General features: G+C 41.4%; 1 long non-coding RNA gene across 1 annotated transcript; it reads left to right on the top strand.

The window, feature by feature from the left end:
• Positions 1 to 76792: 76792 nt before the first annotated feature.
• LOC127575383 (uncharacterized) lies at positions 76793 to 131210 on the top strand. The gene is made up of 3 exons (XR_007957044.1): positions 76793 to 76946; positions 127314 to 127406; positions 131013 to 131210. It is a non-coding gene; the product is annotated as an uncharacterized LOC127575383 (long non-coding RNA).
• The last annotated feature ends 12969 nt before the right edge of the window (positions 131211 to 144179 follow it).

The following is a 144179-nucleotide window of genomic DNA, read 5'->3' as shown; positions in this document are numbered from 1 at the left end:
GGGGCAAGATTTATTAACAACATAATCAGAAAATATAGTTGTCAAAGTCATGGGGTCATAATTGATGTGATACTGACACAACTCATTTTTTTTAAAGCAGATCTCCAAGAAATGTCCAGGTATGAACTAATGAAGTGCACGACCCATAAAACCCAGTAACAAATTGTAATTATAACAAGTATTCATTTTGAAATCTCCAAGGATAGTGCATTCAGCAACTATTCAATATTACACATTGAAATACCTGGAATGGATGTATTGCCTTATGAGGATAGACTGGAACAAACTAGGCTTGTATCTGCTGGAGCTAAGAAGAGTGAGAGTACTTGATTGAAACCTGAAAGACCCTGAGAGTTCTTGAAAGGGTGGGTGAGGAAAGGATGTTTTCTCTTGTGTGACAATCTAGAACTTGGGGTCACTGTTTAAAAGTAGAGAGTTGCCCATTTAAAACAGAGTGAGGTGATTTTTTTTTTGCTCTCACAGAATATCATGAGTCTTTGGAACTTGCTTCCTCAAATGGTAGTGGAAGCAAAGACTTTGAATATTTTTAAGGCAGAGGTAGATAGGTTGTTGATAAGCAAGGGCATGGAAAGTTATCAAGGTAAGTGGGAATGTGAAGCTGAGTTTACAATCACATCAACCATTATCTTATTAAATGGCATAGCAGGCTCAATGGGCTAAACAGCCTAGTCCTGCTCCTAATCTGTATCTTCAAATGTCCATATGAAATGTTTCTCTTAACTTCACACTAAGTTCTCATAATTCTTACATTGACTGCCTGCTTAACTTCTAATTGCTTGAGTACTGGTTCCAATTCTGATCATCAAGAAAGAAGGGATTTTTGGACTGGAAATTGTGTGCAGAAGATACACAAGAATGATCCCTGGTCACTCCATGAGGAACGCTTGGCTGAACTTGGGATTTTCAGCCATCTGAGAATATATAAAAGAGTGCACTATAATGAAAAAGCTAACACAGCAATTTTATAATCGGCCCTCATTTTAATTGGGTGTTATGATAATTAACTTCCATATGTTTACAGTGAGGTCTCACCAGGAAGAGGTGCATAAATCCTAGAAAATTATGCTGTGGAGTTACAAAAAGGCACAAATTACTTAAACTGTTATTTCCTGGAACTTCTGTGGTGGAATTGCACCATAATAATGGTGTTTTTTCTAGAAAATCCATACAATTATATTCAAAACTCATCTAATTCCTGCAAGCGACAGCTTTAAAAGGTTATATTTTACCTCAATGCAGTCATACATCCAAGCATTAAAAGTGCAAGATTCAGGCAACTGAATCCCAAAGGTATTAGGGGAAAATATTCCTTCACCAACCTTTCCACATCTGTACACAATCTCACACCCTCCACCCTTCAAGTATGACCAGCTGAGGAAATGTAAAAATTAAATCCAGAAAAATACACAATCATAAATATTTTAAAAAAATGAGGATTAAGCTCACAACAAAATTCAACAAAAAAAAGTTAAAATTGGTCTTTAATGCAGTTTCAGAAATGAGCCCCATTTAGGCAACAGATTCTCTTTCATTGAGGAAAAAGTCTATTTTACCTAACCACATTTGAACGTATGAACCTTACTACTTTCCCATTATGCGATGGGACATGTTTCAAAAATAAAGTGTTTTTAGTTACTTGGCATATGGGAATGAAGCTGACATTAGCACCACGGCAACCTTGCCACTACTGAGCTCAAAGGAAGCCCTCACATAAATCCTGTCTCAGTGTCTTGCAAAAAATCTAAATGACTAAGATAGTAGAGGACACTGGGAGACAGAGTATTGTGGGTCATAATGCACCACCATTACATTATGGGAAGTGAGGACACTGTAAATGTTTCCAGGTCTTGTACCATATGCAGATGCTGATAGAAACAGTCAGTGTAACAGGCACAGTCTAAGGGATGGGTTTACACTGAGCTGTTGTCAATTTACTGCAACGACATTATTGCAGATTTAATCAAAGATGTCCATAAAACAACTATGAGACAAGCACCTTTGGATGAGAATTGCATTCATAAGGGCTGTGCATCTCTGACGGTTATAATGTTTGTACCAATTTATGCTGCACCTGCAGCAGAACAAGTCCCATTAATTGCATCCAACTTATAATCAAAAAAAAACAAGCAGTGAAAAATTATTCTCTCATTTAAGGTTTCAAATTGTTAAAGATTTAAGTAAGTCAGAAATAAAGCAAATGCTTCCGGGATGTTTTACTCACCAGAAGATTTAGCACCGCAGAACTAACAATACTATACATTAACAAAATAGCTTAAAGACATCACATTACTGACTTGTTAAATATTTTATGCAGCTGTATTGTTTTATGGTGTGTCAGAACACCAGGGCTCCTAGGTATACTGCTGCCAGATAGATTTAGTTGCAATGAATTCCACCTGGACTGCCTGGCAGTCAACGTTAAACCCTCATTGTTGGAGTATGAACAGATGTGTTAATTCTAAACCGCAGGGCTGTGGGTAAGAGCCATCTGGGCCTATCGTTGAGTGCTTGAGTAATTGTACTTTGGCAGTCAGCAAGAACAGGGAGACAAATGGAAGATTTTCCTAGCCTGGGCCCCTATGCCCTCCCATTATTCTTACTTAGAATGAAAGCCTGGACTCAGTAGCCTGCAGTCTGTAAATTAGGGCATAATCTCCCTTTTTTAGTTCTTATCCTGCAATTTGTTATGCTTCGAAACATCCCAGTAATCCAGTAATGTCATTTGCGTGATTCTTAGTTCAATGTGCAGTGCAGTTGTATTTATTTTGTATTGAATTCTCAGTGCCTTTCAAGCTTCATTTTCACTGTAAACAAATTAGGTTGTGACAATTAAGTTTTTCTTCGGGCTGACTGCACCAGCCTACATGATAACACAAACATAAAGGGCCATTTTTAGGTTTCTGCAGCTTTATTCTCTATCAGTCCTTACCCATTGAAAAACCACAAAAAAGCACATTACTACTTGCATAACAATAGGAAAAAGTCATTTCCATTGCTAGGTATCCTTTTTCCAGAAAAATGGTCAAGTTTCAGTATTTTGAGTGTTTGACAAACCCATTTGTTTCTCAACCTCAACATTTTGTATTCAGTTTGATTTCAGGCAAAACTAAATGTAGAAACCAATTGTGCATTTCATTTTCTGGATAGCTTTTAATAAGTAAAATATGTCCAACAGCACAATGAGAACATCTTTGTTTTTTTTTAAATCAATATAAGATATTTCAGGTCAAATATCTGAGAAAAAATCCTCCAGTGAGGTTTTTTAAAAATCTAATGTTATATTCACAGATATTCCCATTTCTCCATCACTCTTCTCTGTAGGTGCTGACAACTGTTGGAGTGAATTGGGTGCTTGAAACACTCAATAACTGACTGAAATAAACACTGTCTAAACATTGAAGGTGGGGGAAAGAATTCAGCTTTCTTCACAGAGTGCGCAATAGTTGAGATCCAATCTTGTCCTGACCAGACATCCATCCCTCTCCCTCAATCCATTTTCCAGCAGATTAAACTAGATAATGGTCAGGATTGAGAATCCTGGTCAACCTTCCTCAGAAATACACTGGAGCTAACAATGTCATTTGCAAAATGGACTTCCAGGCTGAGACTCAGTGGAAGCCAGGAACAAAAGCTGGGATCAAAAGCATGGTCCAGTGCTATCCGAGAATGTTTTTTAAAGATGATAATTAGCAGTCTAGAAGTATTGATAGGTTAACTTTTATTAATTTTAATTAATAGGTTAATTTATGACTCATGCACATAGAAAATAAATCTTCATCAAAGATGTTAGTTATTATAGTGAGGAAGAACATTGACATACAAAAAAAGTAAAATGCGAGATGTACCAGAATATAAAGATAAAACACTGAATTTTCATTGCAGATAAATCAGGAGGTAGGAAAGCAGCAGATGGGAGAAATGATATAGATTCTTTCATCTGTTCATATTTTTTGGACAGATTTGATCCACTTTAGGTCCTATTCAGATTATTCCCTGAAGACACTTTGTATGCCACCTAATTTATTTCTGTATGGCTTACTATTTTGTTTTGTTCCCCAATCAGTGAACCACTATCATGGAATCAACTGGGTAGTGGGGTATATCTGCTGCTGATAGTGAATTACTAAACATTGCCTGGTTAGGTAATTATAGGCCGATGATTGAGTACAGACTCCACCTTTAAAGCCCTGGTAAAACAAAAGAGAGGCTCTGCTATGTTAAAAGCTATGTGTTTTGCTGAATGTCATGGTTGCATCAAGGGTATTGCTGAAATAGAGTTCATGACCCTGGTCACAGAGTTCCTCTGACAAAGGCCATCCTTACAAATTCAAAAGAAAAACTGAGCTGGTTGTCGCAGCTGAGGATTTTCACACTGGTCAGTTTATTTACCCAGGGAACAAGGCTCGGTCGAACATTGGCAGATGTTTAGAAAAGCATATCCATTTTCCTGTCTGATGGCTTTTGCTTGGACCTTCAAAACATTTCTCCATATTTGGCAGTAAGGTCTTTCTATGCAACATAGCTTTGCAGGCAATTGAGTGGATAATTCAGTGGCCTGCTTACAGTGTTATGCTGGATCAGAATCTGAGAGGAACAGATCCTGTGTGCTACTACCTTTCAATTTGAATATTGGAGGGAGAGACAGTGAGGCAGGAAGACAGAGTGATGACAATTAGGGTTATACAAGAGGCCACAACTGGCAGAGTGTAGAGATTTTAGAAGGTTAGAGAGAGTTCTTTTTATCTACCAAAGGTTGCAACTCACACTTACATGTGAGTGTGCAGGCAAAGTGCTCAAGTAACTTGCTCAAACAAAACACTTTCTAAGTCTAACGAATAGAGTCAAAGGGCTATTCCACCACAGGGGCCATCACCATGTTTAATCCTAACTTTACTTGATATTCAAAATGTTGCGCATTCTAGAAGAGGTCACATAACAGCATTCATGGTGTGTACATGAACTTGCTACCCAACAGCACTACCACCATGAGAAGAACAATCAGGAATAGGTAATAAACGCTGGCCTTACCTATGATGCCCACATCTCATTAATAAATTAAGGACCATCAGCAAGGAATTGTTCTGGTTTCTCACCAATTCACTGTCTCAAACCTTTATGTGACTAAGATTAACTTGCTCAGCAAAGAGAGAGAATCAAGCTTTTCTTGCATTGCTTGGCCAATAAACACACCACACAGTACATCTATCATGCTCTTTGATCAATCTTTTGGCCTCCTGTCCCAACGTCTCCAATGGAGCTCAGCATTAAATTTTGTTTGATAGCCCTGCTGTGTAGCCACTAGTACGACATTAAAGGCACCATACAAAATGGATGTGAAATTGTGCATCACCCTACAGTTGAACCTCAGCCTTGGTCACCATGGTTAATGTCCATCTGCATTCTTCTCCAAAAGGACTGCCAGATTGGAAATGGGTAAGAACTGTGGCTGGTCTTGTTTTCACTTCTCAAGTCTAGAGGACAAATGCTGGAGTTACAATCACTCTTTGCTGAAGTCAATGGGGAGCAAAGCTGGGGTATTCTTGATCTGGATAGATTTTTTAGCATGAGAGCTGGTATGTTTATCTATTGAAAGTTTGGAAGAACTGGACAAAAGCTACTTGAATTAATGCAAATGAAGAAATTGTAAGGCCCTGCCCCCCAATCCTACTGCTCAAAAAGTGCAGAATAGATATTTATTTTATATTCAAAAGCCTGCAAATCTAAGTTCCTCAAGAGTCATTACTGTTATAGCAGCCTTTGTGCAGTGAGGTATCATTATTGTTGATTTGTTTCATTAAGAGGGCAGTGTTCACTGTCAGGAGCTGCACATCTCGCTGAGTATATGGAATATATTAATACCTAGGTTTACAATGTTTATAATGGTGTCTGGTAAGACCCTAGAGCACTTGCTCTGAGCATCAGATCATTTTCTGCAGTGTTTATATTGCTACATACCACAGACCCTCAAATTCAATATCAAGGAATTGGAGGGATTGGAAAATATTCAGTTTCCAACACTGAATGGAGATGCTAGGATGCTAACTGACATTACCAGTGACACATGGAACGTAACATCTTTAACACAAGCACCAATTTCTTGCATATCAATGCCGATATTCTTCTGAGATTATAAGGCTACCAAAAATGATTTTGGTACTGGCATATCTGAGTGAAGTCTTTGTTAACTTCACTGCTGCAAATTAGCAATGTAACACATAAAAGAAAGCCAGATCAGAATTATTGGTAAACGTCACAATCAGAAGGCAAACATTTCACCAGGACATTTGCTATTTTGCTTAATGAAGTGGTTATCACTAGATACATTCACAATCAGCTTCATCTTTCTAAATTACGGTCCACTCACTTCAACCCCACCTGATCACTTGCCCAATGCTGTTAGATGGGGGAGTTCCATGGTTCTGCCACAACAATAACGAAGGAAAAAATGTTCAACAGCCAATTCAAGTTGGTGATGTGACTTGCAGGTATTGGTGCTATCATACAGGTGCTGTCCCTATCCATCTAGGTGATGCTGGTAGCAGGTTCATGAGGTGCTGTGAATAAAAAGCTTTGGTGAGCTGTTGGAGTGCAGACTATAGTTAATGCAAACTGCAGCGGCAGTATATCAACTGAAAAGTGGGTGAATGTTTAGGGTAGTGGATGCAATGTTGATCAAGTGAACTCTGACTTACTTTCATCATGCTCTCATGGTATGATGAATAGAAAGTGGGGATAGTACAGAGGAACAAAAATGCTTTTAACACTGACAATAGCACAATAAATTGATAATTCCCCACACTGAGGTACAAAGTGGACCCTTCCCTTTTAACCTGGCTATCTTCACTTACATGTAAGACTGTCATATATTTTGCAATGAAGGATCCATGGATAAGAATAAATATAAATGCTGAAATGCCCTACTCAGCACTATGGCCCTGCGCTGCTTTGGACCTGAATCTGTTATGTGATTTAGCTAAAGTTGTAATATTAGACTGGTATTTTAGAATATTGTTGGATTCGGTTTAGTGGTTAGGAATATTTTTGCTGGGCTTTGCTTCCTGGAAACATTACACATAGTAATTTAATCGCTCTGAAAGATTTGCTTAAATAGAAGACTTCAACATGCAAACTCTATTCAGCCAATGGAAGGCACTTCCCAAGTGGCCAAAATAAATCTTCCATTCATATATAGAACAATACAGCACAATACAGGCCCTTCGGCTCACCATGTTGTGCCGACCTTTAAACCACACCTAAAACTATCTAACCCCTTCCTCCCACATATCCCCCTATTTTAAATTCCTCCATATGCTTATCTAACAATCTCTTGAACTTGACCAATGTACCTGCCTCCACCACTACCCCAGGCAGCACATTCCATGCACCAACCACTCTCTGGGTGAAAAACCTCCCTCTGGTATCTCCCTTCAATTTCCCACCCATTACTTTAAAGCCATGCCCTCTTTTATTAAGCATTGGTGCCCTGGGAAAGAGGCACTGGCTGTCTACTCTATCTATTCCTCTTAATATTTTGTATATCTCTATCATTTCTACCCTCATCCTCCTTCTCTCCAAAGAGTAAAGCCCTAGCTCCCTTAGTCTCTCCTCATAATCCATACTCTCCAATCCAGGCAGCATCCTGGTAAATCTCCTCTGCACCCTTTCCAATGCTTCCTCATCCTTCCAATAATGAGGCAACCAGAAATGGACACAGTACTGCAAGTGTGGTCTAGCAAGAGTTTTATAGAGCTGCATCATTACCTTGCGGCTCTTAAACTCAATCCCACGATTTATGAAAGCTAACATCCCATAAGCTTTCTTAACTACCCTATCCACCTGTGAGGCAACTTTCAGTGATCTGTGGTTATGAAACCCCAGATCCCTCTGCTCCTCCACACTACCCAGAATCCTGCCATTAACCTTGTACTCAGTCTTGGAGTTTGTCCTTCCAAAGTGACCACCTCACACTTCTCTGGATTGAACTCCATCTGCCACTTCTCAGCCCAGCTCTGCATCCTATCAATATCCCTCTGCAAGCTTCGACGGTCCTCCACACTATTCACAACACCACCGACCTTTGTGTCATCTGCAAGCTTGCTAACCCACCCTTCTACCAGGGTCATTAAGTCATTAATAAATATCATGAAAAGTAGAGGTCACAGAACTGATCCTTGTGGGACACTGCTAGTCACAGCTCTCCAATCTGAATGCACTCCCTCCACCACAACCCTCTGCTTTCTACAGGCAAGCCAATTCTGAATCCACACAGCCAAGCTTCCCTGGATCCTATGCCCTCCGACCTTCTGAAGAAGCCTACCATGTGGAACCTTGTCAAATGCCATACTAAAATCCATGTAGACCACATCTGCTGCACTACCCTCATCAATCTGCCTGGTCACCTCCTCAAAGAACCCTATCAGGCTTGTGAGACAAGATCTTCCCTTCACAAAGCCATGCTGGCTGTCCCTAATCAGTCCATGATTCTCTAAATGCTCATAGATCCTATCTCTTAGAATCCTTTCCAAAAGCTTACCCACCACAGACGTAAGGCTCACTGGTCTGTAATTCCCTGGACTATCCCTACTACCTTTTTTGAATAAAGGGACAACATTTGCCACCCTCCAATCCTCCGGTACCATTCCCGTGGACAACGAGGACTCAAAGATCCTAGCCAACGGTTCCGCAATCTCCTCCCTCACCTCGCGGAGCAGCCTGGGGAATATTCTGTCAGACCCCAGGGACTTATCTGTCCTAATATTTTCTAACAGCTCCAACACATCCTCCCTCTTGATATGTGCATGCTCCAGAACATTAACCTAACCAACACTGTCCTCAGCGTCATCAAGGCCCCTCTCTTTGGTGAATACTGAAGAGAAGTATTCATTGAGAACCTTACCCGCTTCCACAGCTTTCAGGCACATCTTCCCACATTTGTCTCTAATCTACCTTTACTCTCGTCATCCTTCTGCTCTCCACGTACGTGAAAAAAGCCTTGGGATTCTCCTTAACCCTACTCGCCAAGGCCTTTTCATGTCCCCTTCTTGCTTGCCTCAGCCCCTTCTTAAGTTCCCTCCTGGCTACCTTATATTCCTCATGAGCCCTATCTGATCCTTGCTGCTTACACCTTACGTATGCTGCCTTCTTCTTCCTAGCTAGTTGTTCCACCTCTCTTGTCACCCATGGTTCCTTCACCCTGCCATTCTTTCTCTGCCTCACCGGGACAAATTTATCCCTAACGTCCTGCTAGAGATCCCTGAACAATGACCATATCTCTATAGTACATTTCCCTTCAAAAATGTCATCCCAATTTACACTCTCTAGTTCTAGCCTTACAGCCTCATAATTTGCCCTTCCCCAATTAAATATCTTCCTGTCCTCTTTGCTCCTATCCTTGTCCATGACAATGCTAAAGGTTATGGAGAAGTGGTCACTGTCCCCCAAATGCTCACCCACCGAGAGATCTGTCACCTGACCCCGTTCATTACCTAATCCTAGATCTAATATGGCATTCCCCCTAGTCGGCCTATCAACATACTGTGACAGGAATCCGTCCTGGACACACTTAACAAATTCCGCCCCGTCTAAACCTTTGGTACTAAGCAGGTGCCAATCAATATTTGGGAAGCTGAAGTCTCCCATGATAACAACCCTTTTATTCTTGCACCTTTCCAAAATCTGCCTCCCAATCTGCTCCTCAGTATCCCTCCTGCTACCAGGGGGCCTATAGCATACTCCCAGTAGAGTAACTGCTCCTTTCTTGTTCCTAACTTCCACCCATACTGACTCTAGACAGGATCCTTCTACATTATCCGCCCTTTCTGCAGCTGTAATAGTATCCCTGACCAGTAACGCCACCCCTCCCCCTCTTCTCCCCCCCCCCCCCCCCCCCCCACCATCCCTTTTAAAGCACTGAAATTCAGGAATATTCAATATCCATTCCTGCTCTGGTGACAGCCAAGTCTCTGCAAGAGTGACAATATAATAGATGTGTTCTCAGTTAATTTTTATAATCAAAACTTTCATTATTTTTTTAAGGTTGTATATAAACCTTAGAAAAACAGCCAATAACAAAACTGTTTTTTTATTGCCTGTGATTGAATGTGGCAATTTATAACTTACCCCTTTACCTCTTGCATTGCCTCTTCTTCCTTGCACCGCCTCATCCCATTCCACCTTCCCCCTGATTCCTTGCTTTGATTGTGTTCACTTCATCCTGACCCTCAGCCACTCACACCACTCCCACATTTCCCTTGAAAATATATTGTATGAGGCCACTGACAGCTCTCAACTTAATCCTTTCTTCTACAATGCTTGTTTCTAATCCTCTTCATGTTCCTCAGGTTTTGTTTGCTTCAAATTCAAGGAGCTTTTCCACACACAAAAAAGATCAATTTGGGATCCAAAAGATATTCAGAGATTAAATTCCACTTTATTGGAGCTAGAAAGGAAAATTAAGCTGATCCATTACTGAATTTTTTAACTCAAGATAAGAACAGAAAATGGAAAGAGAAACAGATTTAATGTTTCAGGTTGAAGACCCTCCATCAGAATGTTACCTCTGTTTCCCTATCTACAGATTCTACCTGACCAGCTGAGTGTTTCCAGCATTTTTTTGTTTTTATTTCAGATTTCTAGCAGCTGCAAATTTCTTTTGATTTTCATTTTTGACTCAGGTGCAGCTTTCTGACTTGATGCCTGCAACTCTCAAGATTTTTATTGAGGGACCAGGAGGAACATGGATACTCTTCTTGGCCCAATTGTAATCCATAAACAAGATAAATACTTACCTTTTCAGAGGACTGCAGGTAAATGGTAGTAAAGGAAGGCAGAAAGGGGTGAGGTGGTGAGAAGCACGTGGGAATCTGGGAAATCTGGAACTTCATAACTTACAGGTTCCGGCATCTCTCCACAGAAGTTACAAACAGTCTGAGACCTTGGTTTTCATATTAACACTGTCTCCTGCTTACCTTGGGTTGGACTGTTCAGTACCTATCTGGAAATTGAAACAAAGGGGCTAACAGATCTCCAAGATCTTCACCAGCTTGCCTTCTGTTGATGCTCATGTTCTAGATACCTTCTGTCTCATTTTCCTTTCGGATGACTTAACTAGAGCAACTGCTCTGCCAAAGATCACAAGAAACTGCAGAGAGCTGTGGATACAGCTCTGTCCATCACAAAATCCAGCCTCCCCTCCGTGGACTCCATCTACACTTCCTGCTGCCTTGGGCAAGCAGCCAACATAATCAAAGATGCCTCCCCCCCATTCATTCTCTCTTCTCCTTCCTGCCATCGGGCAGGAGATAAAAAAGCTTAGAAACACTTAACACCAGACTCAAGGACAGGTTCTATCCTGCTGTGATAAGAGTCTTGAATGGACCTTTTGTATGATAAAGTTGAACTCTTGATCTCACAATCTACCTTGTCATGGCCCTTGCACCTTATTGTCTGCCTGCAGTGCACAGTTTTTGTAACTGTAACACTATATTCTGCATTCTGTTATTGTTTTCCCTTGTACTACCTCAATGCACTGATATGATGAAATGATCTGTATGGACGGCATGCAAAACAAAGTTTTTCACTGTATCTTCAAAAAAAGCTTTATTTATACAGCATGGTAACAGGCCCTTCCGGCCCAACGAGCCCACACTGCCAAATTACACCCTTGTTAACCTATTAACCCGTATGGAATGTGGGAGGAAACCTGAGCACCCAGAGGACACCCACGCAGTCATGGGGGGAACGTCCAAACTCCTTCCAGACAGTGGCAGGAATTGAACCTGGGTCGCTGGCGCTGTAACAGCATTACGCTAACCACTACACTACCGTGCCGTTCGGTACACATGGCAGTAATAAACCGATTACCAATTTTTAGTGAGGATTGCAGACAATGTGTATTCCTCTATCACCTTCTTCCCATCACTTCCACCATCACTCAACCTTCCCCTACACTGCTATTTGATTACTTCCCTATTTGTTTCCAGCATTGGATTTCACTTCCATTTCTGTGACATCTAAAGCACACCGCAACCTGAACTGCCAGGTCATTCATTGTACTTCTTTCTCCTCTTCATTCCTTCCACCTCATATCTTCTTATCCCTCCATTCACTCCCACCTATTTGCTTCGTCTATGGACCTACCCCCCCAACCAAATGTTTCTCACCACCTCACCCTTTTCTGCCTTCCTTTACTATCTATCAAAACCCTTGGCACTGTTGATGGAAAAGGTTCAAGAAAAGAAACTTTGATCTGTCCATTGCCTCATGTAAGAACATTGGGTCTAGTTTCCTCAATGCTTCCAAAAATAACCGCAGCTATAAACAGACATGAAGCAATTGTTGGAAAAATAAGATACATCTTGAAAAATAGGTCTCCATGATGTGTTGGATGAAGTGTCCAATGGGAATGTAATTTCCTAAATGTAAGGACATCAATGATGCGCAGCCATTGAAAACTGGTACTAGCTCTGTCCATCACGAAAACCAGCCTCCCCTCCATGGACTCCATCTACACTTCCTTGCTGCCTTGGGCAAGCAGCCAACATAATCAAAGATGCCTCCCACCCCATTCATTCTCTCTTCTCCCTTCTGCCATTGGGCAGGAGATAAAAAAGCTGGTACATAGAAAATTGGTACGAGCGGCTCAGTTGTTAAAACACTGTTCAGTAGTAATGCATCAGGCAAACTATTAATGTTCCCGATTTGATTTCTCATAGATGGTGAGCTGGGGAATCTCAGAGATGTCCTCACTTGCCTCATTCCAGTGGAGGAGAACATCACCCACCACTGTGTAATTGCATGTTCAAAGCTTTGGCACAATCGCCTTAAATGAGAATAAGATTAGAACTAGTTCTCATGGCTCACATGTTGAAATGGTCTGCTGGCACTGCAACCTTGTTCCTTTAGCATCTGCTGTAGCAGAATGATACGAGAAGTGAAAAGCAGAAGAAAGCACCAGCTTTGGAGTGACACACAGAACTGAGGCCTCATCAACTCTCTCAGATTCCTCACAGTATCTGAATAGTACATGGGGCTCTTCTTAGTGGTCTGGTCAATACTTACTCCTCAGCCTGAAAATTATCTAATTGTTACATTACTGCTGTCCATGGAATCTTACTATCTGCTCTATGTTCCCCTACATTAAAACAATGACTTTGAAAGTACTCGGAATGAATCTCAAGAATATGAAAGATACTAATTAAATGCAAGTTCCATCTTCCTTCTCTGTAACAGTGGCCTTATGGACCAAACAAATAAAAAGCATTTCTGAATTTTATTTATCATTGCATCAAGTATACCTGCCTTAGAAGACATCAAAATAGAATAAAGCGAGTCAAATTTTCATAACTCAAAGCTGAAACAAATAAAATACGGTGTAACTGTAAGAACCAGCAGAAAGATGCTGGTTTCTCCTGTCCATGGCCTGGACTTTCCTTTTCTTCTCCTGCCAATCTATGATCTTAATCCATTTTGGATCAATGGAGGGAAAATCACATGGTGGTGTGCACAGAGTTGAAGCTTTGAGGCAATTCATCGTTTGATGAGTTTTCCACTCTCTGTTTCTCCTTTTTCCCATAATTATTGCCAATGGTCCTTTTATTGTTAAGTGCTCACAGCTATTTTCATGCACAGGAGGACCATGGTTAAGTTGCAACTACTGGACATGGTTGCACCTGACCCTTGTTGTGACTAGAAATTAACCCAACAAGTGGTACAGCCTGCCTTTTTGCACTAATATCTTGTTTTTGTACAGCCTTTTTTCTCTCTCTCTCTTCACTGTCTTGTATAATTTAAGTATAATTTATGTTCTGTGTGTTGTCTATACCTATGTGCCTGTGACGCTGCTGCAAGCAAGTTTTTCATTGTACCTGTACCTCACCGTACTTGTGCACGTGACAATAAACTCGATTTGACTTGACTGTCTTTGCGAGATGAGAGTGCAGCTTTAAAAACTGCACTCCAAAGTCAGGAGCAGGTGATAGATGGTTTCCCACCACTGCAATGATCAGGAAAACAACCTGCTCTAACCACTAACTTAATAATGCAGGAGCAAAACTTTACTGTGATTTTGAGAGAATTTAATCAGTTCATGCTTATTTCTCATTAACTTTATCCCTTTCTTCTTTTGAAGAAATGAAATTCTTTTGTGTCTATTCCCTAGGCATCAGTCACTGTCCAGTATCCCACACATACGTCCATTAGTAATAGAATTTGAGCTAGTATTTGTTCAGCTGGTGTCTGCATGTCATCCTCCGGGTGCTCCGGTTTCTTCACAAATCCCAAAAACGTGTGGGTTGGGAGATTAATTGGCCACTGTAGCTTTCCCCTGATGTAGAATCTGGGGCAAGTTGATGAGAATGTTGGGAGAATAAAAGTGGCCAGGGTAGGATTAGTGTGAAAATGAGTGCTTGATGGTCGGCTTGGGCTCATTCGACCAAAGGGCATGTTCTTGAGCTGTATGACTCTGACTCCCTGGCTCCATGACAATCTTCTACTTGAAGTTCGAAGTTGCTCTGTAATAATCATAATCTGTTTTCTTTGTGTGGTGATTTTCTATCAGGAAGCAAACACTTGTGGATCAGTTACCTGTTGCCAGTTGCCTGTGGATCAGTAGCCAACAGCTGCACCTCTCCAATCCCCACACTTCACACCAATGTGATTCTCCTTTCCACTGAAATTAATGAAGATGTTGATAGTGTGGGTAAGTAATAGGTGGCTGATACATTCCTATTCCAGCCTCACTGATTATTCAGTTTAACTTAGCTGAACTGATTAATCAGTTCATTCAGTTTAACGTAGCTGATTGCAATTTCAAAATAACATATGGTGTGAGTCTGAGGGAGTGCTGCAATGTTGGAATTGTTACCCTTCGAATGAGGGGTTAAACCAAGATCCAGACTGCATCATGTTTTGGACACAGATCCTTTAGAAGGATATAAGGACCTTGGGGAGCAGGAATTGTGTGGATGCAGTGGGATCTAGAGAAGGCTGGCGATGCTCATGGATAGTCCAGAATTATCCCAGAGCCTGGAAGGTCAAATCATGAGGATAGCAACAGATTGAATAGATGTGTCTTATGTTGCCTTGGATTCAGAAAACTGAAAAATGATCTGACTGAAGAGTTAAAATGTTAAAGTTATTTGATCTTACAGTTCCTCTGGGAATTAAGAATGAGGAGGAATACTCAAAGGTGACATCAGTAAGCACTTTGTCAGACTAAAGGTAACAGAAATCTTAAACGTTCTACTCTATAAGGTTACAGATGGTGAGACAAATGCAAAGTCCAAGACTGAGACTGTCGATCTTGCTGGTAAGGGGAACAGCAACATTGGAGCAAAGGCAGGTAAATGGAGCTCAGGTGTGGATCATAACAAAGGATGGAGCTGTTGAGTGGCCTAATGTTCCTATTTAACTGTGAGACTTCAAGTGAAAGAACGGTTACATAAATGAATATAAATGCATATAAAGTAAGGCAGTTTCCCTGCACTAAACTGATTGGAAGCTTCCACATTATTGATAGGAATATCTTTTAAAATGTTTGCCTCTCTATTTAGGTCTGGACAGGCTATGATTTTGCCTTTTAGGATACCAGTGTGTTAAATCTAAAATTGGACTTGCCAGGAGTTAATTTATAAATTATTGCATGGGGAATAAAGGCAAAGGTAAATTTCTGCTCTTAGTGCCGATTATATTTACTCTCTCAACTCATTTTTATTGAATAGAAATTATTAAATGAAAACAGAAGACTACAGGGTTTGAAAAAGGAAATTGTTAACTTTACAAATGGCAATTTACAAACATAAAACTGTAATATTTTCTTGATATAAGAGACAAAATGTATGTAATGGTTCAACAGGGATTCTATGTGGTTTCATTTCACTACCAGGTATATCAAACACATAAAGAGATTTGATTTAGCCAATGGATTAGAACAAGAAAACACACTAATTATACATTATGAGGTAATAGCATTATGTACTACTGTTAATGGAACAGGTATTAACTTTTGTCCAAGCTCCTAAAATCATTCCTGGAAGCAATTTCTAATGTGAGCCAACCAGCAATTAACAAGAGTATAGAGATTTACTTTAAATTGACTCAATAGCTACAATAGATTTTTTTTCCATGTATATTTGAGATTAAAGCACTGGTGAGACCAGTAGACCTTGAACAGTTTGCAAAACAGGTGGTAACTTAATATAAATGCATGAACACAGTCCCAGGCTTCTCTAGGGTCAATTCTTTGAAAAGGAATGAATAGCAGGAGTCAGTGACTAAGAAACTTGAAATACAGAAGGCAAATTAACTCCTCCTACATGTTTGCTGAATATCAACCCAACTTCAGAAACACCCTGACAGAGAAGGATTAGGCCAGGAATCTCTCCTTCAGGAAACAATACCCTCAGACTACACATTAAAACCAGCCTTTACCTCATCTTGCTCTCTATACCTCAAAACATCAACATTGTCATTTAGGGAGTACCCGAGAGATGTCCCAGTGATTCTCTTTGCCACACATATCTAGGGTTTCCAACGATATCTGTCTGCTGCTCAGTCACTGACTGCAGAACAGACATAGCCACTGGATGACAGAATCTATCTGGGGCACTTTCTGTTATCTGGTGGATCGAGGCAAATGACTTTCTCACTTGTTCACACTCACCTAGTTGTCTCCATTTATTGGTTGCAGGTGATGTCAGAACCAGAAAGCTACTCAGGAGGGACTCTTACTTTGCAACACCTCAGCACAATAACACCCATCACTTTCGTCCATTCCATACTCATGAACCTCTCTCCTGTGGTGTTCCCTCAAACTCATTGAAACTCTTCAAGTAAGATAAGATAAGATTTCTCTATTATTCACATGTACATCAAAACACACTGTGAAATACATCTTTTGTGCAGAGTGTTCTGGGAACAGCCCGCAAGTGTTGCCACACTTCGGGTGCCAACATAGCATGCCCACAACTTCCTAACCTGTACGCCTTTGGAATGTGGGAGGAAACTGGAGCACCTGGAGGAAACCCACACAGACACAGGGAGAATGTACAAACTCCTTACAGACAGTGGCTGGAATTGAACCGAGGTCACTGGCACTGTAATAGCGATACGCTAACCCCTAAACTACTGTGTAATGAGGGGATCCAAGAGTTTTGGGAATGTGGGAAGATGCCATAGTACTGCTTATCTCTATAAGAATATTGACTTTTGTTAATAAATATGTTGTGCTATGAGATGGATACTTTGGCTTTGGACAATGGTTGGAGCCCACCTTTTCCAGAATAAGTAGTAGCGCAATGCCAGCAACACATTTGAGGAACCAGTCATGCTGCAGCCTCTGATGGCTGAAATCTCAGCTTCCATTGCAGCACAAGTTTCACCCGACACTGAACGTTGGAATCTAACCTCAGGTTGCATCACACCTCTGGATGCTAGTGTTCAAAAAAGGTTTTCAGGATGCCACGGCAATCCAACAACCTACCCTCTGACAGATCAGTATGCTTGCTCAGACATCTGCTCAATGGCATGACGATGCATGAATCAGCTGTTCGCTGTCAGGATAACTGCACTCGTAGTTCCACCTCGATCAGCTCAGAGGCAGCTGATCTTGCAAAGGCGGCATAGCAAGCAACCGGGCCTTGCGGCAAGACCTTCAGTTGTCTCCCCCACTGACAGCCAGCAGCCTTTCCACCAGTGCTGCTGCAGCCACTGAACCAGCACCATGTTGAAGCAACACGTAAAATGCTGGAGGAATGCAACGGGTCAGCCGGCATCTATGGAGGGAGCACATGGTCGAAGAGCAGCAAAGATCACAGAGGGGGAGCAGTGAGAGAGGCTCCCCCTAACTCCCATTAACAAGAGGACGAAAACGTCTTCAAAGTCGGTATATCTTGAAGAGACTTCACAGTGGAACAGTCAAATGGAGCCCTCCACAGGCGCTGCCTGACATGCAGAGTTCCTCCAGCATTTTGTGTGTTGCTCCAGATTCCAGCATCCGCAGTCTCTTGTGTCACCACGTAGAAGCACTTAGGCAGACAAAGGCACAGTAAAAGCGCACAGCTGTGACGTTTCTCAGTTTGTCTGTAGTTTGGCGTCATTTAATTTGTGCATTTGATTTGGAATTTGTACATTGTAAGGTTTTGGATTGTTGGTAAATGGGGAATTGGGGATGAGTTTACTGCTATTGCACGTTAACCAGCTCTCCGTGTAGAGCCCGGAGAGATAGGGGCCCTTAGGTTGAAGATTCTCTTCCTCTTCTGCCTCCTTCCTTCCTGCGCCTTCATTCTCTTTCCTAATGCTCCTGCTCCTCCTCTGAAGAGAGAGCTTCAATGACCTCTCCTGTGCATGAAGTTGCTAACATCCCCAGTGCCAGCGTGGAAACAACTAGACCCACAGGTGACCACTTCTAAGTTCACAGCCATGAGCACTTTCAGAGCCACTGGCAATAAAGTCTTTGCCCTACTTGGAAATTGTTGAGACTGTCACCCTTGCCAGATTTTAGTTACGACCTCCTTAGTGGCATGCAGGCAACTCAGACATGGAATCTCTCTGAGGTTTAGGGAGGAGAACTGCTCCCTGAACACACTGAGCTAATATGGTATCCAACCCAGGGGCCTTCTGCCTTCTTCCTCCTCCTTCCTTTTCCAGCAGCTTATCCTAATCTTGATGGCTTCTGCTCATTCTCCAGTCTTTCCCCATTCCAAGAGCAAGGCCTACTATGTCATAGAGTCATACAGCATGGAAACAGGCCCTTCAGCCCAACTGGTCCATGCTAACCAAGATTTCCACCAGTGTGTGAAAGGCCTTGGTTAGCAAAAAAATCCTCCAGCGTCAGCCAAACCATTCTCTGTAGAGTTTATCCAACATAAAACAACCAGGAGAAACAACAGAATGTCTTGTGCAAAAGTACCCAACAACCAACCTGAAACCTGGTTCATTTTCTCTTTAAATAGTGCTGGTGGGGGATATAATGCCTAACAAGTCCTTCATGCTGCTTAGCTCTGTGTCCAGCTGTGCAAGGTTAAATGTAAATGTCAGCTGGATACAGAGTTAAGCAGCGTGAAGGACTTGTTCAGTATTATACATCAGCTCCAAATGGCAACAGATGGCATTGCCCACAGATTGTCGTTATGTTCAGCCCTCTCTGCACACTTCACTGGGGAATTAAAGTGGGCACGCTGTCTGCTTCTACTAACATGCTATCCAATGCCCTTTTAATTGTAGATGTGCTCACCAGTGGTGGAGGTCATTTTGAAACGTCGTGGGGATTCATGACACCTAAGAATAGGTCCCCACCCCCCAAATAAACCTGGGTTTTCTAATGTAAATGGGTCATTTTCAGGTGGTCATTGGAGGATGCGAGGGCACCACTCAGTCCTTAATGAAGACTAGCTATGATGCTCTTCAATAAAAGCGGATACTGCTGGAAACAGGCAACAGGTTGGGCAGAATCTGTGGAAAGAGAAGCCAAGTTAACGTTTCAGGTCCAGGCCACTTCATCAGAAATGGGAAAATGAGAAAACAAGTTGGTTTTAGGTTACAGAGAAGGTATGGTGGGGAGGGTGGCGAATGGATAGGCCAAACTCTGACTCTCTTAGAGCACAATCATTGACCCTTTTTCCCCATGGAATAGAGTTGTTCATGAAGTAATCTCATTGCTGTGGTTCTCTTGTACTTTCTCAACCACGAGGAGTTGCACCCCTTGCTGCTCCCATTGGGCAATAGATTTTGCTAGTTAAGCTGACTGGCCAGTGAACTTACCAGTGGTCACCTACCCATGTCACCCAGGAGAGGGAAAGAGGGGCACTTCAGAAATGAACTGGATATTTGTTCAGATATTTTATTGGGAATGGGAAACTCAGGCTACAGTGCAGATAATTCTCTTGCTCAACTGCTTAGCTGTTGAGACTCAGGACAGTCACAACTGGTCAATGATATCCAGGCCAACAGGTGTGACAGAAAAACAATTATATCAGTCAACACCAACTGAAACCAGCTCAAAAAAAAATCCTATAACCATGGGTTATTGTAACCAGCTCCACTGTTGAGAGTCTGGATCAAATTAGAGAAGGGAACAGCACTGTGTGCCTAAACTCTTTGGACTATGTTCTTAGAGACTGGGCTTGGTCAAAGTGTCTGAAAGGAACAGTTATAACTAATACTTACGGTGACGATTGGAATAATATTTTAACACCAAAATCCAGGTACTACATCCAGCATCTAGTGTACTTTGCTGGGGCCTTGCATTATTGAATTGGAGTTTGCACAGAGTTTCCATGCTCCATATCAAGGGTAGAATAAGCGTAGCAGATCAGGTAATATAACTACAGGTTAATCAATCTAACCCACAGCTGCTGACCCCTTGAAGTTTGGATGCTAATGCTTGGTTGGCCACTAATAGAAGAGTGTCTGCTTTGCAGGCATCAAGAGTTATTGTGCGAATGCCACATGTCCACCATACCATTATTATTGGCAGCCACCCTAGTCTGTGAATGTGGCTGCACAGTGATTCCCTGTGGACAAGCTACAGAAAAACTCTAAAGGCCGCTAATTCCATAAGTGCAACCAACTGGGGTGTGCTTACTGGACTCCCTTGACTTCAGATCAGCTCTCCGAATCCCTGCTACATTACTGTTGATGGGCTTGATGCAAAGAAATCAAGTGGAGGTGAGAGTCTAATCTCATTACCTTCCCCGTGGATAACAGAATTTACATTTTAGCTTAAAATTACTAAATCATATTTTGACAAACTCTTTGAAATATACTTCAAATAAAACTGCACACTAGCTAAAGTACATCCCTGAAGGAATTGTTATGTGCCGAGAAACAGAAGTTCAGAAAATCCTGAGGATGCTTTGCACAAAGCACCAAGCTCATGTTAAATGAGTGCACCTCCTGGAGTGAGAAAAGCCCCATAATTCTCACAGCAACGCTTATCACTCAGGATCCTGCTCACGTGATAAAAACTAAATTTTATCTTACCAAAAAGTTTCTAATTTGATTTTACTCTGAAGCAGAAATATATTTATTTAAAAAATAATTAAACATAATATATGATGAGCTGAGGGAAGATTGAAATGGTTTCTAGTGGATGAATTAGTTCTGTGCTTTTATGTTTGTACGTATGTCTGTTTGTTTGGGTATATATCTGTTATTGATGTGTGAGAGTGTGTGTGTGTGTGTGTGTGTGTGTGTGTGTGTGTGTGTGTGTGTGTGTGTGTGTGTGTGTGTGTGTGTGTCTGTGTATTCCTCTGTGTGCTATGTGTGATGTATGTTTGTCTATATGTGCATATCTATCATGTGAGATGACACATTTGAGTTTGCATTTGTGTTTATGTCTGTGCGTTTGAGGCTTTCTGTATGTCTGTGTTTATGAGTCTGTGTGTACTCTGTGTACTCTGTGTGTGTGTGTGTGTGTGTGTGTGTGTGTGTGTGTGTGTGTGTGTGTGTGTGTGTGTGCACGTGTGTGTGCACATATGCATGAGTGTGTGCATGCACGTGTGTGTGTTGAATTGACTTCAGAACTCTAAAACTAACCCTGAAACATGGGAGGTCATTTTCCCCAATGATCCAGCACCACTTGACATAAAGTTCCCATAGAGGTGTTACTGTTTTGCAGGAAGTAAATGTAGGACTTACAGATGGCGACTGCCCACCATCTGGTGCTCCGTGTGTATGGACATTATTGTAACTCCAAAAATTGTTGGAGCCATTTGGTTAAATATTTAAACTCATGCAGGCAGGGATGGCGTACCACCTATTTATGAGCCTGGTAACTAGGGTGAAAAGTGCTGATATAGCCTATAGATTCACACACTCAAAGCACACACTGTGAAAAGACAACAGAACAAAAGTAGGATTAAAAGGATTACTCGAACAATGCAAGTGTATTACTAATTGACCTGTAATGGATTTAAGACTCACCCAGGTCATGTGTGAAAGATGGGAACACAACAGTGGAAACTAGTTGAAGGAATTAATTTAAATAAAGCAAAATAGATATGGACAAGGAAGGTGGAAGGGGGAATGAAAGAGGTGAATTTAACAGGGTTTCAGCCAATGGGAGCACAGCATGGGAAGAGAAAAAAGAATCATCTGAATGGGCATCCTACCTGATGAGTTTTCACAGTTAGTTGAAACATGAGGGTGAGATCTATGATTCATCCCTGGGTTACTGGAACAGATTCCACATGTTGACAGGGAGGCTGATTCAGGTTTCCCTTTACACTCAACATTCAAGATTCAAGACTTGCTTTCTTGTCATTTCTCTGAGTATTTACATACACAAAAAAAACAAAATACTGTTTCTCACCAGCTCATATCAGTGCAACAAAAAGAACAGTGATAAATATCTAAAATAGTCTATAAAACAAAACTAAAAACTAATCATAACTTATAAATGTCAGTCACAAAATACACAATACAGAGAGGTATGGTACATGAGTGACTGGGATATATTTCTGTTGTTGATGAAATTTATCCAGGATATTTGTAGTTCAAAATTAATGTAGAAAGATGAGAGAAACTCAATAGAAATTCATCCCCCGATTTATCCTATTTTGTGCCAGTTTCAGTGGAACAAACCGTCTGGCCTTCTTGAGGCTAGAGTCATAGTCATAGAGCAATACAGCATGGAAACAGGCCCTTCAGCCCAACCAGTCCATGCCAACCACGGTGCTCAACCAGCTAGTCCCAATTTCCTGCGTTTGGCCCATATCCCTCTAAGACCCGCCCCTCCATGTGCCTATCCAAGTGCTTCTTAAATGATAACATTATACCCACCTCAACCACTTCCTCTGGCAATTCATTCCACATACTCACCACCCTCTGCGTGAAAAAGTTGCCCCTCAGGTCCCTTTTAAATATTTTCCTTCTTACCCTAAGCCTATGCCCCCTAGTTTTGGACTCCCCTACCCTGGGGAAATGACTGTTACCATCCACCTTATCTTATGCAGAGCATCCACCTTATGCAGAGTAACAAGTTATTGCATTAACTGTGATGAGAAGTGGTACGGAGAGGATTGAAATAAGGAAAGGTAAAAGGTACAGATGATGTGGAGGTAAGGTTCTCAAAATTGTAACTCTGACACCAACTTCACATGTTGGACGAAGGAGGCGTAGTTGAGACTGGGGTGGGGGGGGGGGGTGGTGTTGTTGAAGACAAACAGGGGAGTACGTTTAAGAAATTTGTAGGTAGAGGGTGCCGAGTCCTTCTGAAGATCAAAACCCAACTGGTTTGCTGACTACAGTCGGTGGTTGTCCTCTCAAGATTCAAAGTTTTGCACGTGTACAACTAAGGCGTTGAATGGTCAGTTCTATTCTGTTCTACTCCATCTATGGATTTTAGCTGAGAGGTGCTTTCTGTGACCAAGTCCCTCAGGGCTTGGGAAACCTGGCAGGGGCAAAAGACTGAAGACATAAAGTAAGAGCCTTTTACTGTACTGCTGATAAGCCAGAGGAACAAGGAGCTTCTGCCCAATGGGGTAAAAAACTTACTGCCCTGCTGATCATAACCATCACTAGCTGTATTGGGGTTGGGTAGCTTGGAAGTACAGATTACTGACTGCAGAGTGCCTTTAGATTTTTGCTGTGGACTTCCTGCCGTGAGTCAGCCAAGCTGGTGACCGGGTTGTCAGGGAATATTACTGCACAAGGCCACTGTTGAGCTAGGCTGATTGATGTTGGTCCTGATCTGGGGAGGGGTGCAGGGGTGATCAGAGTGGGAATGGATAAATAATAGAGCAGGCGTGCAGATGAATTGATATCAAGGGGGAAGATTATGGTCAAGGTGGATGCAAGATGGTTAAAGGAGGGGGTAGTCTGATGATTGGGGGTCGGGTGGGGATTGCAGGGAGATAAGGAAGCATGTTTTCTTGGTTAACTTGTTGATCCTGGAGGAGTTTCCCTGTGTCTCAGGCTTACCAGCATTGATATAAAGACTGTTCGTGTGTTCAGCCTTTCAAACCTGCCAGGTTTCCTGAGCCCTGTCGTACCTGAACACTTGTGCTAACTAGCCTCAATGAATACTTAAATGTACCTATGAGCAGATTGGTCACTTGCCTTCACACTGCCTTCATTCAAACTGGATTGTATTCCTGTTTCAGATGCTCATCATTTTAAGCTCCGATCTCACCCCCTCCACCCATGGTGGAGGAAGCTTCCAGTCCATACTTCTATGAAAGGAAAAGACCATAAGACCATTCAGCCCATCGAGTCTGCTCTGCTATTCAATGGCTGATCTTTTTTCAAACCCAATTCTACCGCCTTCTCCCCTTAACCCTTAACCATCTTACCAATCAAGAATCTCTGCCTTAAATACACCCAGTGACTTGGCCTTCACAGCCCTTGGCAATGAATTCTGCAGATTCACCACCCTCCGGCTAAAAAAATTCCATTTCATCTCAGTTTTAAAGGGACGTCCCTTTATTCTGAGGCTGTGTCATTGGATCCTAAACTCTCCTACTAATGGAAACATCCTCTCTACATCCACTCAATCCAGGCCTTTCAGTATTTGGTAGGTTTCAATGAGATTCCCCTTCATCCTTCTGAAGTCTGTCAAGTCCAGGTCCAGAGCTATCAAATGCTCCTCACATGTTAAGCCTTTCATTCCTTGGATCATTCTTGTGAACCTCCTCTGGACCCTCTCCAGGGCCAGCACATCTTTCCTTAGATAAGAGGCTCAAAATTGTTTACAATATTCCAAATGTGATCTGACCAATGCCTTATAAAGCCTCAGCGGTACACCCTTGCTTTTATATTCTAGTCCTCTCAAGATGAATGCTTACACTGCATTTGCCTTCTTTACTACAGTCTCAACCTGTAAGTTAACCTTGAGGGAATCCTGCGATGTTAAGGGAATCCTGAGACAGTGAGACAGAAAATAGAAACAGGCTGCATCTTCATTTTGCGGAGATTTAACGGATTGTCTATTCCTTTTTTCAATCATGTGTCTCATTCTTTACTTCTTTTTTTCTCATATATTTAAAAAGAGCTTTTTATAAAGTCTGGACGTCCCAAAGCCCCTCACAGCCAATTAAGTTCTTTGGAACTACATGCTATATGTCGGAATCCCATTTGAAATCACTGACACAATGAACTGACACAGTTGACATTTCACTGCTACTCTGCAAATGTAACTTACTTCAAGGTGTGGCAAAAACACCAGAGACATGAGACAAATTAATATTCATTGCCAGAGCAAAGCAGAACTCAATGTTCATTCTGATGTATTTTAGCCTTCAGCAGTCAATCAATCAATGATCCATTCAAGCAGTTATTCTCCCAAGCACAATACTGTGCTAAAATAGGATGAATCAGTTGCTCCATTTTGCCACAATACAGCTGAAGTTCTTGTAGGGTGACAAGCTTGGGAAAATGTTATTGCATCTTGAAAAAACAATGTTGATATTTTGGCAGTGATACTTTGTGCAAAGTGGTTTCCACACCATGAAACAAAAGTGACGTACAGACCAAAGCAGGAGATGGAAAAGCACCTGTGATAGGTTGTCTCTCATTACTTCTCCTTTCCAGCAGAGGTCTAGCAAAAAGTTGTATTTAAAAAGCACCCAGGAAGTTTACTGGGTCATCTTACATACTCGTATAATCTTCAAGGGAAATCACTGTCACTCACCCACCCCCAATACATTAAAATTAGATTACCCAAAGAACTAAATTTAACTGCAGAATATCTTCATCATGAAGCCGAATAAGAAGCCCGACAGCAGTATAACTCAGGTCCACTGACTGAGCATTATATTTCTGTAACATTAAAACCTTTTTAAAATAAACCAATGAACCCAATGCCATCAACAGAAATACAAATGTATTAGAGCCCCCTGTGAGAAAGCCTGACTAATACAATTATTCAAACATAAAATTTAATTTAAACAAAAGCAAAATAAATAACCTCAATCATGATGCAGGGAGCTGCATGTATTCCTTGAGGAGCCCATGGGTTGGGGAAAGCCAGCGCCCTTAAAACAGGTAATAATGAGTGGAAGTAAAAGCAATACTTAGCTTAAACAAGCATTCCATTGCAAGCCTGCACACACTCAGCAACAGACGTGACAGATTTAAAGCTAAACTTAATCCAGTTTCAGTTTAAGTGTTTCACAAAGCTCTGAGCACCATTAAAATTTCAGACCACAGTCCTTCTGACTGTGAGATCTGATTTTATAAAAGCACACTCTCTTGGTGGGGAGCCTTGTCTCATTGGGAATTTATGTTCATAAAAATCAGCCCTATGCTATTCCTGCTGGTTGAGAGATAGAAAACAAGGGAACTGCAACAAAATGGTGATTGGATTATTATATGATAAGAAAAATCTGTAACACTTTGCAGCAGGAATCTTCCTTGTAAGATGTAAGCTTCATGCAGTCTTTAACAATATATATTGATGAACTATCTAGGGTTAACTCTGTAACTTCATATAGCCCGAGGGAAACGGTATTCAAAGTATATGGGCACGGGATTCAGGGTTACAGCACTGTGGCACTGAAAATGTGAATCATGATCCTTGTGACTCCAGCTGGGAAAGCTACACTTAGTCTTGCATTTCATTTACTGAAAACTTGAACAAAAATCAAAGAATAAAAGCTTGGAATTTCATACAAATGTTTCATTGAATTAGATACACAAGGAGTTGGTAGACGGTTTGATGCAAATGAGGGTGGTGAATATCACACAAATAGGTAGTGTCACAAAATATTCTAAAAAATTTGCATATAACTTTCCTGTTGTCTATTTTATTGGTGATTTCTGGGCAATTATTAAAATACCTGTGCCAAAATGCATTTTAGATAATCTATCTCATTCATGTATTTCTCCTCATCTTTCATTGTAATGCCAAATTTTTTGGCTCTTCATAATTTCAGCCTGCAAACCATTATCCAGTCAGTCTTTGCAGAGGCACGCTGGTCTGTCTGCCTTCAATGTGCTCATCCACCTGGACTGTTTGGTTTTGAATTCCTGACTGCTCAGATATTACGTACATTGCTCATTAAGCTACTAAGCTGTATGGCAAAGAAAGTCACATTTTGACCCTTGTTTGAGCTGGTCTTGGGTCTTGGTTGAGATATTACAGATTGGCTGTATATCTCTAATCTTTCAGAAGAAAAACACAATCAGAGTGGGTGTGGGTGTGGCAGAATAAACCTGTGGAGTCCACAAGAAGTATTATCCCTCATTTCAAATCTCAGAGCAGCATCCCACTAGTGCCTCCACCGTCCTGCCAAAGCTAATATTCAGCCCATCAAGTCCACAACAATGAAACAGCTCAACCTGACCATTCCTTTAGTATGTTCATCCTACCGAGTCAAATCATCCAAAATGCTCTGCCTAGGTTCACAACCAAGAGCACTTGGATAAGGCATAAGAGGATGATCAGTACTACTTGAACTATACATGAGAATAAAGCAAGGGGTGGTGAAGGAACACTGAAAGAAAAATGCACCAAACAACATCTTAATTAATCCTTAACAGTAGTCTTCACTGTCTGGTGTCTATGCACCAAAGATGGAGGTTCTTCCATCAGCAAGCACAATGGTACTGGTTTATTTGATAGATGCCAATAACAGAATCAGCAGTCAAGAAGATTCTCAGACCACACCATGCATGCTCCAGCTGTGCCATTACCTATAGCAGTATATATAATTTTTTTACATATCAGAAAGAACTTTCATTACCAATTGGTTCATTGGCTGGGATGTTGGCTCATGCTGACAAGCAAAGTAAGCACCAAGAGCTCAGTGGAAAATGGGCCTTGAGTTTTATCCATCTGGTATTAATAAGCAGAGGATCCCTTTTGGATGTCAAGGTACAGCATAGCTCCAGTGTAAATTGGATTCACAAGTAACTTCTGAGAAGTGGGTGAGGTATTTGGAAAGGGGATGTGCACACCCAGCAGTTGTCCACACAGCTGCTGTGAAGTCATGAACAACAATCCTCCTATAAGAGCTCTTTAACCTGACATTAACTAGGAAGACCTGACCAGACTATGTACAGCAGAGGCATTGCACAGGGTCTAAAAGTTGTATTAAACCATTGATCGATGCATTAAAAATGCCTCAGAAAACAACAAAACAAACACTTCACTATAGGATGAGGTTAAAAATAATGTTGATACTGGTGGGATACAAAGAAAACAAACAAACAAAAAAAGAAATTCCTGTTGTAACACAGTAACCCCTCCATTCTTCCCCCAGTTATGAGGAAGGGTCGCTGATCTGACACGTTAACTGGCTTCTCTTTCCACAGATGCTGCTTGACAGGCTGAATTCTTCCATAATTTCTGTTTTTGTTTTAGGTTCCAACATCTGCCGTTTTATTTGTTTTCCATAGATGTTTCACAGCTGGAAAAATTGACAAGAGCATTAAATCTTAGGTTTAAATGCCATGCCACCATACATGAGAAACAAAGGACTGCAGATGCTGGAATCTAGATGAAAAACACGATGACGCCGGAGGAACTCAGCAGGCCAGGCAGCATCCATGGAGAAAAGCAGGCTCTAGATGAAAAATATTATGATGCTGGAGGAACTCAGCAGATCTAGATGAAAAGGTCAACGGCATGAACATTGAATTCTTCCACTTTAAGTGATCCCGACACCCCTTCCCCACAACACCCCGCCCCACCATGCTTCTTCCCTTCTTTTCCCTTCTGAGGCTCTATGGGCACTGGTGAGACCTGATTTGGAATACTTTGTGCAGTTTTGGGCCCCTTATCTTAGAAAGGATGTACTGATGTTGGAGAGGGTTCAGAGAAGATTTACGAGGATGATTCCCGGAATGCAAAGGCTTACACACGAGGAGTGTTTGTCGGCTCTTGGACTGTGTTCATTGAAGTATAGAAGAATGAGAGGGGACCTCATAGAAACATTTCGAATGTTGAAAGGATTGGACAGAGTAGGTGTGGCTAAGTTGTTTCCCTTAGTAGGTGAGTCCAGGACAAGAGGGCACAATTTTAGAATTGGAGAGTACCCATTTAAAACAGAGATGAGGAGAAATTTCTTTAGCCAGAGGGTCGTGGCTGTAAGGAATTCTTCACTGCATACAGCTGTGGGAGCCCGATCATTGGGGGTGTTTGAGGAAGAGATTGATAGGTATCTAATTAGACAGGGTATCAAAGGATGTGGGGAAAAGGCCAGGAATTCAGGCTGGATGGGAGAATAGTTTAGCTCATGGTGAAGTGGTGGAACAGACTCGATGGGCCGAATGGCCTACTTCTGCTCCTTTGTCTTGTGATTTTGTGATTTTTTTAAAAAAATTGGGGACTTGAGCACTACGTGAAACTGGGACAGAAGGGGAGATGAGAACTGTGGCAGATCAGCCATGATTGTATTCAATGACAGGGCAGGCTTGAGGGGCCACGTGGACTACTCCTGCTCCTATTTTCGTGTGTACTTACATAGAGATATATGACTTCCCTGCAAGTGGTGACTAGTGATATTCAAATCCGGTGTCTGGCTTTTTTTTAAGTATAAACGCAAGGGTTAATTTGGACTCTGAGTTCACATTGGTAAAATCCAAAGGCTGAGTTCTCAGAGGACAGGGATGGAGTTTTCCGATGAGCAATCTATTGGTCATGCACTTAAAATGCTTGTATCCAACATTATAATGAAGTAAGACATTAATCTGTTTATTTTTAAAATGGTTAAAGTTAATTTAAAAGTGGCATTGACAGGAAGTAGATGCACACCCTAAGCTCTCACACCAAAAGATTAGCCCTGTTAATATTTCTTGTGGGGTTTAATTTTTCACGTGTTCAGTTATTCCATTCCAAAGCTACTGCAATGCACTTTCAGAGTCCGCAACATTGCACAGAAACCTACACCTTCCAAAATGTGGTTGCAGTGAAGAAGCTTGTCTGCTGCCAATACCTTATGGACAAAAGCAGTTGTGCTTCCCATGATTTTCCAATAAAAGTTGGCCACAAGAAAGAAAATATTCAGAAAATAACGGTGGGGGAATGGTTTGGGATATTGCTGCCTTATGCCTTCAGGTTAGGGACAGGGAACCAGTGCTGGAATTACCAGTGATGTTCAGATCCTACAAATGAGTCAATTAAAAAAAAGGTTACCGGAACATGTCATATGTCATTATCACAATGCTCTTTCCGGGACCTTGCTGTGTGTAAAGTTGATTGGCGTGTTTATGAAATGGCAACAGTTGTACAGAGGTACTGTTACCCTTCTTTAATCCCCCACACTAACATTACATTCCAGAAATCCGCATGTTTTTCAGGACCAACACAATAAGTAAATCTCCATTAATGTACTTCTGCCACAGCTTGACTGCCTGCCAGAATTATTGCCTAGGTATCTGTTTTGTGACCTTTTTAGGACATAGTGTTGGGTACTAAAGAACAGCAACAGTGAATACTCTTTGCTGTAATACAATATTTGTACAAAATTTCACCTTAAAGTAATAAAACCCCTTGTCCTCCATTTATGGTGCCTGTTTGTCCTAGACATGAGACATAGTAACGTAAGAGTTTACCAAGTTTACAAAATCCTTCCTGTTCATTCCTTCTCATAAATGTGACTGCAAGTTCTGGTCATTGTGCTATGCATCCATTCAATACTTCGTTCGAACTTCCAGCTGCTGCAGTGATTTGACAGAGAGGCAGTATCTGTAGCATGTTGTCAAATAGATAACCATACATTCTGGAAGTGTAATGGGTAAGAGTCAGTTGAATTGCAATTTTTTGTCAGAAAAATTAAAACATGCCTGAAGGCAGCTAGGTAAAGATTTTAGAAACCCAAGGCACATCTGGATAATTACCAGCAGTGTCTTTGAATGTAAGTGAATGTGTTAAAGTATTGATGGACAAGGAGGCAGCAAGCTGTGCTGGGCATGCAAATATACCATGTGGGGAACAGGCACAGCTCTTCAGTGATAGGTACAATGATTCAAGTTAATGGCGAAATTTGCATAGCTGATGCACAGGAAACAAGTGGGAGTGGTGTGGATTGACTCATCCTTTGGGTGAGTAAGGCAAATTAAAATCAAGTTTGATTTGGAGGAAGATTTTTTATACTAATAGATGGACTGGAAAAGAGCGTTATTGAGATTTACTTCTGTTTTTTTTTTGCAAAAGGATCCAGCTCATTACAAAGGTGGGAGTAGAAATTCAGCTTGGGAGTTTAGGGTACAACTCATGCACCTACATGATGGGGTCTGAGCTACTTCCAATAGCGGGCTTTGGGCTGCCTTTCTATCAAACCTCGAAAAGCCAGGTGGAAAAGAATCTTCAGAAGCAGATTTCACTGCTTCTAGTGCTGCAGTGGCCCTCAGCTGGCTGAAGACAGAGGAGGAGGAGAAATGGAGATGGTTAACGTTTTGGAGTCTGGGGGAAGGAACGCCTATTCCAATTCAGGTAAGTATATTTCAGAAACTTGCCCTTTTTGCAGCATATAGTCTTGAGGCCTGGTTTTCCTGTCTGCAGCCAATGCTGCCTCAGGACAAACTAATTTTATTGTATGAGTTGGAATTATACTAATAAATTAATCTTCTCCTTTCTATAATGGACAGACTAGAACCATGGATTGTGCTCCAAGGGTGACCCAGCCAAGAACCTGGTATTTACATAACTTCACTTGATTTCAGATTGACTCACTTAGAATTATTTCTAATGAAAACTCATCAACATGAAATGTTAACTCTGTTTCTCTCCTTGCAGATGCTGCCTGACATCTTGTGTGTTTCCAGCATTTCCTGTTTTTATTTTGGATTTCCAGCAACTGAGGCTTCTTACTGTTAGAAGTACATCCCAGTGACTTATGATGTTGAAGTTTATGACATCTTCACCTTTATCTTTATATCCATTTTCTCTTCTACCCAAGCCATTTCCTTATTCTTAAGGTTTAAGTGATATTTCTGTTCATTGCTGAAGTTCATCACCTCACATTTATTTCTGTTAATTTTATTTATCATCTTATTACCTGATCCAAATACTTTCTGATGTATTAATGTACATGCTTCCTTACTGTTAGCTACAACTGCCATCACTACCCAGCTCTTAGTCACCACCCAGCTCAGTAGTCCAGTGCTTTCTACCTTCCACATATCCTAATAAACCTTTGAATTTCTCATATTTTTTGAAAACAGGTTTCTATCCTCAACCATTTGTCCTGCACCGTTAGTCTCCAGCTTAAGCCTGCCTTAAGCATACCTGTGAAAAGGTTTTTGCAAATCTAAGTATACAATATCTACTTTTACCATTGACTATATTTTCCATTTTCTCTTCAAACTTTCAGAATCCTGACTTTATTTTGTTATATTTTCTGTCTCCAGATCCCCCTCTTTAACTATAGATTCCAGTATCATTTCCTCAAACAGTCAACGACATTTTCTGCATTTCCCAAACTTTGTTCTCTCTCCTTTTTACATCGATCAGGACAACGTTGGCTGTTGCTTATTCATTTGGAACCATCTGTGGTTCCTTTTGCCTCTGCTGTTTTCCTCTTTGTTTCACTTAGTATGTATGGTGGCATGAAAAACACGATGATGCTGGAGGAACTCGGCAGGCCAGGCAGCATCCGTGGAGAAAAGCAGGCGGTCAATGTTTCGGGTCAGGACACTTCTTCAGGACTGAAGACAGGAAAAGGGGAAGCCCACTATATAGGAGGGAAAACCAGAGCAGTGATAGGTGGAAAAAAGAGGGGAGGTGGGGTGGGCACAAGGTGGTGATTGGTAGATGCAGGCAAGAGACAGTGATTGGCAGGTGCGGGGGAGGAGGGGAGAGCAGATCATCAGCAAACTTTGATACCCAACAGTCTGACCCCTCCTGCAAGTTATTAATATAGATAGTGTATAATTGAGGACAAAAGAACTGATCTGTAGGGCACCCCACAGTTACCTCATTTATTCCAGCTCTCCATCTTCTCTGTGATAACCACATCTGCACCATTTTTCTTGGCACAATCAGAAAAGAATTCTTTGGCAACATGTGTACAACCTCCTGAGATCCAGAACAAGAAAAATCTTCACAGAGGACATTGTTTAAGGAACTACATTAATAGTTGCTAAAAATGAAAAGCGATTCTTAACACACAAGAAGAGAGTTGGTAGAATTCCTTTCTGGATAAATATATATTTATGTACACTTGCTTTTGCATTCAACATTGAAACTGCACTGAAAGTGAATTAGATTTTTAAAAGGCCTCTGCTTCCTATTTCAACATACAGACAACATGTTGGGGGCATTCTTAGGAGAAGGGTCTGAAGGAGAACAGGCAGCGTTATTCATCCTAGTTGCTCACCCCAGATCTAGCTCAAGAGAGGAAGAAAGAAACATTCCTCAAGACTTAGTCTGCAGCTTCTTAAAGAAAAGAAAAATCCCCTTTGGCTTCCTATTGATTGGGAAGGAATATCACAAGTAATCTCCCAAACTGTTTCCCTTGGAGGGGTTGGGGACCTCTTGTTTACAAGGAGATTCAAATAACATTCACGGTGCCATCTAACCAGGCGAGGGTTGTGGCAGTTTCAATACAGACACAGGCCTCATAGGAGCGTGGGACACCAGTTAAAGAGCTTAACTCCTAAATCCCTTTATCCCCTTTAGAGCAGGGGAGCCACTGACAGAAAGTCAGTTGGGTCTATTCAGTGCCAGCTGCTTGGGTTTTGCATAATTAATTATTTATACTGAGCCAGATGCAGTAATTAAAGTTCAGTAGCATATTATATCACAGCATGCCTGGATTCATTTAAAGTGCCCTCCAGCTACAAGGCAGGTGGCAGCAGAGCCAGTTTAATTCCTTTTTTAAAAATGCATTTTCTCAAAAACAAAATTGCCTGGAAGGATGGTAGAATGAGCACTAGAGTTGAATTGTCCATTTTCTTTTTTCAATTAGCACTGAGGAATATATTGGTAAATCTTATTCTGTGGTGGGAATTCAGGAACCAGTTTTACTGAGGAATAGGAATAGGAATATGGGCAATGCCTGCAGTTCACCTATTGAAGAAAACAGCTCTGCATGACATTACTGAAGAATGTGTTAATGCATATGTCCAAAATTCCTTAGACTGCTATTTTAACAAGAGGTTTAATCTATTGAAAACAGTACACAAAGCAATTTCACACAATATCATTAACCCATTCATTACCAATATTGCTCATCATTTTTTAACCTCATTCATGTATACATTTGTTGGTAAGGCTGGTAATTTATAACCTAAGTTTTCACATGTTTGCTATCTTGCAATTTATCTTGAGTTAGTTTTCAAGTTCTTAATTGTTTCCCCATTCTAACAATTATATTGCCTTTTCTGTAATTGACAAGCCTCTTTGGAGATGTGTAAAATACCCTGTGTAAGAAACAACAAGAACAAATCCAACTCTTATTGTGAATGGCTAACACTGGAGACCAGTCTGTTTGCACCAAGATCTTTGCTTACAAGTGGCTTCTAAACTCACAATACTCAGACTGGCACCAATGTAAATCTTCTCCAGAGTGTGGCAGCATGGTGGATTTGTCACTGAATTAGTAATCCAGAGGCATATCCCACCACAATAGCTGGTGAATTTAAATTCAGTCAATAAAATAAATCTGGAATAAAATGGTCCCTTGTAATGGTGACCGTGAACCTTCTAGTTTGTTATAACATCTGATCTGGTTCACTAAAGCCCTTTAACAAAGGGAATCTGACATCCTTTCATGGTCTCCCAATCTGCAGCAATGTGGATGAATCTACTGTCCTCCAAAATGGTGGATTGAGCCTTGGAGTTGAAGGGTATTAGGACCGATAAATTAATGCCTGCCTTGTGAGCACTGCCTGCATCCAATAAAAGAATTAAGAAACCTCCAAGAGCTATAAATCTGAAAACAATGACCAGAAAAATGGTGGTGCAAAGTAAAGCTTTATCATGCTTTCTTCTCATTTGCAATTACTCCCTTCAGTTGCTGTTTCACTTGTGGCTCTACAACTGTAACCAAATTTGGATTAAACCAATGTTAGACCCAAGATATAGATCCTGCTGTCTCTTCCATTATATCAATATCTGCCATTACTTTGATTTACTGCATCTTTTAACCAAAAGAAAGTGATATCAAAGCAACATGAATAACAGATTTGTCAATGTACATTTTGATCTACATGCCCTTCTGCTGAAGTGCACTGTCAAATATACAACAGAGTTAATTTAAAAAAGAACTTTGTTATGTTGATATATTGCAGAAGGTAGTCTATTGAATTGAAAGGTCTGTAAAATGGAGGTAAGCAAGCGTTCCCATCACAACCAATATACTGGTTGAGGTTCTTCTTGTAACTTTAAGCAAAGTTGATATATGAAATTAAAACAAAAAGTAACACTATCAAAGATGTCTTTTTACCAAAAAAAAATAGCTGGGCATGGGTGTGGTAGCAATTCCCTCCATATTCAAAAACAACAATTCTCAATCATTAAATTGTATGGCTTGATGGGGCAATTACACCAATGCTATTACTTGCTGCTCAACAAGATATGTCATTATTGTTAAGTTTGTAAATCTATCTTTCATTAAGTTAAAAAGAAACATGGCTGTTTGTGACTCAACCATGTCCAGTTCTGTGCATCTTCCTTTGCAAGGCGAGCATGAGAAGGTTCAAGCAAGGAACCAAAGATGAGTGACTTCATTTATGCAAAGGGTCTGGAGAAACTGAGCTTGTCCTACTTAAAGTTGAAAAGACTAAGCAGAGATTTGATTAAGGTGTTCAAAACCCTAAACAGTATAGAATAAATAAGAGAAAAAAATTCCAATGGCAGAAGGGATAGAATGTGTCATCAAAATTTTCTTTGTTTTGGTAGTGAGCTGCATGTTACAGTTTCTAGACAGATGATATTTTTATGTTTGAGTCCCAGAGCCACCATTTTAATTGGATGCTGTAAAGAAGGTCAGGCTGCTCTCATCCAAGTTCTGACCTCTCATCCTAGCTCAGACCATCTATCCTAGCTCAAACATCATATCCAAGCTTAGACCTTTCATCCTGACTCAGACTTCTTCCATCCTAGCTCAGGCATCCAATCAAATCTTAGACTTCTCCTAACAGAGCTCAATCGTCATCATCCAAGCACAGTCATTTGTCATGATGAGGCTATTGTTGGAAGGGCCTTTGAAGGTGGAACTAAATTTCAGAAGCAGAGTACACTATTCTGCTCTGACCATATAGAACCTTAAGCACAATGAGGCCATGGATTGTAGCTTGGTCCCTAACCAGTACAAGTACACAGCCGGAAGTGTGTAATGCTTATCACCTACAATAATTTATTGTCATTATTCAAGAATGAAAATCAGCAAACTACAGATGCTGGAACAGAGAAAATGCTGGAAAGACTCAGCAAGTCAGGCAGCATCTGCAGAAAGAGAAGCAGTTAAAGTTTCAGATCAGGCACATTGTCAAAGTTCTTCTGAATCAGCAAAACATTCACTCAGCAATAAAAAAATACGTTCTTGTCAGACACAAGAGATATCAGTCATAAAAGAGTGAAAATACAGGCACAGGTTTACAGCGTACATTATTTCCTGATAGAACGTAGCAACACAGACGAAATGGAAGATGAAATGTATACTGCAAATTACTTCCAATCCACACATGAAAACGAACATGCATTCTTTGATACCAAAAGTCTGTACGATATTCTTCCTGTTGCAATAGGTCAAAACGTTCCAAGAGATTTAAGAGCTTAATTTCCAGAACACAAAATTACAAGTATGATGCACTGCGTAGATGGAACGCAGCGGAGGAAGGTGACAATCACCTTGAGAGAACTGCGTTTGCCCAGCAGTAGGGGTCCAACAGGTGTAGATTGATTTTGCTGGCTCTGCAGGTGCAGTAATAACTCTGCCCTTTGATGTAAAGTAAAAACAATACCCGTAGTCGTTTTCTCCTCTCAGTTTTTGGAGTTATGCACAATACAACCAAGTGTTAGCGTCAGGCCCCTGAAGTATAACTAATCAAAGTGGTGTTACTTGAACATGAATTCATATAGTAATTTTTACAGTGAGCCACAGATTACAACCAGGTGACTGAACAGGCCCTAAAATAACCACACCACTGAAGCACTGGGACCAGGAGACCTATTTCTGATAATTACTTCCCCACAGTGACTTAAAATATAAAAGTTAGTACATTAGCATAGGGGGCTGGAACAAGTATTCTTAAATGAAGTGATCGACATAGTTAGAAGTTATCTTGAGAGACATGACTAATTCTGGGCACCATACCTGATCAGGAATGAGAAACTGATCTTACAGTTGATGCAGCATAGATTTACCAGACTGGTACATGAGACAAACATGTACAATAAGAAGCAGGAATAGTTTACTAAGTCTTACAAGCCTTCTTTGCTACTCAATAAGATTGTGGCTGAACCTGTACCTCATCCACTTTCCTACCAGAGCCCCAGAGCCTCTGATTTCCATTCATTCCAAAAAATATATATTAATCTCTGCTTTGAATAAATTCACACAATGATAAACTACAGCCTCTTGAAGTGGTGAATTCCAAATACATACAAATATTTGTGTAAAGATATGTCTCTTTATCTTAGCTAGGAGAATTAGTATCTCAGCATCTATCCCATCCATCCCTTTCAGAATCTTGGAAGTTTCAATGAGACCATCTCTCATTCTTTTAAACACTGAGAATTGGACAGTATTATTCATTCTTTCCTCATTGGTCAATTACCCTCATCATAGGAATTAATTTAGTGAACCTGCATTGGACTGATTCCAAGGCAAGTGTGTGCTTCTTTGGGTATAGAGACAAAATGCACACGGTATTCTAAATGAAGTCTAACCAAAGCCATGCATAATTGCAGCAAGACTTCCTGACTCCTGTACTCCAAACAACTTTCAATAAAGGCAGCATACAATTTGTATTCCTGATTGCTTGGCACTTGCTGATTCCTGGTCTCAAAGGGTTAAATTGCAAGATTCACCAAGGGTTATATTTCGTGGAATTTTGGTTAACATTCCCAAGATATTAAGGGAAACCGATAAGGTAGTTGGTTAGTGAGTGCAGAACTGGATGACATATTCTAAAACTTAAAGCCAGGCCTCTCAGCAATGAAGGTAGATATACTTCTCCTCATACTGAACAAAACTTGGAACTCTCATCAACCACTCATTTTAAATTTAAAGTTGATAGATTTTTGTTAACCAAAGGTAATAAGTGATAAGAGGTATAAGGGTGGAATTGTGCCACAGACCAGTTACAACCTCGCTGAATTGCAAAACAAACCTGAGAGGCAAAATATCCTACTTCTTTTCCTATTTTCCTTGCTTCCCAAGAATTGTGAAATGCTGCAAAGAATGCATCATTTAGTTTGAGTCTCAGTGATATGAGTTTGGGAACACCCTAGAAAAGCCTTTTGTTTCACTTGTACTTCTTGAGTTGTAAGCACTTATAGAACATCAATTTGAATATTCAAATCCATTCTAATAATGAGAGCATTTTGTGTTGATTTAGATAATTATGTTCAGAATAAATAAAACATAATCACAAAAAGTATACATTTAAATTGGAAAGTTTCTTTATTGAAGTACAAGAGCACAGTATTCTTTAAAAATAGATAGAGAACAATTTGCAAAAATCAAGTATCCACTGATCTGCAACACTGACCCTGCTTCTCTCTCTAGAGGTGATACCTGACCTGCTGGCTATTCCCAACACTTTGTTTCTTTCTCAGATTTCCAGCATCTGTCATATTTTATTTCTGTTTGAATTTATCATATTAATGATGTCAGATTGCATTAATGCATATATGGTTCAATTGTAATACTACGATTGATAATGTTGCATGTGTCAAAAAAACACTTTATTTCGCAGTAGAGTTGCTGCCTCACTGCCCCAGCACCTCAGCTTCAATCCTGACCTTTGGTGCAGTCAGCCTTTGTATGTTCTTCCCGAAATTATGTGGCTTATCTTTGGGTGCTCTGGTTTCATCTCACATCCCAAATATGTGTGGGTTGGTAAGTTAATTGGCCACTTAAATTGCCCCTACTATTAGCAGATGGTAGAATTGGTGGGAATGTGTGGAAAATAGGATATAGGGAAAATTGATTTTAGAATGGGATTGCTCAGTGAGCTGACATATACTCAATGGGCCGAATGGCCTCCTATATTATATGGAAATAGTCATTCCAACAGGAAAAAATGACAAAAATGCAATTTTATCTAAGCCCAGCCTTTAGGTTGAGTATCAAAGCACAACATTGGGCTTTGGAAGTTCCTGCTCTCTTCTACACAAAAGCCCAACACTGAAGAAGCACTGTAATGTCAACTGAACCCACACAGTCTTGGAACTGCCAATTTATGCAGACAACAAGCAGGAAGAGGTTGGGACATTCTGAAAGCTGCTACTTTTTCAGGTTCCTGGTGGGTCAGGCATAGCAGGAGTGGCCCTTCCTTATTCCATGAAGAAACCTTTGACCTCCTTAGCCGATGATACATCCCTCGTCATCAATCCTCACTAGACTTGGGGGAATGCTCAGAATTGCCCTGCTCCTGTTTACTAGCTTCTGTAGTTTTCCACTGGCTTCAGGCAGGACCCAGTGTGGGAACAAATAAATAAGACCTGTAGACTCCAAGAAGATTCACCTACCTCTTCGGAATTCTGAGCTCAAAATCTTGTTTCAAGTCAGGGTTGACATCTCTCCTGCTCGACTGAGTTCATTTCAGTCGACAATGATGTTCCCTGATATATTGTTTCAATCAATTCATCCTTGAAGAAAATCAAAAATTAAGGGGCATCAATTATTCAACATAAGGAGTAGAGATAAGAACATGTGCCTGCAGTATATGCCACAGGAATCAAACATGTGTTTGTACAGTGCAATGCAGTGGGCATTTCCAAAGGTTGTACTGAAGAATTTTTGGAGTCCTCAATGAATCATTTGACCTAATAGCTAAACTTCCAGCAGAGCTGACAATTTATATCCCACCAGTGGAAGTTATTGTCTGACTTTTCAATCAAGGCTTGGAGGTTTAAAAACTGCTCTGGAGCTCCCAGGAGAAGATCATTTATCTTACTTCCCAGTGGAAGCTGCCACCGGCAGCTTATCTGAACAATTAAACGAACAGAGGGCTACATAAAAGTGGCAGAATTTGGAATGTGCTTCAATTCTTTCTTCACCTATTAAATAAATCTGGAGTAATGATGAATGTATTTTGACAGCCCAACCTTCAACATTTGAGGTTCTTGATGAGCCAAGTCCTTGCAAATCCACAGAGGACTGCACATTTATCAGCTCCTGTGTCTGGTTTGTTGATGTGATTCTGAATACCCTCAATGTCATATCCACAAATGGTGATTAAAAATTAGGTGACAGTGATAATCAGGATATATATAGATTCCATTTTCTGGCCTTCAACATTTGCTTGCTTTGAAAAGAGTTCCTCAGACTCGCTTTTGGCGTATACCCTTATTTGTCCAAATAGTTCCTTTGCTAGGTATTTTTCACAAGGTGGATGATCTGCGTACATGTACCACTGACCATTTCAGATTTTTCCAATGGCCTATCCCTTAATATAAAATGGAAACAAAATACCTTTAACCTAACCTGCTTATCAGGAAACAGATGGGATCGGCTGTGACTCATCTTTCATACTTCACCCTTATTTGATCTCCTTACAATACTGGACATGAAGTAAGAATGGGCTTCCACCCAAACCCTTTCGATTTCCCATCAAAATGAGGCAAGTTTAAAGTGACTCTCAAGAATAAGACAAACAGAACCATTAGTTATGGCAGGACTCAGTGAGAGGGCACTGACAAGATGCCTGAAGACTTCAAGAAAAATCAACACCATTTTCAGCCCTCTGAGATCACAATCCCTACACTATTTCCAAATCGGGATTCAAATCTCTTCTGTCTGGTTGAGTTTATTTTATTAGAAAATGATGTTATCTTATGTCATTTCAACCAATTCATTACAATTACATAATTGCTAGCCTTCCAACAAAATCTGGGCAGCTGCCAAGCTTTATCACCAGACCATGTGTACCATTATGTTAATTCATGTTCAGCACACTGGGAGATAAGTTCATCTTTGGTCACCTGAACTAAGTGCACATGAGTTTTGGCTACCACTTGTACATACCTCCTGCTTATTGGGTTTCATTGACTTCAATCGAAAACTCACCTACTCCTATTCAAAGTGATACCATCGCCTTATAAAGTCATAGAGCAATACAGCACAGATACAGGCTCTTCAGTCCAACCTGTCCACGTCAACTATGGTGCCCACCCAGCTAGTCCCAATTTTCTGCATTCGGCCCATATCCCTCTAAGCCCCATCCCTCCATGAATAGCTACAATGAAAAACAAAGAAGGACATTTTTGTGGAGCCATAAGATTGCCTGTACTTGTAACAAGTAATATTATCATGCCAAAACCTTTTATTGAAACAGTCTTTTTTGCATACCTGTTTTGAAATACAATTTAATAACAGAGGACAGCTTACATGCATGAACGAAAGAAGTCATGCAGAGTGCTGCTTTGTATAAGTTCATTCATGTACCTACCAGACTGTAGTCTTATTGACTGATTAGAAAACAGTTTGTGAATTTAATGTTCCAAAAGATTATATGAGATCTTTAATGAAGAAATCTTGTTGTAATTAGGGATAATCAAGTTTAGTTAATCACTCAGTTTTAATTATCAGATCCCAAACTAATTGAAGTAGCCAACATGCTTCCAGTCAATGGTGTAGCATTCTGTGACCTAGGGCAGATATCATCAGCATTTTCTCCAGGCAGGCATTATTTTGAATCAAGGTAGTTCCAGTTCAGTAAGTAGAGAGGGTAGCTGAAGTATGCAATTACTTTGAGACCAAAATGAAATTCTGTGCAATAAATCTTTTGTACATTGTGCTGACTGTCAGCCCTACTGTTTGTCGAGTTGCTGAAGTGATTGTTTCAGGGAGTTAATCATTACATGGTTAACTTTACACAGAGGAATAAATAGATGGTATTTGCAAAGTACAGGCATCTGGAAAAAAAGGATATTATTTTACTTTACCTTAGGTTATTCAGCAACAAATGTACTCAATCATAGACTGTCCAAGGTTTACAAATTAGGAGCCAGCAGTCAAAGGTATTTTAAAGTAGAGGAGTGATGTTTTTGACTGCCATGCACAGCTTGTCAATGATACTATTGTTAGGTGTTCAGAGTAAATGGCCCCTCCCAATATAATGCTAACTTTCCCTGTCAAATTTAGGTTGCTGGCTTTGTAGAATTTTATTTATTCAGCTTATATCTTTAGAATCTATAAAACAAGTTTTAGGTGGCTTAACAGCATTTTCAGGTCACTGCTAACAAGTATTCAGACTCTGACTTAAAACACCATTGATGGGTTCATGTACGTTGTTAATATTTCAGAAGGATTAACCGCCTTGCATGTTGTGGGTGGCAATCAGGAATACCCAATGACAATCAATCCTAGGAAGAACTTACTGGAGTTGAGTACCGGGTCGTGAGAGTGGAGGAACAGAGGAACAAATAGACAGAGACGAAGATTGAGAAGGCACGTTGCAGAAAAATTCAAAGTGATTTTAAAGGGAAGGGGAAGAAATATTCCAGTGTGATCTAAGAAATAGAAAGAAGGACAGCAATCAGGAATGGTGACATCCGAGAAAGTGACAGTTGAGGAAAAGAGAAGGGAAGGAGAGAGGCACAATGCATTGAGGTGAAAAGTGAGAAAATTGTCAACATGAAATGGTGATGAAGTGTAAAGAGTGCTTCATGAACCAAACAATGAGTGGAGTCGAGCTGGAAGGAATGTAGTTGTAATTTGGATGAGCATTGGCACAGTGTGATGGGAGAGACTCACAAGAAAGGCGAATTTGTACAGTTCAGTGTTGGAATTAACAAGATGCATATCACTGTGTGAGCTGAGGTTACAAAAGGGAATCATTATTGAGGAATTTCTTGAGGAAGAGCCATTTAGTTTGTTAAAGACCCACTGGCATTGAAATATTTACTCCATGTAGTCATAGCTAAATTGGTATACTATTTGGTTGCAAGCTAAATGTCATCTCACAAAGCATTTTGTCTGTTTTTATCTGACATGTTCACTGACAGTTTTTCTCAACCTAGCTTGTACATATTCTCTTTCATACTTATAATGCTTTTCCAACTCTGTTCATGATCATATTCACACTCTTTCTCTGTCACATGCAGGCTCCCTCCTCTCGCTGGCAATTGTCTCCCTTCTGTTTCTCACACAGTACATTCTCACATTTTTTCAGTTTTCTCCTGGACCTTGTTCAAGCAACCACCCTCTACATCAGCAAACACTGTGCTGTACGACTACTTGAACAGAAAGGCTTTGTAACTGAATCTGATCAGAAACTCATACATACAGTATGCAGGTGTAATCCATGCGATTTTCTTTGCCTAACCCAGGAACGCTGAAGCCAACTGCAATTCTCCAACTATTGTTTGAGCCAATTGGGACCTTCCGGTTTATACATTTTAGCTGGTCTATACAGTTAGATGCTTTAATGGTGCCAGACTAGTGCAATACTCTTTGACTTTTCAAGCCTTGGAAGTATCTTCCTTCTCCCAGCTGGTACTCAATCTCAAATGTAATTTACTTTCCTCCATTCCCAATCTGTTACCAAAACCACTTTCTTTTACCCACATAACACTGTCACTGTTTTCACCTTTTTAAGAATTACACCAATGTTTTTATTATATTATAGCAACACTTCTCAGACTTTTAGACCCACATCCCCTCCATATAATCCCTGCTGCACTTTAAGTCTCTCTGCAGTCTCATCCCTTTCTCCCTCTCATTTCTTCCTTCTCCATGTCTCTGCGTGCACTCCACGGTCCTCCTGCAACAGTCTGGATCCTCTTCCCCACTGAGTCGTCAGCACCTGCTCACTAATCAGTCTTGCTCCTGTCCTCAGCAGCTCTTCAGCATCTTCTCCTTCCTCAGCCTTCTCCTTCAGCCATTCTTTAATCCTGCCCTGACATCTTCCCTTTCCTCCATCAGCTTTGCACTAATTCTCAACCCTTCATTCTTTTGCACGCTTCATCTCATTTCTTTTTACGTTGTAAAATACTGCAGAAATGTAAGTTGCTGTTTATGGGCTAGTTCATTAAAGTAATTGGAGCTGTTCCAGAGCAAAAAACCATAAGTCCGTAGAGACTCCCTCCATTTTTAATAATATTCAACATGATATCTGATTTAATATGAAATCATACTCCAGCAAGATTTGCATTATATTTTCAATTATCCCTCTATTCAAGATTTATTTAACATCACTTTCCTTAGTCATAGTAACAACAGTATAAACCCTTGGTCTCAATGCATATTGAATATTAGACTGAAATGCCTTTCAGAGGCGACATCCCAGTTTAATCCATTTCATCAGTGTTCTTTGGCCACAGCACTCCAATGATCCTGGGTAAAATAATAAACTCACATGGTTATACCTTGATGGTTGGGTGTTTAAGTGCTTTAGATCCCTAGCCAATGGTACTTTATTTTACACCAGTGAGCCATTGAAAATTCAGGCTTGGAGTTTCCACTTTATCTTTTCACATTTCCACATCTTTCCAAATTTGGATGCACCCTTCTCTATAGTCGTCACCTTTGTCATTCCAATCACCTCAGCATGTAAAAGCAAATTATACTTAGCCTTCCATAGAAAATCTCAAATTAATTCCCTGCTGTGTTATTACATGACTCAGCCAGTGCCACAGGTAAAATTGATCTTTCTGCCCTAACTGGTGCCATAGCAAGTATCAGTCGATGAATACAATTGGGGTACAGGGTGAGACAATCAGTCAGAGTTTCTGCATTTGACCATTACCCAATGGTTCCTTTTAGAATGCTGGTTCATGTGGATGATTTATAAGATAATTCAACTTGATTGTAAAGCTGGAAAGCTAAGATAACCCACAATGATCTCCTATATATTTAGAATGGGGAATAGGTACTTATTTCATTCCTCAACTTCTGAGAGTTAGGAAGAGAGAAAAAGGAGGAGAAAGAGATACACAATTAGTGCATATCTGCTGGAATCATACTTGGGAACCTCATGGTATACCTCACAACCAGCCAAGTCAGAGAAAAAAAAGGTTGTACAACAAGGAATCAAACCAATGTCACAGAGGAGCACAAATGCTACGTTCATGCTTGTTACATTCCTGAAGCAGGCTGCAAGCCTGTTGGAAAACGTTGCACAATAATTAGTTTGTGATCTATTAACAGAGCAGTATAGCAATACCATTCTGAAATCCCATTTCTGCTGGCAATATGCAGGATCAGATTTGTCGGAGGCACTGCTCGTATCATCATAAAACATTCTATTTCTTGCCTGATTAACCAAGACCATCAGGAGTCTGCAAATGTACCATAATGAGAGACTGAGTGACTGCAGTGCATTCTGACATGAAGGAAATTATATTCACCTGGAGCTGTGATAGTTACATTTGACTCATGACAAGAGCCAGCAATCAATCAGGAATCAAGTCACATTGACATCTGAAGGTAGCTTAGTGTAACATGATGTCAGCTGTGGAAACATTTCTGAGGTCAGGGCTAATGCTTCTCAAGAAAAGTCTGCAATTAAGAAGAAGGAAAGATTGTCAGACTTATATACATTCACATTGTGCAGTTTCTTTGTCCTTAAAACTTCAATTTCAAATGCCCAGAGTTGTGACATAATCCTGAGTAGACTGCATTAGATCTCCATCCAGCAGCTCTCTGAGCAGCACATTATGATGTTAGTAATGTTACAAAGGAAAAGACTGATGCAATGCAAATCACACTTTGCTTCACCTTCCAACAGTCTTTACTGAGCAGTATTGAGGAAGGCCTAAGAATACACCTTCAATTTTGTTTGGTGCAGAACTCTAGACATGAGAAGTGAAGCAAGCTTATCAGTACACTGAAATGGCCCAAATCTAGATATACAGGTCATCCCCAAGTTATGGCAGGATTCCATTCCTGCGAATTGCTTGTAACCTGAACAGTTTGCAAATCGGAAATACGGCCACAATCCAAGCTCCCAGGTGGCAGAAAACGCCTGCAGCCCCAGAGCAGCCGGCAAATCCATCCCACCAGTCTCCCAAACACTCACTAATGTATATGGGCTGTACATAAATCGGGTGTTTGTAACATGGGAAGGACCTGTATAACTCAGATTATTAAAATAGGATATAGCTCAGAGCTGCTCGTGGCCTGTGAACTTCTTACCCATTAATGAACTTTTGCTCCAACCCAGCCTGTAGCACACAAAAGTGAATTTAAGCACAGCCTTCACATAGTGCCATTTCTAATCAGCAAAGTCATTGCACTTTTCATCCTATTGTTATTGCCCAAAGTACTCTGCTCAATGGGAAAAAAACAGGAATCCATTTACTACAGCACAGTTGTTGTATGTCTGAGCACTGACCACCCACATAAGGTCATTGTGTAACCTACTCACATATTCAGGGCGAACAGGAGCGGCAGGGATTCAAACCTCAAGGCATCAGTAAAATGCCATAAAAAAAACAAGTGCTTGGAGCAGAGCTGTTTTGCCTCCAGATAGCAGTGTAATGCTAAGATAAAAGTTAATCTCACTAATAATTGTTACTGTTACATGAATGACATCATGAAAAAGTGCAGTTAAAACTCATTTATTGGTTTAATGCTGGAGTGACATCAGTGTCCTTGAGGTGAATATAGAGAAAATGCCTATAAATTTATCCACAGTCAATAGCACTAAATTCGCAATTCTGTAGCATCTGTGCACTCTAGTCTGCTACAGAGATTCAGCTTTGAAGTCAATAGCCACTTCTATATTGCACATTTAGTTCTATTGATTGAGGATGGATTTCTCCCTCAGAGTTTCTTAAAACATTGATTATCTCTTATAATGGTTTCTAGGTTCAGGTGCAAGGAAGTATGGAATAATTTGGTAATGCTCAGTTAACAAGATGCCGAGCACTTCCTTTCCATCATCAACAATCACACTTTCATACCCAGAAAGGATTATTATCTCTGCCATAGGCTAAGCAGACCAGCCAAGGGAGGCTCTCTGAAGAAGTGCAAAACAGGTTCTTTCACAAACTAGCCACCATATGTTGGTTCATCTATTTACATGTGAACATACACAGAGTAACAGACAATATAAGATTAGTGGTCTCAATAACATTAATGTCAAACCCCAGGAGCTTGAGAAGGAGAATTCAGTGGATGGAAATACTCCAGTAAAAAAGATAACATAAAATTTAAAATAAGCTTCTGTAGCACATATTCAAATTGAATATGCCAAATATTCAACATTTTCTATCACTTTTGGCAGGAGAAATAACACAGGATTAATGCAGGGCATTAAAATTTACTGCTGCCATGTTTAACAGCATAATGACAAAAGCTGACCCACTTCTCCTGTGGCCCTCACTTGACCACACTCTCGTTAAATACCTCACTGTGCCCCTATATTGACTCTGGACTAACTTTTCCAATTCTATATCTTGTATCCCAACATTGTTCATCACTCTTCTCTGCTTGTTCCTTGTTACAGCCCTGATTACCATCACCAACAACCACTTAACATAATATATAGGCTGAACATTCATTTCAGTTTAAAAAAATACAAAGAGCTGGTTTCTAAGTATTGATTAACACATCTAGTAAAAGGTGAAGGGCACAACAAATCTATCAGTTGCAAACTGAACTGAACTCAAACGCCTAGCGACCAGGAGTTGTTATCCATTCACACAACCTTCTATAGATCTATTCATGTACACTTTGGTCACATTAGTCAAGAATTCACATAACCGTCTGAGTAATGCAGAATTTTTTAGATTTCAAAGTAAATGCCACTTCAGCCAAACTTCACGGTACAACAAGACTATTTAAAACAATTTTAATTCATTTGGAAAAATATATTTTCTTCTTTTGTGAAACTAGCATTCTGCTAAGTGCAAGCTGCAGTTTCTATTGATCCCTTGTCACATAGCCTGACCTATTGAAAAGCCATAATCCTATAAAAAGAAGCTCTGAATATATTACCAGCCTCACCCTTAAGAAAGCATGGCAGCCACCTAAATGGGCACTATGTTCACAAGGGAGAATTTGATAAAGTTGGTTTACTTTAGAAGGAAAAAGATTTACAGGATCATTTCATGATTATAATCATGATACTGTCAGATTCAAATATACATTTCAATATGCTTTATGTAATTATATGATAACAAGCATATGAGAGAATACCTTTTCAAAAGAGTAAAGAATTAAATACCCACCCTATTTGCCGTTGCTTAAGCTAAAGATGATTACAATCTGTTTACAGGCAGCTTAAAAAACAATGTCCTTGTCCACAGTAACTTCATGAATGTCCATCACAATTTCTGCATTTCTTTTACAGGAGTGGATGTTAAAATCATTTTAGCATCCGAGTTAAAATTGCCGAATCTTGTTCCCTACAAAGTGGCCTGAAGTGGCTGAAATCGAACCTCTTCCATTTGTGCATCAGAAATATGAAGGACCAGAGAGAAGTTTCAGTGAGGCATCAAGACCCAGCCCACAAATTCAAAACCATGCATGAAGATACAGTGCAATTCACAGACATAATTCACGTCAGTGCTATATAAAAGAGAGCTGCTGAATCTCCTGAGAAAACTGATCCCAAAGCAGTTAAACCACAACTTACCTTAGCCATTAAAGAAAAATTCCACTTGACTGTTGCATTATAATTCCACAGAGAAATGACTGTTCATCCTCAGAAAGATTACTTACCACAGTCATTACAAAAGGTAGTCAGGAAGGAAACTGCTGACTGCAATTAAACTAAATTTACAGATAGAAAATAATTAATATATGGAAAAAATGTGGTAATAAATGGAAGTAGTTTTGATTGTCAGAGGCAAATTATGTTTGATTCATCTGATTCAATTGCAAGACAAGTTTTGTACTGTACCTCTGTACATGACAATAATAAACCAAAACCAATACCAATACCAATTCTTTATTGAAATATATGAGCGGTTTCATGTTGCTTGTATGAATTTTCAAAAACTGTTTGACTAAATGCCACATGTCATTCTTGCAAGAAATATTAAAAATTGTAGGCTTAAAAGTGCTAGCATGGATACAAAACTGGTTCAGGGACAGAAAGAGAAGAGCAGTTTTATACTTTTTTATACTGGAATCAAGCATGCAGTGATGTTCCCCAGGAATTGGTATTAGGACCCATTGCCTTTTATGATATAAATTAATGAGTTAGATTTGGGTATACAGGACATTGTTTCAAAGTTTGCAGATGACAAGAAGCTCAGAAATGTACTGAATCATGAGGAGGATAGAAACAGATATCAGGAGGACATAGACACACTGGTAAAATAAGCAAACAGATGGCAAAGGAATTTAATGCAGGGAAGAGTGACGTGACTGATTTTAGTAGGAAGAATGAGGAAATGGAATATATATTAAACAGTAAATTTTAAAGTTCATGCAGGAGCAGAGACACCTGAAAGTGAGGATGTGGGTGGGATGGTGATGTATGCAATTCCTTGAAGGTCGCAGGGCAAGTTAAGAAGGCTATTACCTAAGAGAATGGGATCTTTGGCTTTATTAAAAGGGACGCAGAAAACAACAGGGACCCTCTGCAAAACTCTAGTTCGTATCAGATGGAGCATTGAATTCAACTCTAGGCACCAAATAGCAGAAGGTATACTGAGGTCTTAAAGTGGCTGCAGAGATTTACTGGCACTATATCAGAACCTTAGGGCAGACCACATTAATAAGGGATTTAATAGGGAATGTAGGAAGTGAGGAAAATCTGCTTCCATGGTGGAAGGTTGAGTCCTATCTCTATATTTTGGAGAATTATGATAATTAAAAATCAATCCTTCCTAATCCTTCAGCCTTCTGATTTACTCATCCAGTAACCACAATGCCAATACATGTACCCATATGACTCTAGGCCAAAGTCATAGAGTGAAAGAGAATACAGCAAAACATTCTGGTCCTGAAGAAGGTGACTGTAAGGGACATCTGACATTGTTCCTAAATTAGCAACTTTGTAGATCCTGTCATCCTAATGAGGAGGTGGTTATGTTCCCTGAAGGAACTACATGGAAATACTTGTGTACCTAATCAGCTACGACTATTTGTATTTATTTGTACAGCTTCCTAACCATAGCAAAACACCTCAGAGCACTTCATAACCTTTTCCTCAAACTATATAAGGAGATCATAGGGAAAGGGACTGAAAACTTGGGCAAAGGGGCAGAATTTAAAGAATGTCTTAAATGAGGAGTAACATGCAGTGAACTACAGAGTTTTAAGGAGTGAATCCCTAAATAACCTTGGCAGCTGAGGCACAGATGCCAATGGTGAAGCAATGAAATTCTAGGATGGGCAAGAGGCTAAAATTAGTGAAGTGCAGAGATTCTGGGATGGGCAAGAGAAATTCTGAAATTCTGTGATGGGCAAGAGGCTAGAATTAGAGAAGTGCAGAGAACAGAAGGCATGAAGGAATTTGAAAACAAGAAGATATTGGCAACTGCGTGGGGCAGATAGATTCTTTCCCCTGTGTGTTGTTATAGTTATGTGTTTGGGCCCTTATAATATTGAAGCAACTTATAGTTATAGAGTGATACAGCATGGAAACAGGGCCTTTGGCCCACTGGATCTGCACTGACCATTGACTTGGAAGTGTAAGCTGTTTAGGAAATGGTTAAAAAAATGAGTTGGTATATATGATCCTACTCAGATAACCTCAAGGTGGTACATACCAATTTATTGGTTATTATGTTCTCTGCCTTTGAACTGCAATTAGATATGAAATTCTACACAACAGTAACTATATCCAAAATCCAAACTTATTTGAATATTCACCTTGCAAGGAGCTGAGCCAAAACTTAGGCTGTGCTTGGCTCAATAATTGGTGCATCCTTAGTCCTGGACAAATGAAGCATAATCTGAAATATATCATAAAGTGATCAGGATAAAGCAGTGTTGGGTGTGGTCACGTACCTTATGGTACCATCCCAGCACAGATTACAATGCCACTGGCGTTGGAGAGTAAGTGTCCTCCTTTCAAGTCTAAACCATCTGAACTGCTTTAACCCCCTTTCTCTCCTTCTGCTCAGGCATAGAGGGAACATCAAGTTTATGATTTCAATACTGAAAAATGTGGAACTCCAAAAAAATGTTACAAAATTTTGACTTCAGCTCCCTTTTGTTGAGATACCTAGTTTAAATTTGAGCTATAAACAATCTGCTAGAGGAACTCAGTAAGTTGAGCAGCATCTGTGAAGGGAAAGGAATTGTCAACATTCCAGGTCGAAACTGTGTATCAGGAGGGATGCATGTGAACTAGTGTTTGTCTTACCCTCTGACAGAGAGTGGTGACAATTTTATGCTGCTTCTTGCTTCAAAGTCTGACTATAAAATAAGGTTATTGTTCAAAGCTGAAGATATTCAAAGCAAGCTATTCTTTATTCTATTGAAGCTCACAAAGTGGCTTTGTGTCATGTTCTCAGATCATGAACAAGGCACAATTACATGTATATTTTTCAGTATCTCTTGAAATACAAGTAGGTAAACCAGTCCAAATAAAAAGGGAAAAAAATAAGCCTAAGTGCTCAAAATCAGCAATAGCCGCATAAAATGTTGGCGGTACAGAGTAGACCAATCAGCATTGATGAAGACAAAAGTCAGGCTAATGGTTTGGGTATGATTCTTCTTCTAAACTCAATCGATATTTCCCTTTCATGACCATGGAATTAATGCAGTAAATTATCTGGTTGTGTCAGAATAGTGGATAAGGACTGAAAAATTGAATGATTCCAACTTCACATTCCTTCCAACAAGACCATTCATAGCAATATTTTGGCACTGATACTAAGACCCATCTGAAAGGTATTTTCTTGTGTTGCACAGGTGTATATAATAAAGGATAATTTTAAAGGTGTGATCCAGCATCTAAAACCATATGACAATGAAGTTCAGACACCTCGGTGTAATATTTTCTACCAGCATTTTTAAAATTCTAGAGAAACCTAATTGATCAGTCCTCCACTGAGGAAATAGAACTGAAATTGGCAACAGCAATGATGCTTTCTTTGATAGCAGACGAATGAGTTGTACAGTGGGGAGAAATTATTGACCACACAAAGACATTTCTGTCAATAGTAATATTGAAATACTGAATGCCTAATGTATGTGAAGAAACGTTTTAATAGACACCTTTACCATTTATGGAGCAGTTTAATCAAGTAGGCATAGAAAAAATCTTTCTATCTAGGAGGAGTTGTGCAGGTGATAATTTTTTTGGTGACTCACCTGGTACCACTGGGTCAGGTCTAGCTGTGGAGACTTCTGGCAGATGCAGTCAGACCCATATGAATGAATCTCCATTTGCCCAGGTGTTTCCCAAACCTTACCCACTCTGACTGGTAAATGAACCATTACATGCACAAGCCCTATTTGTCATGTTTTTCAATCTTGTTATCATTGACTCTGTCAACTACCATTCAGGAACCATTTATTCTGGAAATCTAGTTCATTCAGGAACCTTTTCCCATAGTAATAGCAAGGAGGTGTTTGGACTCACATAAACCCAGCAAGTCATGTGCAGAGACCGGTATTGGGCCATGGAGGATGAAGGATTCGTCAGCCATTCAGCGTGAAGGAAGTGGTAACTTATCCTTTGTTAGGTGGGAAGTGATGGATACATGGATGGAGGTGGTGACAGCATTAGGAAAACATTAGTTTTAAAATTCTTACGGAAAAAAAAAGGACTGTTCCATGAGTTAAAGTCCTAAATTGTAGCAAAGCTAATTTAGATGGCATTAGACAGGAACTTGTAGAGATTGATTGGGAGAAGTTGTTAGCAGATAAAGGGACATCTAGCAAGTGGGCAGCTCAGGGCCAGCAACTTCCTGTTGGAGTGAAGGACAAGGTTGGCAGGATTAGAGAACCCTGGCTGATGAGAAAAATTGAGGCTCTGGTCAGGAAATAGAAGGATATGTCAGGTATTGGCAGCTGGGATCAAGCAAAACCCTTGAGGAGTATAAAGGATGTAGGAGTACACCTTAAGTAGGAAATCAGGATGTCAAGAAGGGGACATGAGTTATCCTTGTAATAAACCTTGTAATCCTTGTGATAAGCTAATGGAGAATACTAAAAGATTCCATGAGTATATTACGAACAGAAGAGTAACAAGGTAGAGAATAGGTCCCCTTCAGGATCAGTGTGGTTGCATTTGTATAGAGCCAGGGGAGTTGGGAAAGATCTGAATTGAATGCTTCTCATATGTATTTACCCTGGACAAGGTCATGGAAGCTGGAGAATTCAGGGAAGAGAACAATGACACCTTGAAACACTGATATTATGAAAGAGGAGGTGTTGACATTCTTGAGGGGCATAAAGGTAGATAAATCCCTGCTTCCTGACCAGGTGTATCCTAGGATATTGTGAGAAGCAAAGGAAGAAATTGCTGGGGCTCTGCATAGATTTTTGTATCTTCCTTAGCCACGGGTGAGGTACCAGCAGACCGAAGGGTGGCTAATGTTGTGCCTTTATTTAAGAAGGGCTGCAAGGACAACCCAGAGAACTACAGGCTAGTGAGCCTAACATCAGTAGTGGGTAAGTTGCAGGAGGGGATTCTGAGAGACAGAATCCATCTGCATTTGAAAGTCAAGGACTGATTTGGGAGCGTCAGCATGGTTTTGTGCGTGGGAAATCATGTTTCACAAAGTTAATTGAGTTTTTTGAAGAGATGACCAAAAGTATTGATGAGGGCAGGGGTAAACATTGTCTACATGGACTTTAGCAAGGCTCTTGACAAGGTCCCAAATGGCAGAATGGTCCAGAAGGCGAGAGCACACGAGATCCAGGGTAAGCCAGCCAGTGGATATAAAATTGGCTTGGTGGAAGGAGTCAGAGGGTGGTAGTGGAGGGTTGTTTTTCATATTGGAAGCCTATGACCAGCGGTGTGCTGCAGAGATTTGTGCTGGGTCCCCTGCTGTTTGTCATATATATTAATGGTTAATGATAATAAAATAGGTGGCATGGTTTGCAAGTTTGCAGATGTCAGCAAAATTGGTGGTGTGGTAGACAGTGGAGAAGGTCGTCTAACAGGATCTAGATCAACTGAGAAAGTGAAAAAAGGAATGACAAATGGAACTTAACTCAGACAAGTATGAAGTGTTGCATTTCAGTCAGTTAAACCAGGGCAGGACTTACACAGTAAACAGTAGGGCCTGGGAAGTGTTGTAGAACAGATAGACATAGTTCTCTGCAAGTGGTGAAGAAAGCATATTGCATGCTTGTCTTCATTGAACTGAGCACTGAGTAGAAAAGTTAGGACATCATGTTACAGGTGTATAGGATGTTGGTGAGACTACACCTGGAATATTATGTGCAGTTCCAGTCAACATACTATAGGAAGGATGCGATTATGCAAGAGAAGGTGCAGAAAAGATTCACAAGGATGTTGCAGAACTGGAGGGCTTGAGCTATAAGGAGAGACTTGAAAGGCTGGGACTGTTTTCCCAGGAGCAAAGGAGGCTACGGAGTGACCTTATGGATGATTATAAAATCATGAGGGGTGTAGATGAGGTGGGTATCTAAGAACAGGGGAGTCTAAAACTAGAGGGCATAGGTTTGAGGTGAGAGGGGAAAGATTGTGCTCAGGAAGAAGGAGCCAAAATTCATCTTTGGTCACTGACACCAGTGTATATCTCCCCCAGTGTTTGACTCCATTGGTTTTAAATGTTAAGAGTTTTGATTACAAGTACCGGCCAATGCTTTTGCACCCACTGGCAACCAAAGACATTTTTTTTCGCCCATCAAGGTTAAAATTCAGCTGCTGCCATATATTTGCTTAGGATTCCCACTCTACTTTTATTAGACCAAGGTGCTTGTTGTTCACATACATTGCTCTGGTAACCTCTCTGGAGCTGCACATCAGGGGCCATGGTCTGAGTCTCTTCCTAATATCCCCAACATGCATGAAGGGTTGTGAGGAAGACTAAAATGAAGTCTAGAGATATAAGAACTGTATCCAGCTTGCTTGATATTCAGCTGCTTATCAAGATGGCGCATTCTTCCCCCACATTACCTACTCTGCGGACAGGATTAATCATTTCATATATTTTAACCTTATCAATTCAATGCTGATGAACAGCTTCAAAGAAGCCAACACTGACTGAAGAAGTTTGTAGTTCTGAAAGACGTCGTACAGCTAAAAAGCATTTGGAATATAAGCCTATGGCCAAAGTTACAATTTTATTGTGGCTAAATATGTTCAATTCTTTTTTATGACACTGAATTTTGGAATCTTTATATCACATTCAATAACTCAATTTGACTCTCTGTGAAAGCCAGTTTTCTTGAACATGACATATGAAAAAAGGGAGTTACAACAAAAGTGCAGTGAAATGTGAGTTCTTCATGACATTTGTTAGAAGGGTACACATGGCCCATTTATTTTATTATAAGGTGATAAACCTAATTGTTGGATTTAGAACTTTTGATGTTAAACAAATATAAAGCAAGAAAAAAATTCCATCATGGGTTAAGATTTATCATCAGAGCATTTTTAGCACATTTTCCAGTGTATAGCTTTGTACTGAAGGAAATAATATGAAAGTACATAAAATATCAAAATAATTGCTGCCACAACTTGCAATTGACTTATGGTTTTTGCACAATCAGAAGATAATGTTCAAGCTCAAAAATCCCACACTCAGAACTGAAGTATGTTGGGTGTATTTTGTCTTTATTTATGGTCCAGTAGAAGCTCAGCGTAGAATTCAACACTTGACTCATGTTAGTATCATATAATAGAAAATGCTAATTTGTTTTATTTAAGAAAGCAGAGTAAATCTGCAAAGATGCTTGTGGCAATCTCATGAGACAAAGTCAAACAGAGGTTCTGATTACACCATGCAGAGAGGCAATCTTGAACCTTTGTCAGAAAGAATATAAGAAGGCAGGCACAACAGATCAATGGAGCATCCATAAAGGGTAAAGTTGACTAAAACTGTCAAATTTGGCCAAATGTGTGTTACTAGCAAGCACTGAAGAGAAGACTACGTGTGTCAATTCTTGCTCTGGGCAAGCCAGGACTTGTTCAGTCTGACAACGTACTTATAGTCAGGGACTTGGATCCACTCACAGTCCAGATCGCAGTACAAGCCATCAGGCAGAGTGGTCAGTCACACATAGAGGGTTTCTGCTTGTTACAGCTGAACTGTTCACTTGCTTGTGCCTCCCTGAACATGTGCAGGAGTTTTTTACGCACACAGGATTTAATCGTCTTTCATAAATTTTAGTTAAAAATGTAATCTGGACCATATTGTCCTGGGTTGTTTGTTCCATCAACATGGACCCAAAAAATGTAAATATGTCATATCTTACAAAGGGTCAATAATCCAATAATTCATAACAAAGACATAAGAATATATCATGATCTTCCCTGCCAAATCCAATGTTTCATTTATCCTTCTTTACACTCTACAAATAAAACATTTCTCAAAATTAATGATTTTACCAAAGTATCTTTTAGGAAGGTAACTAATTGCTATATTATCTTCCTTTATTCATTTAATGAATCAAAAATAAGCTTTACATTTATTATGAGGGACCCACTGCTACCCCACACCCCTCACCCCACCGTGCTTTTCCAAAATGTGGCTGGGCAATGGGTCAAATTATGCCCAGACCTCCCCATGATTTCGCTACAAGTGCACTCATCTTTTGTGAATCTAAGGTGTCAGTTGATCTCAGGACTTGGTTGTTGCAGCCGACCTGTGATGCCAAGTGGGTTGCGAGCAGCAACTCTGCTTCAAGAGGCAGATCCTGTCATCCTGCCATTGTGGCATTTTGACAGTCAGAAACATTGCAACAGAATAAGAACAGATATTAAAAAAAAATAAAAAATAAACTTACTTAACTAATTTAAATATGTAGAAAATAATGATAAAGAAAAATGAATAAACCGTTTGCCTTTATATCAAGGTCAACATTCATAGTAATGGTGTTGTGTGACTTTTTCCAGGCAGTAGTGAAACCAGTGGCTGCTCAGGAAGTCAGATGCATCAGCTTCTGGCCTCCAGCTCATTTCTGGTTTCCATATTGCAATGTGCCAGAGCAGAAGTCAGGGATGAGCTGACCAGCTAGGAGGATGTTGCTAATGGTTCTCTCTACAACCACCGGCCAGGGGTAGGCACAATATATATGTACCAATTTTTGTTAGGAAAGAATCACTTTCTCACTTCCACATCTGTAGTGTGACAATATGAGGGAGCTAGGTGTCCTCAAGTCTATAAACAGGTTAAGTAAAGCAGAGGAGTAAGTTTAAAGTGGCACGTACATTTTCAAACTTGGACTAAAATATTATCGTTAATGATTCAGCAGCAGTATACATTCCACTTCATGTTGCAAACCATGATTAATTCTACACAGTTCATTACTGCTGATGTAAATGTATCCATTCACACCAGTACCATGTTGGTGTAAGGACAGATTTGAGCTGTTGCTGGGAACTATACACTTGTTATAGGAAGGTGCTCAGAATGCTTTCCAGCTCCTGTCCATCATTTTATGAATCAAATGGTACTTCAAATTAAAGTGCTCTTTTCAGCTTTCCTAATTTAGCTTCACAGCAATTTAGCCATTCTAAACTGAAACTAAATTGGGGTCAAAATCAGTGAACAGCCTTAAGAACAAGAATATAACAAGTGGAAGCAGGATAGGTCCACAAAAAGTTCATGTATGCCTCAAATCTGTATTCCCAGACAATCCCACAGCCCTTCATACCATTAGCACCCAACAATCCCAGCATCTCAGTTTTGAACATACACACCAACTGAGCATCCATGTTTCCCTGAGGTAGAGGAGTCCAAAGGTGTGCAAACTTCTGAATAAAAAAATTGCTCCTCACCTCAGGCCTAAATGACCAACACCTTATGATGAGACTATGCCCCTGGTTCTATCCTCTCTGCCAAATTGCAGAAAGGTTATAGTGATTGAATCCAGCTGGGAAAAAAATCTTCTTGGCAGTCTTGTCCTGTCAGTATTTCTCAGTATGCCTCAATGATAGCACTTCATGCTGCAAACTTCCAGTGATAGAGGCCAACTTTACCCAACTGCTCCTCACTGGAAGTCTACGCTGCACTCACTGCACTCCACGGCACCGGCAAGTAAGGAGATCAAAGCAATGATCAAAGTCAGGACTAACGACTTCAAACGATAAAGACTAATAATCAAAATCTCTCTCATCTGCATACCTCCACCAGGCCTTGGCCACATTCATGCCACTGCCCTCGTATTTCATTTTCAGCATCCTATGATTCAACATGTACATGCATATTGGACACTATATTGAACTAACTTCGAAGCTAAAGCTAAAATTTTTAGTACAGGCAATCTTGCAGCCGTTGACTCTAGTAGGAGATCCTTTGATAAAAGGGGTGTTTTCTTCATTTGGGCTGAGATATTTTGAAGTTGCAAGAGGACAAGATCCACGCTCTGTGATAAAGATGCTCCAACTGCCTTGTGAACTTCCTTCACTTTCAGTCAGTGGGGATCTTTGTTGTGATGAAAGTTATAACGGACTGGTAACCTAGAATTCACATCCAACCAGAGCAAGTTTCATAAATGAATATAAATAGCTGGTAACTTGTGGGTTAGCATCGGGAAAATGGTGTAGGATTATTGCAAAAGCCCAATTAATTTCACTAATATCTAAGAAAGGAAATTTACCGCCTCACGTCAGTCTGATCCATGTGTGGCCTCCAGTTCATTCAATGCTACTGACTCCTGCAATGCCAAAGGAAAGGGTATTAAATATTGTCAGGTCAGCATAACCCTGAGTAAATAAATAAAGCACAGAAACAACTATCTTCAACATCACCACCCCCCACCCCCACCCCTACTTCCTCCACCTACCCCGCCTCGCATGCTCTGGGGTGCAGGATTCTTGTGCAGCTTTGTCTCTCTTGTTTCCCAGCACTCTGAGGGAGAATGTGGAATAAGGAATCTCACCTCATGCAGCTCAAAAAGTATCTCACAGGCAGAGTGAGACAATTTTACAACCAACAGCTCAAATCAAAACCACATTTGGTAATGAATGGTGACAGGTGATCAAACAGCCGGAGGTAAGAGGAGGAAATGCCCATTCTCAATGGTGTGGGAGCCCAACATGTGAGTGCAAAAGGTAAGACTGAAGCCTTTGCACCCAGCATCAGTCAAATGGACCAAGTAAATAACCCATCTTAGTCTCCTCTTCAGGTCGTCATCCTCACACAAGACGGCCTTCAGACAAACTGATTTCTACTATGTGATATTAGAACACAACAAGGACTAAACCTTTGATCAGTTCTCAGCCATAATGCAGGAAGGCTGTTCTCCAGACTTCCCCTTGCTGATAGCTTGACCAATTCAGAGCAGTTACAAAACTGCACATTACCAGACAACATGGAAAATTGTCTGGGTATGTCTGTCTGCAAAATGCAGAACCCACACAATTACTACCCTAAGTGTCTATTCTTCTCGCATCTGGCAGTAACCATGAAGCAATGCTCACTTACTGAGAATCTGCTCACTGAAACTCAGGTTTGATTCTCTCAAGACCTCTCAGCTTCAAGTCTCATTGCAGCCTTATACCAAACATGGGAAAAGAGCCAAATTCTGGGCTAAGCTGAGAGAGATTGCCCTTGACTTTTTGAGCAAGGGTGACATTAAGGAGTCCTGATAAAATTAAATGCAATTTGCAACAGGGGGAAAATACTCCACGGGTTGGAGATTGGCCAACACAAAGGAAGATTGATTGTGGTCACTGGAGACCAATTATCTCAGCCCCAGGACATCACAACAAGAGTCCATCCAGGCAGTGTCAACCATTCACAACAATGATTTTCTCCCTACTTGAGTAGCAAGTAATGTTACTGCCACACAAGTGTCAGAAAAAGGCCATCAACAAAAGATGCCTAACCACTTTCTCTCAACATGCAGTTGCATTACCATAACTAAATTCCCCCGGCATCAATGTCCTGGAGGTCACCAGTGACCAGAAAGTTAGTTATCTGTCCTGTAAAACTTTAGACATAAGAGCAGGTCAGAGCCTGGATATTCTGCAGTGGGTGCCTCAAGCCCTGAATCCAGAAGCCTTTCCATTATCTAAAAGGCAGAAGTCATGAGTGCTTTGGAACGTTCTCCACTGGCCTGAAGTTCCATTAACACTCAAGAAACTCAACATCATCCCAGCCAAAACTTCCTATTTATTTTCACACCATCCATCTCAAATATTCATTCCCTCCACTATTAGAGTCCTGTGGTTGAAGGCTGTACAAAATACACTGCAGCAAGTCACTAAAGCTTCTTGAAAAGCATCTCCCAAATATGACACCTCTAAAGCTTTGAAGGACACTGGCAGCAGGCATCCCAAGCACCTGTGTCCCCTTCTTCTCTCCACATCAAACACTATCCTGAATTGGAAAGATGATGCTCATTCTTCACAGGATGAGGCGATATCCAGGGACGTTTTTCCTAACAGAATACCTTCACCAGATGGACTATAACTGTTCAATAAGGTGTCTTCTCTTCACCTTCTCAAGGACAATTAGGAATGGACAATAATATTGGTTTTGCCAAAGACACCTATGTTAAATTTTTTTGAAGAAAGAACCATACATGCTGCAGCTCAAATATTGTGCATGCAAGATAAAATACCGAAGTCAGATATTTCGTCTGAAAGAGCACTTGCCTGGAAACTCATCTTCAATTGAAAGACCTAAATGCACAATAGCTGTGGGTTGTATCCTGCCTCCTATGTTCAGTTCCACTGAAGTCAATGTACAGACATTCACAATCATTACATTGTTTTGACTACAAGTTAAGGTTATCCAAGAAGCACCGTGCCATGGTAACAGTAATCAGCTACATTGCTCTTCAACTTTACCAATTTCTGGAAAGCAATCTTGAATGCTGCTACTGCCAGGCTTTGGCATGAGATAAAAGCTTTGTTGAACAGCATGCTAGCAGATCCAGATCATTTAAAAAGGATTGGAAAGAAATAGTGTTATTATGGGGAAGTGCAGGGCTTTGTTTTCAATATATTATGTGCATGAAAGCCCCCTGCGATATTAAACAACTTGCACATAGTGAACTGACAATAATGAGTACTTCCTTGTAGGCAGAGCTTCATTATCACAAAAACTGATAACAACCAGCACTGACTGGAAATAATAGATGCAAAGATTACTTTGTAAATCCGTCCACTTAAAATGCATTACATAAGCCAAATTTTCCTGGTGCTACCATGGAGAAAGTAACAACATCATTGCAGGTGTGAGCCATTGTTGAAGTATTGCTTCTTTAGAACTGGTCTCAAAGCCAAATTGTCCAATAATTTTGTCCAGGGTACAAACACTAGCAGTAAGAAAACAAAATTTAGTTTTCAATATTCTATAAAAATTGTCCCAAAAAGACTAATTTTCTTTGTTTCTGCTTTGTTCTCTTTGAATGTCATCCATCTTCAAAGATCTTTGCAGAGTGGTTGATTTTTGTTTCTGGCTAAAGCAAGTGCCTGATATTTCTGCAGGACTTTTTGCAAGCTCTTAAGTGGAAGATCAAAGAAACTCCAAGGATCAGACATGAAAGGTCGAGAGTGGCAGAAGGATTAAAGACATATACAAATCATGAACTCCCCCCCCCCCCATGTGCACTCACTTGGCACCTGTTGCACACATCCGAGGTGACCATCACCAGCAGTGACTGAACATCGTGGCATCAATGAGCAAGACCCCATGATTCCTGTTGTAAAAAGCTGACCTTAACCCCTTCCCTATGCCTTTGGCCATTGAAACTACAATCTAGGGGAGAGTGAGTGGGGATATGAGTCGATGACAAGAGGACAAGGCAGCCTTTTTGCATGAACTAGTTGAGAACCAGCAAGCCAAGGGCCCTGATGGAGTTCGTAACTGCTCCTGTGGGATCCCAGCAGAAATGCATGAATCAGTTCCCAAATATCAAGTTTTCACAAGAAATTCTCCTTTCAGCTCGGCCAGTTACTTCCATGAGGGAATTCCATGTCCCTGATGTCTCAGAGTTCACTCACTTTGCCCAATATCCAGCAATGGAAAAATAATAGTTATTTTTGTTATCTGACTGGATACTCAATCCTTTATGTGCCCTCAAATGCACTTCTCCAGTCTTCCAGTATGCAGAGACTGATCATCAATTTAATGAGATGAGGCTAGAAACTTAATTTTACTTGATTAGTTTTGTAGTTTATGACAGAGTGTACAAAGCAGCAATTAGACCAGATCTTATTCATTTGAACTAAACCTCAGTCCCCCTTTGTGAATGAGAAGAATGAGTGAGCCATGTCCCCTTGCTTCAGTTAGCATCTATGCTGCTCTTGGTCAGTATCAGCACTGAGTGGGAGATGGGTTATGCTGGGCCAGAGCAGCTCTATTCATAAAGCAAACAGTTACGGCCATACTTGCCTGCCTCTGGGTAGGACACACCCACTGACCTCAAACATGTAGGTCTTTTCCCCGAGAGTGGGACTGCAGAGGATTGACCTTCAACCTTTCTTTTGTTCAGTAGTTGATCCGGAGGACTACCAACTAATTCCACTGATCCTTCCAAGGAGGGATTCTTACCAGATAGTCCGTGCCGTGAATGTAAAAACATGTCCTTATACCAATAGTCCACAAGAAGCCTGAAATTAGATAATAAATTGCCTATTGTCCTAGGTCCTAATGGATATAAGTTCCAATGGATATCTCATAAATATGCTGGTGTCTCTTCATTGCAACAATCGAGGCAATGATTCCAGTTAAAAACAGCTGGAAGAAGACTGCATCTTTAAAAATTAATCTATAAAGCATGTGCCCCCATTCAAATTCCCCCTAGTTCAATCACCAAAAATCCGTAATTGTAACAGGTTCACACGGAGTAATATCGAACTTCAGAGGGAATTGACTATCGGGAGCACATATTTTTACACAAGGACACATGCCACAAGATATTCTGGACATATTTTGTACAAGTCTTTGGTATGTATTCCTCCTGGGTTCCATTCCTTCACAGGGGAGAAATGTTCAAAAACGACCCCCGTGGTTTCACAACATTGTCAGATATGGAACAACAACACAACACTGGAAGAACTCAGTGGGTCAAGCAGCATTTGTGGAGGCAAAAGATGTAAGATGATAATTCGGGTCGAGACCCTACATCAGGACTGAGAGGGAACAGGCGAGATTGGCAGTATCTAGCAGTACATGGGGGGACGGTGGGGGGGTGCAGTGATGTATAAGGTGGGACAGAGTCTGTTTTTATCCAGGTGACAGGTGGAACAGAATGGGTTGGGGCTGATGGGCAGATGGTATCAGTTGGATTGGGGGCATGGGATAGGTGCTGGTGATAGGTCACCTTCTCCAGTTGCCTTACCCAACTCCAACTTCACCCTCTCTGAATGTAAAGCCATCTTCTCACTTCAGACCAATCCTGACCTTGTAAACAAACCCACAGACAAGGGCGGTGCTGTTATGATCTGGAACACTGACTTCTACCTTGCAGATGCCAGACACTAGCTTTCTGACACCTCCTCACAACTCCCCCACTAATGGACATCAGACCACCATCTCCTGGACTGTAACAGATGTCATCACATCAGGAGATCTCTCGTCCACTGCCTCTAACCTCATAGTACCCCAGACCAGCACTGTCTGCTTCTCTCTCTTACCTAAGATCCATAAACAGGACTGGCCTGGTAGGCCCATTGTCTCTGCCTGCTCTTGCCCCACTGAATGCATTTCTTCAGGCTTGGACTCCATCCTGTCTCCTCTTGTGCACTCCCTTCCCACTTACATCTGGGATATCTCTCATGCCCTCTAGCATTTTGATACATCCCAATTCCCTGATCCCAACTGGCTAATCTTTACCACAGACATCCAGTCTCCGTACACTTCCATCCCCCATCAGGAAGGTCTTAGAGCCTTCTGTTTCTTTCTTGAATGGAGCCCCAACCAGTTTCCCTCCACGAAGACTCTCGTCCACCTGGAAAAAGTTGTTCTTACTCTCAATAGCTTCTCTTTTGACTCCTCCCACTTGCACAGGTTCTAGTTATGCCTGTCTCTTTGATGACGATGTGCAACAGTCCTTGTTCCAAGCTATTCCAGCACACTACCACCAGCTTTTTGTCTGCTATGTTGACAACTCCATTGGTAGACTTGTGTAGAATTCATCAATTTCATCTCCTTTACTACCAGCTTCCACCCTGCCCTCAAATTCACCGAAGCTATCTTTGACACTTCTCTTTCTTTTCTGGATCTCTCAGTCTCCATCTCAGGAGACAGACTTGCCATTGACATCTTCTATAAACCCACTAACTCCCACAGTTGCCTCAACTACACCTCCTCGCTCCCTGTCTCTTGTAAAGATAATGTTCCTTTTTCTCAATTTCTCTGTCTCCTTGGCCTTCTCCATGGCTACAGAGGGGCCAAATACAAACTGGAAGAGCAACATCTCATATTCTGCTTGGGCAGCTTACAACCTAATTGTATGAAAACCGAATTTTCCAGTTTCAGGTAACCAACACCCCCAGTGCTCTCCTCCTACAAGCATTCATTGTTCATCCCCATTGTTCACTCCCACTGTTCATCCTCCCATCCCTTCCCCCTACTGGTTCCATCTGCCCACCATCCTCTCTCTGTGTGGCTCCACCTATCACCAACCAGTATCTGTCCGACAATCCTCCCCTCCCCCACCTGGTTCCTTCTATCCATCATCACCTCCTCATCAGGTTCAACCTATCACCTACCGCCCTCTGTCCCATACCCTAATGTACTGCTGTAAACTGGCAATCTCTCCTCTTCCTGTTCAGTCTTGATGCAAGGTCTTGACCCAAAACTTCAATTTACACCTTTTGCCTGCACAGATGCTCCTTAACCCACCCAATTCTTCCAGGATTCTGTTTTTGTTCCAGATTCCCAGCATTTGCAGCCTCCTTTGTCTTCATTGTCAGATACGGCACTGTTAGATGCAGAATAAATATTCTGCTGCTGTGTCTCAACATTAAGCTTCAGAAAAAAAACATTGAGGTATTTTTCCATTCCTTACAATAACTGATTTTTCAATGCAATTGCCAATTTAGGGGCTTTGACTTGTGCTGTCTGCCCAATGCTAATCAAATCCAAATTCAGGGTGTCCAGTTGTTATTACGTTGGTTTCTTGCAAACAAAGAAGGTCTCTACTCAGAAATTCCTCAGAGCAGCCCCTCCTCCCTCTCATGTGCTGAAACTGCACCCAGAAGTTCTTTGGGATCTGTTCTTAAGTTCAAGAGTTCGCATTGGCTTCCACTCCAACAAGTTACAGTATTGGTGCAGCAGCAGCCCTGAAGAAGTTCCACTCTATTTGATTTAATTTTTACCTTCCAAGCCTCACCAATATCTTAATAGTATATTGCCAAAGTTTACAATATAGGGACAATAGCTGAACATCTGGAATCTTGCTTTTTGTGTGCATCCCTCAGACCAGACTGTGTTGAGAGATTTTCTTGCTCTTAACTTCCATGCTGCAAATAAAATAAAAGGATACCTTACTACTGCTGCTCCAGAGTGCATTTCAATAGCATGCTGATTGACAGACTACAGAACAACAAAACACAAATTAGAAAACATTATTTGAAATTCATTAAGCACTATCTTTGTTTTCAATATCACAAATATTAAGTACGTTAAAATCCTGATTTCTTTTTACCTGAACTGCTTATTTTATAAGAAATAATTATTTGAAGGAAATTCATTGACCAGAAATGTTTGTTTCGCTGAATAATTCCAGTAATTTTTCCTATGTCTACTTATCACTTCATCAATAAAAGGTTTTTGTCTAAAAAATGTTGACTTATTAATTCTCTGATTGGCAAGATTAATCCTTATACTTTGTTCAGGAAGTAGCATGTATTCGCTATACAACCTTAAAAACGAATTAGCAAAATTCAAATACAAAAGATTGTATATGCTGGATATCTGAAACAAAAGTAGAAATTCCAGAAATACTTAGAACATCCATCAGCAATCATGAAAAAAATAATGTTTCAGGTCAATGAATCTTCATCCAACCTGGACAAAGAGTGAGAGGCTTTAAAAATGTATATAAAGTGGGAAAGAAGAAGAGGACAAAAGAACAAAGGGGACGGTCTGTGATTGGGAAGAAGGTTGGGGAGATTAAATGATGAAAGTCATGATGGTGCAAGGTAAAAGGGGATGGGGATGGGACAAGTGTAATCATATCTGCAGGAAAACATGACTAATAGCACCTATATATCTGCAGGGCCATACAACAGTATAGTAAAGGCAGCTTGTGTCCCACATACTCAAAATTAATTCCCACTATGGCATAAGAAAAACAAGGGGGATCTGAAAATGTCCCAACAGTTAGAAAAAAATAGAAAGGAGGGGCTGAATTTGCTGAAGTTAACCTTCTCTTCTCTGAACCCTTTGTCACTTTTGACTCTCCACAAAACTTCAAAATTCACAATTCCTTGGAAATGCTAAACAATCAGATTTTGGTGAGCTGAAAACCTCATTTAGACAGCACGCCTAAAGGCATGTGAGAGGAGAGTTACTTCAATCAAAGCCACTGTTCCTGAAGGACTGGTTGGTTTAGAGAATGACAATTCATCAGCTACAATAGTGCATTTAACTCAGGCTATCATAACAAACTATAACAAACCAACAAAATAAGGAGAATGTAATCAACCCTCAACTCCCATTGGCTATATGATGTGCTCTCTTCAAGAAACATTGGAGAATGACAACATGACAGCTTCAGAAACAACAGTTAAATATTCAGACTCCAGCAACCAGAAGGACAACAGGAGCAAGCAAATAGGAACACCAAAATGGTCCCCTCCAACTCACAAGTCCCTCTAACCCGGAAATACCTTGTCATTTTTTCATCTTGGTGAAAATTCCACAACATCATTGTGAACAATACTGTGGGAATACTTCCTCAACATCATTCACAGAGAGTCAGGCTGAAAATGAGCCTTTCAACATGGAATATCCAGCTTCAGTCCTGCTCTTGTAGCCATGCCATTCACGTTGCTGGTCCAGTTCAGTTTCCAGTCAATGGTGACAAGTCACAACATTGATGGTGAGGGACCAGGCAACACCTATATATAATTTGCCAGTTAAACACGCTTTGTTTTTGAACTCAGGAAATGAACATAAATATCCAATGTGCCTCCAGGAAAGATAAGACTATACATAAACAAGCTTGATTCTGTACCCACCACATTACAGCACGACCCTACTATTTTTCACGCACAGACTGATGCTCAGGAGTGGAATTGCTGTCAGTTAGCGGGAGAAATTTCTTTCACGGCACTAAATGAATGTCAGAGTATCAGCCAGGAGTTTTACTTGCCAAGTTCAGTTCTGTTGAAGTAATGCACACATTTCTAATATAAATGAGAATCACAAGAACTCCAGATGCTAGAAATCTGAAATAAAATCTGAAAATGTTCTAAACACTCAGCAGATGAGGCAGCATCTGTGGAAAAATAAGCAGAAGATGAAAGATCTTCTATTCACTCAGATGCTTCCTGACCTGCTGAGCATTTCCACCATTTTCTGTTTTGATTACCCATTTACAAATGGCAACCAAAAACCAAATGTTTCCTCATGTTTAATTCAATCTTTGGAACTGACAGCAGATCAATGCCACAACAAGTTTCATTAGATAATAAAGCAAATATAACTTCATAAATTTGAAAATAATGCATTGAAATAAATCCATAAAGAACTGAAGACAAAAGGACAAATTAAAATTCTGTAGGAGCATTTTCTTCAGGGCACACAAATATTTCTTTGTTGATTAAAGATGCTTTTTGCTCTTTATGAAACTTTAAGACAATAAAGAATGGAGTGGAGACATAGAGACTCCTCATCACGGGGCTATCAACAAAGGTTGTTAGACAAAGAGATGTTCCTTTGCATATTTCATCATTATCCTCTTGGTGATCAGGGTACCTTCTGATCTTTATTACTTCACTGATTAGTTCATCAATATAGCTTTAACATGATAGAAGATGAAATTGCAGAAGCAAAATGGAGAATGGGAAACAGCTGACTAACCAGCACAGATACAATGGGATAAGAACTGACTCATTATTTAATTAGCATTGGAACACTCATAAGCACAGAGACGGAAAGTATAATGGGTCAAAAAATAACACATTACAGCATGCAAAATAATGATAGCGGTAGATCTATAGCTCAGGCTCCTGAGAAAAATGGTGGAAGCTGCAGTTGTTAATTCATTCAAATGAAAATTAGATTTCCTTCAGAAAATTCGTATATAGTAAATGAATAAGCCAAGAAAGCATTTATGTTAATTGTAGCATGCTTGGGAGGAAAAGTTGACTTTGGACCAATGATTCCCAAAACTTTAAGCCATCTTATGTCAGTTTTGTTGAAGGATATTTAAAAGACTTTAGGTCAGGTCACAGTGACTTTTACCCAGGATTCTTCAGAGAATGGGTGGATAGTGAAGCGTGCATGTTGGCATTTTCCAAACTTCTGCTCCTGTGCACTGCAGTTTAGATACATGGAAATACATTACATACACCATAGAGTCCAAGAGAGTTCCATTTCATCCTGAGCTAAGGGGCTGGATGCACTTCACCCATGACCCCTCAGCTTTACACCAGCCATGGCTGGCACAGTCTTATTTATATGAATGTGCTTGCTGACCTTCACTAACAGGAAATAGAGTTTGTTTTATTTTAGCTTTAGTTTAATTGCAGTAAAAATCCTATAATCCACCATCCAATTTTTGGAGAATCCTGGTGGTTTAGCATCTGTCTCTCTCATGAGTCCGGAACGTAAGCCAAGAGTCTCGAGTGCAAGTGGGATGTGTGGCCAGAGCTGGTTGGGGTCCAGGACACCAGGATCAGGAACATGGGTAGGTTTGCAACCAGAGCTGGGGTCCAATGTGCTTGTATTTTTCCTGCTCTCTTTAAGCCACCGGATTCACTGGCAAATGTACTATACTGCTGTATAGCACGTAAAAAAAAAGTGAAGTTAAAGAGTGTTTGAGTATTAATAGAAAGAACATCCAATAGTCTGGAAAATCTGTTGGTCTGACATTACCAAAGTCCTAAGGGTGCCGCATTATTGGAGCATTTCTGTATTAACATTTTAAATTAATTTACATAAGTTGAATGTGATTTTAAGTGCCAATACCATTTTTTAACTTTTTTATTAATTTTTTAATTGTTTAAAATTATTTAGTTGTTTGACCACTGTTTCTAAATGCATCTGATGATCAGACACATTTAAAAACAGTGGATCTGTCAAAAGGCCAACAGGGTGATCTGTGGCCAAAGTCTTGGTCTCCTGTGCCTACAGTCCAGTCGCCCCTCATTGAATGGCCACAGTACCAGGGTCAGTAGGCTATCAGGCACTGCCTGATGGCAAAAGGTAAGTGTGACAGTGGGCATCTGGTGAACACAAGGTGTGGTAAGTGCAACATAGTCTAGCACAATGATTGCTATAATCACAGATTAGATGGACTTTAACATGTTCTGCCTCATCTCGGTGCCTTTATCTGCAGAACAAAACCACTGTCAATACCTGCAGCATTGTCAATGCAATCTTGTAAACATGCCATGTCTATGAATTAGATATCAGTCAGGAAGACAGAAGAATATCCAGACTCAATCCATACAGAAATCTTCCCGCCAACAGGGAAATTAAATGGTGATTCCTCAATCTGGTGAAGCATACACATCTCAGTCTAAGATATGGTGCCATTTAAAATTCCAAACAATTCCATAACATTTATATCCTAATTAATCCCATATAAGTCAGCAGAAATTTCAAAGGTATATCAAATAGAAGCCTACACATGATTCGCCAAACTTTAGCACCGGACCTAACCTAACCCTTCTCGCTGGAAATAGGGTGAGTTTGGAAGAGGAAGCCATTATTACACCCCATCGATTTACATCCCCTATCTGTGATGGTCCACCTGGCAAGTTTGCAGAAACCCAGTCACTGAGTTCCCAAATATCATATAAATGATATATTGAGTAAAACCTAACAGCTTCCCTGCAGGAATTGAATTAAAAAATGGGAGCATCATCTATAAGCAGTCTATGAGATGTCACAGAAGCTGGTCACCTGCCTTGGTAGAGATTGCCTGCTCTCATTCTCTGCTAGAGGAGGATAGTGGAGAAAGTTCAAAACCAGCTCTGAAAACTGGCTCAAGTTCCACAGGCTGAAAATGAAAGGTTCCCTTCTCAATAGTTATAAAGGGTCCTCAAGAGTTAAACTTGGCCTACTTCGATCTACTTCTTTTACGACGCGGGAGCACAGTACAACCTGCACATTAATTGAAACAATGTTTGAGGGTGGCTCATGTGAGAAGTAGAATGATTAAGATGACAGAGGGTTATCTACATTTGGAAAGGGCACATCAGTGGGCATGATATTGAATCACTTTGCATCCTTCAATGCGATAGTTGTTTTCAAAGTTATGACTTTGTTTCATAAAGTGGAAAACAATCCCCTTAAAAAGGAAATACCAACATGCAAAAAAAATGCACTTCCAGAAGTGCCAAATCACTCCAAAAAGCTAACCACCCATCTTTTGGTTCCCAACATTTACTCCACCTAGCAGTTATATTTTTCTGAGACAGTGGCTAAACACTCCAGGAGAGTGGTGCAAAAAACAAGATGCTGGTGGAACTCAGCTGGTCAGGCTGTAATTGTGGAGGGAAATGGACAGTCGACGTTTAGGTCCAGAACACAGCATCTGGTTTTCTCGCTCCAGATTCCAGCATCTGCAGTCTCTTGTGACTCCAGAAGAGACCGCTGATGAGACTAGAGACGGAATTAAGTCTCCCCACCTAAGGAGTAGGGAGCACCACAAAGTTCACCATTGTTGATTCCTGTCCCGTGAGGAGGTTAACCAGACTGGGGCTACTCACTCAACAATTTAGATGAATATACTGTGATTTCATTGAAATGTACAAATCTCTTATGATGTCTCCCATGGTTGAGGAGTCAAGAATCAGGGCTCATGTCTCAAAATAACGGATTGGCTATGCAGGATGGACTTGAGGAGAAATTTCTTAGCCCAGAAGGTAATGAATCTTTGGAATTCTCTTCACAAGAAGTCTGTGGGTTGAATTCATGTCAGTGATTGCTTGATTTTTGGATATCAAGGGAATCAAGCTATATTGGGTTAGTGCAGGAAACAGTGGCAACAGGGCAAAAGATCATTCATGATCTTAGTGAATGGGAGTGAAGATGCAAGAAAGTGAATGACACGGTCCTGCTTTTATTTCATATGCTGGGCCTCATAGCTCCAGTGACCCAGGTTTAATCCTGATCTCCGGTGCTGTTTGTGTAGAGTTTGCACATTCTGACTGTGACCATGTGGGTTTTGCCTGGGGTCTCTGGTTGCCTCCCGCCTCCCAAAGACATTCTGGTCACTGTAAATTGCCTCAAGTGTAGGTGGGTGTCAGAAGAATCAGAGTGGAGTTGATGGGCATGTGGGAGTGAATGGGTTACAGGGAAATAAGCTAGCAAATGGGATTGATGGAACTGGTCTAAGAGCCAACATAGAGTTAATGGGTTGAATGGCCTCCCTCTATTTCATAAGGAAATATAAGAAGTATGAGAAAATAATTGTAGGAGTTAAATCTTTCCTAATTCCTCATGGCCAGTAACATTGTAAGCATATTTGGAATATTTCCCCTTATCTTTAATTGAGCAATTTAGTCATCTCATTCTTCACGTCCTGTTATTTCTTAATATAGATTATTTCACAGAAATGATTAGCCTGTTTTGCTTATAAAATACTTCTGATGAGTCAAAAACCTGAAAGAAGAAATTATTTTATGAAAGCTTAGCCATACAAAACAATTACAGTTTTCTACATTGAAAACGTGGGTTCTTCACACATCCCAAGCTCATAGGATCTTGTTAAGTCAACTTGAGGTGTCCTTGGCTGGAATGTTTTATTTTGCTGGTAAGCAATTCAATTTAAAAAAATTAAATATTCAACAGTATTTTGATTGTCATGTTTAGTTCAGGACTGATGAAATGTTTAGAAAATACAATTAAGTTCTATGTTTATTAATCAATGCCAAACATGCATTTCAAAGCTGCCTTCAGCTACTGTCTACTCATTACTTGAGTTTAGAAGCAGCCTTCTTATGCATAAACATCTGTATGTATATTAGAGTTTTGCACGCTGCTGACAGAATTTCTTGTGTGTGTTAAAAACACTGAAGATTTCTAATCTGCTTTATTCTAAATTTACCTTATGACTTATTGTTGAGAGGATCTAATGATGTCATTGTATTACTCAGATTGCACGAGACCAATAGGCAGCAGCATGAAGGCGTTTGCTGATTCACTCAGACAACGCTGCCCTCTTCTGACAGAAGTGATTCTAATAAATGAATGATTTCATTTTAAAATCTTCACATTCAGGTTTTTATTCATGTTTTGCTCTTTTACTTGTTTCTTTTGCATTGAAATATAGGAAATATTAGTGGGAAAAAAATCAAAACCAGAGAACTCAGTGGATTTAAATCTCCTGCTGTTTGATTGTAAGGTACGTGGATGCATAGATAACCAAATGGTAAGGTAACAATGCTGACATATAAACCAGGACACTGAAGGAAACTTATCTTTTACTGTGTATCTTAATTCCTCGTGCCCACAGAGTATGCAACTTCAAATTTTCTCACCTGATTGAACAACAGAACCAGTATCTAATGTTATCTAGGCAAATTAACTTATATTTAAACAGTGAATAGAAGTTTCCAATTACAAATTCCTGGATACAAAGTAAAAGCTTTCACCCACAAAATAACAATTAACAGAAATCTCAACAATAAAAAATTCTCCTTCAAAATTATATGGTAGAAGCTACTATAAAAATGAAACTAGCAAAATGTTCAAGGTTGGTAGGTTAGTTGGCCATTGTAAATTGCCCTTAGTGTGTAGGTGAGTGGGAGGAATTGATGGAAATGTGGGAGAATAAAGTAGGATTATTGTAGATAGGCACAAGATGGTTGGTGCAGGCACTGTGGGCCAGAGGGCCTGTTTGCTTGTGGTTTGAGTCTACGGCTCAATGAATATCTCCAATTTGTTCCTTATGTTTGGGTTGCTTAAGATCAGTAAAGATGCTAAAAATGGCTCTGAAGTTACTTGGGTTTTTTGATGAATTTCTGTTGTAATGGGAATGTACTTTACCAACAATTTAATGATTGGATACTGGGACATACCTGGTTCCCCTAGTTTTTCTCCAAGTAATTGCAGTGTTCTCGAGGTCAATGTGAGCCAAAACTTTCCGTGTGTGTGTTCATTAACATATATTAGAAAATATATTACAACATGATAAAGAGGAATCTTTCTATTTGTATCAAACCTCAGTGTGGGAGAATGCTTGGGAAAAGTTTCAGTTAGCTGGCAGACCTAAGGAAAGTGGGCTTCCAGGAAAGGTTGTGTCCTCATAATATGACTTTTAATGAAAAAAGAAATCACCAGGAATATGGATGAGGGGAACTTGGTTGACAGTACCTGGACTTTCAGAGAACTTTTGATAAGACACTATATCATGGCTTGAGAAACACAATGATGCTGGAGGAACTCAGCAGGCCAGGCAGCATCCATGGAGTCCTGAAGAAGGGTCCTGACCTGAAACATTGACCGCCTGCTTTCCTCCACAGATGCTGCCTGGCCTGCTGAGTTCCTCCAGCATCATTGTGTTTTTCATGTCGATTCCAGCATCTGCAGTCCTTTGTTTCTCTTATATCATGGCTTTCTACATGATAACATTTGGTGAAATTAGTGGTCATCTAATGGAATGCATGAAGTATTGGTTCAACTCCCATTGGCAGAAAATAAAAAGAAATAATTGGACTTCTATAGTGCCATTGACAGGCCTAGAACCAGAAGGTCTTCTACATCATTCATAAAATGTATAGCAATGATGCTGAACCTGTGACTTCCGTTCATAATGCACCGAACTTAACCTAACACAACATAAGTGAGGCAGACTTGTTGCCAGCATCAGCTGATACGGCAGAAGTTCTTTACTTTTCCATTTGCAGCTAGGACAAAGTTGAAACAGAGATTTCTGAAGTTGAGAGGAGTTTTCAACACAACTTCTTTTGTGGATTGAGCTGAACTTCATGATATTCTATGAAGCTCATAAATAGGGTTTCCATTTGTGCCAGATACTAGATCACCTATTTAAATGGAGGAAGAAGATGAGAGCAGCATAGAAAAAAGAAGAGAGAAGGGGCAATGTCATAAGACGACTAAACAGGCAAAAGAGGAGCTACACTGTGAGGTCAATTTTTAAGCCAACAGCTCAGTTCTAGCAGCCATGGAGTATTTGATTCATTACCACCCATGGTTTCATTCAGTAACCATTCATCAAATCACCAGCACGGCGTAAGGAGGCCTGAACAGTTAATCCAGTCTGAAACAACAGCGAGGCAGATGTGCAAGAAGACCATTTAGTTTAATGCAATGCTGAGTTTCATAAAATGCAGAGTGTAATGAGCAGTGACATATACAGAGGCACCCTGCACAAATATAAATGATGTGGAAGCTGTCTGCTATTAATATGCTAAACTTTCCTTACAGAAAGTGGTACAGATCCATCAAGTACAAAGTGGTAACATTTCACAGATTTCTTTGCTCAAATAAAACTATGAATGCTTTTGTTATCCAATTGAATATATTGGTTTAAATAAGTCCCTCTTTTCCCAAATGACAATTTTCTTCCAGAGTAACACAGCAAGACTTATATATGTACATCGTTAATATAGTTGCATGGAATGTGAAACCATGTTTCTCTTTCACTACTCCCTGTTTTTCCCAGATACTGTACTTAAATCTTCCCTTCTTACTCTAATTGCAACCTAAGAATCTATAACACACAAGGTGGTTTGCTGAACCTGTGGAACACAATCTTGTATGATTAGCACAACTCTCTTCTTAAGGCAGCTTGCTCCTGGGAGGGAACTACAGGTCTGCTGATGGCTGCATCTATGGAGCTTAGACAGTCTTTAACTGCCTTTAATGTTAGGCACTTGATGCCATGAGGGAGAAGTCAGATGCCTGACATGTGTCACAGTCTTGAAAAATGTAGGCTTATGAAGCTTGTTCCACCTGTGGCTGCACAATTTCCTGGATCAGTGCCAGTGGAATAACTTGACTTGGTATAATAATTGGATCCTGAAAACTCCAAGAGACAGCAACATGCACCTCAACCCATAGTATCTGAAAGGCAATATGAAAGTTACCGGCACCTTGTCTTACACTGCCACCAGTCACTGGTTGTCTTCCTGCAGACAATGGCTGCAGATCCCAATGAGACAGTCACACATACTTTAAGACCTGAAGTGAAGAAAAGATGCGCCCAATGTCAGCACAGGCTTGTACTCCATTCCCACCACAATAAAGCCCTCATGCTATTCACTTCCCTAACTGCTTACTGCATCTGTACATTGGCTTTTGATGAAACCCAGACAGGAAGGAGAAGCAAATAAGCGGGAGCCAATCGAGAAGAGCTGTTGTGCCTCTCCGCTGTTAACCCTCAAAAAGGAGATATCGCAGGCAATACAAGATCCAACCATTGTTGAAGCAGTGACCAAAGGCAAGGAATAATCAGTTGATGTCATGGTGTCCTCCTCCATCTTCCTCACTTCCTACTTACCTTCATCCCATTCTCTCTTTTGGATGACAAGCTGTGGATGATGTCCCTCTTAATTGCCTCCTCCCATTATCAGAACTCACCCTGTGCCTCTGTCCTTTCAGATATTCTGAAAATGCAACTTGGCCAGACAGTGGAGGAAACCCAAGAAGACAGCGATGAGAACGTCACGATCATTAATTTTCCTCATGAATGCCAACTCGCAAATTGAATCTGCACGTAGGTTAGGAAATAGCACAGTGGTAAGAACTTGATTCGATTAGACATTGTACAGGTGTTCTGTAGCCAAGTCCGGGACTAAGGATAATGCAGGTGCCAGTGCTACAGTGGAATGAGGGTTTACGCTGCAGAGGGGTTTGACTGGGGAAGGTTACAGAAGGTGATTGACAGGTGTGCACAATGAAATGGCTGGTGCATTGGAAAGCCTGCCAGAAAACTAGCATTTATTATTAGGGTCTGGCATCATCCTAGCACTGGGCTTTATGCGCAATATGGAATTCATATTTTCCAACATGGAAGTGGTGGCCAATTCTGTCAAAGTATTTACCATGAGCCTGTATCTGATGGCCAATAACATGGACTTCATTGCAGAACAAACAGCTCACCAAATGTCCGAGAGCCACAGTGGAAACTCTGATTTCTGTCATGCGAGATCAGTTTGATGCTGGACAAGCTCAGACAGGTCTCAGTCAAGCCTGGCTCACTGTAATGCCTGTCCAGAGTGCTGCCATTAAACTCGCAGATATGAATTACTAATTTTCAAAGAGACTTACAACATTTCACAAAAGTCGGGGAATTGGTCCTACAGTAGATTACTCGTACTTCCGTGGCATTGTCCCAGCGGAATGGTTGTTAGTCCATGGAACATGCACTTACAACTTAAAGCATGTTCTGATGCCTGAGGTTAAGGGAGGACATTGGCTGGACTGTCAGCTGAAGCTGCAAGTTGACAGAACTGTCACCAAATCAGAGTGCAATTCATGATTTGCATTCCCTGCATACTTCCAGTGGATTTTGAGTGTGGGTGCACTAAACCCTGAACCAAGAAGGCAGCTGATTCATTTCACAGCAGGAGTTTGCATACATGCCTGTAATCCACTTTGGAATTCTAAGAACATTCATCACAACTAAAAAATAGGTGACAGTGAATTTGATTTACTACCTTACTACCTTCTGACTGGAGTACGCTGCCAACTAAAGCAGGCTGATACTGCCAAGATCTCAGTAAGTAAAATATACTTTAATTAAAGCATGTTTAAATCATTTAAACATATTTTTATTAACCACAATCTATTGAAAGTAAACTAATCCACTATTCTGCTTTCTTCCTTTTTTAGTGTACGTTTCTACCTTAACATAAAAGTCATTGATAGTTTACTTAAACAATCTGTATTCTGAGTTGTCCTCTGGGAAGAGAGTTATGAATTGTTGATCCTGCATCACTAACATCATGACTAGATTGTGTTTTAAAATGTTATTACCATAGGAGTGCACAAATGACTGTAAGGTATTGCAGGCCCTGCTTGTTTAAGAGAAATCATGAATTGTTTAATGGCAAACTAATAGTATTGCTGCTATCAATATGAAATGATTAAATAATTGTTATTGCAATATTATGTTCACTGAGTTTTGCGTGATTGATTAGCACAGAGGATCCTGCAGTTTGAGAAAAATATCAAAGATTTTATTTCGAAATGAAAGAGAATTGCATTCCTTTAATTAACTTAATCAGGAAGGTGTATTCCACAGACGCAGCAATTAAATATGAATGTACAACTAGTCAAATACTAAAATTCATAAGCATATTGTATCTGTGGCCTCTTCAATAATATGTTGATTGGTTTGAACTTGGTCAGTATGAATATGATAATAGCATCAGTGACTTACTGTATGGAAAACCAACACTTGGTGTTTCATTTTTATTTTAAACATCTGCCTCATTAAATATCTGTGGCAAAGATACTGACCTGGTGCTGACGAGGTTGAATCCAGCAGAAGAAATTTCAGCTGACACACAGAAAGATTAGCTGTAGACCTCAAGTATTTAAATCCTATTGCTAGTTATTATCTAAAAGCAAAAACTGCAGATGTTGGAAATCTGAAAAGAAAGCAGAAAACGCTGGCAATACTCAACAAGTCAGGCAGCATCAATGGAGACAGAAACAAAAATACCATCGTACAGGTCTGGGCATTCTGAACCTCATTATATTATAATCCGTTACAGGTTCAACACTGTTTTGGACATAACTTTTTGATCTCCATATGGCGTCAGCCATTCACCTCAATTCAGTAAAACTTACACCCAGCTTGCAGCTGTTCAGGGTTTGCAAAGATCGTTTCAGTCCTTTCTTATTTCATATTGTCTTGGCAACAGCAGGGATTTAGATTCAATACCGTGTTGAGTCATAGGTCTTTCAATTCCCTTTGCAAAGTTTCAGTTGAATCAGCATTTACCTTGGTGACAGTCAATTCAAAAGTCCAGGACTGGAATTGGCATTAGGTTTTAAAATGGAATCAAAGGCTGACGTGTGCCCTATCCCACTTCACCACAGCAAGGGAGTAACAAATGTAAATGAAGTTGTTCCAACCCACTGAATACTCTCCAAAAGCAGGCAAAGTCTGCACAATCTTTGACCAAGTCAGAAATATATTAGTGACCTGTATGGTCAGACTAAATATTCAACCAACTATATCTTATGAGATGATTCTCAAACCTGTGTAGAAACACTATCCTTTCCAGAGGCAGCTGTAAGATCTTATTGTACAATTGAGTCTTACCACTGCCAGTAAGACCAGTGCCAGCTCCTTTAGTTGGCAGTAGCTCTATAAAGGAACTGGCACTCTGGCTGCCGGACGAGCAAAGAGACACCCTAGAGGCTCATCTGCCAGCTTTCTGCTGAGTGGCAACAGTGCCAAAGGCAGCAAATGCTGCCCGCCACGTCTTCTGGCTCTGAGCAGATAGAGCACTGAATCCTCACAATCAGGTTATCAATGGTGCTTCTCTGCATTGCCAAAGGCAAGCATGATCTAGCAACCAGAAAATGAAAGTCAGTATTGTGGCTTTAAACAACTGCCAACGAAAAAACTTTAAGCAGAACAACAAAACTAGTATAAAAAAAGATAAAAGAAGTAAAGGATCTGGAAATAAAATTTCCTTAGTAGTGTTCCTTAGCATGTGCCAGAGGTGCATTTCACTAATTCCCTGCCTGCTCAAATAAATTGCTTTCCAAGTGCAGTGAATAGTTATGTATACCAGACTGGCTGTTCACTTCCATTGTTCTTGGTTTGCATTTCCAGAATGCTGTTCAGTTTTCTAAAAGCTGATTAGGCTTTCTTTTTCATGGAAATGTGTCCCTATAGCTCTTCCATAGTCACCATCTGTTATGCTTTGTTTGAGGCTCTATTGCAAAAAAAGTTCTTTCAATGTATATGGAATATTATTTGACTACATGCTCTTGATTCTGCCAGAGAAGAAAGGCAGCCTCTACAGGACAGTATATTACGTGGAGGGGAACCTGCAAGTGGTGGTGTTCCCATGCACTTGCTACTCTTGTCCTCCTCGATGGTAGAGGTCAAGGGTTTGGGAGGTGCTGCCAGAATAGCCTGGGTGAGTAATTGCAATGTATTTTGTAGATGGGACCTACTGCAGCCACTGTGTGAGGGTGATGGAGGGAATGAATTTCTAGGGCATTGATAGAGCAGACTGCTTGTCCTAGACACAGTCAAGCTTCTTTTTTATCGTTATTCCAAAATAAACTTTATTTATGATAAAAAACAAACTATATACAACAATAAAACAGCGCAAATCTTTACATTCATGTACGGATCAATCATTAGTGTTACCTTTTTATATAAAAAACACAGCACTGATACCACTCGTGTGGCTCCCTGGGGTGCTGCGCCAATTCCGTATTTAAGTTGCTGGTGGGGCACTCATCGAAGTATTTCATCATGCTCCTGACTTGGCATGGTAGTGAAGTGGTTAGCATAATGCTATTATAGCGCCAGCGACCCGGGTTCAATTCCGGCTGCTATCTGTAAGGAGTTTGTACGTTCTCCCCGTGTCTGCGTGGGTTTCCTCCGGGTGCTCCGATTTCCTCCCCATGCCAAAAACGTACGTGTTAGGAAGTTGTGGGCATGCATGGCAATATTTGCAGGCTGCCTCCAGAGCACTCAATGCAAAATTGATGCATTTCACTGTGTGTTTCGATGTACATGTGACTAATAAAGATCTTATCTTGTGCTTGTAGATGGTGGAAAGACCTTGAGGTGTCAGAAGATCTGCCAAACGTCATAGGATACCCACCCTTTGACCTGCTCTTGTAGTCATAGTACTTATGTGGCTGGTCTTGTTGAGTTTCTAGCCAAAGGTGATCCCTTATGTTATTAAAGGTGGAGTCTTAGAGATGGTAATGCCATTGAATGTCAAGGGTAGGTGATTTGATGTGGTGGTCATTTGGTGGTACAAATGTTACTTGCCACTTAATTAGCTCAACCCTGAATATTGTCTGGATCTTGCTGCATGCAGTTATAGGCTATTTCATTTTCTGAGGAGTTGCAAATGGAATTGAACTTTGCGCAATCATCAGCAAACGTCCCTATTGTTGACCTCATGATGGAAAGAAGGTCCTTGCTGAAGCAGCTGAAGATAGTTTGTCCTGGGACACTGCCCTGCAGTGAAATCCTAGAGCTGTGATGATTGACCTCTGACAACCACAACCATCTTCCTTTGGGTGATGAACATCTCCAGTCATTGGAGTGTTTTCACTGTGATATTTGTAGATATCAAGAGAGAGGATGTGTTGGAGCTGTTAGAAAATATTAGGACAGATAAGTCCCCGGGGCCTGATGGGATATTCCCCAGGCTGCTCCACGAGGCGAGGGAGGAGATTGTTGAACCATTGGCTAGGATCTTTGAGTCCTCGTTGCCCACGGGAATGGTACCGGAGGATTGGAGGGTGGCAAATTTGTCCCCTTATTCAAAAAAGGTAGTAGGGATAATCCAGGGAATTACAGACCAGTGAGCCTCAAGTCTGTTGTGGGCAGGCTGTTGGAAAGGATTCTTAGAGATAGGATCTATGAGCATTTGGAGAATCACGGAGTGATTAGGGACAGCCAGCGTGGATTTGTGAAGGGAAGATCATATCTCACAAGCCTGATAGGATTCTTTGAGGAGGTGACCAGGAAGATTGATGAGGGTAGTGCAGTAGGTGTGGTCTACATGGATTCTAATAAGGCATTTGACAAGGTTCCCTATGGTAGGCTTCTTCAGAAGGTCAGAGGGCATGGAATCTAGGGACACTTGGGCAAGTGGATTCAGAATTGTCTTGCCTGTAGAAAGCAGAGGTTTGTGGTGGAGGGAATGCCCTCGGATTGGAGGGCAGTGACTAGTGATGTCCTGCAGGGATCGGTTCTGGGACCTCTACTTTTCATAATATTTATTAATGACTTGGATGAGGGGGGTAGAAGGGTGGGTTAGCAAGTTTGCAGATGACACAAAGGTTGGAGGTGTTGTGGATAGTGTGGAGGACTGTAGGAGATTGCAGAGGGATATTGGTAGGATGCAGAGCTGGGCTGAGAAGTGGCAGATGGAGTTCAATCCGGAGAAGTGCGAGGTGGTACACTTTGGAAGGACAAACTCCAAAGCTGAGTACAAGGTTAATGGCAGGATTCTGGGTCGTGTGGAGGAGCAGAGGGATCTGGGGGGTTCATATCCACAGATCACTGAAATTTGCCTCACAGGTGGATAGGGTAGTTAAGAAAGCTTATGGGATGTTAGCTTTCATAAGTCGGGGGATCGAGTTTAAAAGCTGCGAGGTAATGATACAGCTCTACAAAACTCTGGTTGGACCACACTTAGAGTACTGAGTCCAGTTCTGGTTGCCTCATTATAGGAAGGATGTGGAAGCGTTGGAAAGGGTGCAGAGGAGATTTACCAGGATGCTGCCTGGTTTGGTGAGTATGGATTATGAGAAGAGACTAAGGGAGCTAGGGCTTTACTCTTTGGAGAGAAGGAGGATGAGGGGAGACATGATAGGAGTGCACAAAATATTAAGAGGAATAGATAGAGGGGACAGCCAGCGCCTTTTTCCCAGGGCACCAATGCTTAAACAAGAGGGCATGGCTTTAAAGTAATGGGTGGGAGGTTCAAGGGAGATATCAGAGGGAGATTTTTCACCCAGAGAGTGGTTGGTGTATGGAATGCGCTGCCTGGGGTAGTGGTGGAGGCAGGTACACTGGTCAAGTTCAAGAGATCGTTAGATAAGCATATGGAGGAATTTAAAATAGGGGGATATGTGGGAGGAAGGGGTTAGATAGTCTTAAGCGAGGTTTAAAGGTTGGCACAACATGGTGAGCCGAGGGGCCTGTATTGTGTTGTACTGTTCTATGGTTCTATGGTTCTATTCCCATTGTCTTCAGTTTTACCAGGGATCCCTGATGCCTTATGGTCAAATGCTACCTTGATGGCATTCTCACCTCACCTCTGGAATTTAGCTCTTTGGTTATGTTGAAATCTGGAGCCAAATGGTTCTGGCAAAACCCACAGTGAGCATAAGTGAATTGGTTATTGTTGAGGAAGATCCTTTGATAGTGCTGTTAATGACCATTTTGCTGATAATTGACAGAAGACTGACAAGATATTGATTAGCTCGATCGAATATAATAAAACAGGTCATAAGTGAGGCCAGAAACGAATTAGGTTTTTTCAGGTATAAAATTAAAACTCACTCTGAACCCAATCCAACCATGGCCAATCCAAAACCAACCCAAGCCCTAATTCTTTTTATAAAACAAACAGAAAATGCTAGAAACACTCAGAAGTCTTTGGAGTACCTGGACAACAGCAAAACATAACGTCAGGCTGCTGATTGGACTGGGGGAACAGGATAGTGTCCAGGTACAAGGATACGAGCTCCGTGGGGCAAGAGCATGTGGAGACAATAGGTCTGCCAGGACAGTCCTTCTTGTGGATTTTGGGGAGGAGATAGAAGCGGGCAGTCCGAGGTTGCAGGATTATCATGTTGGTAGCTCTCGGGTGGGGGGAGATCTCCCAAGGTGATCAGGTCAGTGGTGCAGGAGATAATGTCCTGGTGGTCCTCGGTGGTATCATGGTTCAGGGATAGGTAGGAGGAAGTGTCCTAGAGTTGGAGGTATCCTCGTCCCTGGACACTATCCTGTCCCCCCTGGTCCAATCCCTTCCTACCTATGTCCGTGACACATCACACGCTCTCCAACTCTTCCATAGCTTTAAGTTCTCTGGCACGCACAACATCATCTTCACCATGGATGTCCAATCTCTATATACATCCATTCCCCATCATGACGGCCTCCCTGCCTTCCACTTCTTTTTTGACCAAAGACAGAACCAGTCCCCTTCCACTAACACTCTCCTCCACCTGGCTGAACTTGTCCTCGCCCTATACAACTTCACTTTTGATTCCTCTCACTTTCTACAGACCAAGGGCGTAGCTATGGGCACTTGCATGGGCCCAGCTATGCCTGCCTCTTTGTTGGCTATGTTGAACAGTCTCTGTTCCAAACCTACTCCGGCCCCATTCCTCAACTCTTTCTCCGCTATATTGATGACTGCATTGGTTCCATCCCTTGCACCCATGCGGAACTCGACAGTTTCATAAATTTTGCCACTAATTTTCACCCTGCTCTCCATTTCACTTGGACTATCTCTGACACCTCTCTCTCCTTCCTCCATCTTTCCGTCTCCATCTCAGGAGATTCCTCATCCACCAACGTCTTCTACAAACCCACTGATGCCCGCAGCTACCTCGATTACAGCTCCTCCCACCCTGTCTCTTGCAGGGACACTATCCCGTTTCCTCAATTTCTCTGCCTCCGCTGCATCTGCTCCCATGATGAAGCTTTCCACTCCAGGACATCTGAGATGTCCAATTTCCTTTCTAACTGAGGCTTCCCCTGTCTGTAGTTGAGAAAGCTCGCAACTGTATCTCTGCCATTTCCCATAGCTCTGCCCTCATCCCCACCTTTCCCAGAACCAGAAGGGACAGGGTCCACCTTGTCCTCACATTTCATCCCACCAGCCTATGTATCCTACACATCATTCTCTGCCACTTCTGCCATCTCCAACAGGACCCCACCAGCAAGCATATCTTCCCCTCCCCACCCCCTTCTGCCTTTCGCAGGGACCGTTCTTTCTGTGACTCCCTAGTTCACTCCTCCCCATCCACCCATCCCACTCCCACCCCGGGAACTTTCCACTGCCCCTGCCATAGGTGCAACACCTGCCCCTACACCACCTCCATCACCTCCATCCAGGGACCCAAACAGTCCTTTCAGATGAGACAGAGATTCACCTGCACCTCCTTTAATATCATCTGCTGCATTTGATGCTCCAAGTGTGGCCTCCTCTACATTGGTGAGACCAAATGCAGACTAGGCGACTGTTTACCAGAACACCTGAACTCTAACTGTAACCGGACCTGCATCTCCCCGTTGCCAGTCACTTCAACTCCCCCCCACTATCACAGATATGTCAGTCCTCGGCCTCCTCCACTGCCAGAAGAATTCCAAGCGCAAACTGGAGGAACAGCACCTCATTTTCTGTCTTGGAACCTTGCAGCCTAATGGCATAAACTTTGAATTCTCCCACTTTAAGTAATTCCCATCCCACTTCCCCACAACACCCCCCCCCCACCATGCTTCTTCTCTCCCTTCCTAGCTTATCTCTTTTTTTTACCCTTTTATCTCTCCTTACCTTTGACCCATCCCCCGGTGGATCTGCTCTCCCCTCCTCCCTCGCACCTGCCTATCGCTATCTCTTACCTGCATCTACCTATCATTACCTTGTGCCCGCCCCACCTCCCCTCTTTTGTCTGCCTATCACTGTTCTGCTTTCCCCTCCTATATACTGGGCTTCCCCTTTTCCTATCTTCAGTCCTGAAGAAGGGTCCTGACCCGAAACGTTGACGGCCTGCTTTTCTCCACAGATGCTGCCTGGCCTGCTGAGTTCCTCCAGCGTCCTAGTGTTTTTCATCTAGATTCCAGCATCTGCAGTCCTTTGTTTCTCTGCTTATTTATCACTAGATCAGTCTAGTAGAATGTAAATAGAGGAAGATGGGTGTAGGCAGCAAAGAGAGAAAAACATGATAGTGTAGCGGCTGCTACCGCGATGCGAGAATAAAGACATGAGTCTGCAAGCTGTGGAACAAGACTGATTTATTTACCCGCCTTGTGCGGGCCTTTTAAGCCACGCGGTTCCCGCCTTCCGAAAAAGGAAATGACGTACGTGCTACGTCGTCAAAATCTTTTCGTGCGCGCGGGTTCTCCCTCATTGTTCAAGGAAGACGAAGGCCCAGAGCCATCTTGGGCCCCACCGCTCCGACGACACGCGCCCCGACCACCGAGCCGGTTCACCTGCGTGGATGGTGAGTCGCCACACAACCCCCTCTCCCCCAGAACCAGAGATACGGTCCCCAAGGTTCACGGGCTGTGCTAACCGTTGCTTAGGTGATCGGCCTCTGCATCGTGGTGTTGGGACCTCAACAGGTTGTTGTAGGTCTAAATGGGCCGGTTTGAGGTGGTCCATCATGAAGACTTCTTCCTTGCCCCCAGTGTCCAAAATAACGGTGGACCCATTATTTCTGATGACCCGGAACGGTCCCTCGTATGTTAGTTGCAATGGTGCCCAGGGCGTGCCGCTGTTAACGAAAACGAACTTACAGTCTCGTAGTTCCTTGGGCTCACAGGATGGGGACTAACCATGTCGCGAAGTGGGAATCGGTGCCAAGCTGCCGAGCCTCTCGCACAGTCTTTCCAGGACTGCCGCGGGTTGTTCCTCTTGCCCCCTAAGGGCGGGTATGAACTCCACTGTGACGACCAGGGGTGCACCGTACACGAGTTCAGCCAGTGAAGTGTGGAGATCCTCCTTGGGTGCAGTGCATATGCCGAGCAGGACCCAAGGAAGTTCGTCGACCCAGTCAGGACCTTTCAGGCAGGCCATCAGGGCTGATTTCAGATGGCGTTGGAAATGTTCTACCAACCCGTTTGACTGAGGGTGGTAGGCCGTGGTGGTGTGCAGCTGCATTCCTAGCATGTTCGCTAATGCAGACCATAGGCTGGAGGTAAACCAGGTGCCTCTGTCAGAAGTGATGTGGGCTGGAACACCAAAGCATGAGACCCAAGTTGTGAGCAGCACCCGGGCATAGGAATCAGTCGTGATGTTTGAGAGACGGGTTGCCTCTGGCCACCTCGTGAACCGGTCCACGATGATAAGGAGGTACCGCGCTCCTCTTGAAACTGGCAGGGGACCAACAAGGTCAACATGAATGTGGTCGAACCTTCTACGGGTAGGTTCGAACTGCTGCGGTGGGACCTTGGTGTGTCGTTGGATTTTTGATGTCTGGCAGTCCAGACAAGTCCTGGCCTACTCACTGACCTGTTTGCGCAGGCCGTGCCAGACAAACTTGCCAGCAACTAGTCGGACAGTCGATCTGATGGACGGGTGCGCCAACCTGTGTACCGAGTCGAAAACGTGTTTCCGCCAGGCTGCAGAAACTATAGGGCGGGGCTGACCGGTTGCAACGTCGCAAAGGAGCGTCCGCTGACCTGGGCCAACTACAAAATGTTGGAGCTGCAGGCCTGAGACTGCGGTTCTGTAGCTGGGCAGCTCGTCGTCAGCTTCTGTGCGTCTGCCAGGGCCACGTAGTCTACACCCAGAGACAGGCTATGGATGGTCGGTCTGGAGCGTGCGTCAGCAATGACATTGTCCTTTCTGGTGACATGTTGGATAACCATTGTGAACTGGGAAATGTAGGACAAATGTCGCTGCTGGCGGGCTGAACAGGGATCGGAGATCTGAGAGAAGGTGAAAGACAATGGCTTGTGGTCAGTGAATGCGGTGAAAGGCCTGCCTTCCAAAAAGTATCGGAAATGCCGGATTGCCAAGTACAGCGCTAGTTGTTCTCGATCAAAACCATTTTATTTGTGTTTGGGTGGCCTAAGGTGCCTGCTGAAAAATGCCAAGGGTTGCCAACGGCCTTCGATTAGTTGTTCCAGTACCCCACCGATCGCGGTGTTGGATGCGTCCACCGTGAGGGTGGTTGGGACATCTGTCCTAGGGTGTACCAGCATAGCAGCATCTGCTAGGGCTTCTTTGGCCTTAATGAAGGCAGCCACGGCCTCGTCATCCCAGGCGATGTCCTTGACCTTGCCAGACATCAATGAGAACAAAGGTCGCATGATATGGACTGTTGCAAGGATGAAACGATGGTAAAAGTTGACCATCCCAATGAACTCCTGCAGGCCTCTGACCGTGTTGGGACGGGCAAAATGGCAGATAACGTCTACCTTGGCGGGTAGGGGTGTTGCTCCCTCGCTGGTGATTCTGTGGCCGAGAAAATCGATAGAGTCGAGTCCGAATTGGCACTTGGCCGGGTTGGTAGTGAGGCCGAAATCACTGAAGCGGGAGTACAGTCGGCGGAGGTGGGAAAGGTGTTCTTGGCGGATATAGCTGGTGATGAGGATGTCATCTAAATAAATGAACACGAAGTCCAGGTCGTGGCTTACCGCGTCCATCAGCTGCTGGAAGGTCTGCGCTGCGTTCTTAAGGCCGAACAGCATTGGAAGGAATTCGAAGAGGCCAAACGGAGTGATGAGCGCAGTTCTGGGGACGTCGTCAGGGTGGACCGGGATTTGGTGGTATCCCCAGACGAGGTCCAACTTGGAGAAGATGTGGGCCCCATGTAGATTCACCACGAAGTCCTGGATATGAGGGACGGGGTAGCGGTCTGGGGTGGTGTCATAGTTCAGCCTACGGTAGTCGCTGCAGGGCCTCCACCCGCCGGTGGCTTTGGGGACCATGTGCAGGGGCTGTCTCTCTGACCTGCGAACGATCCCCAGCTCCTCCATGCGGCGGAGCTCCTCCTTTGCCAGGCGGAGCTTGTCTGGAGGTAGTCATCGTGCTCGGGCGTGAAGGAGTGGCCCTGTCGTAGTGATGTGATGTCGCACCCCGTGCTTGGGCATCGAATTCGTGAACTGAGGTGCCAGAACCAATGGGAACTCGGCTAGGAGCTTGGTGAACTCGTTGCCAGACAGGGAAATGGAGTCCAGGCGCAGGGCTGGTAAGCTGGCTTCTCCCAGAGAGTAAGTTTGGAAGGTTCTGGAGTGCACTAGCCAGTCACTTGCAGGTCAACTAACAGGCTGTGAGTCCGGAGGAAGTCGGCTCCCAGGAGTGGCTGGGCAACGGCAGCAAGTGTGAAGTTCCAGGTAAAACGGCTGTCACCCAATTGTAATTGAACAGTACGGGTACCAAAAGTCCGTATTGTTGTGCTGTTTGCGGCTTTGAGGGCGGGTCCCTGTTGCCTGCTACGAGTGTCGCGGCCGGTCGGGGGTAAAACACTGACCTCTGCTCCAGTATCGACAAGGAAACGATGCCCGGACTGCTTGTCCCAAATGAATAGGAGGCTGTGTTGGCAGCCAGCCCCCATAGCCATCAGCGGCGGCTGGCCCTGGCGTTTCCCTGAAACTTGCAGGGTGGGCGGCATCGACAGGCCTCCGCACCCCACCTCTGATGGTAGAAACATAGCTAGTCGTCAGTGTTGTCGTCTGTGTTTCTGGGGTGTGGTCGTTTGGCTGCTGGGACTGGCTTAGGCAGGTGTTGGGCACACGGTCTGGCGATTTGGCCGACAGACAAACTGCTCTCGCGTTTGGCCTTCCACAGGACATCTGCCCGGGCAGCTACCTTACGTGGGTTGCTGAAATCGGTGTCGGCCAACAGCAGGTGAATGTCGTCGGGCAGCTGTTCGAGGAAGACCTGCTCGAACATCAGGCAGGGCTTGTGTCCCTCAGCCAAGGCCAGCATCTCGTTCATCAGGGCCGAAGGAGATCTGTCCCCCAGACCATCGAGATGAAGCAGGCGGGTGGCACGCTCACGACGGGAGAGGCTGAAGGTCCGAATGAGAAGGGCCTTGAAAGCCGGGTACTTGCCTTCCTCCGGAGGAGACTGGATGAAGTCTCCAACCTGGGCAGCTGTCTCCTGGTCCAGGGAGCTGACCACGTGGTAGTACCGTGTGGAGTCGGAGGTCATCTGTCGAAGTTGGAACTAGGCTTCAGCCTGGTCGAACCACATGCGGGACCGAAGCGTCCAAAAGGTGGGCAGCTTGAGTGCCACTGCGTCGGCTGCTGCGTTGTCATTCATTGTGGGTCCAAAATCTGTTTGGACCATCGGGGTCACCAATGTAGCGGCTGCTACCGCGATGCGAGAATAAAGACACGAGTCTGCAAGCTGTGGAACAAGACTGATTTATTTACCCGCCTTACGCGGGCCTTTTAAGCCGTGCGGTTCCGGCCTTCCGAAAACGGAAATGACGTACGTGCTATGTCATCGAAATCTTTTCGCGCGCATGGGTTCTCCCCCGTTGCTCGGCGAAGACGAAGGCCCAGCGCCATCTTGGGCCCCACCGCTCCGACGGCACACGCCCCGACCGCTGAGCCGGTTTGCCTGTGCGGACGATGAGTCGCCACTATGGAACTGTGAGCTGCTGAACATAGCAGTTGCTGGAAATCTGCTATAGAAAGAGAGTGCTGGAAATATTCAACAGCTGTGGAGAGAGAAAAACTGAGTTAATGTAACAGGTGAATGGTCCTGCACCAAAAGTGGTTAATTCTGATATAAACAGGAAAGGCTGGCTCCCTATCATTGTTGAATTCAATATTGAGTCCCAAGGGATGCAATGTTCCTAAGCAGATGTAGTGCTCTTCCTTGAGCTTACACAGGGCTTTGTTGGAACAACGTAGTGGACAAAAGACAGCGATGCCAGAGTAGGAGTTGGATGGAAAATTAAAGCGACAGGTGATGAGAAGCTGAAGGTCAAGACTGAATTTTCTGTATCAAGCTCAATTTGAAATTAACCATGTGAAAACAGCACCTTTAATGCATTTCAAATTTGAAGCCAAAAGTGAGGTCCCTCTTTTGCTAAGCTAATAGGATAACACAACTCAAGGAGTAACTAGTGATAGAGTAAAGATCAGTATCATTAACTCTTGCCTAAAGTTGCTGTTATAGCTTCTCCTTTATTTCAACTGCAAATTCTGCCTATGATTCCTAAAATACTAACATCTATCGAAAATAACGGCCTAACAGTATCCTTACCACAATGAACAGTTACTGTCATGCATCACCCTGACCCAAGGAAACAAAATCATTTCTTTCAAAGAGTGTTGAGTCTACGGAACTCTTTGCCTCAAAGGGCAGTAGAAGCAGAATCTTTAAGGCAGAGGTAGATTGATATTTGATCAGCAAGGAAGTGAAAGGTTACCACCGGTAGACAAGTGTGCAAAGTTGAGGCTACATTTAGATCAGCTATGATCTTACTAAATGGCAGAGCAGGCTTGAGGGGCCAAGTGGTTTACTCCTGCTCCCAGTTTTTATGTTCATATATCTATTTGTACGTTCATGAAAAAGACAAAGTGCATATCAAGTTTATTGTTGGTGTATTTAAGTGGTTCTAAGAAAACTGGATGCCGGGCACTCAGTTTAAATGAACTCAGTGGGCTTTGCCTTCGCTTTACTAACTTCAGGTGGTGTGATGTGTGGTGCATAATTGTGAGGTTCTGCATCCCCCATATTTCAGAGTGAATGAAAATGTTCAATTTCACAAGTATGTTCTGTGACTGATGGAATATGTCACTTGAATGGGTTCCAGCAAAAACCATGGTCAATGGAAGTCTTTTATTTTGTTCATTCATTTTTTTTCTTCATTCATTCATGACTAGAAAGGCCAGCATTGATTGCCCGTCCTTCAGTTCCCTTGAGCTAAGAAGCTTGCTGGCCATTTCAGGAGGCAGGTGGAAGTCAACCACATTAGTGAGCCTGGAGTCACATCCAGGCCAAACCAGGGAAGGATGGCAGATTTCCTCCCCTGAGGGATATCAGTGAACCAGAGGGGATGTTACAACAGTCTGATCATTTTGCATTTTTCATTGTTACTTGTTTTTAATTCCAGATTATTAACTGAATTTAAATTCCTGAGCTGCCCTGGTGGGACTTTGATTTGGGTTTCTATATTGAAAGGTAATATAATCATCAGAACATGAAGCTATACAGTGACGTTTTCTTTCCAAAAGTTCTGTGAGATGTCATCAATCTGAAACGTTAACTCTATTTTCCTCTCACCACTGATGCTGCCTGACACCATTTTTAGTTTCAAGTCCTTTCACCTTTACTTTGTTAAAATTGTCCTTTGCGACTCAGTACAGTATTGTTGCCAGGTTGTCAAGGCTAAAAAAAAGTTGTCTCCAGGAAAATAGAATTTAATTACACATTTTAGATGTAGTAAAGTCCAAGTATTTTAAGCATGCCATAATTTCTCTAATTTGACTATAAAAGAACTATTGTTGTACGCTGTAAGTTTTGCAAGTCATAACTCTGATCTCATCCTTTTGTTTGAGAACAGTTTCAGTTCATATAAGCAATCGGATTCCAAGGTGTGGAAGTCCCCACAATTCGGCGGGATTAAGGGCACACGGAGTAGTACTGAATTTTACTGATGTGGATACTTAATATACTTTGAAATTGTTTTCCATTGTCATATTACAAGCACCACAAAGGATTCTCAACTGCTTTTTGGTCAAACAACTGTCAATACCTGAAGTCACTTATTGATCAAAGTTCATGTTTTTGATTAGAAAGAATCTCGGCAACATGAGGTGACCTGTACTTCTGCATTCAATTGGCAATGATGCAAATTATTCAAAACATTTTTATCTTGGCTGTGAGTATGCAATATTAATTATTTAGATATTGTTGCTTGAATTGCCCTGATGTTGCAGATCAGTTACATGATGCGAACAATATGAGGTGACATTAATATTGATAATATTAAAAGAAAGAATTTCATTTGAAATCAAGTAATTATGGAAATGTCAGCTATAAATGCTTGGCATGAATCTTCCTACTGGAACAACACTAAAGTCAGGTTGATCATGAAAAATGGAGGTCTTTGCCTTGTGCAGAGTTAACACCAATATCTGACAAGCTTTGATTGACAACATGGGTTATTTGCAGAGGTTACCTTATAAAACAGTTTCACTTTGTGTTGCAAGCACGTTGAGGGTCAAAATACAATTCATAGCTTTGAAAATATGCATACATTTGAGCCACAAAAATGATTTTCTGTCAACTTCTAATGCGGAAGATGATCTATATTAGTTTTACAGAAAGTTCAAGCCTACCCTTACCTTGTGAACTGGCAAAGCTGAACTGATTGCAAAGCTCATTCAGCAGCCATCTCACGTTCTAGGACCAAAGCTTAAGAGCAGTTTTCAAGGTCAAATGGATAAATAACTTTCAACATTGATATTACCATTTCTCTTCCAAAGGGAAACAACACAAGATGTGGCATTTACAGAGAGCATGTTATGAGGAACTCAAATTTAATGCCCAAAAAGACACGGATTGTGTGGCTGACATTTGCTTTTTGAATCTGCACTTTCCACTGTTATGCCAGGATGTGTCAATACAGTGCAAACTATGACCAAGTTCATGTGCAAAATTATTTAGAAACTTCACAATCAATGAGCATTTCCCAATAAAGGAAATAAGCTCACTTGGTGCAACACACAAGATGCTGGAGGAACTCAGCAAGTCAAGCAGCTTCTATGGAGGGAAATGGACAGTCAATGTTTCGGGTCGAGAGTCTTCATCTAGACCGAAAGACGGAGGGGAGATAGCCAGTATAAAAAGGTAGTGGGAAGGGACCCAAAACGATGACTGTACATTTCCCTCCACAGATGCTGCCTGCACTGCACTCTCTCTGTAGCTGTGACACTTTACTCTGTACTGTTATTGTTTTTACCTGTACTACATCAATGCATTCCGTACCACCTCAATGCACTCTGTACTAACCCAATGTAACTGCACTGTGTAATGAATTGACCTGTACGATCGGTATGCAAGACAAGTTTTTCACTGTACCTTGGTACAAGTGACAATGATAAACCGATACCAATACCAATACCCGCTGTGTGCCTCCAGCTTTTTGTCTGTTGTTCCATATTTCCAGCATTTTCAGTCTCTTATGTCTCTTTGACAGTACTGTGTTTGAAGTGGAAGGCAGCATATGTGTTCCCACAAAATAAGGCAATGCATACCTGCACTTAACTAAGGAATCACAAGTTAACTAACAAAAGAAGAGTCAAGTTATGATCTTTCTAACGGTGCATGCTAGCCAGTGCAATAAATGACAAAAGATTTCCTGCAGGTTAGAGAGAGTTGAAGAATTTTCTCTGGTGCCATTCTACTGATCTTTACAGTGGGTCCTTCTTTGTCTGAACCAAGTTGGGCTTGATTGACAAATGTTTCAGTTTATGATAGCACAAGCCAGAAGCAAAATTTATAGATTATCAATATACTGAATACTTTCACATTGGTACAATAAAAATAACAGCTTTAAAACAAAATATGTTTAGAAATGTACTTTGTGCAGCTGAGTTGGCATTCCACCCTCAATGGTAGGGTTCATTGGACGAGTAGAATTAGACCTGCTGAGTTCTCCAGCATTTTGTGTACGTTGCTCCAGATTCCAACATCTGCAGAATCTCTTGTGTCTAAAATTCTGGTTGCCCCATTACAGGAAGGATGTGGAGGCTTTGGAAAGGATGCAGAAGAGGTTTACCAGGATGCTGGCTGGATTAGAGGGTATGAGCTATAAAGAGAGATTGGACAAATTTAGGTTGTTTTCTCCAGAGTTTCAGAGGCTGAGGGGAGACTTGATAGAAGTTTATAAGATTATGTGGGGCATAGATAGGGTAGGTAATCAGAATCTTTATGATATGATAAGATATCTTTATTAGTCACATGTTTCCCAGGGTAGAAATGTCAGGTACTAGAGGACATGCATTTAAAGAGAGAGGGGGAGGAGGAAAGTTTAAAGGGGATGTGCGGGGTAATTTTTTTTATGCAGAAGGTAGTGGGTGCCTGGAATGTGTTGTCAGGGGGAGTGTTGGAAGCAGATATGATAGTGGCATTTAAGAGGCTGTTAGACACATGGATATGCAAGGAATGGAGGGGTATGGATCATATACAGGCAAAAGAGAATTGGTCTAATTCGGCATCGTGTTGGGTGCAGACATTGTGGGCCGAAGGACCTGTTCTTGTGCGGTACCGTTCTACATTCCAGAGGGGAATGAGGGAAATTGGCGCTAACTATCCAGGCACAAAGAACAGCTACTGTGGTGAAATATAAGAAGGCTGCCAGCATTAGTGGAAACTTACCCAGCCTGCCATCAGTGCTGACGGGAAGCTCAAGAAGGGCTGAGGGAAAGACTGAGTGACAGGCAGATTTGATTGGGAAGCACAAAAGCTCCACCAAGATTCCCCAATGCCTGCAATTACAGTAAGTGATTGAGAGCAATCTGAAATTTAAAGTCAGAATGTTGATTGTTTATTCACAGGGATCTTGAGACCATGCAGTGTGAATGGGGTTGCATCTTTTGAGAAGAATCTCAGAGCTGCTGAGCCAGGAAACATTATATGGAACACCTCAGAAAGTGAGAGAGAGTGCTGAAAGTCCAGTTTGATTGTAAACTATTTTTTCAGTGGCAGATGGAAGCAATTGAACTCAAAGCACTTACACAAATCTTAAACTTATTACAGCTGTTTACAACAATCCTAAATCCTAAATACAGTTCAGTAACTGCTATTGCCATCTGTTACAATTGAGGTGCTTAGAATAACAACCAGCAATTATAATGAATAATAAATAAGTTAGGCTTATCCTCCTCCTGTTCACAATGCGCAGCTAAAAAATACTGGAATTTAGAGGCAGGGGAAATGATTTATCTTCTGCAGACTTTCTTGTAAAACATTTGATTCAAGCACATTATTGAGAATCTTAAGGGCTGACTTAAGTAGACATGAAAAAACACATGAATGCTCCAAGAGAAACAAATCTTCCTGATAATCCTAGTATGATTAAGAGAGTTGAGTAATGCTATTCGGATTCTCATGCAAACTTTGTTACCTCCAGTCTCACATTTACTAATGCCATAAAAGCCAGCTTTGGAAAGAAAGAGGTAGAAATGCATCTTAGACAGCAGCATGAAAGGGACACCTCCTGCCTGTTACATCCATGCTTAATATTCAGTGCTATTTAAGTTGGTGGAACCAATTGTTAGGAGGAATATAGAATAAGCAACCAGTGCAATACTGTACAATCTCCACCACCATCCCAGATGAATTTCTACCCAAATGTGTTTCTTCTCCCAGACAAATCCTAGCTTCAAAGGTCATGATTTCATCTGAACAGTGGTCCCAAAATGTTGAATGCCATTTTAAACTGTCTACTTCGACAATGAGACCTGAAAAGTAATCCTGTCCATGTTCCAACTATAACTTCAGCTAGTGTGGTCCTGGTAGTAAGTAGTTTGAATCAAAGATTTTGGATTTATGCCCCAGTGTCATCATTATTCCCATGCCTTGGGTTATTTCACAAGATTTATGTTTAAATTTTTACTGATAATAAGAGAGAAAAGATATAAAGAAATCATTGTGCCTCATATCGGTGTTATCAGCCAGCAAGGAAATGCAATACAAGTCAGTCATCTTTGAACCAAAGGAACTGTCTATGAGCACCAGAGGGGTGAAAAGAAGGCATGAATTAAGTAGAAGAACAAAGGACAAAAGATCTGATTAAAACACCAACTCCAGCTCAAGATTCAAGTCTAAGCATAAGGAGTGACCGTCTAGGGATGCACAGGAGTATTGCCTGCACTTTTCTGAACTAACTCCAACACCACTCACAACTATGACAATCGGAAATAAACAAAGATAAAAAAATGTCAGGGATAGAATCATAAATCTTGCCAGTAACATGCCTCTTGCCGACGTAAGGAATTATGCACCTAAGGATGGATGTCACTAATCAGGTCTAATTATGGCTGATATCTCTGTTATTAAGTTATTGGTGTGTTCATTCAACATTGCTTGTTGCATGATGGCAACTTTGAACCAAGCAGCATTAAGCTAACCTAGATCAAACTTGTCAATTAATAGCAGCAGCTATTGATTGTTTTTAGCTTCTTGATATGCTCATTCCCATTGTTTCATGGACAGTGAGGAAATGATTCCAATCTAGCATGGCAGCACTGTAGCCCTGGGGGCCAGCAATTGAACTTGGTCAATTTCCATTTAATTAAAAAAAACAAGAATAAAAGGTCTGATTCTAAGTCAGAACAACTTGTGTGAACTGGGTCTGACCTGGACAGTAAACCTTCCCTACCACAGAGGCACAAGGTGCAAGAGGTTTTAATTTTGAGGCCTCAGCTTTACAGGCTCACCCATTCTTGTTTATTTGCAGCTAACAGCACCTTGGTAGTGATGTGAAAAACTGTGCTGCAGGGAGTGACTGAGGGGATGTGAAGGAATGGCTCTCAGTACTCAGATATGTCATGGAGAGGCTTCAATTTGTTGAGGGATGCAGGTAGAAAGGCACTGAAGAGAAGGCTGAAACTTTATTACTGTGCCCTGGAGGAGCAGAAGTTTTCTGTAGCTGTCATTTTTACCAGCTCAGAAAGGGAAGGTAAAGTCAGAACCTGGGAAAAGAGAGCAATCCCATCAGTTAAGGCACTAAAGCCAGTCGGCTGTGATTGAGGTTTTACTACAGTTGCTTCATAAAAATTCCTGCCTGGTTTGGAATAGAGCTGTAGAAGCTCAATTAGTTGTCCTTATGGGTAACTTCTACAGTTCAGTAAAACATAATGGGAGTATTTCATTTCCATAACAAAATTCTTTGCAGACATCCTTATGAGAATATCAATGTATGATAGAAAGGTAAATGTTATCGACTTGAAACATTAACTCTGTCTCTTTCTGCAGCCTGATCCACAGAGTTGTTTCATTATCCTCTATATTCATCTTTAGGTTTTCAGCACCTCCAATATTTTGTTCATCATTGAAAAATTGTAGTTCAGTATTTTAAACACTGGAGGTAATGTGATTTATGACTTGTCTTTTCCTTGGATTAACAGTTCCTTGTCTGAATTCAAGCAGCTGAAATCTCTATTGGAATTGCCACCTTCTCACGAAACATATGGAAATCATGTTGAGACTGATGGAGCTGACTGCACCAATGGTTTTGATCAAAGCTGCCAATTCTCAACTGCAGTAACTCCTGGATCACTGCCAGTGAAACATGGAAACTCAGGGTTTACTGACGGATTCACAATGCTGAATCCATCAGTTTGCTCCACGTGGAATCCGGTAGTGGAGCTGAATCCTGCTGAGATTCCCCAACAGATACACTCTCGGATCTTGCACCAGGTTAGACCTGGCACAGAATCCACAACCCCATTGATTTCTCATAGGACAATGGATTAAGAACCAAGGGGGTAGATGTTGTGATTTTAATTATTTCACTTTAATACTTTTGTTTCTTTAGTTTTGGTTTTTATTAATTTTTTTAAAAAGTTGAAAAAACAATTGCAGTTTATGCAGCCAGCAAAACGACTCACGTCTTTGCTGGCTGTCAAAGTCTGTCAGTGCTTCTTGGGGGATGAGACCCCCACACTGCACCACCCATAGCCGATCTTCCGCTGGCTTTGGAGGCCTGACAAGAATGACCCTCTGTCTCAGTCCAGGTGGGTGCTACTGTTTGGGGGTCTGTAGTCAGTGATTCCAGGCCGGAAGACCAGACCAGCAATGTTGAGCCTGTTACCACAATAGTTTATTCATGATGTTTTGCCTTGCCATTTTATTGTTTGCACAGGAAACACAACAGAATAAGCAGCATGAAAAAGTGCAGCAGAGGCCGGAAAGGAGAATATCAGGCCTCTCAGAATCCTATAACATTGCTTCAGTAATAACCAGTTTCTGCACCCATGTACGCAGCATTGATTTTTAAAATTATATCAGTGTAGTGTGAAAGGTCATGGCTGTCATGTGACTGTGACAACACTGACCCCTCTGGCTGTGATGACACCATTGAGCACATGGCCGAAAGCGACACCACTGTCAATCAAGGTCTGGCTCCACCTCACCACTTAGGTAAACACCTTTGTTCTTGCTGGACCACCTGGATTGGTCCTTGCGAGCACCTTTGTTCCTGGGCAACCTAACCATTGGCCCATTTAAACACCTTTGTCCTTGCTGGACCACCCAGCCCTCCAGCAGTATAAAAGTGCCGCATGTTTGGTTCTCTCTCTCTCTGTCTCTCCGAGGATGTTGAGGTAAGCTGTGCACTACTTCAGGGCAGTTAGTTAAGGACTCCCGAGACCAAAGAGCCAATGTTTGTCCAGAATCAGGGTGTTCAAACATTGTATTGTTTATTCCTTGATCATTTGTAACCAGTTATTTTGTGTGTGTGTGTGTGTGTGTGTGTGTGTGTGTGTGTGTGTGTGTGTGTGTGTGTGTGTGTGTGTGTGTGTGTACCTCACACCTGTTGCGATTCCCTTCATGTTCGCGATGTCCTGCTTGAGAGTGTGCGAGTGTGCATCCATTCCCATCCATTCTGTCCCCGCGTTTGTCTTTGTAAATAAACTCCTCCTTTTTAAAGTACAAAGACTTGTGTCTGAAGCCCTCTGCCTTTAAGACCTGAAAGAACCTTTTCTCACAACAATCAGAGGTAGAAAATTTCCTTTTTTGGAGGTGTGAGGCAGCAATAACTGATGCAAAGTGGAAGTGCTTTTGAGGTACATTGATTTCACAACCTTTGAGCTTTTCTCTGGATGATATTACATTCAACTTAAAAATGCAATTTGGCCATCTTTGGTAATGATGCTAATGTCACAAAATCACAGATTGGTTCACATATGGAATCCATTTATGCCACTGAGCAGATTCAAACCATTTCTCATGAGAACCTTCAAGCTTTTTGAGCTACACCACTTGATCGCAGTTCACCTTCAGGAAAAGTTATGCTCCAGGGAAGCCTAAGCTATAACAAAAACTCCGAAAAATTGGAGATGAATGGGGGAAGAAAACTCACACACCTTGTTATTTCCTACAAGCAGCCTGCTTTGTAAACTCACTGCACAACCCAATCTGACCACCTTTGTTCCACATCCCTTGATAGTCTTACCTGATAAGATCCATCTTTCTTTCCTCTGCATCTATGGTATTGGCAAGGTCATTTCAAAGCGCATTGAAAGTTTACCATCCCATATAGATTGGTCTGGGTAATGGTGACAGATATTTATGAGAAAACAATTGCTTTCATGGTTCCTGTTGTTAGCATACAGTTTTATTGGAGATGAGCTCATAACTTCTGGATTCCAAGTCCAATATCATAAGGTAAAATGCTGAATGTTTTTTTTATAAAAAGTCATCCATACATTAACATAGAGTGTATTCCATTGAAAGAAATGTGACCACAGTATCTTCTTTAATTTCATCTCCGCTGTTCTCCTTCTCCTTCCTTTACTGGAAGTGCTGAACCTTGCTGGCACCTAAGTGTGAACCCACCTGTGGTCTTTGTGGTTTCCCTACCAAGTTACCACTCTGGACATGTGACTCCATGTAGGCTGCATCACCATGCTATGAAATTCTGGCAACCACTTTTTTCCACTTAACACAAAGGCAACATGCTCCATGGTTGAAGGGCCGCAGTTGTATCCATTCCATTCTTCATACCTGTACTCTCATCTCTTTCCCTCCCTCACAAAACAGTGCAAGGTTTGTCCTTTTCCCCACCTCACCCCTACACAACCAATAAACCATCTCCCACCATTTCTGGTATCTCAAATGAGATGCAGTGAAGGGTTTTGTTAACAATCCATTACGAGATAGCTGTTGGAGTCTGACTGACTTCCACAGCTATCACAACTACTGCCCACCCTGCCTCTTCTAAGCACTCTATTCCATTCTCTCAGTATCTCTGTCTCTGCTGAACTTGCTCTGATGATAGACACGGTCTTTATCCCAGGGTAGGGGGTCTAAAACCAGATGGCATATAGTTTTAAGGTGAGAGGGGAAAGATTTGAAGAGGATCTGAGATTGGTGGGGATATGGAATGAGCTACCAGAAGAAGTGGTGGAGGGGTGTACAATTACAATGGTTAAAAGACATTTGGACAGGTTCAAGGATAGGAAAGATTTAGAGGGATATGGGCCAAATGTAGGCAGATTGGACTAGCTCAGGAAGGCACCTTGGTCAGCATGAATGAGTTGGGCCGGAGGCCCAGCTTCTGTGCTGTATATTTCTATGACTCTATGATTTTTCATACAGGTGCCTCTGATATGTCTGCCTTCTACCTGAACCATTGCTTTCCCTCTTCCATTATTAACAAAACTCTTGACTACATCTTAACCATTTCCATGCCGCTGCTCTCAGCCCTACTCCTCCGGGACAGAACAAGGATAGAGTTCCCCTGTTCCTCACCTTCCATCGCACCAGTCTTCACAGTCAAGCAATCATTCTCTGCAATTCCTGCCACTTTCAAAGAGATTCTACCACTAGAGACATCTTCTCTCCTCCCCTTTCAACATTTCGCAGGGACCGTTCCCTTTGCAACTTCCTGGTCCACTCTTCCATTCCCACCAACCGCCCCCTTCTTACGGCACTTTCCCTTGCGACCACAGGTGATACAACACCTGTCCTTTCACTTCTTCACCTCCCACCATCCAGGGACCCAAACAGGTGAAGCAGCGATTCACTCACACTTCTTCCAAACTAGTGCACTGCATTTGATGTTCACAGTGTGGTTTCCTCTGCACTGGAGAAACCAAGCACAGACTGGGTGATCACTTTGCCAAATGCCTGCATTCAGTCTGCAGGGGTGACCCTGAGCTTTCTGTTGCCTGCCACTTTAATTCCTCATCCCAATCCCACTCTAACCAATCAGTTTTTGTGGGCTCCTGCGCTGTTACAATGAGGCCCAATACATGCTTGAGGAACAGCACCTCATTTTCAGTCTGGCCACATTGCAGCCTCTGGGCTCAATACTGAATTTTACAACCTCAGGTAACTTAATTTTTCTTTCTTCCTGCTCTGCATTTTGCAGCTCCTACATTCTTTTGTCTGTGTTCACACTCTCCAGCTGTTCCCATTCACTCATTGACCAGATGACCTTGTTTACAGATTATTCCTCTGTCACCCATTTTACAAGCTTCTTTTGTCTCTTTTCCAATTCTGACAAAGGGTCTTCTACCTGAAATATTAACTCTGTTTCTCTTTCCACAAATGCAGCCTGACCTGCTCACTGCTCACTACTACCTCATTTTACCATCCAGTTCGTACTCCAGTTCCTTATAACCACTTGAGGAGAGATACCTGATACTTGCACTCAGTTGTGTTAAATTGAACTTGATAAAATGATGTTCAAACATAAAGCTCAAGGAAAGATTAATCTGGTGTAGGTGGTTATCAAGGGTGAGCCCAGGGATCACTGCAGAGTGAAGTTTGAAGGCCACAAGGGCCGAGAGCATCAATCTTTTATTTCAGAGGCTCTGGTGACAAGATGGTGTGTATTTAGAGAAATTGATAGGTTTAGCCCATGGCAAGGAAAACCTTTCAGCTCATATTTCTGAAACTCAAACCAAAGATAACTAAATCCACCCTCTCCATTGTCCTTAAAATAATTTGCACATACCTGCTGAACATGAGTAGGGTCAACCTGTCTGCTGACTGAATGATTCTTCTCAATCAGTGCACTGAATTGAAAGTATAGACTTTAAATTGCTTTGTGTTTAATTTAAACAAACGTTTCATGATAGAGTGTAAGATTTGTCTCCCCTTATTTTTCTAAACATTATTATTGGAAGAGAGGGTGATCCCCAGTAAACCCCACTGAAGAATAGACAGTGACTCTGTGACTTACAACAATTCAAGGAAGACAAAGCCTATCGAAGGCAATTCCTTTAATTTATTTGGAATGGTCTAAACACAAACCTGAGGTCGATGGGATGTCCTTCTTGTGCTGGGGTGGCGGAAGGTGGAAGCCTGGGACAGATATAAGCCATGTTATTTGTGTAGAACCTGAGAAGAAAAACTCTGCTCCTTTAAAAAGGAGAATTAAAATTTACCAGAAGGGTTCCTCCTTCACTTAGCAGAGAGTTGAAACTGTGTGGGGCATGCACAATATACCTACAGTACAAAGCAGTACTAAAATGACAAGTGGATCCCTGTGTGCTCTAAGATCCTCAATACATCATAAAAGAGCATTCAACTGACTTGGCAAGTGCTTTAATTACTCTCTGGTGGGTTCTAAGAATGGTGGGAATGCCCACTGTCCAGTGGGAAAGAGGAGACAAATCAACCCCAACATTTTTGAGCTGCTTCCATCCTTGCTGGTTGAAAGCTGCAAATTTCCCCTGAAGAAGCAACACTACAGGAGAGGAAATAAACACACAACTAAAAAAAGACAACTCATAAGCAGAATAACATTATCAAAAAGTAACTTTGCAAATCTCATGGTTTCTGCAGAATAGTTTTGTGCTTGACAACACTGCAGGCAGGTATTTTAATTTTGGCAAGGCCATAAAACTGATCATATCAGATTACATTGTCTGTTTGTAATACACTCAGCTGATTTTACAGAAATCCTAAACCACATTGAGAAACAAAGGACTGCAGATGCTGGAACCTGGATGGAAAAGCTGCAATATGCTGGAGGAACTCAGCAGGTCAGGCAGCATCCGTGGAGAAAAGCAGACGGCCAACTGCTTTTCTCTGCGGATGCTGCCTGACCTGCTGAGTTCCTCCAGCATCTTGCTAAACCACATTGATGTTCCCACTGACGTTCAAAATTCTGCCCAGTTAGTCATTTTCTGATGAAATACCAGTTTCAGTTATTTATCTTCCATGTCAACTTGGTTTTGCATTTTGTATTGCCTGATGGTGAGGCAAACATAAAAATTACACAGGAGGTTAAAGTCTGGTTTAGAGTCAGTTTCAACTGTATATACAATATAAAAGAGGTTTTTAAAGCAATGCAGTCACTGCCTTTAATCCCATTTCTTTCAGTTATGTGCTTGTTATCAGGTCATTCACTCCATTCAAAATCCTTTGTGCACTAAACTGTAGTGGATCAACAAAATAAAAACTAAGCCCAGTAATATATATATATATTCATTCATATGCACAGTTGTCTGCTATTCTGTGAGCATCTAGTTCATGAGGGAGTGGAATCCCTTTTGTCACATTAGCTGTGCAGTGAGAAGAACTATAAGAGAATGCATTTTTTAGCACAGACAGCCATACATTTTCATTAACTTAAATTTACTGTCAAGAACAAATATAGGTCACATACATCAGACTTCTAGCGATTAACTAATCTGATCTCTGCCAACAATCTTCTAGTCCGATCATTCATTTAACTTGAATGCTTTGTTTTCATTTAAACACAATTAAAGGGCTCCAACCCCTCCCATAGGATATATTTCCCTGCAATGTAATTGAAACCAAGATCGTATTTAAGGCATTGCCACTGAAAAACAGTCTACAACACCATTCACTTTCAGACAAAGATTATTCTAACACTCATGAACAGAACAGTTTACTACAACAGCAAGGTATTTGTACATCAACATTATAAGGTAGCATAAATACCAGGTAACATCGAATGTAAATAGTATTAAAACAAATTACACATCTTTGACTAAATTTCATATGTAGTATTTATTGAGTAGTAGATTGGTCATACACTCCTCCCACCTGAAAAAAATTGTTACACACCCAGAGCGACTTTATTGGATGAGACATACGTCAATTAAATCAGCATGCTGCCTATACACAATATGCATCACACAGGTATTTTGCTGAGTAGGTGGCTGAATGATCTGGGTAAAAGACTATGGTTTAAATGGGGATTTCTTCTATAAAAGCAGATAATGCTGGAAACACTCAGCAAGTCAGGTAACTTCTGCAGAAACAGAAACAGAGTTAAGGTTTCAGATTGACGACCCTTCATCAGAATTGGGAATGAGAAAAACCAGGTAAGTCTTAAGTTGCAGGGAGGGTGGATAAGGGATGGACAGGACAAAGTGTACGTCTCTGACAAGGTGAGGCCAGGGTTGCCATGGGGATAAACTGTAGATGAAGTAATCTGAAGTAATCTGGTTAATGAGGATAGCTAGAGAGACAAGACATTAACAGAAGAATATAAAAGCCAATAAATGGGGGGCAAATAGAGAGAGATTGAGAGAGAGAAGACAAACAAGGAAACATAAAAGCTGCAAAATTCAGAGCAGCGAAAAATTCCCAGCAGGTCAGGTCATACTTATGCTGGTGGATAGCAGACCATGACAATGGGATGAATCTTCTTCAATAATCCCATCATCAGAGTTGATACCTGCCGCCTCCACCTGCCTGCACTTACCTGGACCAATCTCAACACCCCACACCTGAGAGATATCTGACGAATCAAGGGGAGGACTCAGCATTGAATAGGTCTCAAGAGATATTGTCAGCTATTACCCTATTAGAGAGTAATTGGTTCTTGGTTCTTGATTGGTGAGGGGCTAGGATTATGGGAGAAGATGGGAGAATGGGGTTGAAAAGAAAATTCAGCCACAATTGAATAGTAGAGCAGACTGGATGGGTTGAATGGCCTGATTCTGTTCCTATACATGATGGTTTCATGGTCTTATGGTCTAGGAGACCTACTGTGAGGGCTTCCTTCACAGAAACTTTTAAGAACCATTAAAAATTAAGCAAATACTTTAAAAAACAAAGTTACTTTTAAAAAGTACAATTAAAACTACAATTAAAAATCAGCAAATCATAAACATATTGGAATTGATTTTTTTTTGTTGCCCTGAGTTCATTGGTTTCCAGCCCTTAGGCCAAGCTGTCTGTTCCAGTGTGGCTCTGGGTACATTCTTCTACTGAGAGTCCAGCTCCCAGCATTTTAGTATGGCAGAACTCAGCATAGATTCATACTCAGCACAGACAGCCCGCTGCTCTCACAGAACGGCTTTACCTGCTAGTGAAGCCCGCCCCTGGTTCACTAGCTATCAAAGGCATCTGTGTTACTGACTATTTGTGGACGTCTTTGCTGTTCACAAACAGTGCCACAGTACCGAAAAATAAAAAAAAATACATTTTAAAAATGAACGTTTAAAACTAAAAGACACATTCACTGACTACAAATCACTTTAAAACATTGCAACTAAGTTAAATAACTGATTTTATAATACTTTTACCTTTCCACCAATAATCGACTTCTCCCCTTCACATAAAGAGGGACTGCTGCACCTGCAGCAGGTTTATCGTAGGTCAGTAGGCAGGCTTCCCAGCTGGGAGCTGAGCAATCTGAAGATTACCTCAACTCCATTGGACCATAAGGATTCCAGTGGAGTAGCACAGGCAGTGGGAGCACAGCAGCATATGCCCTCAATGGCTGAGATCCACACCAGCTCTGGATACCCAGGCAGATATCTGTGTAAGTGCTGGTGCCGAGGCAGAAGATCTGATCCAATAACTAAGGCTTTTCTTAAGTCACTTATCTTCCCAATTTTCCAGGCCAAAGATTCTTATTGAAGTTAAAAGAGTCTTTGATCCCTGGTCTGGTCTGGGAGAGGCAGATTCCTCAGTGGAATGCTGAACAAATGGAAATGGAACCACAAATCAGAACGAATGAGCATTAATAAATCCTGCTGGAATTCCCATGTTGGTATTTTATTTGTAAACTGAGCAAGTGTCTCACTCGGTGTGAAGAAGCTTTGAGACCTACAGGGTGAGTTTTAAGCTCTACCTGAGACGCCAGGAGGATTATAAGGGAACTTGCTGTGCTACAGCCATCTCAGGTTCTCATTATTCCCATTTCTAGGGCTCTGCTGAACACCCACCCAGTGGATTCTTCATGCACCATCAGATGGCCAACTTCTCACCTTCAAGCAATTGAATATAGTACATTGAGCAAAAGATAATATTTTAGCAATAAAGTGTTACTCAGTAATTGTGGTGTGTATGAATGCAACTGTATCTTTAAGAACTTTGTGTACCACATGATATAACATCGGTGCACTGTCGTACCAGCCATTGCTGTTAGTTGAATGTTGACGACCTTCAGTTAGGAATACTTTGCAAGTAGTTCTGTCCTTGTTACTTGCCTTGGTGAACAACAACACCACAGAGCCAACGGACATTTGTGTTACAAGATACTGTGGTCTTTGTCGGAAATAATACATGTCAAAGAATGAAGAAGTAGATCATTCCCTTTTCAGTTAATTGTGCTACACAGGGTCAAGATTGGAATTTATTTATTTTGTGATATAGTGCCAGAGATTATAATTTCTGCTATTAAGTTGTATTTAACTATTATTTGTCAAATAATACCACATTCTATTTCAGACCTCAAAAAATTAGACAGATGGTTTGAGTTGGTCTTCATCATTCACAGAGCCTCGCTGGTTTGCAATGATAAATGGCTCGGTGCTCAGACTGTGTAGTTGCCAAAAGCTTGTCGGCTTTCACTTCATCAAACTCACATTTAAGTCAATGAAGAGGTCATTGACACCAAGCAGCTTCAGGTTACAAGTGGCTGACTAGAAAGAATCAGATGAAATTTGAGCTTTGATAATTCAGATTTAATACAGAGTATTGGCACTTTTCAGTTTGTAAGAATTCAACCGGGATTTGCATAGCTGTGACTTTCAGGCACTCCCTGGTTCTTCTCATCGCAAACCAGAACATTGTGATATTGAAGCAAACTAATGCAATATCAATTGAAACACACTTTCTCTTACTGACAACTCATTGATCAAGCCATCCCAAGGGAAATCATCAGGAAGGAGCTGGATCAATGAACTAGCACGTAGGATGAAATTAGCTGGGATACTAGAGGATGGGAGATAGCCTGCAGCTAGGACTTGGGAGGGGCTGAGACTGCAGGTGGAAATAGCTTTTTTTCCTGACAGCTATCAGGGGAGAGGAGCAGGGGCTGGTTCAGGCAAATCTGAGAATGACTTAGTTCTTGAGAAGTTGGATCTCAGATTCATTGGGGAATAGTAGGAGGTCAAAGACCAATCCAGGAGAAGGAAAGACCAGATTCAAAAAAAGTGAACTTATTCAGAGTAAAACATGTTGATGGCCATTTTCAAAACATTTTACATCACTCTGGAAATTTCACAGGGCACTCCCAATCTGAGACAGCTTCAGGTCACTGGCGAGTTTTCGGCACCAGTCATGCCTGGGGTTATATCAGTCCCTCTGCAATCCCAAAAAGAAAATTAGACCAACTTGGGCCAGGTGTGACCACTGTTGGCCACTCCTGGGACAAACACCTTTTAACACGGCAGCTCTGGATTGGGAGGGACTCCTGTAAATTAAGTCCCTTAATTATCTTAATCCCTTGAAACCTCCCCCACCACCCTCACTTGATTCCAAACTCCCCTGGTTCAGGTCCTGATCTACACCCCTCCAATCTCCCTGAGGACCCAACCCCCTGATTGTCCAATGCTACTAACTCTTGGTTTTCTGAACTCACTATGATGCCAATCCCCTGATATCCCAATCTTCTATGAACCCCTAATTTTGACCCTCCAGGACCTCATGCTGAATGACCTATTTTTCTGAAAGGAAATAGAAGTTAAAATAACAATGAAGAGACTTGGTAACAAAGATACAGAAAAGCAGATGGAACACAGAGTGGAATGGGACTTTTTTTTAAACGTCTGTACGAAGAGTAAAGAAATCATGGTGAGTAGCTGGTAAGTAAAGGAAAGGTTTACTGTTATTGTTATAATCTTTTAAGTAGACTACAGCTAGGTAGGAAGAAACATAGTTCAGATGGAGGGGCATGGCGATGTGTTGCAGCTGCATGATGTGGGAACTAGTGGACCCTGCCGGTGTGCACGGTGACCACATCTGCAGTGAGTGTTTGAGGCTGGAGGAACTTCGGCTCAGGATTGATGAGCTGGAGTCGCAGCTTCAAACTCTGCGAAGCGTCAGGGAGGGAGAGAGATATGTAGGTGCTGTGCATTGGGAGGCAATCACCCCACTTAGAGCAGGTACTTCTAGGGTCCAGGAGACAGAGAGATGGGTGACTGTCAGGGGAGAGAAAGAGAAGGGGAACAGGCAGACAGTGTAGAGGACCCTGGAGGCTGTTCCCCTCAAAAACAGGTATTCCGCTTTGGATGCAGTTGAGGGGGATGACCTACAGGGATCAAGTGGCAGTAGCCAGGTCTCTGGCACTGGGACTGGTCCTGCTGCTCAGAAGGGAAGGGAGGAGAAGAGGAGGGCAATAGTGATAGGGGACTCAATAGTCAGGGGAACAGACAGGAGGTTCTGTGGACATGAGCGAGATTCCCGGATGGTATGTTGCCTCCCAGGTGCCCGGGTCCAGGATGTCTCTGATCAGGTCCACAGCATTCTTGTGCAAGAGGGAGAGCAGCCAGAATTTGTGGTACATGTTGGTACCAACGACATAGGTAGGAAGGAGGATGAGATCCTCAAAAGTGAGTTTAGGGAGCTAGGCAGAAGGCTGAAGAACAGGACCTCAAGGGTAGCAATCTCAGAATTAATACCAGTGCCACGTGATAGTGGAGGTAGGAATAGGAGGAGATGGCAGATGAATGAGTGGCTGAAGAGTTGGTGCAGGGGGCAAAGTTTTAGACTTTTGGATCATTGGGATCTCTTCTGGGGAAGGTGGGACCTGTACAGATTGGATGGGTTACACCTGAACTCGAGGGGGACCAATATCCTTGCAGGCAGGTTTGCTAGGGTGGTTCAGGAGGGTTTAAACTAGTCTACAAGGGGGATGGGAACTGGAGGGATAGGTCAGTGGAAGAAGTGCATGGAGTAAAGCCAGATCTAACATATAGAGAGGCTTTAAGAAAGGAAAATCAGAGTATAGGGTATAAAAGTAGAAAGGTGGATGGGCTAAAGTGCATTTACTTAAATGCAAGAAGCATCAGGAATAAGGTTGATGAACTGAGAGCTTGGATAAATACATGGAACTATGATATTGTGGCTCTTGCAGAGACTTGGCTGTCACCGGGGCAGGAATGGATACTGAATATTCCTGGATTTCAGTGTTTTAAAAGGGATTTCAGGGGGGGGGGGGGGAGAAGAGGAGGAGGGGTGGCGTTACTGGTCAGGGATGCTATTACAGCTGCAGAAAGGGTGGATAATGCAGAAGGATCCTCTCTAGAGTCAGTATGGGTGGAAGTTAGGAACAAGAAAGGAGCAGTTACTCTACTAGAAGTATTCTATAGGCCCCCAGGTAGCAGCAAGGATACTGAGGAGCAGATCAGGAGGCAGATTTTGGAAAGGTGCAAAAATAACAGGGTTGCTATCATGGGAGACTTCAACTTCCCAAATATTGATTGGCACCTGCTTAGTACCAAAGGTTTAGATGGGGCAGAGTTTGTTAAGTGTGTCCAGGACGGATTCCTGTCACAGTATGTTGACAGGCTGACTAAAGGGAATGCCATATTAGATCTAGTATTAGGTAATGAACTGGGTCAGGTGACAGATCTCTCGGTGGGTGAGCATTTGGGGGGCAGTGACCACAGCTCCCTAACCTTTAGCATTGTCATGGACAAGGATAGGAGCAAAGAGGACAGGAAGATATTTAATTGGGGAGGGGAAAATTATGAGGCTATAAGGCAAGAACTTGAGAGTGTAAATTGGGATGACATTTTTGAAAGGAAATGTACTATGACGATGTGATCATTGTTCAGGGATCTCTTGCAGGATGTTAGGGATAAATTTGTCCCAGTGAGGCAGAGAAAGAATGGCAGGGTGAAGGAACCATGGGTGACAAGAGAGGTGGAACATCCAGTTAGGAGGAAGAAGGCAGCATACATAAGGCTTAGGTAGCAGGGATCAGATAAGGCTCTTGAGGATCATAGGATAGAAAGGAAGGACTATGGAAGGGGCTGAGGAGAGCAAGGGGACATGAAAAGGCCTTGGCGAGTAGGGTTAAGGAAAACCCCAAGGCATCTTTCACTTATGTGAAGAGCAGAAGGATGACGGGAGTAAAGGTAGGACCGATTAGGGATAAAGGTGGGAAGATGTGCCTGGAGGCTGTGGAAGTGGGTGAGGTCCTCGATGAATACTTCACTTCAGTATTCACCAAGGAGAGGGGCTTTGATGACGCTGAGGATGCTGTTGGTAAGGTTAATGTTCTAGACCATGTTGATATCAAGAGAATGATGTGTTGGAGCTGTTAGAAAATCTTAGGACAGATAAGTCCCCAGGGCCTGATGGAATATTCCCCAGGCTGCTCCACGAGGCGAGGGAGGAGATTGCTGAACCTTTGGCTAGGATCTTTGAGTCCTTGTTGTCCAAAGGAATGGTACCGGAGGATTGGAGGGTGGCAAATATTGTCCCCTTATTCAAAAAACGTAGTATGGATAGTCCAGGGAATTATAGACCAGTGAACCTTATGTCTGTGGTGGGCAAGCTGTTGGAAAGGATTCTTAGAGATAGGATCTATGGACATTTAGAGAATCATGGACTGATCAGGGACAGCCACCATGGCTTTGTGAAGGGCAGATCATGTCTCACAAGCCTGATAGTGTTCTTTGAGGATGTGACCAGACAGATTGATGAGGGTAGTGCAGTAGATGTGGTCTACATGGATTTTAGTAAGGCATTTGACAAGGTTCCACATGGTAGGCTTCTTCAGAAGGTTAGAGGGCATGGGATCCAGGGAAGCTTGGCCGTGTGGATTCAGAATTGGCTTGCCTGTAGAAAGCAGAGGGTTGCGGTGGAGGGAGTGCATTCAGAATGGAGGGCTGTGACTAGCGGTGTCCCACAAGGATCAGTTCTGAGACCTCTGCTTTTCATGATTTTTATTAATGACTTGGATGATGGGGTAGAAGGGTGGGTTGGCAAGTTTGCAGATGACACAAAGGTTGGTGGTGTTGTGGATAGTGTGGAGGATTGTCGAAGCTTGCAGAGGGACATTGACAGGATGCAGAGCTGGGCTGAGAAGTAGCAGATGGAGTTCAATCCGGAGAAGTGCGAGGTGGTACGCTTTGGAAGGGCACACTCCAAGGTGGAGTATAAAGTTAATGGCAGGATCCTGGGTCATGTGGAGGAGCAGAGGGATCTGGGGGTCCATATCCACAGATCCTTGAAAGTTGCCTCACAAGTGTGTAGGGTAGTTAAGAAAGCTTATGGGATGTTAGCTTTCATAAGTCGTGGGATCGAGTTTAAGAGCTACGAGGTAATGATGCAGCTCTATAAAACTCTGGTTAGACCACACTTAGAGTACTGTGTCCAATTCTGGATGCCTCATTATAGGAAGGATGTGGAAGCATTGGAAAGGGTGCAGAGGAGATTTACCAGGATGCTGCCTGGTTTAGAGAGTATGCATTATGAGGAGAGACTAAGGGAGCTAGGGCTTTACTCATTGGAGAGAAGGAGGATGAGAGGAGACATGATAGAAGTGTATAAAATATTAAGAGGAATAGATAGAGTGGACAGCCAGCGCCTCTTTCACAGAGCACCAGTGCTCAATACAAGAGGGCATGGCTTTAAAGTAATGGGTGGGAGGTTCAAGGGAGATATCAGAGGGAGTTTTTTACCTAGAGAGTGGTTGGTGTATGGAATGCGCTGCCTGGGGCGGTGGTGGAGGCAGGTAGATTGGTCAAATTCAAGAGATTGCTAGATAAGCATATGGAGGAATTTAAAATAGAGGGATATGTGGGAGGAAGGGGTTAGATAGTCTTAGGCGAGGTTTAAAGGTCAGCAGAACATTGTGGGCCGAAGGGCCTGTATTGTGTCGTACTGTTCTATGATTCTGTGATTCTAAAGAAAATCTTCATGTGGAGAGGACATAACTGAGACAGTAAATGAACAACAAGTAGATAGAGATATTGAATAGGATAAAATAGATGAAGGAGATGGTAAAAAGGTTGACATCACTCAAAGTTATCACATCACCCAATGGAGTTCATCCTAGGATTCTGAGAAACGTTTGGGTTGAAAGAACAATAGCTCTGGCTACGATTGTTCAAAGACTAGCTACAGGTCCACCATCTGCCCACCTTTGGATATGAGAACTGCAAATTTACACCCCTATTCCAAAAATGAGAGAACGTTAAACCTTGTAACCACAGGCCAGTCAGTCTAACAGCAACTCTAGAAAACATGATTAAGAAAAAAACTTATTTCTCACCTTGACAATCTTTGGTAATAAGCAACACACGTTGAAGGGTACACTCAGACTAACCTAACTCTGTTCTTTGGTGAATGAAGAGTTGATAAGAGGTATACTTCTGCCAAGGTTTTAGGTTTAAACCTCATACAGGCTGGATAATGGGTTCCGTTTTTACAGACATCCATATGTCAATTCTGTCCACGTCAAATAATACACAAAAATCACTCAGTATGGTAATCATGCCACCATAGTACTGTATGGAATGGTGCAAGATCACATAGGACTGATAAAAAAACAATTACTAAAAGTGGAGAAAAAAAGGAGAAAAGTGGAGAAGGAGAGGTAACCAGTTCTGCTGTTCATATGTATGTATGTTGGACTTTTGGATTTAGTAATTTTATGGGAGTTTACTCATATGTAGGGGCTGTCCATAAGTTAGGCTTTCTTAACCCGGAGACAGTCTGTACTGGTCAACTTATTGCCCACCACCAATTTACCTGAACGACAGCAATTGCAATCCCTGTTGTACATAAGGTCATCACAGATCAGCAGAATAATTTTGCAGACAAGAGGAAAATAAAACTCTCATTCAATATATTCAGCTCATAGAGGAAGTATAGTCTTTTAAAAATCAATATTTCCATTTGTTATAGCTCAGGTAAAGTAGTGAATTGGATGTCTATTTCACATGCTTAAGACAACAAGAATATAAGAAATAGGAGCAGGAATAAGCCATATGAACCGCCAATACTGTCTAAAAATCTGTTTAAATTGGCCATAAAATATAATGACAGCATTAACAACCATAATAATCAGAATACTAATGAGCAAAGGCAATCATGTTTGATTAATCTATTGGATTTCTTTGAAGATATGTCTAGAGGAGTAGATGGCAGAGGGGAGAAACCATTGGATATGGTACATTTAGATTTTGAGAGGGCTTTCAATAAGATTCCACCAGGGAATTTGGCGAAGGTGGAATTGGAGTAATATGCCAGCATTTATAATAGCTTGAGAGTTGGTTAATGGACAGAAAACAAAGACTAGGTTAGCAGGCTGTGAATAGTGGGGTTCTGCAGGATTGATGCTTGGGCCTAAGCTGTTCACAATCCATATCAACAGCTTCACTGAGGGGACCAAGTATAACATTTCAAAGTTTGCCGATGACACAAAACCAAATGGGAACATGAGCAGTAGTGGGAATGCAAAGAGGCTTCAAGGAGATATACACAAGCTAAATGAATGGGCAGCCACATGATAGGTGGAGTACAATGTGGAAAAATCTGAGGGTATCCACTTTAGCAGCAAAAATAGATATGGTAAGTATTTTTTAAGTGGTTAGAAACTGGAAAATGTTAATATTCTAAGGGACATGAGTCACTGAAAGCTAATATGCAGATGCATCAGACAATTAGAAAGGCAAATGATACATTGACCTTTATTGCAAGAGGATTTGAGCACAAGAGTAGAGATGTCTAACTATAAATATGGGGAGCCTTCATGAGACCAGAACTGGTGCATGGTGTACAATTTTAGTCTCCTTCCCTAAAAAAGGATAAGATCATAACAAAAGGAGAAAAGTTTCTCACTATCTACCCCATCTATACCCCTCACAATTCTGTATACCTCCATCATTTTCCCTCTCAGCTTTTTCCACTCAGTTCTTTAGCCAGTAGAGCTGCTGCCTCACAGTTCCTGACTGTTGGCACTATCTGCGTAGAATGTGTATGTTCTCCCTGTGATAGCTTGAGTTCCTCCAAGTGTTCCGGTTTGCTCCCACATCCCAAAGACATACAGATTGGTCGGTTAATTCACCACTCTAAATTGCCCCTAGTGCATAGATGAGTGGTAGAATCTGGGGGGATTTGATGGGAATGTGGTGGAGGCAACTAGTCTCACAAGATTTAAGAAGTATTCAGAAAAGCACTTGAAACAGCTTGCCATAGAAGGCTGCAGGTTGAGTGCTAGGAAGTAGATTAGTATCGATGGATATTCAATGATGAGCATGGACAACGCATGTTCTCCAATCCAACTTTTAGCTGAAATCCCTGAAACCATTCTAATAAATCTTTTCTGTATCTCTCCAGGATTATTAGAAAAACTTATAAGATTTAAAAAAGGAAAACAAAAAATTAACACAAATCAGTAGTGAAGATTATACCAGGAGCCTGCCTTGAAAGAGGAATTATCAGAGCACCAACCTATTAAAGTGGGTCAGTCCCAGTGAGGCAGGGTAATGAGTGAAAGTCTTGTCGTCTGACAGCAACTTCAACCTGGGGTAAAATCCAGGCCCATTTCTTTTGGAAGCAGCTCTCTGACAGGCTTAATTCAGTCTCAATCATTTCTCATCATTCACTGCCTTCACCTCAAAAGTAAACCCAGTGCACATTCGCTGTATTGCTTCCAATGCAAGTATATGCCTCCTTTCATACACAAGACTCCAGGTGTGGTCTCACCAATACTTTGTACATTTATAGCAATACTGCCCTACCTCTGTACTCCATCCACTCTGGCAATAAAGGCTAACGTTCCACGGTGGTATTTGCATTCTAACTTCCTGTATTTCATAAATGAGGAAAACCACCCCCTTCTGTATCAGTGCTCTGCAATCCCTCTCCACTTAACATTTACCAAAGTGGACAACATCACATTCCTCCATATTCTACTCCATCTGCCAAATGTTTGCCAACTTGTGCCACCAAACTATATCCTACTGCAGATTCTTTTTGTCCTTGTTATAGAATGTTTTCACGTCTATCTTTGTGTTGTCAGAAAATTTGGCTAAAATAGAATTAGTCCCTGTTTAGATCATTCACGTAGATTGCAAATAGTTAAGCACGGATCCATGTGGCACCCGACTAGTTGCAGCTTCCCTGTCTGAAATTTACCCATTTATCCCATCTCTTTGTTTTCTTTTATTTAACCTAAAGTAACTTAAAATGTGTGTTGGTACATGATATTAATTTTCAAGCATTAATAGTTTCTCTATGAAATCTCAGTTAAATGGGTTAATAATTAATCTCAATCATATTTCATAGCTTGAAATGTAAATATTTTTCACCAATTTCCATTTAAATAAAAATTTATTTATTTAAGATATTTATTTATTAGTCAAATGTACATCAACACACACAGTGAAATGCGTCTTTTTGCGTTACTGAGAATGTGCTGGGGCAGCCCGCAAGTGTCGCCACTCTTCCGGCACCAACATAGCATGCCCACAGCTCCTAACCCGTACGTCTTTGGAATGTGGGAGAAAACCAGAGCACCCAGAATAAACCCATGCAGACACATGGGGAGAATGTACAAACTCCTTATAGACAGCAGCGGGAATTGAATGCGGGTCGCTGGTGCTGTAATAGCGTTACGCTAACCACTACACTACTGTACCAGCCATATCCTTCTCAATGTGATGAGTATATGTTTTCCAAGGAGAAATAAAACCAATTGACATTATGGTTTCAATCTGTTTACTATTGCTAGACTAATCCCTATAATATATTGATTTGAAAACAAAATTTAATTCTTCTGTTTTTTTTCCCCAACCTATTTCTTCTCTCTACTCATTTCCTGAAATTTTGGATTCTTGTCCTAGCTGTTCTAACCTTCCAGTGCTTGGCCCCTTCCCATAGCCTGGAGACCCAATGGCACACCTCAGCCATACAAGTGCGGAAGATCAACGTTAACAGAATCAGAATCAGAATCAGGTCTATTATCACTGACATATGTTATGAAATTTGTTGTTTTGCAAGACATAAAGACATAAAAATTATTATAAGTTATAAAAATAAGTAAATAGTGCAAAAGAGGATTAATGAGGTAGTGTTCATGGGTTCATGGACCATTCAGAAATCTGATGGTGGAGGGGAAGAAGCTGTTCCTGAAACATTGAGTGTGGGTCTTCAGGCTCCTGTACCTCCTCCCCGATGGTAACCAATTCTGTCCTCTCCTATTCGCACTTTCAGTGTGGGTTTACTTCACAATGGGCAACATTAGCACTCTGTATATAGAACAGAATATGATACTTCTTCATCCTGAGATCAGCTAACATACCATAAAGGTTACATGCGCAATCTTTCTGCTTTATATGGTTCAGCCACAAACTACCTAAACCTGCCCAATCATTAGGAATATTCCTTTGATGTTCCTATTCTGGTGAAGAGAAGCTTTAAAACATATTTATTTATTGTGTGCCGATGTTCAAAAAGTTAGCATTCTAATTATTCTGTAGATGAATAATAATTTTAGTTTGGATATAATCATAATTAAACTATTTTGTCCTCCAAGTCCTTTGGAATTCCTTTCTGAGTTATAACAGGGAAATGTTTCTGGGTTACTAGAGAAGTGGTTTAGGCATTGACCACAAGGTGAAGCTATAACCTCAGTCAGTGCTTGTAATGTGTTGTGCGGCAAAGATTTCACTGCAGGTTCTGAGCTCATTATTTTCAACATTGAAGTAGTTTTTCAAGTGGTTGAGTAAAATGACTTGTATAATAATCATTGTAAATCGCAAAATTAGATTATAATATCTTCAGGCTTCATGGAGCTTAATTGCATCTAAAAATCAATGTTTCCCACCCAGCAAATCACTTGGTAAATATAGTTAGCAATCTATTTGCTGCATGCTCATTGCTGGTCATTTTCAGCAAACTTTGAGAGTAGTGATTTGAAAGGGAGCCCTCTCACCCTGATTCAAAGGGTTTTTGGATCATGATCCATTCCAGCCAGTTGAGCTCAAAAATTGAGACTGACGTTTTACACTGTGATACTGATTGAGTGCTGCATTGATGAAGGTGTTGTCTTTTTAATGAATTTCAATCGTCTCCTCCTAACATAAAATCAAATCCAGACACACTGGAGATGCCTATTCTGGAGCCTGGATCCAGAACGTGGGCAGTCGGAGCTGGAGCCAGGGATGAGATCAAGAACCCGGATCGGTTTACATAGGTGCTGAAACTGAAATATACATAGAAGTTGTTATATCCACAGAGGTATTAGCAACTGGAAGACATTGGCCTTATCTTGTTATCCATCAGAATCAGAATCAGATTTATTATCACTGACATATGACATGAAATTTGTTGTTTTGCAGCAGCAGTACAGTGCAAAGACATAATATCTATAAATTACAAAAATAAATAAATAGTGCAAAAAAAAGGAATAATGAGGTAGTTGTTCATGGGTTCATGGATCATTCAGAAATCTGATGACAGAGAGGAAGAAGCTGTTCCAGAATCGTTGAATTTGGGTCTTCAGGCTCCTGTATTTCCTGTATGGTAGTAACAAGAAGAGGGCATGTCCTGGATGGTGAGGGTCCTTAATAATGAATGCTGTCTTTTTGAGGCACCGCCTCTTGAAGATGTCTTCAATGTTGGGGAGGGTTGTGTCCACGATGGAGCTGGCTGAGTCTATAACCCTCTGCAGCCTCTTGCGATCCTGTCCATTGGAGCCTCCATACCAGGCAATGATGCAACCAGTCAGAATGCTCTCCATCATACATCTATAGAAATTTGTAAAAGCCTTTGGTGACACACCAAATCTCCTCAAACTCCTAAAGAAGTAGAGCCACTGATGTGCCTTCTTCGTGATTGCATCAACGTGTTGAGCCCAGGATAAATCCTCTGAGATGTTGACGCTCAGGAACTTGAAGCTGCTCACCCTTTCCAATGCTGACCCCTCAATGAGGACTGGTGTGTGTTCTCCTGACTTACCCTTGCTGAAGTCCACAATCAGTTCCTTGATCTTGCTGATGCTGAGTGCGAGGTTATTGTTGTGACACCACTCAACCAGCTGATCTATCTCACTCCTGTACGCCTCCTCATCATCATCTGAGATTCTGCCAACAACAATGGTGTCATATGCAAATTTATAAATGGCGTTTGAGCTGTGCTTAGCCACACAGTCATGAGAGTAGAGAGAGTAGAGCAGTGGGCTAAGCATACATCCTTGAAGTGCACCTGTTTTGACAGTCAGCGAGGAGGAGATGTTATTGCAAATCTGCACTGACTGTGGTCTCCTGATAAGGAAATCAAGGATCCAGTTGCAGGGGGAGGTGCAGAGGCCCAGGTTTTGAGGCTTGGTATTAGTACTAAGGGAATGATGGCGTTGAATGCTGAGCTGTAATCAATAAACGTTAGCCTGACATATGCCATGCGGTTGACTAGGTGCTACTAAGCAGAGTGGAGAGCCAGTGAGATTGTGTCTGCTGTAGACCTTTTGTAGTGGTAGGTGAATTGCAACAGGTCTAGGTCCTTGCTCAGGCAGGAGTTAATTCTAGCCATGACCAACCTCTCAAAGCACTTCATCACAGTAGATGTGAGTGCTACCAGGCGATGGTCGATGAGGTCGATCACCCTCCACTTTTTGGGCACTGGAATGATTGCTGCCCTTTTGAAGCAGGTGGGAACCTCCGACTGCAGCAGTGAAAGGCTGAAGATGTTCTTGAGCACTCCAGCTAGTTGGTTGGCACAGATTTTCAGTACTCAGCCAGGTACACCGTCGGGGCCTGATGCCTTACGAAGGTTTACCCTCTTTGTCCCATTCTGTGCCCCAATCCCTCATGGCTTATGAGGATTTATTGACATCTTTGTACATAATTAAATGCTAAAAGCCCTCTGATGCAGGCCTACAGTTACCTCAAAGTCAAAGTCAAGTTTATTGTCATATGCACAAGTACACGTATGCACAGGCGCAATGAAAAACTTACTTGCAGCAGCATCACAGGAACCTAGCATCATATAAGCAGCATTCACAAGAAAAACATAAATTAAGCATAAACTATACACAATTTTTCCAAGAAAGAACACAACTAGAACAAAAAAAAGCAAAGTCCATTTTAGTACAAAATAATAAAAGTATTGTGTTGTTAAACTCTAGTGATTTGGGTTGTTCCGATTGGTTCAAGAACCAAATGGTTGAAGGGAAGTAGTGTTCTTGAACTTGGTGGAGTGGGACTTCAGGCTCCTGTACCTCCTGCCTGATGGTGGCTGTGAGAAGATGGCATGGCCTGGATGGTGGGGATCTTTGATGATGGATGTTGCCTTCTTGAGACAGCGCCTCCTGTAGATACTACAGATGGTGGGGAAGGATGTGCCTGTGATGTATTGGCTTGTGTCCACTCTGCAGCTTCTTACATTCCTGGAAAGTCTAGAGGGGTTGGGGATAATCTTCTTGCAAAATAAATTATTCAGAGACAATTTAATGTTCAAGATCATGAAGGGTTTTGATAGACTAAATAAGGAGCAGCTGTTTCCTGTCACAGTCCCCTAGTCTTACACCACTTGCTGTCATGATCTGCCTGGGCATCACACTTCCAACAGATGTTCAGTGCTGCTGCCAACAGTCTCAGCGAGTATGCTGAATGCTGTGATTTCTCCCACAAAATGTGCCTGCTTACCCTTGATGCTATTGTGGAAATCTCAGGGCACAAGAGAGCCCCACTGATTCTGCTCTATCCTTGAACTTTGTCCTAAATGAAGTTTCAGAAAGTCTCTGCCTCACAAAGAGTTTCAGTCCTGGACTGACAAAAGGTCGCACACCCAAAATGTGAACTATTTCTCTTTCCACCGGCGCTGCCTGTCTTGCTGATTTTTTCCAGCATTTTCTGTTTGTGTTTCAGATTTACAGCATCTGCAGTTTTTTTAAATTTTCTTTCATGGAACCAGCCCATATTGACTATAAAAATGTAGTGTCCCACTTTAGCTTGGTCTGGAGCTCAGTTCCTTATTTTGCCTCACTGCCTGCAAAACAGAGTTGAGCCGAAATTTCCAAAATCTTCTTCAGCATCGGTTTTTATCCTTTGCTGCACAAGCAAATCCAGTGGTGGGGATTGTTGATGGTTTCTATTCCATGTTTTACTGTGTCCCCGAATCAGGATCACAAATGTTCCCTGCCCGCTAACAGATAGAGCGCTTGCAGCATGTATTATTTACTGACTCAAAGTCCAAGTCGAGTCAAACTCGAGTTTATTGTCATATGCAGGTGTAATGAAAAACATACTTGCAGCAGCATCACAGGCACATAGCATTAGAGACACAACATTCACAGGAAAAACATAAATTATACAACATTAAACAAGAAAGAACACAATTAGAACAAATGTAAAAACAAAGTCCATTGTAAAGCAAAGTGGTCAAAGTTGACATAGTGGTGCTAAAATGAGGTAGTGATTAGGGTGGTGCAGGTTGGTTCAAGAACAGAATGGTTGAAGGGAAGTAGCTGTTCTTGAACCAGGTGGTATGGGACTTCAGGGCTTTCTGCCCAATGGTAGCTGTGAGAAGATGGCATGGACTGGATGGTGGGAATCTTTGATAAGCATTGTTGTCTTCTTGAGGCAGCAACTCATGTAGATTCTTTTGATGTCGGGGAGGGAAGTGCCTGTGATGTACTGGGCTGAGTCCACTGCTTTAGGTAGCTTCTTATGTTCCTGAGCATTCGAATTGCCACACCAGACCATGATGCAAGCAGTCAAGCTACTTGCAATAGTACATCTGCAGAAGTTTGTTATAGAGTTTGGTGACATGCCGAACTTCCTTAAACTTCTAAGAAAGTCGAGATGCTGGTGCGCCTGAATCTGTGTGCGGGGCCCAGGACAGGTCATCTGATATGGATATGGCCTGTAAGTCTCCTGCCCATTTTTTCCTGCAGGTTTCCCATTCATTATTCCTATAGGTCTCCTGCTCATTATTCCTGTTCAGATAACTGTTCAGAGTCTTTGAAAGAGTCTAGTTTACGACAAAGTGAAATAAACTGACGAACCATCCTTTAGGTTATATAATAGAAAACAACTCCTATAAATTAGTTGATAATTGGTTCCAAGGGAGCTCCAATGGCTATACAAATGCAGTCTGCATTTTGGAGAAAGCTGCAATGGATGCAAATCCTGTGGTCCATCTGTGAGCTGAAGGGGAGGTAGGAGAAGTGTGCTGAGGGGGCGTGGTAGGTGAAGTGGAGGCAGCTGCAAAGGAAGGTGTGAAGGGGAGCTGGGAGGGATGGAGAATGAGGGAGGCAGCTAAAGTAGATGGACAGAAGGAGGGTGGAGAAACTGAGGAAGAGGGTGTGGACAAGAGCATTTGTGTTTGGTTCTGTATGTGTGTGTGTGTCTGTGTGTGTTTGTGTGTATATGTGTACCTATAAGTATATCTGTATCCACAGTGTGTGTGTGTGTGTGTGTGTGTGTGTGTGTGTGTGTGTGTGTGTGTATGTGCACCTATATATATGTCTGTATCCACACTGTGTGTGTGTGTGTGTGTCTGTGTGTGTGTGTGTGTGTCTGTGTGTCTGTGTGTATATGTGCACCTATACTGTATGTACAGTATGTCTGTATCCGCAGTGTCTGTGTATGTGTGTGTGGTGTGTGTGTATCTGTGTGTATATGTGCACCTATATGTATGTCTGTATCCACAGTGTCTGTGTGTATGTGTGTCTGTGTGTATATGTGCAACTATATGTATGTCTACATCCACTGTGTCTGTGTGTGCTCGGATTTGTGTGTGTGTGCGGGTGTGTGCGCGTGTGTGCACGCGCACATGCGCACACGCACGTACGTGTGCATCAGGTCTGTGCAGCATAGCCCAATATCTGACTTGAGCTGGCTGTAACTGGTTTGAAATGGCTTGATTCAGAGATAAGCAAGGGAATGATATCAGAGGCATATCCTTATTTGGGAGAAGAGCAATGAAGTAATGCTAAATGTTGCCTTGAGCCAGAGCCAAGGAAAAGTGGAAACGGGCTAGCCAGATAAGCCAGAACAAACAAAATTGAAGTATAACAATTCAGAACCGATAAGAAAAGGAATAATAATGAAGGATGAGTAAGAACTCTGGAGACCAACTATCATAAGGAAGACTCCCATGCCAGGGGCAGGGAGAAGAAGGATCAATTGTTTGGCCAACAGGAGATCCCCTATTTTGGTGGTGTAAATTGGAGCGAGTGTCTGGGTGAGTATTCACACAGAAAGAACAATAGCGTACAGGAACCTAAGTCATTGACCCAGGGTCAATTACAGTAAGTTTACATGGAATATTTACATTGATACAATAAAGCATGAGTTTTGAATTAATTAAGATTTGTGTGGTCATTCACCTAACTTAAGTTACCTTACCTAACCTAACCCAACCTAACCAAGGTAAGGTCAACACAATCATCTTTGATCTCCTACCCATTGAATGATTTGTGCTCCAGCAATGCTGTGTGGTAGCTGGTGTGCAAAGGCCACCCCATGTTAAAAGAATTCATGCATTGGTATTCTCCACTCCTGGCAAGTGGAGTGGAAACAAGTCAACCTTTAGCCTAAGGGACTGTTTAGGAAAAAGATTCTTGTTCATAACTACTCATTTTGTTAACACTTATGTTAGACATGCCTGGATTAGTTGTTTACCTTCATCTAATGAACACTTAGCTCATTTAGTACCAGTGAAGGAGGGTGTCCTAGGAGATGTTGTACCAGAGCAGGAACTGTGAATCTTTATTCATGACCGATAACCTAATACATTTCTCGTTAATGCTAATACAGTCTCTACTTCAGGATAAGTGAAAGTAGAACCTGTTGATTGGTTGTTTTAATAATAAGATATAAATAATTTAAATAGCCAGTAACACCTTGACCTAACAAGAATGGTCTTTAGAATATGAGAATCAAATGCATTAGTTATACCAAACTATCTGTTACTAATGCAGTCTTTGGGGAAATGTAATAAATTGTAAAGTCTTATTCCATACACTCTCCTCCTTAATAAGTGAATTCTTAAGTACCGAATGAATAATGAATTCCTAATTACTGATTACTAAAATAAAGTATTATCTTTCAGGGAGTATTATTTGAATACATTTGTAAACTAATTTGATATTTCTTAACAGTAATGAGCTTATAATCCTTATAAGCTTATATGCAGATCAATACATTAAATATATCTTTGGCTTTGCATTTGTAACACAAGATAAAATTTTAACAATGGATAGCTTAATAACGCAATGTAGGATTTTATAACCTTACAGATCTGACATACCATTCCAAAGACGTACAGGTTAGGAAGTTGTGGGCATGCTATGTTGGCAGCAGAAGCATGGCGACACTTGCGGGCTGCCGCCAGAAAATGCAAAAGATGCATTTCACTGTGTGTTTCGATGTACATGTGACTAATAAAGATATCTTATCTTATCATTTACCATAATTCTAGAGCAAATTTTGGAGTATTAAAAGAAAAATTATGAAATAAAGTGAAAGACTAGTATTTTACAGTTTAAAAGGAGAACAAAAAGCATACATAAAATTACCAATTTCAGGATGCCCATGGGCCACTTCTCAGATGATTATTTATTTATGCATGTATGTATGTATCTATGTACGTATGTATGCAGGAGAAATACTTTAAGAGTCATAGGCAAAACACATGCTTCATATAGCACCACTGGCCCAAAACAGCCAAAGAAGCTGATTTGCAAAGTACAAAAGTTTACTAATGCATAAAATAAAATATATGCATTAAAGGTCACAAGGTATTCCTTATTTTCTTCCCCTTTAGGTGACAATCCTGTGCAGAAAGTAAAATAATCAAGTAAATGGGAGTAAGGCAGTCCATCTATGGAGCAGCAAGTTCTTTATTTTCTGAATCAAATTCGAGTGGAAGTGATCACAATGAACTGGCTGCCAGAGATTCTTTGCTGCATGATGAAGCTTCATAATTCTGATCTCATTTTACAAAGTTTGTGCTCTGTCAAACTTTTCTCATGATTGGAGAGGCAATTGAGGTCAAATGTAGAGATATAAATCTCAGCTTCAAATCACAAAGGGATATGGTTGGGGCAGTAATATTGTTCAACTTTTAGTTAAATCTGTGACACTCATAGCTGCTGGGCAGCGTGAGTCATCAGAATTCGCAGGAGTAACTAATTCCTCTAGACAAATATAGGTCTTTGGCAAAACTGACCTTGAAGTGAATATTTCACCAATGCTGTGAGAGGTATTATGACATTGCTGAACACTTTGCGTCTGGATAATATCAGTGTGTGATCATCTGCACTGACATTACTATTTTGTAGACTGATGTCTAGACTGGCAGTTTCATTGGTGCACATTAGTCATTTTGTTTGTAATTTATCCATTTTGGATTGAAAACCTTTCTAGAGGTGCCTGTCGATGTCTGAATACCTGAAGAAAGATGAACATGGTGGACTGTGCAATTGATGGAATCTCACAGTTTTGACCTGGGTTGCGACCACTGTGGTGGGTGGGACCTCATCTTAGTGAATTAAATCAGAAATTAAGCCCTGAGCAACCTTTATGCAGAGCCAGCAAAAAGGTGGGAAAAGGTTTTGATGATAAGGTGGAAGGCAGGATAGATTGGATGATAAAAAGATTGATGTTACATGGTAAAATGAGGCGCTAATGGAGGTGGAGGAGGGAGGAGGAGGGAGGAAATGGCTCCAGTAATGGTGTAGATCATTATAGAAGAGATCTGATGAGGTAGCATGGATTCCTGGTTATAGAAAATGAAATAGATGGCAGAAACTGTGGCTGCCATCTAAAGTTGCTCAACTCGGGGCTGAGATTGAAGGCTATAAAATGCCAAAGGGAGTTATGGAGTTATACAGCATGGAAACAGGCCCTTCAGCAGAGCTCATCCATCCCAACTATCCTGAACAAGTTCCATTTGCCTGCATTTGTTCCATATCCTTTTAATTCTTTCCTATCCATGACATTGCCCAAACCATCCCTACCACTTCCTCTGGCAGCTCATTCCACATACCCCCTACCATCTGTGTGAAAAGCTTGCCCCTCGGGTCCCCTTTAAATCTTTACCCTCTACCTTAAACCTATGTCCTATCGTTTTAGACTCCCCTCCCCTGGGAAAAAGATAGTGACCATTCTTCTTACCTATGCCCCCTCATGATCTTACAAGTGACAGGAAGCTACAAAAAGTGACATCAGTGCACTTAATCCTATATATGATTCATTTCTATCATGTTTATTTCTATCAAGGGTTAGATAGTGTGAGGGTGGTTTGATGGACAGCACAACATGGTGGGCCGAAGGGCCTGTTTTGTGCTGTATGGTTCTATGGTTCTATGGTTTGCAATTATGAAGAAAAATTCTCACAAAAATGTATACAAAGTTCAGGTCTGCCAAAAAACTCCTGAGCTCTGATGCAGTTTATCCCTGTCAAAGTGCCACATCTTCATTACTTGTGCAACAACATCCCAGGGATTTAACCAGGCTTCCTCCTGTTACTTGAAGCAAATAGACAGAAGACACGTATGAGACAAGTGAATATCTATGATCTGGTGAGGCCATGTTTGCCATGGGGATAGGTTGTAGCGATCATCCAGTCAATGGTTGAATGGGGGCTGTTTGAGATTTTCTCTCTCCATTAGCACAGTCTTACTTGCTGAGCATGTCCTTCAGCCCTGCATCTCAAACATTTTTACCCTTTGTCTCTATTCTCATTCTAACTACCCTCATCTCATAATTTTGCTCTATTGTTTTCTCTCTAACTGCCCCCTAAACCCATCAACCTGATGACCTCTACAATTTATTCCTGTGGCAAATAAGGAGTAACGGAAGTATCTGGGATTGCATGTCACAGATCCCCAAGGTTAGCAGAGCTGGTAGGTAGTTTGATTAAGGAGAAATGCATACTTTCCCTTATTGGCCCAGGCACTGAATACAAAAGGGAGGAGTTTGAAATGCAGTATAAGACAGTTGATCACCACATACAGGAAGGATATGTCTGCAGTAGAGGAATTTGGAGAAGGTTTACAAGGATGTTGCCAGGGTGGAGAACTTGAAGTGAAGGAAGATTGGCTCGGCTGGTAATGTTTTCTTTGGATATATGAAGCTGGGGATACATTTTTTAATTACAGGAAATATTTGGTAGCATGAATAGGAAGAAACAATTTCCATTAACTGAGAGGTCAATAACCATGGAACTGTAGCTCACATGGCTGCAGACCAAGAGCTGGGATTAGAATTAGGCCTTTTCAGTTAGTATGAACACAATGAGTGAAGGGCTTCCCCTTGTGCCAAATATTTCTATGGTTCTGCAATTCCCTAATGACACTGCCTGATCTCCTCCAGCATTCTTCATAGATAGCATCTGTATTCTGTCCCTTGAAACCTCTAACAACACAACCCATTGGGATCAGGCTGGCTACCAAGGGAACAATCCCATTGGTCCCATTCCTTGTAGCCCTGCAACTTTCTTTCACATGTGCCCACCACTTCCCTTTGATTTTTTTTTGTTCTTAACCTACACTAACAAGTAATTTACAATAGCCAGATATGGGTGGACCCCCTTCCAGTAAGAGGAACTTGGGCTTGGAGTGAAAGTGCAGAGGCAACATCCAAGGTCAGGATCGAACCTGGGTCCCTGGAGCTGAGGTAGCGGCACCAACTGTTGCACAATCGTGCATTCCCCCTACAACCCCCCCCCCCCCTCCCACTGTCCCCACCCACCCCAGTCAGCCTCCAATGTCTATTTTAAAAATCTCTAGTTCATTTGATCTCAATGACACCAGTCCTTCTGCTATATTGTATGGGATATTTCTCCCAAATCTGTTGTGAAGTTAAGATGTAGCAAAGCAGGAACTGGCTGGAAATCACGGGAGTACAGAAGGAGACAAAAACATTCCACTTGTCTCTAACTTCAGAAACCCACAGCCATCGTTGGTGTTACAACTAACAAGATGCAGAACAAGAAATGGCCAGTGGAAATGTGGATTATTGAAAGCATACCTATGAGGCCTTGTTTACCTCTCCTCATTTCAAATAAGGTTTAAACATTGAGAGCTGCTGAACAATGAAGTAATAAAGTACATGCTCATTTAGGTACGAGATTGTAAGCATTTATATAATTAGCTTATTGATGGTAATTATTTTAATTATTCCCATTTATGTCATGTTTACTGTGATGAATAGTAAGGATGCTTTGTATTTTAATAAAATTCAATTTTTACATTCTTTCCAGCAGGAGGTCAGCTTAGAATTAGTTTCATTGCTGCTCTTGTCATTACATCATAAACCATTCACCTTTTGCGGGATTTCAAGTGCATGCTTGAACTCTGCTTCCCTCTAGTTTTAGGTAGCTAGGCAGCATTTGCTGTTGAGTCAGGAAGTATTGGAAGGGCACTAATGCAAATGGAATTACATTGGTAAAGAAGGCAGTGTCTTTGGAAAAAGAAGGGAGAAGAGTGAAAGTTTAGAAATACTTTATTAATTTACTTCAAGCTTTCGATCCTTAGCTCCTGCTTTTGGGCCCAATTATCATAGTTTAAAAAAAAGAGCAAAGAAAACAGTTTCAATTATTTAAATGCATTTGGCACTTTGCAACAAAGATACAAAGATGGTTCTGACATAGGATCCAGGACCTGAAATGTTAATTGTTTCTCTTTCTATAGATGCTGCCTGACCTGCTGAGTGTTTCCAGCATTTTCCATTTTCACTTCAGATTTCCAGCATCTGCAGTTTTGTTTTATTTTCCTCCAATTCTTGTGCAGCCCATTTCTCATTTCACCATAATTAGATATCTTCATGTTTAGCCAGAAGCATATTAATTCCAGTTGTATCTAATTTCAGGCTGTAACAGTCACTGATGGTGTTTCAGAGAACCAGTAGCAGAATAAGAAATGGGGCAACTGAAGAAATGATTGACAGCAACTCACCTTGAAGGTTTGCTGCTGCTTTTCAAATCTCATTTGAAATCATTTGTACATATTTAATAAATGCATAAGTAAATGATAAGATAAGATAAATGAAGGATAAAGTTTATGGAACACACATTCCCTCGTCCATGAAATTAAAATCATTTGCACTGTTAGTTAGAGTTGAAGAGAGAGACAGCAAGACAACAGGTCCTACAGCCCAGTGAGTCCGCATCAACCACTCATTTATACTAATCCCACATTAATCCGACCATTTATTTTCATCACCTTTCATCACCAGAGGCAATTTACAGTGAGCAATTAACTCGAGAACCCACATATCTTTGGGATGCTGGAAGAAACCAGAGCACCAAGAGGAAACCCAGACAATCACAGGGAGAACTTGCAAACTCCACACAGACAGCACCGGAAGCCAGGATTAAAATCGAGTCTCTGGTACTGTGAGGCAGCGGCTCTATGAGCTTCACCCCAGTGGTCATTGAAACTATTTAACTCAATTAAATGTAATTACATTGTTATGTAACTACATTTGTCTTACAGAAGAAAGGATCTTCCTATCCATCCCATGGCCCCACCTTTGCACTTTGCCAGTACGGTCCTTAACTACAAGAAATTTCTGTTGCCAGTGATTAGACCAGTGTGTTATGACCATTTCTCAGCATGTGGCACAAGTGAAGTCAGGTTCCACAGGATGTGCAGGTATTTGGGCCTTTGGAGTGGGTCAGCCAGCCTAAGGAGAATGTTTTCTGGAGGATGCTGTCCTCCACAGTGACACAACTCACCAGGTCTTTTTATGGAGGCTCAGACATAATTGAAGCACAGTTAGGAAAAGCAGTGGAAAGTTACCACTGCCAATGAAGTTAGGCTGGTGAAACAGAAGGGAAAAGAGGAGGTTTAGGGACATTTAATTTAAAAAAACCTTTAACTTACCTTTCTGAAGATTCCAGTTTGAATATAGATATCTCAAACCCTACCCCATTTAAATATGAGGATCTTACCAAACATGCTCATTATGGTTACAGTTTCCCCATATGGACTAAAGCCTAATAATGCAAAACTGAGTAGTCAGGTTATGTATAGCAATAACCCAAGCAATATTATTGAGCTGAGCCACATAAATGCAGAGCTATCACAGAAGGTTGGAAGCTCAATGTCATATGATGAATGGGTCCCCTGGAACTTATTAAAGCCCTCTCCACCACTGCACTTTGGTGTGTGAATGCAATTAAAAAATGTTCAAAGCTAATCATCTAAGACTAAGTAATACCTTGATAGCCACCCTATTCATTTCCCCCACCACTGGCATGCCATGGCTATAATGGCCCAGGGTTTGTAGTAACAAGTAATGGTGTGGCTGTCTGGAGTCACCATGATAATGGAGATAAAGGAAAACTGGCAGCATCATGAAATGGTTGCATAACATGTAATTGGGTTTTAAATTGGCTACTAAGATATTTTTACTGCTTAGCAACCTTTTAGCCGTGCAAACTAAAACCTACATGTGCAAAGGTGTGAAACACATCCAGATCCTGCCTTCAGCACATCAGTGTTGCAACACTTTGCTCACTGGTGAGTCCAGCTATGGAACAGGTTGTCAGGTGTGCCAGCATCTGACTTTCAACACATTTTGGATATCTGCATTTCACCATGGACGCATGGAAGTCCAGGACGTATTGGATATTGAATAGGGAAGCAGTTTCCTAGGGAGGCACTGGATACAAATAAACATGATTCAATCTATTAGTACTGACTGCAGCAAGTCACAGACTTCTCTGACCACAGCCCCCAAACCAACAACCTCCACTTATCCAAAAGGACTCGGACGCCAGGGGTTTTGCATCATCATCACATGAGTTTCATGTCCACATTATCAAAACATCCCAACTTGGACATTCATCATCACCAGGTCAAAATTGTGGAACCCCTTCCCCAACAATGGCATTGTGGGAAGACCCTCACTACATCAATTCAAATAAAACATTATCCACCATCTTTCAACTTAGCTAAATCCAGGCAATAAAAGCCAATTTTGTCGGTAACATGCACATCTCAAAAATGAGCTTTAACATAAAAAGTACCTCCAGGTTTTATGAAGCATTTGGGTGAAAACATTAAGGATGACATTTTCAAACTCCTAACTCACTTTAGACACAGAAGAAATGTGTTTGCCAACTGAAAGGTTCTCCTTGAAGTATGATTTAAGTAAACCTGCTCTTGCTTAACTATCTGCAAGCAGGAAGTGTCGATAATGATAAGTTCATAGTTTTAAAGGTAGGAGCATAATTGTAAAATTATTGATTACATTCTTTTATAATGGAAAAGAGCAAAATTTTCATATGCATTGAAATATATTTTAAAATATTCATGTCCGAGTCCATTATAAGGAATAACAGGCTCCAGTGAGCATTAAGTTAGTTTTTTCTGATATTGAGGCAAATGATAAAATGAGATTCCATTTTGTAAATGTACTTGGTGACTGAGCAGGAATCCTATAGCTACTGAAAAATTGTTAGCTGTCACAAAATTTTAGTCAGACATGAAGAACTTTCAGATTGATGATGAAAGTGAACCTCAGCAGCTGAAGGAGCAAAGATCTGACAGTCATTTTTGGTTCATTCTTGGAGATTTTGGGTTGATGACAGTTCAGAGTTTCTAGGAATCAGCTAATGCACTTAAAACTGGCTGCAGAAAAGGGTCAATCCTCATTATGGAATAAGATAAGATAAGATATCTTTATTAGTCACATATACATCGAAACACACAGTTAAATATATCTTTTGCGTAGAGTGTTCTGGGGGCAGCCTGCAAGCGTTGCCACGCTTCCAGCACCAACATAGCATGCCCACAACTTCCTAACCTGTACGTCTTTGGAATGTGGGAGGAAACTGGAGCACCCGGAGGAAACTCACCCAGACACGGGGAGAACGTACAAACTCCTTACAGGCAGTGGCCGGAATTGAACCCAGGCTGCTGGCACTGTAACAGCATTACGCTAACTACTACACTACCATGTATCATAATTGATATTCATATTCACATTGACATTGGGTTGGAGCTTTGGTAGGAAGGCTTATATCATTAGATAACTGAAAGTGTCCTCAGCTCATCAGCTACACCCCCAAACCCATTCTTTTTGTGTGTGGTGGGAAATGCCAGTTGTCAGGGATCAAGCGGCAGGGGTTTTGCATCATCATCACATGATTTTCATGTCCACATTGTCGAAACATCCCAACTTGGACATTCATCATCACTTTACAAAGGTATTCAAGTTGGACTCCTGCAGTGCATGTCCTGGCATTCCTTTCTCACAGTGAGGAGAAAACTTTGTGGAGATACACAAGGTCCTTAAGGAAGTTGTTAAATGGAACTCCAAAAAAATTCTTGAGGTTTTCACAGACCCTGATCCAATGTCCATGAAGACAAAGGAAGAGGAGGGAATGTGTATGAACCACTTATATTTAACTGATGTGGAGGACAAATTGAATTTATGTTGTACTTACAGTGCTGAGCATGTAAACAGTGTACCTTTATACATCTGAAGCAATACTTGGTGTGAGAATGTTGGGAGATTTTGTCACCTTTCTGAGAAAAACTCTGCACTTCTTATCTACAGAAGTATAGATCGACCACTACCACTGTTTGAGTGCTCAGATTGGCAGCATTGTACCAACATCTTCATCATCTCTGTGTGGCGGGAGTGCTGCTCTTGGCAAAATGGCTGACACCACAACGTTTTATCAAAAAAACAGAAGAAATGGGTGTCAACTTGGCAAGACAGACACAAAGAAAACTTTGCAGAGAGAAAGCAATTCCTGGGGTCAAAGTGTGTGAAATACAATTCATAGCTCATCTTTATTTCATTTGATGATGTTGATTAGTAATTACCTTTCCATGTAAAAATGCTGTTTTGGACAGAAATTAAACAGTTCCATTTAAGATTATATTGGAAATTTTGCAGTTTGTGACTGTGACAACCTAACCAAACTATGGGCCACTTAACAGTAATCTGCGTTCAATATAAATTTGACAGTGGCTCTATAGAATTCTTCTCCATCCTCAAGAACCATTAGATTGGTTAACTAACCTGGGTTTGTTAACCAATGCAATTAATATTCCACCTGGGTAGTCTACAAACCAATGGCATGAGTATTGAATTTTCCAATTTCAGCTAACCTACTCTCCGTCTCTTTCTCTCTCAGTTTCTCCTACACACACTCACACACCCAGCCCCAATTCACCCACTTTCATTCCTCCACATGTCCACTTGCCCATCACCCACACATTCCTCCCACTGGGTCCCCTCCCCCTACTATTCCCACCTGCCCACCCCACCTCCCTTATTTGGTTCCATTCTCCATCTCCTTCCCTGTCAGATTCTATCACTTGCAGCCTTTTGTTGCGTCCATCTGTCACCCCCCCAGCCTCTGTCACTATTCCCACTCTCCCCTCCTCCATCTGCCTATCACCCCTCCTCACCTGGATCCACCTATCGCTTGCCAGCACTTGCCTCACACCTTCCCCTCACCTTTTTCTACTGGCTTACTCCCCTCTCCTCTTTCAGTCCAAATGAAGGGTCTCAACCTGAAATGTCAACTGTCCATTTCCCTCCACAGTTCCTCCAGTAGTTTGTTTTTTGCTCTAGATTCCAGCATCTGCAGTCTCTGTGTCTCCTTCTGACATTATGATTTGCCTGTTCTATATGCTTTCAACAGGAATTAACTGCTGTATGTCAGAAGACTTGCATTTACTCAGTGCATTTCATGACCTCAAATATCACAAAGTGCTTTACAGCCAGTGAACTGCTTTGAAGAGTAGGTGTAGTTGTAACATAGAAATCCATTCAGACATCATCTTGAAGTTCTTACTTGCACTATTTAGAAAAAGTCACAAGTTAACCCCTCATATTTAAATTATGCTTAAAGTGTTGGAAAGGAACAAATTGCAAAACAGTTTTCATTTGCACAATGCAGTTTTTGGGGCAATGAAGCAGGAAATTAAAATAAGGCACCTTTTTTTAAAATCTCACTGCAGTTCTCTGGGTAATTTGATTCCGGACTATTCAACAACAAGCACCAACTATCAACATACAAGAGAAATATTTGGCCAATTCATTTGGTTAACTCATCATTCAGTTGTGATTGGGTAGGTTCGGACTGATAACTTCAGTTTGCTGACTACCTCATTTTCAACATTAGAGATCTACATCTTTGCTGATTCCTGGAAATTTAAACCTGTATGGAGGTGCCGAACCTTGTGTACTCCAAATGTTCGATTGTCCTAATGACACTGGAAACATAGAAAGAATCATGTCTGTGTAGTTTGATCCCAATTAGAAAGAAGGATTCTGCGAGAAAGCTGAACTATCGGTGGTTAACAAAGGAGATCAAGGAAAATATTAAATCAAAAGCTTAAGTATACAACGTGGTAAGGGCTAATGGTTGATCAAAGAACTGGGAACTTTATAGAAACCAGTCTAAAGAGTTAATAAGAGAGACTAAAAAGTTAATAAGGGGGAAAACTGATTGTGAGCGAAAACTGGTAAATAATATCAAAACAAACCATAAGGATTTCTATGGATATATAGAAATTAAGAGGGTAACAAGGTTAAGTATGCAACCCTTAGAGGGTGAGACTGGGGAATGAATAACAGGAGGGTGAGACTGGAGAACTGATAACAGGAAACAAGGAATAAGTTAAATCAATACCTTGCATTACTCTTCATGGTGGAGAATTGCAAATATCCCAAAGATATCCAATAGACTAGTTTCAAATAGTATGGAAGAACTTGTAACAATCGCTAACATTAGGGACAGGTATTAACAAAACCAAGGAGATATGGCTACAAGAAAAGGGGGCAGTTGTTTAAAACTGAGGTGCATAAGAATTACTTTTCACAGTGGCTGCTGAATCTCTGAGTCTCCTGATAGTGGAGGCCATGTCATCAGGAGCAGATAAAGACAAGGGAGATAATTTTTTTGGAAGTTTCAGTGAATAAAGGCTTTGGTGATTTGGCACAGAAAAGGAGATGAGGCCTGGGACAGATCAGCCATGATCATACTGAATGGCAAGATATTCTTAAGGAGCCAAGTGACCTATTCCCTCCTATTTTCTTACAGTTCTTATGTTCTTAATGTTCCAAGACCACTTATTTCTATTAGAACTACTTCCTGTATACTATTTGCAAAATTTTCTCTACATCTGCAATTCTCCTGTTCCTGCAAGATTCTTTAAACTCTTTTGCAAATGTAAAATGATGATGTAAACAGGCTAGATTCAAAATCATGAGTCTATTCCCATTTTTGGCCTCCCTATATTGTTCCAAACAAAGCCCCAACACAAGCTTGAGGAAAAGCATCTTATCTTCTGTCTCGACACATTGCAGCCCTCTGGACTTAAAATATTGAATTGAACAACTTCAGATAATCAGCCTTTCCTACTTCTGCCAGAACTGGCCCCTGGCCCCTGGCCCCAGCTCAGCCACGGTGCCCTTGACAGCTCACTGTTGTAAATGAAATTTAAATACCTGTTATATTCAGTGACATTTTTAAGAAAATGATAAATGAATTTACATTTTTAAACTAATTAGTAATACATCAAACTACGGTAATTAAGGAAAAACATAACAATGAAGTGAAATAAAGATAAATAAGCAAAACTCAACCTGAATTTTTTCAAATGAATGGATCCGACAGAATGAGCTAAACTGTAGCAATAAATTAATTATAGAATGGTTTTTGTTTCAATGTTGAAATCAAAGCTATTTTTCCAACATGTTAATAAACACCTGCATTCACATAGCAGCTGCTGTGGCAACTCTTCCCAGAACCCTTCATTAGAGCCTAATCAGATAAACATAGACTTTGAACCAGAGGGGCTAGAAAGACATTAATAGCAGAGTGCAAACATAAAAATAGGTGGAGGCAAGAATAAAATTATATCACAATAGGCCAACACAGGGAACTTTAATGAGAGGAGCTCAGAGTGTTGTTTGACAATGTGGCCAGCTCTCTTGCAGCAGTACACCAAGTGCACAAAGCCCAGATGAGAAAAGCCACAAAAATGCCCCAGAAGTGATGTCAGTTGAACATAACCAATGAATCAAATAACCAGTAGTTGAGATACTGTAATGATAATCTTTTTCATTAATTTCATTTGAACTTTTGAAATAATGTTTACCTCAGAGCAAAAAATTCTGTTGAAATCTCAATATTGTAAAATTGAGCGATGGGATTTCTAAAATCTGAAATACTTTAACCAAAATGTAATCCTTAATGTAGACACAAGAGACTACTGATACTGGAATCTGAAGCAAAAGACAAGCTGCTGGAGGAACTCGGTTTCAAGTTGAGACGTCAACTATCCCTTTGCTTCCACAGATGCTGGCCTGACCTGCTGAGTTCCTCCAGCAGCTCGTTCCTTTTGCTTGTAGTTCTTAATGTAGAACTTACCCCTCCTCATTATCACTGGAGTACACTCACAAAGAGTGGACACCAATGTTTGCAAGGCACTTTGTGCAAGCATCCTTACAACAGCGGTTTGCGAGGTCAGACCCTCTCAGCTAGATCACAGAGCAGAGTCAGTGGGTTGAAGGATAATTTGTTCATCTATCTCATGATTGCTCTTGTCAAGTGAAAGACAGGAGTGAAATTAATCAGTTGGGACCAAATAATCCGATAGGATCAGCTGAACAGTAGAAATAAATATTATTGTTATTACTTCAGTGTTGTGCTCAAAGCTACTTTTTATGTTAATAACTCCTCACATTCCTCTTGTACCTTTAATGTGGCAAACCTTCCCAAGGTCCTCCACAATAGTCTAATCAGATAAATGTTGACTCTGAACCAGAAGAGCCATTCAGATTTATAAGATAAGATAAGATTTCTTTATTAGTCACATGTACATCAAAACACACAGGAAATGCATCTTTTGTGTAGAGTGTGCTGGGGGCAGCCCACAAGTGTCGCCAAGCTTCCGATGCCAACATAGCATGGCCGCAACTTCCTAACCCGTACCTCTTGGAACGTGGGAGGATACCGGAGCACCCGAGGAAACCCACGCAGTCACAGGGAGAACATACAAACTCCTTGCAGGCAGCAAGATGTTTTAAAGAGACGCTTAGAGGAGGAGGGCTGGTAGAGCTGGCTGTTGTCAACATGTGGAAGTACACTGTGTTGCAGGACGATGTTGCAAAAAGCAGCATGCAGTGAAAATATAGGAGGGGACAAGGATAAAGAAGCTAGTACTGGGGATTTTAAAGTGAGTATTCAGAGTGTAATCATTTGATGATGTGGCCACTTCTGCTGCAATGTTTGGGTGAACGGATAGGAGGTATACAAAATTATGAGGGATAGACAGGGTAGAAATAAGAACCTTTTTTCACTTGCTGCAGGTGTCTAAAACAAGAGGCATGAATATAAGGTGAGAGGTAGGAGGTTTAGAGGGAATCTGAGGGGAAATTTTTCACACAGAGATCTGGAGTCTGGAATGTACTACCTGAGGAAGTGGTGGAGGCAGGTACTCTCACAACATTTAAGAAGCATCCAGATCAGGCGACTCTGTAGGAGACACCAGGTAAAACATTGAACATAGAACAATACTGCACAGGATCAGGCCTTTCAGCCCATGATGTTATGCTGGACTGAAGTGGAAAGAAGCCATTGCAGGAAATCTTCTGCCAACACCTGCAAAGGAAATGGAGCCATGGAGAGGTGAAGGAGGAGGATGGTGGAGTCTACAGGTAGTTGGAGAAGGATGAGGAGAGATATCTCAGCACAAAGTGGAGAATTAACTGAAATATGGAAAGTAACATTAAAATATGATGTTACTTTCTTTTCAATGTTGAAATCCATTGTCAAACTTGTTTATACAGAATTGGAATATAGATCCTTGGTCCAGTAGAATGTGATTGTTGAATTGCTTTCAGTGACCAGATGTCTTTATTCAAATCTGATATTGGTTGTCTTAAGCACAGATCAGCAGTTGGTTCCAGCCCTGTAGAGAGAAATAATTTGGTAGTACAGTTGAAACTAACAAATTACATATGCAGTAATAGTTATTAATGAAGCAATCAGCAGGATCACTTACTTTTTTCACTAGCATCATTTTGAACATTTAAAATGCCCTCTTCAGGCAGTGTGAAAGTGAGGAGAGTTAGATGAAAAACACGATGATGCTGGAGGAACTCAGCAGGCCAGGCAGCATCCATGGAGAAAAGCAGGCGGTCAACGTTTTGGGTCAGGACCCTTCTTCGGGACTGAAGATAGGGAAAGGGGAAGCCCAATATATAGGAGAGAAAAGCAGAGCAGTGATAGGTGGACAAAAGAGGGGTGGAAGGATGGGCACAAGGTGGTGATAGGTAGATGCAGGTAAGAGATAGTGATAGGCAGGTGTGGGGGAGGAGGGGAGAGCAGATCCACCGGGGGATGGGTCAAAGGTAAGGAGAGAAAGGAAAAATAAGGGGCTAGAACAAAGAGAGATAGGCTAGGAAAGGGAAGAAGAGAAGAAGCATTGTGGGGGTGGGGGTTGTGGGGAAGGGGGAGGGGGATTACTTAAGTGGGAGGATTCAATGTTCATGCTGTTAGGCTGCAAGGTTTCAAGATGGAAATTGAGGTCTTCTCATATTAACCACCAAACTAATCCCACTGCCCAGCCTCACAATTTATCAAAGCAAGTAGAGCTTTATTCCTTTTGTGTAGAGCAATGCAGAGTGGCGATTGGATTCAGTAATATTTAAGACTGTCACACACATGTCAAAAATCAGAAGATTGTTGGCCTGTGTCCCAATCCAACCACTTAAGCACTTCTTCTCCAACTCCCAAGGGAGTGCTACAGTGTTAAAGTTGCTGTCAATTTAATGAGTTTTGGGTCACCTACTTTCTCAGCTGGACAGAAATTATTCCATGGCAGTATTTAGAAAAAGATCAGGGAATTTCTCCCTAGTACTCTGTCCAATATACAGTATACCTTAAAACCACATTAAAAAATGGCTCATCTCATTACTATCACACTGTGTTTGTGGGAGCTTGCTGTGCACAAATTAATAGCCCCATTCTCTATATTACAGCAGTGACTGCAAACTTTGCAAATATTAATTTGTCCTCAAAGGAACGTGAAAGGAGTGACTTAAATACAAGTCTTTTATTTTCAGTGTGTCTGCAGTCCCGGTGCTGATTCTCATAGTGATTTTTTTGCTTCAAGAGCATAGATTGGCACCAATGATTGACATTTAACACCAACATTTCATTCATTATTAAAATATTGAATGAGGGACATAACATATGCTGCTTAGCATCCATATAAAATAAAATTATTGTTTACTTCAATACCTGAAGATGCTTGAAGGTGGTCACAGAACACCACCACCCATCTATCACTTGTGACAAATATCTCTAAGTGTTAAGTCAGTCTAAAATGCTTTATTGAGTAGGTGATTAATATACATATTTTCATCTTTGTACTTTATTTTTCTGCATGGTGCTAGTGGAAATTATGTGATATTATAAGCTGCTGAAAGCTTATTCAGCTTCTCAATCCTTTGTTGGTGATCTTCCCAATGTATAACAGCTTGTTATTTAACTGTTTTACTTGGAATATTGAGAATCTGAATGTTGTAGGGTAATTCTGTAACTGAAATTCAATAACCTCATCGTAACTACATCACTGCTTTGTCATTCTTTTGTATTGTTGCACATAGAACATAGAGCTGTACAGCATAGGAACAGGCCCTTCAGTCCACAATGTCTGTGTTGACCATGATGCCAAATTAAACTAAGCTATCTGCCTGCAAATGATCCATATCACTCCATTCCCTGCATGCTCATGTGTCTGTTTAAATGCCTCTTAAGCACTAATATCATGTCTGCTTCCACCACCACCCCTGGCAGTGTGCTCCAGGTACCTACCACTCTCTATAAAAAACCCACCCTGCATATCTCCTTTAAAGTTTCTCCCTCTCACCTTAAAGCTATGCTCTCTAGTATTTGACATTTCACCCTGGGAAAAAGACTATCTCCCCTATCTATGCCTCTCATAATGATATAAACTTCTATCAGGTCTCTCCTCAGTTTCTAATACTCCAGGGAAAACAATCTGAGTTTGTCCAAACTCTCCTTGTACCTTTGTGGGTAATTCCCTTTGGAAGTTAATTTATTTGTGAGTAACTGAAAGCTTGTAAATATATAATGTGATGAATATCATTTCATTATATTTCTACAATAAATCCTTTGGAGGTCAAGCACCAGGGACCACCCAGGATTTGATCAAAATTGATAGGCCTGTTCCTGAAACTCCATTTCCTGTCAGCAGTTTCCCATCGTAGCTGTACCTTTGCTATTGTTAACTGCCATTATAAATCTAATGCAGGTGGTATTACCAATATTGATTTTATACTATTGCATATAAAAGACAAGTGCTCTATGAAGTGGTCCACTTACTTAATTAGAAGGAACTTGTTTTTGTGCATTCTGTTAGCATTTTAGCTGGATAAGAAGTATTACAGTGCTGAGGGCTTACAATGTCACTGGAACAAAATCATGAAGCACGGAGGCTGATTTATTTGAAAAGAAATCACGACATTTGTGATATTTTAGTGTCATTGTTCATCTTTGATGCTGGCTGAATTTCAATGAAGAACATAGAACATAGAACAGTACAGCACAGGAACAGACCCTTCCGCCTATAATATTGTGCCGAACTAATCAAGCTAATGTTCACCTAATCCCTTCTGTCTGCCCATGGTCCATATCCCTCCATTCTGTGCAGATCCATGTACCTATCTAAGAGCCTCTTAAATAGCCTTATCATTATCTGCCTCCACTACCACCCCTGGCAGTGTATTCCAGGCAACCACCACTCTCTGAGTTAAAAATCTTGTCCCACACATCTCCTTTGAACTTACCCCCTCTCAGCTTAAATGCATGCCCTCTAATATTCGACATTTTGACCCCAGGAAAAAGATACCAGCTGTCTACCCTATCTATGCCTTTCATAATTTTACAGACCTTTATCAGGTCTCCCCTCGGCCTCTACCACTCCAGAGGAAACAACCCAAGTTTGTCCAACCTCTCTTATAGCACACATGCCCTCTAATCCAGGCAGCATCCTGGTAAACCTCCTCTGAGCCCTCTCCATAGCCTCCATATCCTTCCTATAATGTGGCGATCAAAATTGAATGCAAGACTCCAGATGCGGCTTAACCAGAGTTTTATAAAGGGTGAACATTTCTGTGCATTGCACAAAGAACTCTGGAGATCGGCTTCCTGCTAGTTCTTCAAAACTTTCATTTTAAAAGTATCATCGATACTTATACATTGAAAATTATATATTGAAAATTATCATAGATAGACTGTTGGGTTGAATTCAGGTACATTTTATTAAAATGAGGAGATGTAATAAATATTATATATTGAAAGCAGCAATTTGTTTCCTTTTGTAGCCTTCGAGCTAGTTGCAGATACTGAACGCAGCGTAATGTGTGACCCAGTCAACTAAACTCAAGCTGTATTGTGCTGTAGTTTTTCTATGTTTCTATTAAAATAGAGGGCTATGGGTAAGCCTAGTAATTTCTAGAGTAGGGACATGTTCGGCACAGCTTTGTGGGCCGAAGGGCCTGAATTGCGCTGTAGTTTTTCTATGTTTCTATGGCACTTCCAACTGCACTAATTTAACATTCATCTGAGGATGATCCCATCACTGTGCATTGCTCATAGAACAATGCATCCCATGGGAAAGTGTAGTAAGTTTACAAAGGTAGGAGAGAAAATGCATTAATCCACTCCCCAGCCTTTATTTCCTGTCTGTTCCAACCAATTTAATCTAGTATATAGGGTTGGGATGTGGACTTCGCTAGCAATGAACATCTATATCTTGCACTTAATTTTAATAATTTCAATTTTTATTTTATTATTTCATTTTATTTTCAACTATTTTCAAGTAGCTCATTAAGAGAGTTAATTGCAAACAGTGGAAAGGCCTTCTGATAGCAAGAAGCTCATTGGGACCTCATATGGGTCACCACTAACAGCTTACCACCCCTTGCAGAAGAGCTGAGGTGGCGACAATGACAGAATCTGAAGAGCCATGCGCCGCAATAATTAGCAACACATGAAAGGCTGGAGAACTCAGTAGGTCAGGCAGTATCTGTGGAGGGAAATGGACAAACTACACTTCTGGTCGCAATCCATTTGCCTCCATAGATGGTGCCTGACCCACTGAGTTCCTCCAGCTTTTTGTGTGTTGCTCCAGATTCCAGCATCTGCAATCTCTTCATCGCAATAATTAGCTGAGTTGCAATGCTATCACAGTCAGCAGCCATGAGGCATAGACTGGGATCAGCACCATTATCCTTGTTTAATTGTCCATGTATAAAGTCAAACAAATATAGGTGGTGAATACAGCCACATTGTATTGGTGAGCCAAGCCTATAGCAGGATAGAGAAAGGAATTGGGGCCATTTAGTCATTCAAAGCTTTTGATCAGTACACCTCATGAGAACAAAAACACAAGGAAAGGATATTTTTCCATAACAATTCCAATATGAGAGTTCATGGCTTTAATCATTAATTTTCAGTGCCATGTAATAATTAGGAATTAATATGATTTAATATCATATTGAAATATGGGATATTTCAACATGATTTAACTTACTGTCAGGGGTTTACTTCATACCCTTCCTCTCCTCCTTGAGGAACAAGAAAATACTCACACTTACATGCCTCGTCTGTCAACCCACTCTGTGGCTTCCTTTTAGGCTGTGCTTCCCATTACAGGCCTTACTGGGAGGTTGATGCACTGTCGCAAGCACATTGGCTCATTTACCATTTGTGCAGCAGGTGGCTCCATCATCCATGGCCTGTGTGGAGGTCCTGTTGATGGTTGTCCTCCGTTTCTAAAGACATCAAAGCCATAGCCCTTCTGTTGATGAGTCAGTGAGGAGCTATTTGTTCCATGCACTGGAACCGTCTCAAAGTTCCTTTTGTCTGGATAAAGGGTCTGGAGCCACAGCTGTTGTTTCCCAAGGAGGCTGATGTTATCATAAATAGTTATATCGTAGTTTTGTGATGGGGAGGTTGGTATTGCCCATGGTCCAATGTTTTCACAGAGTACTGAAGAAGACTTCAATTCTACTGCAAAAGTATACAAGCAACACAGCACTATGTATTGTACTTGAGCGTTTTAACTCAATAAACTAGTTAAAAGTAGCCTCAAACAAAACAAATTGCACAATAAGAGTATGTGCAAGAGTTCAATGAGGTGGTCCACTGCGTACAATTGTTCAGTGTCCCCAGCTGACTACTGTGTAAAACATAGTTTCATCATTGTCAAAATATTTTAATCTATGTACCTTCTTGGAAATTTCTTTGGAGATAACAAAAATGGTATTCAACAAACTGTTTTTGATAACATTTAATTCCCAGATGAGACTGCACTGAGGTCCTTCATTTGCATAAAAATAACTACAGCCTGTTTGTTTTTATTTCCTGCAAAATCCAATCCCTGGACTGAGCTCATTTCCAGGTTGGACACCAGGGCAATTCTCAAAACACAACAGTCCATCAACAACCCTTAACAGCCTTGCAAACAGTAATGTTTTACCACCACCACTCACGGCTGTTGTCCACCTTTGGATCAACTAACATATCTACAGAAGATAAGTGAATTTTGCAAATCCAGTAAAACCACAACATTTAACAGTCTCCACACTTTTTCTTGCATCCTAGGATTTTGAAGGAGGTGGCATTGGAAATAATGGTGCACTGGTTGTCACCTTCCAAAATTCCACCGATTCTAGCACAGTTCTCATAGATTGGAGGGTTGCAAATGTAACCCCACTATTTAAGATGGAGAACTAGTCTGACATGAAAATGCTGGAAACTTTTATCAGGAAAATGGTAACAGGCATTTGAAAAATAATAATAGGAATGGGCAGAGTCAATGTGGACATATGAAAGGGCAGTTATATTTGACAAATCCATTGGAATTTTTTGAGACTGTAACGAGCAGAATAGATAAGAATGAACCAGTGGATGTGCTGTATTTGGACTTCCAAAATGCATTTGATAAGATGACAACCAGGAAATTATTGAATAAACAGCACTGGGGATAATATATTAAACTGAAATGAGGGCTAATTTACAAATGGAAAGCACAGTGGGTCATTTCAGATTGGGTGCTATAGCTAGTGTGGTATTGCAGAGAGTTTTGTTAGGGCCCCAATTGCTTTCAATCTTTATCAGTGATTTGGATGAGGGGATCAAGTGTAATATATCCAAGTTTGCAATTGACACAGAGCTAGGTGGCAGGGTTGGCTGAGAGCCAAGTGGTGGTTTGGGTTGTGAGGAGGATGCAGAGAGGATCTGGGGCTAGAGACAGACTAAGTGAACAGAAAGAAAAGCAGAACTGAAATGAAAGAAAGCTAAGCTAAACTTCTACTGAACATTGGTTGGACCACACTTGCAGTTCTGAGCTATATTATAGCAGCAATGGAGAGGGTGCAGAAAAAGATTTTGGCACAGTCATGTGGCCCAATTTCTGCACTGTGCTATTGTGTTATTATATTAATACTTAGTAATTCTACCCTTCTGAAACTTGAAGCATCACCATAACTCCACAGTGCCTACACCTCACATTTATACAGAATTATCTTTCCATATAAAGTTAAAGTCAAAGTCGAGTTTATTGTCGTACGCACAAGTGCATGTAAGCACAGATGCAATGAAAAACTTACTTGCAGCAGCATCACGGGCACGTAGCATCATATAAGTAGCATTCACAAGAAAAATATACACTAATCATAAATTATACAGAATTTTTCCAAGAAAGAACATGATTAGAAAAAAAAAGTCCACTTTAGTGCAAGGTGATCAAAGTGGACATTGTGTTGCTAAACTGTAGTGATTAAGGTTGTGTTGGTTGGTTCAAGGAGGGAATGGTTGAAGGGAAGTAGCTTTTCTTGAACCTGGTGGTGTGGGACTTCAGGCTTCTGCACCTCCTGCCTGATGGTAGCTGTGAGAAGATGGCATGGCCTGGATGGTGGGGATCTTTGATGAGTAACACCAAGGCATAATCTCAGGAATATATAGCATGAAGAATAAAACTGTAATATCATGTCTACAAATTTTCCATTTGCAGATCCAACCCAAATGGCCAGCCAAGATTTGAAAAAAATGGAGGTATTTGTTCCTGACATATTTCTTCCTGTAAGCAGTATTTACCACTGTGTCTGTATCATTCTTAACTGCTAACCTAAATATAATGCAGGTGGTGTTACTTCGTCATTTTGCAGATAAAAATAGCAATTCCCAGTGGCGGATTCACTCTGAAATGAAAGCAACTTACTTGCGTCAAACCTCTTCAGTAGACAGACAGAGAAGGTGTTTGACAATGCTGAGGATTTACGATTTTGCTGGAGCAAAAATAAAGCACCAAGGCAGATTTATTTGAAAAAAAGCCATGCATTTGTGGCATTCTTGTGTCATTGCTCAGCGTTGATGCTGAATGGATTTCAGTATAAGGTGAACATTTAAGCACTTTGCACAAAATGCTCTGGAACTCTGCTTCTTGCTGGTTCCCCAAACCTCTCACTTTAAAAAGAAGTGAAAATTAGCATAGACAGTCTGCTAAGATGACTTCGGGTACATTTTATTAAAATAAGGGAATATATTAAAAAAAATGATTTGTTGCTGCTTGTAGATTGTTGTAGGTGCTGAACATTATGCTATGTCATTTCCAACTTCATTATTTACTGGTTGGCACAGGGCAATCCCATTATTGTGCACCTCAC

Source organism: Pristis pectinata, chromosome 10, assembly GCF_009764475.1.
Source record: "Pristis pectinata isolate sPriPec2 chromosome 10, sPriPec2.1.pri, whole genome shotgun sequence".
NCBI classification, from domain to species: Eukaryota; Metazoa; Chordata; class Chondrichthyes; order Rhinopristiformes; family Pristidae; genus Pristis; species Pristis pectinata.
This window is presented reverse-complemented; position numbering and strand designations above follow the sequence as displayed.